The following is a 144,179-nucleotide window of genomic DNA, read 5'->3' on the forward strand; positions in this document are numbered from 1 at the left end:
CCTAAGACTGCTATAGGTTTTAGATGGTGTTGTAGTAGTTGATGGATGGAGGCATGATAGATTTTATGTTGAGGACAATGTTAGTAATGTGAGCATAATAAATAACTATTTAGAAGTGCCTTTCATTCCAAAGCTCATCACTATATTTTATAATAATGAAATTGAGCTGATTCTGGAAGAACCGATTCATCTCCCTAGAGCACTATTGATAGTTTGTGTTCCTAGTCCATTCCTTTATAAAAGTGATAGTCAGTCCTATGGGATTATAATTGCAAGGTGAAAATTCAAGCGCTTAGCGATGAAGCAACTTTAGAAAACACAGAGTTTAAACATACCATGAATATAATAGTAGTGGAAGGAATGACTAGGAGTGGTTGCTGTTACACACCTAAAATGCTAAAAAAGGTCAAGAAAAGTAAAACGAAAAAAGAAGAAGAAGTCATAATAGAAGGAGAATTTGATCTTGTTGTGACAAATTAAAAAGTACAATATAAAAAACCTATGTCTAAAAAAAAAGCCAGTGAATTTCTCAAGATTATTAAGCACAGTAAGTATAGTTTAGTAAACCAACTGAACAAGCTGTTGGCTAGTATTTCATTGTTATCACTACTATTAAACTCCAAACCATAAAGAATGCTTTTTTGAAAGTGTTCAATCAGGTTTACATCAAACATAATATTTTCATTGAAATATGGATCACATGATGAGGCCCATCATAGCCTTAAATTTTATTACTTTAAATGATGATGAGATACCTTTTGAAGGATAAGGTAGTGTCAAGGCCTTGCATGTTATTGTTAAATGTAAAACCCATACTATGGTCAAGGTGCTAATTGATAATAGGTCATCTATTAATGTAATGCCTATGACTACACTATCAAAACTTTCAATGGACCATTCCTATATGAGAAACAGCCATATAGTGATAAAGGTTTTTAATGGGGCATGAAAAAAAATTATTGATGATATAGATATTCTATTATAGAATGATCTGTGTACCTTTAATGTCCAATTTTAGGTAATAGATATAGTGCCATTATATAGTTGTTAGCTTGGAAGAACTTAGATTCGTACAACGTGGGCTATACTATCGTCTTTACACTAGAAAGTAAAATTCATCATTTAAAGGAAACAAGTTTGTCTGGATGAAGAAAATGACCAACTCATAACCAAAACCCTAATTGCTCCTTATGTTAAGGCTATAGAAAAAGCATTCGAGTGCCCATTTAGAGCTTTTAAGGTAGTAAGCACTACATATGTTGGAAAAAGGTTAAAGATACATGTCCTCTAATTGTCAAAAACCATGGTCCTAGTAATCAAGTAGACCATTGGCAAAGGTTGACTAGCTAGATAAGATTTGGGAGTAGCATCGCAAGGAATCAAAAAAATGCCAGTCACAACCAAAAATAAGGAAAGATGGGGTTTAAGTTGCAAACTTACTGTTGCTAATAAAGAGAGAATGATGATGGAGAAGAGAGAAAAGAGAATAGCATGCCTCAAAAAGCATGATTTAGCTAATGGAAAAATGGTATTCCCTATCTATACAAGACATTTCATTTTGGCAAATATGTCTATCCTAGATTGACAAGTGTGGAAAAGGGTAAACCAACTATTGGCATAGAGGAAGCCTTCTTTCGAGTACAGATTAAGGAAAATGAAAAAGAGATGCAACAAAAAGAGAAATTCTTTTCTCATTTTCTAGGTTAAGAGATTGAAAAATAGTGTACTTTTATTGTTATCCTTGAAACATCTAAACTTAAAATTCCAATTGCTTTTGCACAATAGCATGCAGAGGTCAAATATATGGGCTTACTTTTATTATCTTAATAAAATGATGAATGCAACGTAATCATATATATCACCTTCTCCATTTTTCTTCTTCATTATTTATATCTTTTTCTTAGCTTTGCCTAATTTATCTTATACTTCCTTGTGATTATACCCAATTTCAAGTCTTTAAATAATGAACCTTATGGATAAACAAGACAATAATATCAAATTTTATTTCAAAATTTCAATTTACATTAGTGAACTTGATAATGAAGTTGACTCAAAAGATTATGATTTGCCTCACGATTTGTAAAAATGGATGAAGCAAGAAAAGAAACTTATAGAGCCCCACTAGGAGACCAAAGATTTGTTAAATTTAAGAGATGATGAAATAGGAGAGAAATTCGGATCGATACTTATTGTCGATAACTAAAAAATAGAAGCTAGTGGATTTGTTACAAGAATATGCAGATATATTTGCATGCTCATATCAAGATATGCCTAGGCTTAGCATGGATATTGTTAAACTTAGACTAGCTCTAGAGCCAAATTATGAATCAATACAACAAAAAGTAAGGCACATAAAGTCAAAGATGTTGTTAAAAAAAATGAAAAATAGTCGATACAGGTTTTTTTAAAGTAGCCAAATACCTTAAATAGGTGGCCAATATAGTCCCGGTTCCTAAAAAAGATGGAAAGGTGAGGATATGTGTAGATTATTAGGACCTAAATAAGGCTAGCCCAAAAAATAACTTCCCATTACCTTATATCAATACTTTTGTGGATAATATTGCCATGCATTCTACCTTTTCATTCATGGATGGGTATTTTGGATATAATCAAATCAAGATGGCTTAGGAATATATGAAGATGATGATGTAAGGTACATTTTACTACAAAGTCATGCCCTTTAGGCTTAAAATTACTGGTGCCATTTATTAAAGAGCAATGGTTATTCTTTTTTATGACATGATATATAAAGAGATAGAGGTGTATGTTGATGATATTATAGCAAAGTCCTGAGAAGAAGATGAAGAACATGTTGCTAACCTTAGAAAAATCTTTGAAAGATTGCAAAAGTATCAACTCAAGTTGAATCCTGTCAAATGTACATTCGATGTCAAATTGAAAAAGTTACTAGGGTTCGTAGTTAGTGAAAAGGGTATCGAAGTAAACCCTGATAACATTCGAGCCATTCAAAATTTAGCAATTCTATACATGTAAAAGGAAGTAAGGCTTTTTGGGCCAATTAAATTTCTCACTTTATATCCTAACTTTTTTAAAAATATGACCTAGTCTTAAAGTTGCTATGTAAGAACAATCCTGGCAAGTAGGATGAAGAATGTCAAAATGCTTTCGAAAGGATTAAGGAGTATTTGATAAGCTCACTAGTGTTGGTACCACTCGTTACAAGAAGGCCATTAATTTGTATTTAATAGTGCAAAGGAATTCGCTAGGATGTGCATTGGGGTAAAAAGATGAAACTTGTAAAAAAGAATAGGCTATTTATTACTTAAGCAAGAAATTTACGAAGTATGAAACTAAATACTCCTAGTTGGAAAAAAGTTGTTACACATTGGTGTAAACTACTTGTAATCTTGGTAGTATATGCTCTATCATACAACCTAGCATATATCAAAGTTAGATCCCCTCAGTTACATTTTTTAGATGCCATCTCTATCAAGTAGAAAAATCCAAAAAAGAGGTGCGATAGTTGATTTTGTTGCCAATAGGGCTATAAAAGACTATAAGCCTATAAAATTTGACTTTTCAGATAAAAGACGAAGATGAAGAACCTGTGAGAAAATTATGGAAGATGTTTTTATATGGGGCATCCAATATAATAAGGCATAGCATTGGGGCAATATTAATATCTCTAGATAGAAATTATTACCCTAGCATTGTAAGAATAAGTTTTAATTGCACAAATAATGTAGCTGAATATAAAGCATGTGTTATGGGATTACAAATTGCCATCGAAAAAAGATTGACGTGTTAGAAGTGTACAAGGATTCAACCCTAGTAATCTGCCAACTGAGAGGTGAATGAGAGACTAGGGACTTGGAATTGGTTTTATACCAAAGGCATGTAGCTAATTTGATAAAATAGTTCAACCAAATCCAATTCCAACATGTCATTCGAGAACAAAATCAAATTATTAATGCCTTGGCTATTTTGGCCGTGATGTTTAAGTTAAATGCCAATGTGGGAACCCAACCCTTTAAAGTACAAATGTAGTAAACCATTAGCCCTGGTATCATGACATTGTACAATACATTAAGTGTCGAGAATATCCCAAATAAGTTTTAGAGAAAGACAAGAGGGTTATTCAAAGGTTAGTAGCAAGATTTATACTTGATAGGGAAATCTTGAATAAAAAAGGTTAAGATTAGATATTACTGAGATGTGTAGACACCAGTGAAGTAAGAAAGATACTAAAAGAAGTCCACGAGAAGCTTTGTGGATCACATGCCAACGAACATATAATGGCTAGAAAGATAATGAAGGTAGGTTATTACTGGTTTACATAAGAAAATGATTGCATCAATTATGTCAAAAGATGCCACAAGTGTTAAATTTATGCAAATAAAATTTATTCCCTTTCAGTCCCACTACATTTGTTGGCACCTCCATGGTTGTTTTCCATGTGGGTAATGGATATGATTGGTCCTATAACTTTAAAAGCTTCAAATGGGCATCATTTCATCTTTGTGATAATTGATTACTTCACCAAATGGGTAGAGATAGCCTTTTATGCTAATGTTACATGATCAATGGTATGTAAATTTATAAAAAGAGAGATAATATACTAGTATAGGCTCCCAGAAATAATTATTTCTGATAACTTGGTAATTTGAATAGTAAAATGATGAAATAAGTGTGTGTACAGCTCAAAATAAAGCACCGTATTATCCGAAGATGAATAGTGCAGTGAGGCTGCAACAAAAACATAAAAAGGATATTGGAAACGATGATTGACACATATAGGAATTGGCATGAGAAATTTCCCTTTACCTTACTTATCTATAAGAGATCAGTCCATACTTCAATAAGAGGCACCTTATTTTTACTAGTATATGGAATGAAGGCAGTGTTACCGATTATGGTAAAAATTCCTTCTCTATGAGTTTTGATGGAAGTGAAATTGGATATCATAGATTAGGTTCAAGATCATCTTGAACAAGTAAACTTTATAGAGGAAAACAAGCTCTCAACATTTTGTCATATGCAGATATACCAAAAAAGGATAATACGGGTGCATGATAAGAAATTACAGCCTCGACACTTTTATGAAAGTGAAATGATTCTAAAAAAGATGTTGTCAAATCAACATGACAGTAGGGAAGAGTGGACACCTAATTGGGAAGGCCCATATACAATGAAAAAGGCATTTTTTGGTAGAGCCCTAATCCTAGCAAAAATGGATGGCAATGAATTGCCAAATCTAATAAATTCATATGCTGTAAAGAAATATTTCACTTTAAAAAAAAGATAAAGATAAATAAAAAAAGAAAAAGATTCTAATTAAAAACCCAAAAGGGCTATTTAAACCAAAAGAAGGTCATTTAAGTGAAAACCTAAAAAAGCAACTTAAATGAATAAAAAGATAATAGGAAATCATTTAAGGAAAAAATTAGTATAAGGATAGATGGATCAGAGACAGGGTAAAAAAGGAATGAGTTTGGGGCAAGCTTCCATTAGTTATAAGCTCTGGGGCAAATGTTAGTTATACAAGTCCAAATATAGTAAGATCACAAATGTAATGAGTTATTTAAAAAAGATTTGGTCTTAATTGACTCAGTTTGTCAAATGTTCATTATTTAAAGAAATGATCTTTGAATTACTAAATGTCTTTTGAATTTTCTAATCCTTTATAATCGTTAATGAAATCTCATATTCAACTTTAAACATGGAATCATTGTATTTGTCACTAAAAATTGGGGGAATCACTTATAACGCTTATAATAGAACAACGTGTTGCTCAAAAAGAAGAATGGAAAGATAACAAAAAATAACAGTATAAGAAAACAAGAACCAATTGATTAGTAAAAAGGTTGAATAGGAAAAGAACTGAAAATAAGCTTACAGATAAATAAGGGTCATAGAAGGGATTTGTTAAAAAGAGAAAAAAGAAAAAGAAAAAAAGAAAAAAGAAAAAAAAAAGAGGTGAATGAAAATAAAAGAAGGATTCAGAAAAGGAAAGATATTGGGAGTGACCTCTAGAGTTTGACAGAGCTGAATCAATCCTAAACATTGAACTACATAATTAAGAAATGCATGGTATAAATCATTGATTTCATATCCACTATCCAGATTCATTATAGTAGTCACATGCATTGCATACATTCTTTTAATAAATCATGTTGAAGCTCTTTTAGGAGAAGATGTCAAATGAAACCAAAATGTTTTCTTTAAAACATGGCTTCATTGGCCTAAGGAAAAATGTTTGCCCAAAGGTGAAAGTTACCTTAAGTATAACCCTCGAAACTCTAAATATATAATTATAGAGCACTTAACTCATCCTTGATTCCTAATTTATGGTTCTTTCATAGTCTCCCTTCTTATTTTCTAACTTGCGATTTAATATTGATCCTTTATTTTCTAACTTACGATTTAATCCTGATCATTTTATCTCCCTATTCACGATTTAGTCCTAGTCATTCTTCTTAGTTTTCTACTTGTAGTTCAATCCTAATCATTTTATTTCCCAATTCACAATTTAGTCCTAGTCATCTTTCTTAGTTTCATACTTGCATTTCAATCCGGTTCATCTTGTCTCCCAATTCATGATTTAGTTTTGATCATTTTATTTTTGACTTGCGATTTAATCTTGTTCATTTTATCTCTAGATTTATGATTCAGTCCTAGTCATCTTTTTTATTTTCTAACTTACAGTTTAATTTTGATAATTTTATATTCAGATTCACGATTCAATCTTGGTCATTTTTCTTATTTTTCAAGTTGCGATTCAATCTCAATTGTCTTATCTCCTATTTCACAATTCAATCTTGGTTATCTTTTTTGTTTTTTGACTTATGGTTTAGTCCTAGTCATCCTTTTAATTCCTCAACTTATGGTTTCGTTTTGGTCATCATATCTTCTGATTTGCGATTAAATTCCAATCATTCATCCTTGTTTTTTAACTAGCAATTTGGCCTCGACCATTCTTATTTCCCAGCTTGTGGTTCAATCGCAATCATCCTTGTTTTTCAAGTATGCGATTCAATCCTAATTATTTTATTTCTCAATTTGTGAATTAGTCTAGATCACTTTTAGCATAGATATACAAAAAAATAAAAAAACAAAGCAAAACAAAACAGAACAAAAAATAATAATAATAAAAATCCTCTCCCTACAAAGCAACATTCAAACAAAATTATTGTCTATGTCTTTGCATTACTCCTAATCCTCATAAATATAAAAAGAGGGGTAGCTATAGATACCTAATTTTATCCAAGATAATTTATCCTTTTGATTTGACCTCGATTTTGCAAATGGGCCTAAACCATCATTTTTTGAGCCCATTACATGATCCATTTTTTAAATGCTCTAGTTGAACTCTAATATAAACCCTATAGTGAGGCCCATTGCATAGGTTTGAATAAATGACCCTATAAAAGACTCATCCCAAAAGCCCATTAATGGTCTATAATTGGCCATTAAACAAAAAGCCAAAACATTTAGTCCAAGCTTGGCCTAAATTAGAATCATAAAAGCCTATGAAGTTAAAAATACAATGGCCCAAGTAAACCATTAAACTTGGCCCGAAACATGGCCAAAGAAAACAAAAAAGGAAACAAAATAGGAAAAACAAACTAAAAAACTTTAAAACAAAATGAGGTTAGCAACTATTGTAGCAAAAGTAGTGGGGAGAAAAATAAGGAAAAAACCAAAAAAAAAAAAGAAACACCAAAAAGTGAAAAGAAAGAAAAAGAAATAAAGCTCTTGAAAAAAAAAAAACAAAAAAAAAGGTTTAGGGGAACCATAAACCAAAAATGAAAAAAATCGAGTAAAAAAAAAGAAGAAAAAAGTCTACAAAAGAAGCTCAATTTGGCAAAAAGAAAAAATAAAATGCCATCTTTAAAGGTTTTAGAGGAAAGGTAACCCCTCTTCTTTTTTTTTTCTTTTTAAATACATGTAATATATGTTTTACCTGATATATGTAGCTAGAAAAAATAAATTAGGCTTAGTTAACTCTAGCGCTCCTCTTTCTTAAGTTTTGAAAAGGAAATGAGACAACTTAGATATCAAACAATGGCCAGGGTTCATGATTTTTCCTAAGGCACCAAAGCACCATGTTAATATCATTTTTTGCTTAAGTTATTAGAAACATAGAGAAGCCTAAACTAGTTTTGAAAAAAAAAAAAAGAAACTCTTAGTTAGGTTTCAGTTCATAGCACACGAAAGGTTAAAGCTCTCTCCTTTAGTCATTACCCTCTAATTTATCATGAAAAAAAAAAGATCATTTCTTTGTTTGAAATAAAAACTGCTTAGAAATAATGAAAGAAGTCATTTTCTTAAGTAGAAAAATAAAGTCTCTAAAACAGAGCATGATAGTGGGCTGTAAAAAAAATTGGTTTAAAATATAGGTCTTTTTTTCTTGCTTGCTATTTTCATGTGAGGATTGTTTGTAGAAAAACCATTTAAACTTCAACATTTGTATGTTCTAATTTTCTAGGTACCCTTTTCCTATATGTAGTCGATTGGTCAAAACTTAAAGTTCCATTGGTTGCATGCTCTATTTGCATGAAGTGCATGCTTCACATTAAACTTGCAATGCCTTTATTTTTCCTTTTCCTTTTCTTTTCGTTCCATTCACTTAATATATCAAGGTCACATGGAGTCTAAGAATCTTAGTGAGGCTTATGTTTATTGTCGATTTCTGTAATAGCTTGAATCTATGTTAAAAATGTAAAGATTGAGTTTTGTATGGTGCCTAAGAACTGGTCGTAAAGTTTTTTTTCTTGCTTAAATGGTTTTTGGATCAAGACTTAGGTTAGTCTTGTTTCTACATGAAAGTTAAAGGCTCTCTCGATGAAATCCAATTGTTTTCAAGCCATAAAAGTGATGGATGGCTTCTGTGCCTAAAAAAATAAAATGTTATTCTAAAAAAAACAATGACGTTTTAAAAAATATTTAAAAATTTTAAAAAATTAAATTTTAAAAAATAGGGCCTTAAGTATTATGAATTTTTTAAATAGTTTATTGCATGCATTATTGTTATTGTCATTATTATCTGATCATCTTTGCTTATATTTGTTTTTGCTTGTTTATAACATTAGCTTCATAAATTCACATGTATATGTCACCATTAACCCTATTCATGCATATTCATGTCCATGCACATATTTTTATGTTGTTTCAATACAATTTAAATTTCATGCATGTTTAATTTCCATAATAGTTAAATTTTTATGCTTATTTTAGTTTTTATGTAATTCAATTTCCCATTTTAAATTACTTTTGATGCAATTCATTCTTTGTACACTTTAAATTTGTTAATTCCATCATACTTTTTTTAAAAAATAAATATTTTTTTTAACAAAAAAAATGATTTTCAAAGCCCTACCTAAATGTTGGAGGGAATTCAGATCATGTTTTGGAAATTTTAATTTTCTTGAATTTCGCCTATATTTTGAAGAATTTAAAAAAATTATTCATCACAAAATAAATAAATAATAAATGAAAATAATAATAAAAATTATTTCTTTCATCCTTGCTTATATTTACATTTTGCTTGTTTAATAACTTGTTGCATGCATTAATATTATAAATTATCATTTATATGTCGTCTTTAATTATGTTCATGCATTTACATTTGGTATTTGCATTTTTTTTAAAAAAAATGTCTCTAAAAAATTAATAAAAATCTAACTGTTTTTAAAAAAAAGATGAAAATCAAGCTTTTTTTGAAAAGTTTGCCTCGATGTTAGAGATTTTCAAAAAGATTCATAAAAATCATGAAAACCCTAACCAAAACCCTAAACCCTAAATCTATCCCTAAAACCCTAAATTTACCCGAACCTGAAATCCAATCCAATACAAAAAATCATTAAAAAATTCAAGGATTTGTATGAAAACCATATATAAAATAATTTATTTTAGAATGCCACCTAGAGAATGAGATATTTAGGAAATTTTATTTCATTAAGTTTTTCATATGATTTCTTAAAATATAATAATAATAATAATAATAATGTGATCTTAAATATAAATAGTCCTACCTAAACTTTGTCTAGAGGTTGGTCATTTTGGACGACCTATTTATATTGAAAGACTCGATCCCAAAATAGCATTTCATTGTCTTATATGCTATTCATTCACACATGTTTAATTTTAGATTATTATTTGCATTCATTTCGCATGCTTTTTATTTTTAAATTGTTATTATTGTTCCTTGTTTAATTGTAGCATTATTCTTTTTCTACATAAATATCTTTTTACGAAAAATATTATTAAAAAATGGATTTGAAAATAAAATTAAAATAACATTTTAAGGGAAATAATTTTTGATACTCTACAAAGATGTTAGAAAGTTAGCAACAATTATCATCTCCAAAGAATGTTATATTTATTTTAAAGGAATGTTATAATGAATCTTAGATAAGGAAAGTTATCTTTAAATTCTGCCTAAATGTTGGACAATTTTGAAATAATTCTTTAGCTTAAAAATTTTCACAGTATTCCTAAATAAAGATTTTCAATAAAATTGATTTTATTTTTCAAAAAGTGAATGAAATTATCATTAAATTTCAAATTAAAACCATTTTTATCCCGTACCAAAGATAATGCACAATTAATTGATATTATTTTTAAACGAACGCTATGTAGGTGCTAATCTTTACCCACACGTAATCATACTCTCGAACTCAACCCTATTTTCAAAGGCCAAAAATATCTTTTTGATAAATCTTAAATTCTTTTTTTTATTTTTTTTAAAAAGATAAACTTTTTAGGTGGCCCATCAAATCTAACAAAAATGATTGGTGGTGACTTCTTATGTTTTTCAATTTTTAAATTTTTACATCCTGCGATCACATCCATGGACTCACATGTTGCAACCCCTATCTCATTTTACATTGTTTGTGGCGTCTAAGTCTACAATCCACAAATGTGATTCAATCATCATAACAGTACTAGAAACAAACATAGTACTTTTAGCATTATGCAAAAATGCTTTAAGGGTTTGTACTTCTTTTAGCTCATTAGATTCACAAGCAAAATGACCCATTTTTCCATAGTTAAAGCACTTGACTCTTAATTTTTTCCTCTTAAAATAAGCTTTAGGACCTTGTCCTTGGTCGTTTTGGCCTTTTAGGAGCTTTCTTCTTATACCCACCATATGGCCTATACTTAAAGCTGGAAGCATTTTTTTAACTAAATAATGTCATATAAGCATCAACACTAGGCTTAGATGCTTTCATATGATTTTTCTCCCTTGAAGATGACAAGAAATATCATAGAGAGTCTTTATACTCTCATTGTGGTTACAGTGCACCTTAAGTGCTCCCAATTATGTAGCAAAGAATAGGTAATAGCTTGAACCTATTATTCATTTGTCAAAGTGTGGCCAACTTCTTTCAACTCACTTATCATGTTTGATATCTTTCTCACATATTGTCTTATCTTATGATTAGACTGCTTCTTGTAGGTGTCAAACTTGATAGTAAGCTACCTCAGTTTCACAACTAAAGTTGCACCAAACTTTGCTTGTAAGGCACTCCACATCTCTTTGGCTATTCCATGAGACTAAAACTTGCGCACAATATCATTCTCCATACTACTAAGCAACATAATACATGTAGTGGAGTTTTTTTTAGGCCCCATAAGCCTCTCGGTCTTCCTTATGTTGGAACGTGTTCTCTTCCTTGAGCTAATCAAAGACATATTTCAAAACATGGAGAACCTTTTGTTATTCAAGTATATACTAGATTTTTATACTCTAGACCTCATAATTATTCCTATTTAGCTTCTCACTCTTATTTTACTCAGTAACAATGTTCTTAGAAGTAAAAGCAATTTCAAAGCATAATTTTATATTCAAGACACATGAACTAATCAATGCCTAGCATCGCACACTTTTCATTTTGCCATAATGTTATGAATAAGACATTGACAATTGTTCACATAAAAATGAAACCAAAATGCCACTATATTCACAATCAAATTCCATTTTTTTAATTTGTTTGATTATCACTAATTTATTTCATTATGCAAAATCAATCATTCTATGATAGAACAAATTTATTATCTTAGAACTCCCACTAACCATAAGGTTACTAACATATAATTAATAACACATATTGATTTCACCAATAAGTCTTACAAAACATAATTCAAATCCATAAACATGTTCATAGTAAAAAATATATACATACTGAATATCAATTAAATATGTTCTGAATCATTTACCAATGACTTATTTAAGAATAGGCATTGATTTTAAAAACTCCTCTGATAGCTCTTCAATCACATTGCCCATTAATGGATGTTAGGAATTTTGTATTTCCCATTATGGTGACATAGGTGGACTAAGATGGTTGCACTATTTTTTGTCCCGATTCTCATGTATTCCTTGACTATATCCTTAATTAATATTTCATACTTAGGATCACTTTACCAAGATATCCAAATATCTTGAAAAAGATTCTTTTATCTACGAGTCAAATCTGTGCCATCAATATTTTATATTTTATCTAGTCATTCCTAATGTGCATGTAGACACGTAGATTAATTCTTGGATCATACCATTGACCTTGATGATATGCCTCTCAATATTATCATTTGAATCCATTCGGTAATTAGTATTTCATATTTTATCTTGTCATTCCTAATGTGCATGTCACCATATAGATCAATTATTAGATCATACTATTGACCTTGATGATATGCCTCTCAATATTATAATTTGAATCCATTCAGTAATTAGTATTTCACATTTTATCTGGTCATTCATAATGTGCATGTAGCCACATAGATCAATTCTTAGATTATACCATTGACCTTGATGATATGCCTCTAAATATTATCATTTGAATCTATTTGGTATTGCATCAATTACACCATCAACCTTATAACTTTAAAAAATTGTGCTTATGTCCTCATAGAAATGGGAGCCCTCATGAAAACAATCATGATTTTTTAAAATTAAATACAAGAACAATCATGAATTCATCAGTCAACACAAGTGAAAAAATGATTAAGACTCATCTCTATAATTTTTGTGTAATGTAACATCCAAAGTTAATCAAGGATAAAAATAATTTTTTTAAAAAAATTAAAAAAAAAAAGAATTCAAATGCTTTACATAGGGCACTTGAATGCTTGCTTTTTATTTTTTAAAAAATTAATTTTTAAAATTTTTCCTATGTCATCCAAATGCCTATCTAAAAACTAAAAAATACTTATCCAAAATGGCAAAATATCAATAGCATTTCCCTTTTTTTTATTCCAAGAATTATCACAACATTAATTATACTAAGAACATAAAAATTATGTCAACTCCTATGGATGTTCACAAGCATGCAAGAGAATATCATCTTACCAGTTATGAAAAACATACAAATAGACCAGAACACAAGCCAACCTAGCTTTGACACCAATGAAAGATAAACTCGTGCAAGATATATATACGAACATAATCATATATACTTGTTTTGGAAGCAGAAGCAAAAATCTAACTTGAATTATTGGTCATTGAACAAGATCATAGTTCGAAAGTTATTTGTTCCCATAACATAAATCCTTCACACTGAATGCAAGACTTTCTTCATTGAAAGTTGTTGACTACCAATCTCTTTTTCTTTCTTTCTCTTTTTCTTCTTATTGTGTAAAGAACTTATATTTTCATTAACTTTTTTTTAATGGCCAAATGCTATACCATATATGAGAGATTGGGGTTATAAACTACTCAAGGAAGTTTATATTCAAGAAAGTAAACTACCTATTAGTAGTTACTTCATGCATGGGGATTACACCACCCATTATGAGTGGACTTGTATCTCCAACTTCCTTCACTTATTCATAGAAGATAGAAGATTAGGAAATCTTTTATTAACTAACTAGATAAAATTGACATGAAAAAAATATAATAATATAACATAATATTAAGGATAGTCCCACAAAGAACATGGTAGAAAAGATCTATATAATAATTTTTCCTCATATATCTAGTCATTTTCTTTTATCTTTGAAGATATAGTCGATTTAAAAGGCACTACTAGAAAATGGGCTAATAGTGGCATTTATTTAGTGGCATTTCACTAATAAATGCCAATAAATTTTGTGTTTTTAAAAAGGTAGGGGCGTTTTTAATTCAAATACCACTAAATTTCAAATAGCGATATTTGTCCAAAAAGCACCACAATCAGAAATATATAGCGACACTTATAAACATAAAGGTCGCAAAAAAATTTTAATATCAATTAAAATAAAATTTTTTAATTTTTTAATAATCAATTAGTGGCTTTTTTTTTATTAGATGCTACTATTTCCAAATTTGTGGTGGCGTTTGAAGTAGCAAACACTGCTAAGTTCAAATGAGCCTTCATTTCTCTTTACCTAGAAACATTCAGTCAAAGGTATTTTTCCACAAATAGTTCCCCTTTCATAAAAGCCCTTTTTCTTTGTTTGGTCGTTGGTGAGTTTGTCATTCAATTTCCTTTTCTAGGGGTGGCTCTTTGGTTGGATTTTGTTTTCCCACTAATGGCTCTTAGTTCATTATCTATACCTACTTCAAAATGTATATACATCAACTTAACACTACTCTAATTGTATATAGTCTTTTTTTTTCTTATTAAAATTTTCTACCATCCTAAAAGAGATTCCTAGGTTAAGTAGTTTGGAAGAAATGTGTGAAGAAGAAACAATGACTAACAAAATTAAAGATGTTATTATTAAGATCATGTCTACCAGTGTGATAATTAGATTGATGACATTGGTTGGCTTAAAGTTTTTACTTGGTAGATCTAGTTCATCCGTTATTGGCAAAGAAATTAGCCAAACTATAGCATCTAATGTCATTATTGTAGGTTTGACTTTAATAATTCATGTGATAGATAAGTGAATAGTCAACCTAATGTAGCATTATTGCCATATAAGGTGAAGTATTTTGTAAATATCTTAGAACTTGGTTGTGTTAATGATTGATCCTTAAATTTAAGCTGTGATATGTGTATTGCTATTATTGCATCTATTATTTTTATTATAATGTCAAAATTGTAAGTAATAGAAAATTGTTTTTCCTTCTAAATAAGTAAGATTAGTAAAATCCTTCGAAGTTATCCTGCTCCTCCATAATTAGTGATGCTCATAACTACCTTAAATTTGTAGGGTCAATAGATGAAAATTCTTTGTAAGAATTGCCTAGAATGGATGCAATAATTGCAGAAGGAATTGTTTGCAAATGGTAGAACATTAAATCTCGGCATTTAGACTTGATCACTATCTTGATAAATTGCCAAAGGTAAGATACTTTAATTTTCATATTTTCTTTTTGGAATTTCTACAAGTATAAATCTTGAAAATTGCCATGCAAATTGGACATTATTCATCTTGGGATAACCGCTTATATATGGTTTTTACAGATCTTTTAATGTGATTCAACTAAACAGAGCAGGTGTCATGGTTCTAGAGAGAGCCATGAATCTCACATCGACTGTGTACTAGAGTTGATCTTGGGATATAAGAGTTCACACCCCTTCAACTTTTGAGGCACCTTTTGTAGGATAAAACTGTAAGGCTAGCGGGCTAGAGCAAACAATACCTCATAAGTTAGTATGGATCGTGACATTTGGGATCAGAGCTAGCTCTAAGAGTACTAGCGATGTGCCACCGAGGACAATGGGCCTCCGTTGGAATGAGGGAAGATGCCATGGTCCTAGAGAGCAATCATGAATCCCATATCAGCTGTGTACTAAAGTTGATCTTAGGATTTAAGAGTTCACACTCCCTCAACTTGTGAGGTGCCTTTTATGGGACAAAACAGTGAGGCTAGTGGGTTAGAGCGGACAATACCTTACAACTTAGTGTGGACCATAACAGTAGGTATATAACTTTTGAAGGCTGTTCATTACTGCATTAAGAGAGTGTTGTTAGCTTTATAAGTGAGATGGCGATCCAAAAAAGGGGTGAATTGGATTTCTCCAAAATTTTCTCAAACAATGATTTCAAAGTAATTGAATGGAAAATTAAAAAATAATATCAAAATATGATGCAAATAACAATAAATTGATAATCTTAAACCAAATGTAAGGTAAAGAGATAGGGATAAAGAAATCAAATACATGGATTTATAGAGGTTCAATCATTCTCTACAAAACACCTACATCCTCTCTTTATGGTTGTCAACACCAAGGCTTCAATCCATTAATCTTGAATTAAAATTACAACCCTATCTTTTTCTCTCTAAAGCTTAAGATAGAAACCTAACACACTTTACTTTTCAGGTTAAGTAGCAACCTCTTAATTCCACAAATTAAATAGGACACCTCACCTCTTAATTACAAAATCACTTAATAGAAATGTAAACTAAAAACACTTTTCAAAGGTTAAGTATTCCGTAATGAAGTACAAAGAAATTTGATGAATGAACAACAACAATGATTCGGATACAACAAATGTAAAGATATAGACATCAAAGCTCTAAAATTCTTGATTTCTTTGAAAGAATGAATATATGGCTTGTTGAATCTTGCTCTCTTAATTCATCAACCTTCTTGGTGTGTTACAGTGGCCAATATATAGAGAAATTGAATAACTAGCCATTAGGAAGCTTGGGAAGAAGAAATACCCATTAAAAGCATGAAAAAGTAGCTATTGGAGTGACTTTACCTAGACCTAATCAATCTCTTCCATAAGGGGATCAATTGATTCATGTTTTGGAATCAATTCCTATCTTGAAAAAGCCTACTTGATTGATCCCTTCCTTGAGGGGATCGATTGGTTCAAGTTTTGCTACCCATTTCATGCTTGGAAAATAAGACCCGATTGATCCCTTTATATAGGGGATTGATTGGTTTAAGGGGTTGATCGATCCTCTACATAGGATAATCGATCCCTTCTTCAATTAAGAACACCAACCTGCATTCTGTAAGAAAAATCAATCAATCAATCCCTTCCCTGAGGGGATCGATCCTATCCATCTATGTGAATGTCTCTTATTTTACACTTTAATTAGTAATTTGATCATATCATGAGTTATAAAAATCCAAATCATAAACTGTTTAAAGATTTAGAAACTAGAATTAAAGGGCTTTCTATTCATATAAAATTCATCACCTAATTCATTGTGCACGAATTATAGTGAATTTTCAAATCTACCCTTTGTGTAGTTTTTAAACAACTGTAAATTGTTTAGTAAAAATTAAAAAATCTTTTCTTAGAAAATTTTAATTTTGATTTTGTTTAATCTATTTGAAAGTAGACTCAAAGAGCTTTCCAACCATATAAAATTCAAATATTAAAGCTTTATGAATTAATACAAAAAAATAAAATAAGTTCAATGTTGAAAAACTTTGTTCTTGTAAAATAACTTTCTTAAGTTAATCTATTTCTCAAAACCAATATTATTAAAATTGTATTAAGTCCAAAATGAATAAGTTCACTTAAAAAGCAACAATGGGACTTTCATTTAAGCTCAAATAAATAATGTTTAAAGATAGATTTTGTTTGAGAAATATGAAAACAAAGAAAGGTTTGTTTACTCTATGAAAAATACATTATTTATTTAGTATCAAAATATAGAACTTAAGAACATATACTAAATAAATCTTTTTCAAAATCTTGATCATGCTTATTTAGCTTAATATTTTGTCATTTCAAAATAAGGATCAATTCAAGGTAACAATCTCTCCCTTTTAAATATGACAAGACTTAAAGATAAATTTGCTTAATGAAAAACTTTCTTTGAAACATTTAAGATTTTGAAAAACTCCCCCTTAAACAATGCAAGGCAAAACTCTCTCTCAATTAATGCATCCTAATTAATGCATCCTAATCTAACGCAACTAAAAAAACATATGTTATTCAAATATATGAAATAAGCACAATCAAATATATGTATGCCAAGCACAAACAAATTTGTCTATATGATATTTTTCCCCCTTTTTGTCATAACAAAAAGGCATGAGCATATTAATGAGCAAATAAACACAAAGAGGAATCATAAGCAAATATATTCATGAAACATTTCTCCTCCTTTTACTTTATGCTCTTTATACCAAATGTTTAAGCTCCTATATCAATTGCTATAAGCATATAAGAAGAAATATCTTTAAACTCTCTCCCCTTTTTTATCATTTAAAAAGAAAAAAAATCAATTCAAGTCATGGGACAAAATGCTTGATAAGATATTTCTTTTTAAATGACAAAAAATGGGAGATATGCTTGGTAGGATAAAGTAAGATATGCTTGGAACCTAAAACATTACTAGCAATTAAGATATGCTTAAAGCCTAAAACATTACTAGCAATTACTAGCAATTAAGATATGTTTGGAACCTAAAACATTACTAGCAATTAAGCATAAATTCAAGTACATGCAAACAAGTTCATACCAATTGTAATGGATACCAATTATTAAATATATGTTATCATAAAACATATCAATTGTTATCACACAACAAATCAAGCAAAATTATATTCTAAAATTTCTCCTCTTTTTCAAAACAAGGATTAATCAATTTAAGGCACACACAATTTTGTATGAAAGGTACAAGCTATATCAAGGATAGGTACATAAACAAGTGTCCATGAAAGTTAAAAAATTATTTAGCAATTTTGATACCAATTGTTAGCAATTTTATTCAACAACTTTCATAGACCACACATACTTCAAGTATATGAAAGATTCATTCAATACATGCATAAATGATAATCATAATCTTTCATAAGCTATCCTATCCAAACAAGAACCAAAAATTTATATGTATTTAATAAAGCATGAATACTAATGAGTAATAAGGTTCAATCATCATATCCTAACAAAGATTATATAAGCATGATTTTCCAAACATGATAAGCACATATGCTATAGCAAAAAAATAATAAAAGTATAACTATTCAAATATATTTCAAATTATGTCAATGCATAGCAATGTACGTAACTCAAACATATGCAAGTATTCAATCATATATTTCAATTAAAATCATACAAGCATATACAAAAATATTTCAAATCATAGATACCAATATACCCAAAAAAATACAAATCTTTAGATAGAATATAATACATGCTATCTCAATGGACTCAATCGATGAACATGTGTAAAGAAATCAATCAATTTAACTCATATGCATGTTCAAGGATTCATGTATTGACCAAATATTCATGCATTAAAACTATCAATCTCATCAAGGCAATTAAGAACTAGGCATGAATATTAATAAATGTGAGTTAATCAATCCAAGCTTTCAAAAAAAATATTAGAACAATATCTACTAAGTGGCTTGGTGATTAATTTGTGCAATGTGTTCATATATTCAATCACAAAATCATATATTTGCACACATTAAAGCAAGCATTTATCAAACCATGCATTTAACATTATAAATTATAGGCACATAGCATAGATTCAATACAATTACCCCATCCTTATCAAGTTATACTATTGTGGTCATTGTAGTTGAGTGAGGCTTTGAATCCTCGTTCCACATCATTTAAGCTAGTCTTTTATGTACTTAGGCTTGATTAATGAGGATGACATGCTCTGCTTGTAATTCTTGAAATTACAAAATGTAGGCTCATTTAAGCTCATTTAAGCTCATTTCAAGTTCTCCTAGTATAGACTTAGAAAAATTTCTTGACAAAGAATTGTCATTAGAAGAATTAAAAAAACTATACTAATTGTTAGAAAATGAATTCCATATCCTAAGTCATTATAGGCAAAAGAAAATTTTGCTCATTAAATGCAAGTTGCCAATTGCAAAGGAGATATATACTTAAGCTAATGGCCATATATCAATTTAAACATCAAATAGCACAAGAATGGCACTAAAGTAAAAGCTCTCATGTAACGTGTAAAAGTAAAACTTTTTAGATAATTCATGAACACAAAATAGACATATTCAATATTCATGTATTTATAAAAAATCACCAAAGAATATGTCAAAATAAATTTTAAGCCATATGAAAACTAAAAACTCAAGGAAGATATATTTATCATCAAAAACATATTTAAGAAAATTTTAGTACAAAAGCATAAATATATCTACACAAATTATAAGCCATAATTAATAATGGCATAAGCTAAAAATAAGCATAATAAGTCAATCACTCATTTAAGTCATCTTGCAAGAATGTCAAGTAAAGATAAAAAACATTTATCACATAAGCATATACTTGACAATAATAATAGATGAACTAATAACACATCATTTACAAGCAAGTAGTTCATCATATTCAAAATCACAAATCAAGAGATATATCAATTGAACATAAAGATCTAAACTATTTCACAAAATTAATAAAATATTTAAGCACAAAAATAAGCATATTTCACAAAAGTATTTCACAAATTAAAAAATAGACAATTTAAGCACTTTCAAATCACAAGTATTTTGGTCAAGTTGAACCAATCATCATATAAGCACATACCTTAGACTAAAAACATAAATGAACAAACAATCAATATATATATATAAATATATATCACTTAAGCAAAAGATGTTCATCAATTCACAAATCAAGAGTTATAACAATTTAGAATATAACAATCAAGTTTAAAAAAATATTTCACACTATCCAAGCATTGAGAACAAATTGAGTAATTTTAATCAACATGGTCATATAAGCATTTTCAACAATTACAAATCAATATGCATAAAAATCACAAAAATCATTCAAACAAGTATATTTATGGAAAATACCATAAGATAAATCATTCGAAGCTTAATATGTCTAGGATTTTGATTTTTGCACTTAAAAATCATTTTTGCTAGAAAAATACCTTAATAAATCTCAAAACTAGTCAAGCTCATTTTAAACCAACTTGAACCATTCCAACAAATTTCAAATGACAAAACAAAGTTGTTCAATTGATCATTTGGTATTAGAAACAAGAAAATCAAAAAGTCAACTCTTAATCCCTGTATTTCTTTAAAAAAGGCTATTAAGATGGATAAATATATTTAAACACACATTTAAGCCCTTCAAACCATTTAGAAAAGTTTTTATATCACACTTTGAAAATGTCCAAATGGTTTTTTATGCCCATGAATGTTCAAAAGCAAGATTTGATATTTTAAGCGCCAAAATCTTTTGAAACTTGTATGTAACACTATGAAAAATTAAAACCAATGTAGGCTATCAAGTTTTCTTTGTTTGAACAAGTTTAAATCACTAAATTCAAGATATTAAAATTCATTTTACAAGTAAAAGCTTGTTAAAAAAAATTTCATATTTTGAAGCCTGACTGTAGCAAAAATCATTTTCAAGGCAAAACATAAAATTTCAAAGTCATTAAGCTTTGTATGCTCTCTCTAAATTTGTGCATAAAAAAAAACTAATTTAGCACAAAAATAATCACTCCAAGCATCAACAAAAAAAAATTCATCAATAAAATTATACTCAAGCAATTTAACATCACAATCAATTTCAACAAGCATCTCAAACATATTTGAGAGCAAAATAAATGCATATTCAATTCAAGCTCACATTTTCTCAAGATTATGCAATATATGTCTTGTAATCAATGTCAATCAAATTTTGCATAATCAATCAAGCATTCAAATTTCATCAAGAATAGGTAACCAAATTAAAATTCTCTTCAAATAAAAGTTTAGAGGTTACTTATCTTTATTGTACGTTTAGAGTATTCAATCTTCAATCTCACATTATAGCTCTTTGCTCTAGCACACTTTCAAGAGACAATCTCATTTGATTTTTAGTACCCAGATTGCTTTGGATCTTTAAGAGTTAGTCACCAAGTCTCTTATTCCTTTAGGAACCCATACTTGTCTAATTCTAAATGGGACTTTTCTTCTAATAGGACAAGTATGTATAATATGACCATAAGAATTACAAAAACTGCATTGAATCATTTTAGCACTTAATGAGTTTTTTAAAACCTTTTGTTTTTCATTCATCAATTCATCAAATTTCTTTTTCAGAACAATAATTCATCAAATTTTGTAAGAAAAATCAATCAATCCCATACATAGGGTGATCGATCCTGTTCATTTAGGTAAATGTTTCCTATTTTGCACTTTACTCAATAATTTGATTATATCTTGAGTTATACAAATCCAAATCACAAATTGTTTGAAGATTTAGAAACTAGACTTGAAGGGCTTTCTATCCATATAAAACCATCACCTAATTCATTGTGTATGAATTATAGTGAATTTTCAAATCTACCCCTTGTGAAGTTTTTAGACAACTGCAAAGTGTTTAGTAAAAATTCAAAATCTTTTCTGAAAAAATTTGGATTTTGATTTTGTTTGATCCATTAGAAAGTAAACTCAAAGAGCTTTCTAACCATATAAAATTCAAATATTAAAGCTTTGTGAATTAATATAGAAAAATAAAATAAGTTCAATGTTGGAAAACTTTGTTATTGTAAAACAACTTTCTTAAGTTAATCTATTTCTCAAAACCAATATTATTAAAATTGTATTAAGTCCAAAATGAATAAGTTCACTTTAAAAACAACAATTGGACTTTCATTTAATCTTAAATAAATAATGTTTAAAGATAGATTTGGTTTGAGAAATATGAAAACAAAGAAAAGTTTGTTTACTTTATGAAAAACATATTATTTATTTGGTACCAAAATATAGAACTTAAGAACATGTACTAAATAAATCTTTTTCAAAATCTTGATCAAGCTTATTTAGCTTAATGTTTTATCATTTCAAAATAAGGATCAATTCAAGGCTAACAAGTGTCTTTAAGCTTTTTCTAAAGCTTAGAAAACTATCAGGTTTTGGATGGTCAGATGTTGAACACATGGATTAATCGTGCAGCTAAAATTGCTCAACTTGGTTGGATATGATGAAGACAACCTGAAGTGTTAATTCAACCTTATGCTATCTTTACTTTCTTATTAAAATTTTTATTAACAAATAAGTCATGAGTTTTTGGTTTGGTGAGCCATATATTTTAAATTTTTTGTTAATGTATTGAAATAATTTGAATGTTATTGTATAAAATTTTGTGTTACATACATACATACTTTAACAATTTATGTATTTAGATATTTAAATATTTATAATATTTAGTTTATGAATTTAAATTCATTTTATTTCTTTCAATATTTTTTATTTAATTATAGTAGTAAATATTGAAAAAAAAATTTTAAAAAAAAGTAAATTTCTTGATTTAATAGTATTTGTAGTGAAAAAAGGCCACTAAATTTAGTGGCATTTCTGTCTACAAACGCCACTAATTCTATAAATTAACGGTGTTTGTACACATAAATGCCGACTAAATTTAGTGGCGTTTATGTGTAAAAATGTCGCCGCTATTTTTTCTGACATAGGTATAGCCAACATTCTTAACAACATTTTTGGCAAATGCAATAAATCTTTTAGTGGCATTTATAAACGTTGCTAAATGTAAAAAAAAAAAAAAAAAAAAAAAAAAAAAAAAAAAAAAAAAAAAAACACTGTTAAAGACCTATTCTCCTATAGTGAAGGTATGGCTAATCACATGCATGGTGTGCCATTAAGGTAGATGGGGATTTCTACATGCACCCTTTTTTTTTTTTTACTTTTATTTTATTTTTTTAAATTAAGTGAAATTATTTAACTATATTTTTTATATTTTTTAAAACATTTCGGGCATGCATCTCTAGTAAGTCAAATAACTTACCGAATATGCATTTTCAATAGGTTATGCATATCCCTTAATTTTTACAACTTATCAAAAATGAATATCATGTAAATTATTTAAAGTTGGAACATCCCTAAAACTTAAACTTTGAATTCTAAATCCAAAAATCCTAAACTATAAACCCTAAATCCAAAAAATCAATTAAGGAAAAAAATCTAAGCTCTAAATCCTAATCTCATTAAACTAAAATTTCAAAAGAATTTTCACAAGTTCATAAAAAAAAACACCATTTGTTTCAAATAATTATAAGTTCATTTACAAATTAATAGACAAAAATTGTATAATACCTAATTATAGCATATGAGTCTTTAAATTTCTCTCGCTTTCAACGATGTGAGAAAAAGGGATAACCAATACTCATAATGAGATTCCTAAGCCTTAAAATCAGAAAGTTTTAAAAGTTTTCAAATTGGTGAATTTGAAAATTTTTAAAATTTTCCAAATATGTATATTTAGGAGTTTTAAGAGCTTTGGGATTTAAAAACTTTCAGATTTCCATATCTTAAAGCTTTAAAAATTTTCTAAGGAAGTAAAATTAAGTAATTTTGTTGAAAGACAATTTTAAAAAACTGGGTGTAAAGAGTAAAAAAAGTGGTGTAGTTAGAACCATTCAAGATAGAGTTCTTTAGTTTGCATATTGAGATCGGCTATTAGCCTTACTCCTATCTCTGTTTTTTTTTTTGGATGGAGGAATAAGATTATTTTTTAAAATAAAAGAAATGAATGGCATTAGTGGTATGTTTAAAAAAATAATTAATTTTATTTTTATTATTTTTATTTAGAATTTGAAATAAAATATTTTTTCACACAATAAAATAAAAAAATAATTAAATTTTTTAATGAAATATTATTTTGTTTAGATGGAACATTCTGTTTTCATCTATTGGTGACAAGAATTGCATAAAAAATGTAATAGAATGGTGAAATTGTATGAAAAAAAATTAGAGTGATAAATATGAAATCCTCTATCTAGTAGAGTGATATATTTGACCTTTATTCAAAATTTTTTGTTTTGAAGTTTTCAATTATAAAATTTAGAGAAAAATAAGTTATTAGGTGTATGTTTGGTGCATAAGATTATGATATGATAGAATAAGATCATATTATGAATAAGATTAGATTAAATAATGGCATCCTATCTTTATTTGATGTGAGCAATAATTAAGATAGGATAATTTTATTTATCGATCAAAATTATCCTTCCTCAAAGTTTATGCGAATTAAATTAGTGATTAATTTTTAAAGTTATAATATGATATATATAAATTTATTAATGGCATTTTTGGGTGTCTTATTTGGAAGAAACTGGTAGGAGGTTGAAGGTAAGGTGACCTGAACTTGTAGCCAAAATGCACAGTCAGGGGGCATAAAAGTTGTTCTCTAAGACGTGCTCTGTCACTCAAGTTATTGAAGTATTTAGGGTTTAAGAAAGAAGTATGTAAGGTGTGTGAAGGAAATTACAATGGAATGAATGCATAAATCATAAGTTCTTACGTACTTGGTCATCTTCCTTACCTTATATATAAGATACTGTATGGTGACTCAACTAAGACAATTGGCAGTTGTTGGTAAATTTATGTAGAGCTCTAGAAAGGTTCATGTGTGTGACTCCAAGCGGCATTTAATGATCCTAAGCAAGCGTGGATTGCATTTAATGGTCCCAAGCAAGTTGGAAATCAAGTATTTAGTTTTGAAGTGATGCCTTGATGGGATGTCAGTAAGGTAATTGGGCAAGCCCTTCTTTGACGAAGGTCGAATCTGTTCTTAAAAAAAAATGACATGACAATTGAGCGTATATTAGCTAGGTGCCCAAAGGAATTAACCATATTGACCAAGTAAATAGATATAACAATTGTCCTCTAAGAGGTTATAAAGTGATCACCCTCAAACTGTTATGGGAATACGTGCTATACTGATGAGGCAACTTTAACTTGACGAGTTGCTTTTGATGACGTGTCCCTACAAGGCAAAGAGGAAGTGTCTTTACAAGGCAAGAAGTGCACTCTTAGCGAGCTGCATTGATGATATGTCCTTGTTAGGCGAAGAGCGTGCTCTTGGCGAACTGTGTTGTTGATCAAGGCATAGCGGTAGTGGGGACTTAAGAAAATTATAAGGGAAAAACTGATGCTCTGTGTTGAGTGCGCATAGGTGGAGTGCATCTGTTGAGGCAGTGCAGGGCACGTGCCCGTGTTTTTGAACGGTGTGGCTGTTAAGAACATATGGTGTGTAGGAATTGGAGAGTGGTTAGGTGTAATTAATTATTTTAAATTTTTAAAATGAATCACTTTTGCAAAGGGGAATGGATGTGTTTATTTGAAAGAGGGTAACCAAAAGGTCTGAGTTTTTATGAGGAATTAATTTGGACCATTTAGGAATCGATTGAAACAGTTCGAATTTGTGCCATTTCAAGGTGTCATTTAATGTTTAAAACAATCTCAATTGCCACCGTTTCACTTGTGGTGTTTGGCTGAGTATAAATGGAACATTTAGAAATTTTTTAGACACCTCTTCTATTTGCTTTCTAAAGAAGTTTTGCTACTTATGTTTATTTGCTATTGTTTCTGTGCTTCTTAACTATTCTTCGAGTTTTCTACAAAAGGTTTTTTGTTTGGTAAGGAAATTTTTTTTTGTTTAGCATTTTTACTAGTCATTTGAGATAAAGAAATAGCACCTAAGAGAAAATTTGTGATTGAGAGCTCCAGCCACGACGAAATGGCTAGGGTACTGGCCATCAACACTAGTGACTAAAGTAGAGGGGAAGGGACTCAAGGTAAAGGCCACGGAGGCCAACTAAGTAAGGTAGTTGGAGGCCGCAGGCATGACATTGGGATTAAGGTGGTAGGGGCCCCTCTTACTGATGTGAAAGCCCTAGTAGCTGGGAAGGGGAAAGGGAAGAAAAGTCAAGGCAAAGAAGTGATGGTAGAGAAGCCTAAGGATTTGGCTCTAAGGACATGGCCACCAGATGTGTGCCCTTCCCATACTATGCCAATCATGGTAGAGCCAATGCTAGATTGTGTAGCCTTCGACCCTTAAGATCCCATGTACGAGATATCCTTGCCAACTCTAGGCTTCACCATTAGCCAACTGGGGTATTTTGAAGAGATGGCAGGGTTCTACCTGTATCATTTCAGGCACAGATTTGACTTGCTATTGCATCTTTCCTACATTTGGTTCTGGCCACATTCAGTGTCATGACGTAGCAGATAGCGCCAAATACATGGGCGATTCTGGTCACATACCTGATCCACTGCAAGCCACAAAATTGGGTGCCTTAAAGGGAACGTGATCCTGGCATTGTACATGCTACAGGAGATTAATGGATGCCTCTACTATCTCAAGGCATGTAGGAGGTCTTGCATAGTAGAGTTACTTTCAAACAGTCACTCCCACTATGACCGGTACATTGTGGCATTTACCAGGATGCTACGAGTGAGGTTTCTATTCAAGATTATGTGGTTTTACACCAGCGCGCTAACCAGGGGATCCTTGAGCTTGGAGATGATGAAGCCAAGCAAGTCAACGCCTCGAGGGATGCCAAAATTTCCTATCAAGAGATGACCATGTGTGAGAATGTCCGTGACTATTGCCTAATCTTAGGGGAAGACCAGGCCTTAGTCTAGGGAGTGTTGGACAAGCAAAAAGGTGGGAAAAGAGGAGTAGCCAAGGACAAGGAGGAGGTGGCTTCCCGAGGCAAAAAATGTAAGTCCACCATTTACTTATTGTGTAGTATGTTGTTGTTGCCTTGAATTGTGCTGTTTTTAGGTTGTTGTGTTGGTTGACTTGTGTTGTTATGTTGTACTGGCGCTACTTTGTAACCTGTGATTTTCTTCTTCTTGTTGTTGTGAAGAGGGTTTGGGAAGGCCAAGAAGCTTAAGGCCCATTAAAAGGGTCCACCTGTAGAAGGCGTGCAACAGGTGCTTGAAGATAGGCCGAATGAAGCTTAAGAATTTAAGACTTAAGCATTCCTAATTTCTAGCTTCCTCCACACACCTCACTTCCTTCCTCCTCATGCCTTAAATACCTTACTACTTGAGTACTGGAGCGCATCTTGGAGAATCAACTGTGTTGCCCTCTAATCATACTTTTTGGCAACAAGTTCAAGTCACCTTACCTTAAGCCCTTTACCAGCTCCTTCCAGCTAAGACACCTAAAAATACTATCAACAAAGTTTAATCTCATATATTACAAATAATTTTTTTTACTTTAGGAGGATTGAATTATCCTATACTAAATGAATGATTAATTTTTCTTGTAATTTTATCTTTTTTTTTAGATTCAAAGCAAAAATGTTATATGATGATTATGATCATATCCTATCCATTATCCATACAACAAACATAACTTTTAGGCCACCTTTGGTGCATAAGATGATAAATAAAAATAGGATTCCAATCATCTTATATTATATTTTATTTGTATCTAAAGAAAGGGATATGATTGAAAAGAGAATTAATCATCCTCTTGGCATTAGATTATTCAATCCTTCCAAAATAGGATAAATTTTTAATTCATGAGATTAAATTTACATGTCTTATTATATCCTTCAAAATTATATTAATAATTTAAATTTTATAAACTTTAAGAAAGAATAATTTTGACCACTAAATAAAATTATTATATCATAATCCTTGCACAAATTAAATACAAAATAAAATGATATTATTTAATCTAATCTTATTCATAATATCATTTTATTTTATCCTCTCATAACTTTATACATCAAACACATTTTAATCTCTTAAATCAAGATTGAGATATGTTGATTTCAACAGAATATGAAATTTAAACATTTAAAATTAGTATGAATAGGAAACCACCATGAATAAAATTCAAACTCAAAATTATTTATTAATGAGACATTCAAATTAACTTCCTAATTCAACCAATTCCTTGTTAGCAATATTCAAGACACCGTTGCATTAATGTTTAAATTCTTTCATATATTTTAAATTCTTTTGTGAGTGTTTTGGGGCATATTCGAATGTTGTTTTGCTTGATCCATGGAAACTTAGCGTCAACTAACACAAATTGCATGGACGCTTGCAAGGAAGAATATTCACAAGATTGCAAAAGAGGACGGCAGTTGTGCAAATGGACAAATAGGAAAAGGTTAAAAACAACTTTCCCCAATAGAAACAAGCAGTGTATGTTAACAGACAACTCATCAAATTTAATTGCAAAACATTAGTGTTTATCGTTTATCAACTATGCCGGCACTAAGCACAAAAATGAAATTAGATGAGCTCAATATCATCTATGTTAACGGACCAATGGAAAGTAATTATATAAATGAATAAAAATGATGTTAGGGAAAGATGGCCAATGCTTTGGGACGTGCAGACTTGGTGCAGATACATACTATTTTACTTTAACCTTTTGAAATTAGCTGCTGATATCCTGACAAAATAGCTTCACTAAGATAATTGGTTTTCATTAATCAGAACAAATGAGAATTTATAGCTTTAATTAAAATGAATTGACTTAATTCATTATATATTCTCTGCTGGTGAATTAGATGGTGAAATCGAGCTAATAATCCAAGTAAATAGGTACGCCCCAGCTCCTGGAGTACACGTAACTGAAAGCCCCTGGATATGAGTATAATACCATTCTACATATAGAGAGAGAGAGCAATTAGGGCCCTATAAATAATCTGTACAGCAACTTCAAGAGGAAGATCTTTGTAGAAATGGAGTCCAATGTTGAAAAGAAGAATGATGAACGTGATGATGGGGTTGGTGACAAAGTAGAGGCAAGAACAGCAGCGGGGTCATTGCGCATGGTTTTGAAACTGGCAGACTGGAAAGACATGGTGTTGATGGTCCTGGGGACAATAGGGTGTGTTGCAGATGGGTCGGCCATGGCTTTGATCTTGGTCGTTCTTAGCAAGCTAATGAACAGTTATGCAGCTGGTGCTTCTTTCAACTTTGGAGTCATAAATAAGGTTTGTCAATAACACATGCTGGAAAACTAGTACCATTATATATTGAAGTAACCTAATATATATAACCTCACTGTATCTATTTTTCTACGGACACCACAGTTTGCATTGGATTTAACCTACGTAGCTGTTGGAGTGGGTTCTGGCGCATTTCTTGGTACCTTTTATGTTTTTCAGTTTATGTTTTCACAAATTAATCACTTCACGAGCTTTAAGTGTAGATCAATCATTCATGCCTTAATTAAGTCGAGTCGATCCTAACCAAGTACCAAACCCAAAATGAGCAGTATTTAGGATATGGGATAAAAGGATAAAGGCATATAAATAATGTTATAAGGATAATGAGACTCATATTGACTGGATGTGTGCTTTATACAAGTTTTGGCCATGGATAAAGTACAATAATAATAATAATCTTTATTCTCAGAACCACAAAACCAGGCATATACTTTTTTGCATCAATGACATGAAAGGAAAAACCAAGTACAAGAATGGTTTTTGACTTTATATTGTCATCAAACAAGCTTGAGAATCAAACGCATGTTTAACTGCAAGTGCATCGTATGTTTCTGAAATCAATATATTGAAAAATATATATATTTTATCTGCTCCAAGTCTATGTCTAAAACAGACAGGCAACGCCTTGACTCATCATGGTTTTTTTTTTTTTAATTACCTTTTGGTCTTTAATAGAAGGATTCTGTTGGGCTCGAACTGCGGAAAGGCAAATCTCCAGACTAGGTAGGAAATATTTAGAAGCAGTTCTGAGGCAAGATGTTGGGTTTTTTGATATAAATCATGGGGCATCCATGACATCCCAAGTTGTTAGCAGTATTTCTGATGACACACTGACTGTACAAGGTGTTCTTACGGAGAAGGTCCAAATCCTTAACATATGCTTTCATCATAATCAAAAACTTTTTCTCGTTTATGCCAACTCTCAATCAATTAATATGCAACATACATGTACAGATAGCAAATTTCATCACAAATATATCGATGTTCATCACAGCTCAAATTGCCGCTGCGTATCTTAGTTGGAGACTGACTATCGTTGGTGTCCCTGCATTGTCAATGTTGATCATTCCTGGGATAGTATATGGCAAGCTTTCCGCAGAGATTGCAACGAGGATGCAGCAATCTTATGCAAGTGCTGGTGGAATAGTGGAGCAAACATTGTCCTCCATAAGAACCGTTTACTCCTATGTTGGAGAGGATCAAATGGTGAAGAGCTATAAGTCTGCACTAGAGCCTACATTGAAGCTTGGTATCAAACAAGGATTAATCAAGGGAATGGCAATGGGTAGTATTGGAGTTACGTTTGCAGTGTGGGCACTTCAGGGTTGGTATGGTAGCACCTTGGTCACCAACAAGGCAGCCAAAGGCGGGGATGTATTCGCTGCTGGAGTATGCATTATATATGGAGGGCTGTAAGTTCGATATCCTTCCTTCCAACTACAATTTTACATTTCCTGAAACGCGGTTACGAATAAAATATATTCCCATCTGCTCAAGTTCTCTCGAACAACTTTTATCAATGTAATAAATTGATCTTGCAGTTCTCTTGGGAGTGCTCTAATAAATGTTAAATACTTTGCTGAGGCAAACGTGGCAGCTTCACGGATATTTGAGATGATTCAGCGAGTTCCTTATATCGACTCTGCAAATCAACAAGGCAAGATGATATTAGATGTCAAAGGTCAATTGGAATTTAAAGACATAGACTTTGCATATCCTTCAAGACCAGGTAGCTTGGTATTACAAAGGTTCAGTCTAGCAGTAAAAGCCTGTCAGATTGTTGGTTTGGTTGGCAAAAGTGGATCAGGTAAATCAACGATCGTAAATTTGATTGAAAGATTCTACGACCCTCTTATGGGAGAAATCCTCCTTGATGGCATTAACATAAAGGAGTTTCAGCTGAAATGGCTGCGGAGTCAGATTGGTTTAGTTAGCCAAGAAACTATTCTTTTCAGAACCTCAATCAAAGAAAATATTCAATTCGGGAAAGAGGATGCGACAATGGAAGAGATCGTTAGAGTGGCAAAAGCAGCCGATGCCCACAACTTCATTAGTCAACTACCTGATGGTTATGATACTCTGGTGAGCATAAGGCTGCAAATGTTTGTTTCTTCCAGTGTCATGCATTATTTTATTCATCAATCAAATCTCTACTATCCGTTACCATCGAGTGATTACGAATTACTAAGACGTGAGTTTTATGATTGATCTTCAGGTAGGAACACTGGGAATTCAGATGTCTGAAGGGCAGAAACAAAGGATTTCCATAGCAAGGGCATTGTTAAGGGACCCAAGAATCCTGCTGCTTGATGAAGCTACGAGCGCACTGGATTTGCATTCAGAAAAGGCCGTTCAGGTTGCCTTAAATCATGCCTCAGAAGGACGAACCACTGTTATCATTGCGCATCGCATCTCAGCTCTCCGCAATGCCAACTTAATTGCATTTATACAAGCAGGACAAGTTGCTGAATCTGGTTCTCATGACCAACTTATGCAAAAGAGGAATGGCCTGTACTCAGCAATGGTGCAGCTGCAAAGAACTTTAATAAATAATGAAGTAAGACCAACATCAGCTGCTAGTGAATTTAATAGCTTTGTTTCACAGGAAGAAGGAACTGCTTGCAAACAAGAAATAGAGGACAAATTGGTTCATGACAATTCCATTAAAGAGAAGAGTATCGTCCAGTGGCAAGAAGATCAACAAGACGATCAAAAAGGTTCCCCATCTATATGGCAGTTACTTCGAATGACTGCACCAGAGTGGAAGTCAACCCTGATAGGTTTCATGGCCGCTCTTTGCTATGGACTAATTCAGCCATTGCACTCTTTCTGCCTTGGTGCTCTTCTATCTGTCTATTTTATAGACAAGCATGATGAGATTAGGTCACAAACAAAAATTTACTGCTTTGCCTTCTTGTCCTTTGCTATATTTGCTCTCATCACCAATGTCATTCAGCATTACAGCTTTGGGATCATGGGAGAGCGCTTGACAAAAAGGGTGAGAGAGGCTCTTTTTGGCAAGATTGTGACGTTTGAGATGGAATGGTTTGATAAAGAAAACAACAGTACTGGGGCCCTCTATTCAAGACTAGCCACAGACGCAACTATGGTAAGAACTCTTGTTGCTGATCGCTTGTCATTTTTGACTCAGTCTATCTCAGCAGCAACTCTATCAGTTATTTTGGGCATGGTGTTGTCGTGGAAACTTGCACTTGTATCCATTGCTCTGCAGCCACTCATCATTGGTTCCTTCTATACTAAAGCAATAATAATGAAGAGCATGTCTGAGAAAATACTCAAAGCACAGAACAAGAGCAGTGACCTAGCAAGTGAGGCGGTAGGAAACCATAGAATCATTACAGCATTCTATTCTCAAAAAAGGGTGTTAGAACTTTATGAAATTACACAAAAAAACCCAACTAAAGAAAGCCATAAGCAGTCTTGGATTGCAGGGTTTGGATTGTTCTTCTCACAGTTCCTCACAGCTGCCAATCCAGCATTAGTATTCTGGTATGGTGGGAAACTGTTGTACCATGGGGATGTCTTGTACAAGCACTTATTTCAGACTTTCTTCATCCTGACTACAACTGGAAGAGTCATAGCAGAAACAGGAAGCATGACCCTAGACTTAACGAAGGGCACAACAGCATTGAATTCAATTTTTATGATTTTGAAAAGAAAAAGTAAGATTGATCCGGATGATGTAGATGGCATTAAACCAGAAAAGATTAGCGGAGATATAGAGCTTAAACATGTGGATTTCTACTACCCATCCAGACCAAAACAGATCATATTAAAGAATTTATGCCTACGAATTGATGCTGGAAAAGTTGTTGCTTTAGTTGGACAAAGTGGGTCCGGAAAATCAACAATTATTAGATTGATCGAAAGGTTTTATGACCCATGGAGAGGATCAGTTGAAGTTGATGGACTCGACATCAAGTCCTATAATCTACATGCTCTGAGGTCACATGTTGCATTTGTAAGTCAGGAACCTAGTATTTTTGCAGGAACAATTCGTGACAACATTGCATATGGCAAAAAGAATGTAACTGATGCTGAAATAGTTGAAGCAGCAATCACAGCAAATGCACACGATTTTATAAGGTTTGTTTCAATTATATACAAATCAGCATGTTCAGTATTCTCTTTATTTATATAATTCTTTGTCCATCAACCGATTCTCTTTCTCGGTTCCTAACTATCTATGCAAATTTTTTGTCAAACAGTTCCATGAAGGATGGCTATGCCACATACTGTGGAGAAAGGGGCACACAGCTATCAGGGGGACAAAAGCAAAGGATAGCACTTGCTCGAGCCATCTTGAAGAATCCTGCAATATTGCTATTAGATGAGGCAACAAGTGCACTGGATGTCAATTCAGAGAAACTCATTCAAGATGCATTAGAAAAGACAATGATAGGTAGAACATGTGTTGTTGTGGCTCATCGACTATCTACCATTCAAAAGTCAGATAAAATATCCGTGATTGACAACGGGAAAGTTAGAGAAGAGGGAACCCACGGTGAGCTGCTTGCTAAAGGAGAAAATTCTGCTTATTTCACCCTGGTAAAACTCCAACAGCTTGCCGCCATGTGACATTAAGTCCTCCAGATAACTGGCTATACTAAGAAGGAAACAACTAGTTAATCCTGAGACTGCATAGAATTAGGCAAACATTTGGCAGCTTTCACAGGAAAATGTATAAAATCAGCAAGTCAGCTTCAGTCTGCACAACTTCATCTTCTTTTACTTCATTTTAGCGAGGAATGCAATGTTAAGCATGTATTAATTACCTCTTTGACTGTGTCCTATTAGCTGTATAGGTTTTTTAGTTCTCCTTTTCCACAAAAAGAGGTGCATCAATTTTCTCTTTTGATTTTTATCACTTAAAATGAAACTAGAATATAATATTCTTGGCCAACGCTGCCTAGTTTTGACCCCAAGTGGACATCCCAGATGGTTCGACGAATCTTACAAAGGAGAGGTAAGGTTTACAAGATCGGAGGGAGCTACCTCATCGTAGGGAACTAGGGATGGCAGTATAGCCCAAGGTCCCCAAGCCCAACGAGACCAGACCTTGTAGTCACGGTTTTTCTTACTTTAAATCGAAGTTGAGTAGGGGTGAGAAAATTTGGATCAAACTCATTTAACCAACTAAAATTGACCGAATTTGGTAAAATCAATTTTAATTTTATGTGATTTTTTTATTAAATTAATTAAATTGATAGGTTTTTAATTTTTAAAATTAATAATCGAAATAATTAATTTTTTAATAATTAAATAGTAAAGGGCAAACATGTAATTTCTCATTTAAAAAAACCTATGTCTTCTCCTAATCCCCTAAGACCCACACCCCCAAAACCAGAATTGCTTTGCCCCTCCCGTCTTCTTCTGAGTTTTGCCTCTCTCAGTCTCATTTCTTTCCTTCTTTTCTTCTACTGCTGATTTGTTACTCTGCTGCTAATCCCCTCAAGATGGCCCCAAAACAAAAACATGATCTCAAATCAAGATTCCATCATCGATCGATTTGCACGAGATAAAAAAGATCGAGGACAAGACTTTCCTGCTAATCCCTAGTTGAATCATGGCTAGCACCACTGAAAGTCACTACCGTGAGTACCAACCCAGCCACTTTGACCCATTCTCCAGCCACCATGAGTTCTCTCTTACTTGCTTGTAATCCATCCTTTTTTGTGTTGTTCTTCATTGCTGGTGATCTTAAATTTATTTGATTCTGTTTTGTTTATGTCTATAATTAACAGAAAAAACTAATTTTCAAGGTTTTGTATAGTTAAATTTGGTGATTGTGATTCTAAAAACATAGGGACATGATTAATTGCTCGAAAGATGCTTTTTGGGGGGTTTTGGAATGATGATGCTAGATTACTTAAATTTTAATTTACTTTGTCCTTTTTGTGTTCTTAAAGAATATTTGACCGAACCGATCAAATCGATCGAACTGAATTAACTTAAGTCGTTTCAATTATGATAAGTTATTTGAAAATTTTCAATCAATTTAGTTATGTGGAAAATGAGGATTAGTTAAGTCGATTATCGATTTTTTTAAATCGAATTGATCAACTGTTCACCCCAAAGTTGAGTTGGATGGGATGGATTTTTTAACATAAATAATAGAGTTGGGATAAAGGTGGATGGAGGTGAAATTAGCCTTGCCCTGACTAGGATATTTACAAATATGCTCGTAAAATTTTTTTTTACCTCTTATAAACTTAAGTATGCACACACTTAAAGTTAAGTTTTTGTTTTACTCTTTCCCACCTTTGATATGCTAAAGTATGAAAAATATTTTCTAAGGGAAGCAATTCCACATTGAAAAAGAAAAACCAAAAAAAAAATAAAAACCATTTTAGTTAGGAAGAGTGGAAGCCTTTTGTAATTGAACTAAAGTGGATAAAGTACAAAGTTAAACCATGGGTTTCAATTTCATATGTTGTTGACTTTGCATTAATTAAATATTTAATAAATATTTGATGGAATTGGTAGTTAATTAAATAATAAATTAATATTTTATTTTAAAATTTAATTTTTGAATTAAAACAAAATTTAATTAATTGATATATTTGGGTAATTATATTTGTTCAAAACAAATAATTTTGTTTGGATAGATAAAAACAAATAATTTTGTTTAGACAAATAGTTATGATTGTGCAAATAGACATTCAATTTACTTTATAAAACTTGACTAATTTTTTGAAAAAATAATATAAAAATAATTTATTGAAACACTTTCTCCTCCAAATAATTCTTGAATTTCTTATATAACGTTTCACTATAGAAATTCTTTACAGAAGTGCAATAATCTTGTTATATGTTGGTGAATACTCAATTGATTGATTTTATCAATACATAACACAGTCGATCACTAAATTTTATTGTATCTTTGAGCTTATCATTTGTACCCTTTTTATATACTTACTAAGTAAATAATATAGATAGAGACAAATATAATATTATGAAAAGTGACATTGTAACTTATTCTAACATATCTTCAAGCTTTTTCTTAAATTTTGAAGATTTTTCAAAAATTCTTTGAACAAAGCCACCATTGCCTTTACCTTTTCCTTTAGCCACTTTCATTACTTTGTTCACCTTACCAATGCCCTAGTTTGCTGCCTATTACTACTCCAATGCCATTCTTGTCATCTGCTCCTTTGCTTTTTTCTTGTTTATATACCATTTAAGTCAACTAATGTTCTAACATCAAGATAGTATTTGGTATGAAATGATCATTCAAAAAATCATGATGATCTATGCATGGTAATTAGATTACTGTATTTGATAATCATTTAGTGATTTTATGTGATAGTGATTTTGGATTATCGAAAGTAATTAGATCATTACCTTGGAAGGGGATATAATTCTCATCTAAAAAGATGAAAAACTTTTATCATTGAGGTAAAATAATATATAAAATTAACAATAATCAATATACTCATTTAATATGTAAATTAAAAACTTATTTTTTAAAAAATTAATTGTAATTATTTTATATTATAATTTTTATATTTTCAAATTCATATTAATTATAACAAGTTCAGAATTATTTTATGTGATTTTGTTAATTTCTTAAAATTTATTTAAAATATACTTTTGATTTTAATATATTAACTTTATTTTTTAATTTAAATATTTTTTACATAATTTATACTATAAAAACTAATTTACTATCAAGAAATATATTTTTAATTTAATAATTTAAATTATTAATATTTTATATAAATTATTATTTTTAAATAAAATTGAAATCATTAACTTATATAGTTTTTATAACATGCATGGCTATTTTGATATTTTTAAACCAAATAATATTTTATTTTTAGTAATACCAAGCATAATGATCTTTAATTACTAAAAATTAATGATTTTTATAGATATTTAATTTTGTCCAAGACGATTTGATCATATTCATTTTGATTTTAGTTCAAACATATCAATTTCGAATGATTCGAATGTTTTGATTTGATTGGATTCATTTTGATTTCATATTAGATATTTGAGATTCGTTTATATGGGTTAAAACCCGATCAATTCAATTTTAAGTCAATTGAACTTATGACCTAATAAAAATCCAAGTTAATTGTTCAAACTCAAAATCCATTTCTTAGCCCAAATTCAATTTTTGAAGCTCAATTCAATTTTTGGTTTAAACTCATGATATGGGCCTAGAAGCCCAAAATCCAAAACTTTCTTTTAGAGTAAAAATGAACAAAACAAAAAAAGGAAACAACAGAGACGAGGTTGGTTAGCAACCTCCTTACTTTCCCTTCCTCTAATTTGTTACACCATTTTTGGCTCTTTCATATTTTACCATTGTTTTTACCTTTTAATTTATAGCATAATTGGAGAAAGATTTTGTAATCAACAAAAAAGATCAAAAGTCGATCTTTTGCAGTATCAACTTTGTTCTTCCATTGAAAGTGGGGTTGAAAAAATCCTTGGAGGCAATAAAATGAAGGTTGGTTTTTGGAAACAAATGACAATCGAAAAAAAAAAAAAGCCCTTACTTGGCATTCACCACCCCAGCTCTCAACATCTAGCAAAAAAAACCCACTAATCTCTTCCCTTCTTTTAATCGAATAATGCCTAAGGAATCATCGAAAAAAAATTTTTTTGTCGGATTCTTCACTAAGTAAGGATCATGATATATTTTTAGTTTTTTTTTTTGTGATTTTTGGAAATAAAAATGAAATGGATTAGTGATATTTTTTTTTTTTTTTGTTGGTGTTGAGGCCATGGTTTTAAAAGGAATTGGTGATGGCCAAATGAGTTTGTAAATGTGGGGTGCAATTCATATGTGGGTTTAAGCTGGGATGATTTTTTACTATGACGGTGGGTTAAGATAGAGGTTGTTAATCGGTGGTTCACTAGGGAGGGTGGTGTTTTCAACTGGGTGTGGAGGCTGTGAATGGGGGTGGGATTCAGTTGGGTATGGGAGTAAAGATTGGTGTTAAAATGCTGATGGTTGTTTATGATGAAAAACAGGTGAAGGAGTTGGGATTTTTGCTGAGTGTTTGAAGCTGTTTGAAGGATCTTTTTCTTTTTCTTTTCAATTTTCATGCATTCCTCCCCTTCAGTTTTTTTTTTTTTCTCTTTTTATTGCCTCATAGGATTTTTAGCTCTATTTTCAATAGAAAAACAAAGTTGATACCACAGTTAAAGATTGATTGTTGGTTTTTTTTTTCATCTTTTTTTTTTCTTTCTCTTTTTTCTTTTCTTTGCCGAACACCCAAATAGTTCACCAATTTTTTTTTTGGTAGGTTCCTTACCAGATTGGTTAGGATGGTGGTTTGATCTTTTTTCATGTGTGATTTTTGAAAAAAAATGAAGGGGGATTTTGCTTCTTGGGTTAGATTTTTAGTTAGGGATTTTTAGGTGATATTTTTTATTTTTTGTTAAGTTATTTATTTGCTTATCTATGCATATTTAATTTTCAAAATTTTTTAAAAATGAATTTAAGTTAAAAAAAGTTGTCAATTTTTTTTAAAAAGAAAAGAAAATTAAAAAATAATAAAAATGAAAAATTTTTCGATGATAAAATTTTTTAAAAAATCATTAGTAATTTTTTAAAAATCTCTAAGTGAGAATATTTTCTTAAAATACGAACAAAATACTAAAATATTTAGAAATATATTTAATACAAAAAAGTTTTCATTTACTTAAAAATAAAAAATAAAAAAATAAATGTATAAAATAACAAAAAGATTTCTTTTATAAAAAATAAACTCTTAATTCATTGCTTACATGACAGCTTAATGAGATTAGCAGCAAAATAGTACGTGTAACTAGATCGAAACCAAATACACTCATGGAAAGATTTTTCTCAAGCTTTCATTATTTAGTATAAACACATGGTTAACATGGCTCGCGATAGGTTGTCACTCCAGAATATGGAAAAGAAGCCTAATGAAACTTTTAAAGAATATGCTTACTGATGGAAGGATGTAATGGCACAAGTGCAACCACCACTAACAAAGAAAAAGGCAACAATGCTATATGTTAGTACATTTAAGGCACATTATTATAAGAAATTGGTGGGAAATGCTATGAAGAACTTCGTCGAAATGGTAATCTCTAGGGAAATGATTGAGAATGCCATAAAAAATAACAAGATTGAAGGACATGATGCATTTACTACTAAAAAGGTGACTATCCCACAAAAAAAGAGAAAAGACTCATGTCGTGACTTATGAAAATCTACCATCAAGACCATTTATCCTACATCAGGCTTATCTAACTTATCGATACTATTAACCCTTTACAAACTAGGTGTCTTGTGGATCGTACCCCTACCAACCACTCTAGAAACCACCATATTAGCCAAATTTACGCCCTTAAATATCCAGTTACACTTCCATCCTAATAACCCAATCTTTCATTCCTCAAACTAGCCAAGCACGTAACTAAGAGAGTTCGTATAGTAATTTAGAAAAAACCCATTTTGATCCAATATTGATGTTTTACACAAACCTGTACTCACAACTTTTGAAATCTCATCTCATCACCTTTGTTTACCTTAAGCCTCTGAAACCACCATACCCCAAGTGGTATGATGCTAATACTCGGTACGATTACTATTATGCGAATATGGGACATTCCACTAAAAACTACACAACCTTAAAAAATAAAGTACAAAGTCTAATAATGGCTAGGTTGTTAAATTTTGATACTAAATCCAAGTTAAGTGTTAGTGGAACCCTCTTCCAAACCATAAAGCGCAATAATGTTATGAGCAACGAAAAAGGAGTAAGAATCAAAAGATGTGTGGATGAGATAAAGGCTCCTTTAAGTGAGTATATGACTATTTGGTTAAAACAAACATAATTCAATCAGTGTCTGGGTATACTAATCGTAATCATGAAAATCTTGACTAAATTTGCAAGTATTATAAAAAAGTGGTTGGATATTCAATTCAAAAATGTGAAGCTTTTCGTCAATTGTTGCAAAGTTCAATGGATGCAAATTTAATAGAATTTTATGATAAGCATGATGAAAGTGCTATAAATATGATAGCAGAAAACCCTTTGGTAAGTCTTTTATCCTCAAACCTATAACTATATTTTAAGATGAGAAACTAAATCCTATAATAGCGAAACCTGTTTCTCTCCTTACGGCAGCTATGACAATTTACGTCCTTAGCTCGTTCCCCTATCAAAATGACAAACTAGTCCCACAGAAGCACGACTAAGATGTTGTGATCCAAAAACCCAATACGAATGTTATTCCAAACAATTCAAATATGAAAAGTGCCAAAAGCATAACAAGCATGGAAAAAATGACTAAAAGTGGTTGGTGCTACACCTTAAAAATGTTAGAGAAACCAAGAAAGGCAAAAGAAAAGTGGGAGAAGAAAATGTAGAGGAAAGTGAAACTACTCAGCCAATACTAAGTCCAGTGCAAATTAAAAATGGGTATCGAAAAAAAAAGCCTATGAGTTTTTCAAGATCATTAAGCACAATGAGTATATCATTGTTGACCAATTGAACAAGATGCATGCTTACATCTTTTGACTACTGTTGTTGCTAAACTCTAAATCACATCAAAATATTTTGTTGAAAGTGTTAAATCAGGCTTATGTGGAACATTATATTTTGGTCAAAAATGTGAACCATATGGTCAAAAACATAATGGCCGCAAACTTTATAACCTTCGATGATGATAAAATGTCACCAGAAGGACAAGGCAGTGTGAAAGCTCTCCACATCACTATCAAGTGTAAAACCCATACATACAAAGGTTCTTATAAATAATAGGTTATTAATCAATGTCATGCCTATAACCACTTTGACAAGACTACCCATTAATTCATCTCATATGAAAAATAGCCATATGGTGATGAAAGCTTTTGATAGGTCCCGAAGAGAAATGTTATGGGACATCAAGATTTCATTGTAAATAGGCCAATGCACCTTTAATATAGAATTCCAAGTGATGGATATATTCCCATCTTATAGCTGTTTGCCAAACAGGCCTTGGATTCATACAGTGGGTGCTATACCATCATCCCTACATAAAAAAAATGAAGTTTATTGTTGAAAGAAAATAGGTATTTTTGGCAAGAGAAAAAGATTTTCTTATGACTAAGACTCTAACCACTCCTTATGTTGAGGCTACAAAGGAGGTGTCTAAATACTTATTTAAAGCTTTTTAAACTTTTAATGCTACCTTTGTGGACGAAGGTTTTAAAAATTAGTTCTATGTTTATAAAAAATTACAAGGTTGGTAGTTAAACAAACAATTCAAAAAGGATGGCAACCTAGAGTAGGCTTGGGTAGGAATTTGCAATGAATGAAAAGGGCACCCATTGTTATTGAACATAATGAAAGGTTTGGTTTGGGTTATAAGCTTATTATTACTAACAAAAAGAATATGTTGTTTGAAAAAAGAGAATGGAGAATGGCACACCTCAATAGACGTAAGCTGGATGAGAGCAAAATAGCGTTCCCTTATCTCTATGACATATTTCACTCCAACGAATATGTTCACTCTAGGTCGATGGAAATGAAAAATAAAGGCCCAATAGAAAATAAAAAAGGGCTTTCTCTAATCTACAAATAAATGAATGAAGGCAAAAATAAAAAAATGGATGAAGATGTTTTCGTTTATCCTTTTGGCTATGAATTTTAAAGACTAGTAGAAAGCACAATCTATTTTGTTTTTCTTACCCTTGAACCTAGATAATGTAATAAATGGGATCCCTAATTACCTCTGCCCAAGGGCATGTGGAAAGTTTGTATGGGCTTATTTTTTATTATCATTAATAAAATGGAAAATGCAATAAATTTTTTATTCTACATTCTATCCATTTCCATTTGTTTCTACATTTCTTAGCATAAATTTATTTTTGATTTTTTGCTTCCACCAATATATCCACCTATACCTTTGTGATATTACCTATTTTCAAGACTCTAAATAATGAACGTTAGTGATGGTTTCAATAATAATTCTAGATTCAATTTTGAAAATTTCATTCACATTGATGAGATTAATAATGATAAGGATCTAAAGAATTACGCCTTACCTGCTAATTTGTTAAGGTTGATGAAGCAAGAAAAAGGTTGATAGAACCATACCAAGAGGCCACAAATACAATTAATTTAGAAGATAAAGAAAATAAAAAAGAGGTCAAAGTTGGCACATTATTTACTTTGAAAATATACGGATGTGTTTGTCGTACCAAGACATGCCATACAACAATGTGGAACATAAACTACTTTTAAAACTAGGATGCAAGCCAATGTAACAAAAATTAAGGTGCATGAAACCAAAAATGTCAAAAATCAAGAAGGAAGTAAAGAAATAGTTTGATGCTGGTCTTTTGGAAGTAGCCAAATACCCTGAATAGATTGCCAACATAGCCCTAATCTCAAAAAAGGATAAAAAGGTGAGGATGTGCGTAGACTACCGGGACTCGAAAAAGCTAACTAGAAAAATAATTTTTCACTACCTCATAGTGACATCTTTGTAGATAACACTACCAAGCACAATATGTTCTTGTTGATAGAAGGCTTTTCTAGTTATAACTAGATCAAAATGGCTTATATGGAAAAAACTACATTTGTGACAATTTAGGGGACGTTTTGCTATAAGGTTATGCTATTTGGGTTAAAAATTGCTAGTGTTACATACCAAAGAGTGATGGTAACTTTTTTTCTATGATATGATGCATAAAAAGATACAAGTGTATATTCACAATATGAAAGCAAAGTCTTGTGAAAAAGAAAATCATGTTGCTAGCCTTAGAAAAGCTTTTTGAAAGGTTATGAAAGTATTAGCTCAAGCTAAATCCAACAAAATATTAATTTGGGGTCAAGTCAAGAAAATTGTTAGGATTTATAATCAGTAAAATAGGAATTAAGGTCAACCTAGACAAGATTCAAGCCATTAAGAACTTGTTTCTGTCACACACATAAAAAGAAGTGTGAGGATTGTTGGGAAGGTTGAATTATATCTCTCTCTTTATCTCCCAACTCACCTCAAAATGTGATCCAATTTTTAAGCGACTTCGAAAAAAAATGGAATAAAGTGTGTGTTAGAGTACTTTTGAAAAGATTAAAGAGTATTTGTACAATCCACCAGTGTTAGTATCACTTGTCATTGAAAAACTTTTGATTTTGCATTAACAATTCATGAGAATTTCGTGGGGTGTGTGCTAGGCAAAGGGATAAAACTGACAAAAAAGAATAAGTCATTTATTATCTGAGTAAGAAATTTATTAAGTATGAAACTAAGTACTCACAATTAGAAAAAATGTGATGTGTATTGGTGTGAGCTACACATAAACTTAGACAATAAATGCTCTACTATACAACTTAGCTTGTGTCAAGGTTAGATCCTTTCAAGTACATCTTTGAGACATCATCTTTGTCAAAGAGAATAGCAAGGTGGTAAGTGTGCTCTCCAAATATGATATTATATATGTAGCATAAAAGGCCATTAAAAGGAGTGCGATAGTCATTTTTTGTAGATTGTGTTGCTGACAATTATGAACCCATGAAGTTCGAGTTTTTTGACAAAAACTTAATGACAATCTTACAAGTTAAGGGAGAAAAATTTGAGAATGAAGCATGGAAAATGTTCTTTGATGGAGCATCTAACATTATAAAGCATTGTGCTAGAGCATTGCTGATATCCCGACTAGAGACTATTATCCTTACATTGCAAGTTTAGGTTTTAATTGCACTAATAATATGACAAAGCATGAAGCTTGTGTCATGAGTTCGCAAATTTCCATTGAAAAGAAAATTAAAACATTGGAGATATATAGGGATTCAGCTTTAGTAATTTATAAACTACTAGATGAATAGGAGATGAGAGATCAAAAATTGGTCTTATATTAGCAGTGTATAGCTAATTTGATCAAGCAATTTAAAAAGGTCCATTTCCAACATATCCCTACAGAGAAAAATCAAATCGTTAATGCCTTAGCTATATTGGTTGTAATGTTCAAATTGAACACCAGTGGAGAAGTTTAACCCATTAGAATGCAAGCACGAGAATTGTCGACACAATACTTGAGTGTTGAGGAAGAAGTTGATGAGTAGTCATGGTATTATGATGTCATGCAATACATTAAATATTAGAAATACCTAGAAAATGTACTTGAAAATGACAAAAGAAGAATTAAGAGATTGGCGATGGGGTTCATTCTTGATAGGAAACTTTTATATAAAAGAAGTCGAGATCAAATTCTCTTAAGATGTATAGACGTTCCTAAAGCTAGGAAAATTCTTGTAGAAGTGCATGAAAAAGTTTGTGGAACACATGTAAATGGACTTAGAATGGATAGACAAGTCATGAATGTAGGTTGTAATTGGTTGATATTAGAAAATGACTATATCAGTTATGCTAGAAAATGTTATAAATGTTAAATTTATGCAAATAAAATTCACTCTCTTTTAGCCCTTTTACACCTATTGGCACCTATTTGGCCATTTTCAATGTGGGGAATAGACGTGATCAGACCCATTACCCTAAAGGCTTTGAAGGGCATTGTTTCATCTTTGTAATAATTGACTTCTTTATGAAATGGGCTGAAGCAGCTTCCTATGCCAACGTCACAAGGGTGGTGGTGTGTAAATTCATTAAGAGGGAAATAATTTGCCTAAATGGACTTCTGAAAAGATTATCTCCAATAATGCCAACAATTTAAATAAAAAAATGATGAAGGAAATCTATTCACAATTCAAGATAGAACACCACTGTCATAAAGTATAGATACGTGGACCTATCGCTAGACATGGATTAAAAGAGTTTTCACCAATCCTTTCTATTTAAGTGTGATTCGTTAGACATGGATTAAAGGAATTACCACAAATATTTTTCATTTAGATGTGATTGGCCACCTAACAGAATATGTCCCATTTAAAGATGAGTCTCAAGATTGACTTAGGTATCTTTAAATAGTAGATTCTAGTCCATAAAATCATATTTTAGGTTCAGGGGTACAATTATGTATGAGAAAGGTTATATATGAAAGATCACTATCATCATTTATGCTTGTATTGAATGAATCTTTCATATGCTTGATGTATGTGTGCTCTATGAAAGTTGTTGAATAAAATTGCTAACAATTACTAACAATTGTTATCAAAACTCTAAAGAATTTCTTTTTAACTTTCATAGATGCTTATTTATGTGCCTATCCTTGATATAGCTTATGCCTTTCATGCAAAATTATATGTGCCTTAAATTGATTAATCCTTATTTTGAAAAGCAGGAGAAATCTTAGAATACAATTTTGCTTGATTTGTTTTGTGATAACAATTGGTATGCTTTATGATAACATAGCTTTAATAATTGGTATCCATAACAATTGGAATGAGCTTGTATGCATGTGCTTGAATTTATGCTTAATTACTATTGATCTTTTAGGTTTTAAGCATATCTTATGATAACATGATTTATGAGTAGATTGCATATCATTTATTATCCTTTACTCATAAATTTCATGTAGTAAATTTGATGATTTGTGCTAAAATGCTAAATTTGGATACACTTATATTTTTGCACTTGAATAAATGTATATGAACTTCATTGTGCATATTACACTTGAATACATGCATTCAAAATACTCTTGATATTATTGGTATCAAGCACTTTGTCTCATGCCTTAAATTGATCTCTCTTTCTTTTGAAATGACAAAAAGGAGAGATAGTTTAGAGATATTTCTTCTTGTATGCTCATAGCAATTGATATAGGAGCTTAAACATTTGGTAAGAAGGAAAAATATTTTATGAATATATTTGTTAATGATGCATTTTTGTGTTTATTCGCTCATTAATTTGCTCATGCCTTTTTGCTATGACAAAAAATAGGAGAAATATCATATGGACAAATTTGCTTGTGCTTAACATGCATATGTTTAATTGTGCTTATTTCAAATATTTGACTAAGAAATGTTTGTTGAGTTGTGTTGGATTAGGATGCATTAATTAAGGGGGAGTTTTGTCATGCATTGTTTAAGGAAGAGTTTTTCAAAATGTCTTTCAAAATCTTAAATGTTCCAAAAAAAGTTTTCATCAAGCAAATTTATCTTTAAGTTTTGTCATATCAAAAAGGGGGAGATTATTAGCCTTGAATTGATCCTTATTTTGAAACGACAAAACATTAAGCTAAATAAGCTTGATCAAGATTTTGAAAAAGATTTTATTTAGTACATGTTCTTAAGTTTTATATTTCGGTACTAAATAAATAATATGATTTTCAAAGCTTAAATAAACCTTACTTTGTTTTCATATTTCTCAAACCAAATATACCTTTAAAGATTATTTATTTGAGCTTAAATGAAAGTCCAATTGTTGTTTTTAAAGTGAACTTATTCATTTTGGACTTAATACAATTTTGACAATATTGGTTTTGAGAAATAGATTAACTTAAGAAAACTGTTTTACAAGAACAAAGTTTTCCAACATTGAACTTATTTTATTTTTATATATTAATTCACAAAGTTTTAATATTTGAATTTTATATGGTTGGAAAGATCTTTGAGTCTACTTTCTAATGGATTAAAAAATCAAAATCCAAATTTTTTAAGAAAAGATTTTGAATTTTTACTAGACACTCTACAGTTGTCAAAAAAATTGCACAATAGGTAATTTTAAAAATTCACTATAATTTATACTTAATGAATTAAGTGATGAATATTTATGCATAGAAAGCCCTTTAAGTCTAGTTTCTAAATCTTCAAACAGTTTGTGATTTGGATTTGTATAACTCAAGTTATGATCAAATTAGTGAGTAGAGTACAAAACATGAGACAACCACCCAGCCATTGATAGGATCGATCCCCTCATGGAAGGGATCGATTGGGTCGTGTTCTTTTAAGCATAAAATGGCATAAAACTTGAACCAATTGATCCCCTCAAGGAAGGGATCAATCAAGTCTGGGCAGAATTACACCAACGATTATTTTTTCATGCTTTTAACAGTTATTTTCTTCTCACAAGCATCCCCAACGGCTGCCCCTTCAATTTCTCTATAAATTGGGCACTCCAACATACTAAGAAAGTTGATGCATCAAGAGACCAAGAGCCAACAAGCAATGTTTTCATTCTCTTAAATAATCAAGAATTTTTAGAGCTTCAAAGTCTATATCTTTGTATTTATTGTATCCAAATTATATTTGTTGTTCATTCATCATTTTCTTGTACTTAAACTTAGCAAACACTTAGCCTTAGAGAGGTTGTTCTATTGTTTGCAAAATTACCTTTGATATACAAAGGTGGAAGAGAACAAAAGGTAAGATATCCTCTTGAGAGCTTTGTAGTAAGATTGGGTAAAATACTATAAAGGATAGAGGTTTCTATCTTAAGCCTTAGAAAGAAAAAGATAGGTTGTATTTTTAATTCAAAAATAGTGGATTGAAGCTTTAGTGTAGACAATCAAGAAGATAGGATGTAGGTGCCTTGTGGAAAATGACCAAACCTCTATAAATCATTATGTTTGATTTCTCTATCGCTATCTCCTTTCAATTTACTATTGTTTATATTTGATTTTAGGTTCATTAATTGTTATTGGTTGTATTATATTTTCATCAAAAGTGCTTATTGTTTTAATTTCAATTCAACTATATTGAAATCATTGTTTGTGAAGAATTTATAGAAATCCAATTCACCCATGTCTTGGATCATCATCTCACTTAAAAAGCTAACACCATATCACCTTAAGATGAATGCTGTAGTGGAAATAACCAATAAAAATACCAAGAAGATACTAGAAAAGATGATTGACAATTATAAAGGTTGGCATGAGAAATTACCTTTTGCTCTACATACTTATAGAACATTAGTTCACACTTCTATCGAAGCCACCTTGTTTTCGTTGGCATATGGGATGGATGCTATGTTGCCTATTAAAGTGAAGCTTCTTTAACTAAAAGTTTTAATATAAGTAAAACTAGAATAAGTGGGAATGGGTTCATAGTTGCCTTGAATAGTTGAACCTTATTGAGAAAAATAGGCTTACAGCACTTTCCTATGGCCAAATATATCAAAGAATAATGATGTGTGTGCATGACAAAAAAATGTGACCCAAGAGTTTTCATGAGGGTAAGTTGGTGCTAAAAGGGATCTTGCCAAACCAACATGATAACAGGGACAAATGGACACCCAATTTGAATGGGTGTTATAACCTTCCTTATATGTAACCGTACTCTTAAATCTAAAATCTAGTTTTATAGACTAAAATCTACTATTTAAAGATACCTAAGTCAAGTTTGAGACTTTTTTTTAAAAATGGGACAAATTCAATTAGGTGGCCAATCGCACCTAAAAAAAAAAATTGATGGCAACTTCTAAAGTCTGTGTTTAGTAGTAGGTTTATGGATCTATACATTATGACAACCATAATTTGGTGCCGTATCATCCTAAGATGAATAGTGTAATGGAAATAGCTAATAAAAATATTTAAAAGATACTATAAAAAATGATTGACAATTATAAAGATTGGCATGAGAAATTACCTTTTGCTCTACATACTTATAGAACATTAGTTCACACTTCTATCAGAGCCACCTCATTTTCACTGGTATATGAGATAGATGCCTTGTTGCCTATTAAAGTGGAGCTTCTTTCACTTAAAGTTTTAATGGAAGTAAAACTAGAATAGTGGAATGGGTTCACAGTTGCCTTGAATAATTGAACCTCATTAAAAAAAAAAACCTTACAGCACTCTTCCATGGCCAAATATATCAAAGAAGAATCATGTATGCACATGAAAAAAAGATGCAATCCAAGAGTTTTCTTAAGGGTAAGTTGGTGCTAAAAAGGATCTTGCCAAACCAACATGATAATAAGGGCAAATTGACACCTAATTGAAAAAGTTCATACGTGGTGCAAAAGTTTTTTTCAAGTGAAGCACTCATTAATCTTGGTAGAATTGGATGGAGATGAGTTGCCAAATTTGACAAACTTAGAAGCTGTAAAAAATTTTATGCCTAAAAGTAAAAAAAAAAAAAAAAAAAAAAAGAAAGAAAAAAAAACTCAGATTGAAAACCTAAAAAAGGTAATCTAAGTCAAAAGTAGGACATCTAAGTTGAAAACCTAAAATAGTAGCTCAGATGTAAGAAAAATCAAGAAGATGTAAAAAGGATCAGTGTCAAAAAGTAATTTGAATCAAAAGGCATGGCTACATCAATCTCATATTATAGGGGGCAGAGGTTGTCTAATAAACTAAAAAAGATTAGTGTCACTGATAAAATGAGTTTTTGATAGAAAATCTAGACAAATTTGATCTAAGTTGTCCAAATGTTCATTATCTAGGGAATTGATAATTTATTACTTAAATTTTTATCTTTTTAATTATTTTTCCTTTTAGTATTTCAAAGGCTTATGCCTTTTTTTAATATTTTAACATAATCTCTTTCTGTCAGTAATGGATATCCCTTTTCTTGTGATCAAACTCTTCTTACCTATCTTTTGTAATAAATTTATTACATTTGTCATGGAATTAAAATAATGATCGATATGTTCATAACAAACATTGATATTACTTTGGAAGGATTCAAGGATAACAAAATGAAAAGGGAGATAAATGAAAAAAATGAAAAAAGAAGAAATAAATGAAAAAGGGCAAAGAAATAAGTAAAAAAGAAAATCAAGGAAACACCAATATTTAAGGATTATAAATAGACAGTGAACATCTCTTAAGCAAATGAATTCATGTGGGAATCATGATTTGCAAATTAATTCTAAAATTACTTGAAATAAAAAAAATAAGAGCAAAGGCCAATAAAAAAGAATCCCAACAAAAGTTCTAACAAAATTCCCATTGCCTCCACCAAAAGCCACCGTTAGCCAACCAACCTCGATCACATGAACCACCTACAAAAATACCCCAACCGAAAACCTTTTCCCCAACTTACATCGCACACCCAACAACCCAAACACAAAATACCCCACCCTAATCACCTTGTATCCAAACCCAAAGACCCATCATTGAACACGATAAAAACAAAACCAAAAATCAAACACATCCATTGGGAATAGGAACACCAGCACCAAGAAAAGTCATAAAAAATAAAACAAAAAAATAAAATCACCGAAACAAAAAAGAAAGTGAGTTTCAATTTTGAGGTGTTTGGAAGGGTTTTAAGGCCTAATTTTTGGAGGAGGTAAAGAGCTTACTTAGGAGGAAAAACATAGTGGAAGTTCAAGGTGGTTGGCGGAGTTGAGAAGGGTCATTTTGGCTTCAAAACCCATGGTTTTTAGGGTAAATCTAGAACTTTGGGGTTAGCTTTAGCGAAAACTAAGGTCAATTATGGAAAGAGGAGGAAAATAGGAGTTAATGATTGAATTTTGGGTTCAAATTGGTAACTGATAGTGGAAAACAGCAGCCATTGGTTTATTTCTAAAATTGAATTGACCAGACCTTTTAGAGTTTTAGAGAGTTTAAAACTTTTTTTTGGTGAAAAGTTTGAAATGATTTAGAAAAAAAAAAGAAAAAAAACTTACCTAGGTTTCGTGCGTGGACCTAACCTGACCTAGGGTTCATACGTCCAACCTAGCTCTTTCTTTTTCAGACCAACCTTGAACTGGTCTTACTGAACCAATGCTAGACCACCCAAGCCGTTGAACCATTAACCTTCTTTCAACTTGAACCGATTTGAACCAAGGCGAACTGCCTAAACTATTAAACCAAACTAGTGAACCGCTCTTAAACCATTAACTACCTTTGACCAGTCTTTCTAGGTAATTTTTTATTTTTATTTTTTGTTAAGTTATTTATTTACTTATCTATACATATTTCATTTTTAAAATTTTAAAAAATGAATTTAAGCTTAAAAAAAAGGTGTTGATTTTTTTTAAAGAAAAAAATATTTTAAAAATGAAAAAAAAATAAAATTTTTCTGATTATGAAATTCTAAAAATATGTGTAGTAATTATTTAAAAATCTTTATGTGAGAATTGTTTTTAAAATGCTACCAAAATATTAGAGTATTTAGAAATATATTCAATACAAAAATACTTTTATTTATTTAAAAAATTAAAATAACATAATATATATAAAATAACAAAAAATATTTTTTTATAAAAATAAAGTTACATAATGCATAATTAGAAATACAACCCTCCGAAGATGAGATTCTAAGGAAATCCAAATAGTGATTCCTAAAAAATCTGTAGATAAATTTTTTTTTTTTAATATTACTAACATACTAAAACATTTTAAGAGTTTTTCAGTAATGTGGTTCTAATTTATTTTTTTCAAATAAAAATAAAATATTATTTTTTATAAAAAAAAAAAAAGAAAAAAAATTTTGTGAAGAAAATCAAAATAAATAAATAACCAAAATTTTGACAAAAAATAAATGAAATCAAGGAAATTATTTTTAAATGTTAAAATTAAGACCATTTTTTACAAGATTAAAAGATAATATATAATTAATTGGTACCGTTTAAAGATAGGCGTTGTGGGGGTGTTAATCTTTTTTCACATGCAATTGTACTTTCTAACCCAAACTATTTTCGCAAATCTAAAATTTATCTTTTTAATAAAATTTTAATTAATTTTAAAATTTTATTAAAAAAATAAGTTTTAATAGGTGTCCAATCACACCTAACCAAAAAATATTAGTGACGACTCATTATTTTTAAAAATTCATCTAGAAGTCCTAAAACCATTATGACAATTCTTAATCAAACAAAGTGATTCCAGATCACGAGTGAAAAAAATTACTTTAATAATAAAATCACTTAGATGATTAAATTACTATAGTGATCTTGAAAATGATACCAAGCGCTACCGAGTGAAATCTTGTCTCTCCTTCCTATCTTTTCCTTCTTCCTCAATTTGTTGGGTAGATTTATGAATTTTTTTCTTTATTTTTTTTTATTTTGCTTTTCATTTTCTTGACTTCTTGTATTATTTATGATCTTAATTTGATGTTGCAAAATTTTTTATGGCTGTTGTTAAAATGTTTAATTCATGCTTTTGTTAGAGAATTTTATTTTAGTGGATGTTAGAAAGAAAAAGTATACTCGGAGCAACGCAAGTGGAGTTGGACAAAGATGGATCCAAGATTTATATTAAGTAGGGACAAAATTATTAAGTAATATTTGTTTACATAATTTTATTTAAAAATTATTATAAGTTAAAATAAATTTCATTAAAATGTATAATGTCAAATACTTCTACAAATATAAAAATAATAAAATGATTATATAAAAATAAAAAAGTATAAAATTTCATTTTTATATAAAAACAATACATGAAAATTTGTGTTTATTTGTCTTAATTATGTATTAACACATATATAAGTAAATATGAATATGATATGATTAAATAAACAAATTAAAAATTTAAACATGCACACAAATATATATTTATTAAACAGATTACATAACACCACACGGTTAATAAATTTATCATGAAATCATATTAAACATGACATGGCACAATATATTTTGTAACCCATTTAAAAACTCATTTTAACTCCATTAAGATTAGATAAATTTTATATTTACATTTGAGCCATTAACTTACTTAATTACTCTTTTTATTTTGTTAATGCATCCATATATATTTCAATATTATAAACAATTCATTCTTAAATGTTTCTTTAACATTTAATGGGTAAAAGTTTTGGACTTATTTCTAATCATTTTAATTTTTTTTTAGGATTAGTGGGGCAAGACACAATAAATATTCAAATTTGGGTTCAAAAAAAAAAATTCAATTTCCAAGATTTTAGTGAGGGCAACCTCCACCTTAAATCCGTCCCTGGAGTCAGAAGTAGCTTCTTCCTTTAGGAAGCAGGGATGGTTTAAAATTTCAAAAACCCAAGTGGGCGGTTTCAATTAAGAGGATTTAATATTAGTATAAATACTTGGTTTGCTACTTTAATCCATGTGCCATGTAAAAAACTCTTCAAATGCTTCACTTTCTCTTAGCTCTGAATTGCAGACCATGGACGAAACTACATTTTCTTCTCTCAACTGCCTATCCACTTGATACCTACAGAGACAGATACATGCTTTGAAATAGGGTGACAATGGACACCTCTTAAAAATTAGAAAATAAAAAAATTTAAAGAAAATTTTTTTCTCAAATACCCTTAAAATTTCTCTTGAATATCTTTCGTTTTTTTTTTTTTTTGACAAAATTGATAAATTCATCGATAGTTTTTTATATCTCTCTTGTGAACTCAAAAAATACTAAAAATGATTAACATAAATACTTTTATGAATTTTTAAATTATCAAATTTATCCTTAAATATATAACTTTTATTAATTTATTTAAGTTTAATTTAAATCAACAAAAATTTAAAATGGAGTCTATGTGCAACTAAATCACATAAAATTTAAAATTTTAATTCTAAAGTGTTAAAAATTATTGACTAAAATACTCTAAAATTTTAATTCCAAAAATGTTAAAGTTATGGATTAAAATATCCTTAGTAAAATTTTTTTATAAATTTTGATTTAAATGAATTTTTGTTTTTACTATTAGACTTTTTTTATAATTAGACTAAAAAAGTGTTTGATTAAAATATCTTTAATAAAATTTTAATTCAAAAAAATTAAAAGTGATTGATCAAATAAATTTTAATTTAAATAAATTTTCTTTTCTATTATTAGAATTTTTTATAATTAAACTTATTAAGATACAAAATATGATTTTTTACATAAAAAATATAAATAAAACTAAAGCAAAACTTATAAGTTTGCATAGCAATAAAACAATTACAAAGAGTTTGTTTCTTTAGTTGTTGTAAAAATCATTACTACATAGTTTTGTTGATAAATAAATTCATTAAAGATAATCATAAATAAGTCATTAAATCTTTTTTTCTCTATCTTTTGCCTTTTAATTTTTTGTTTTAATTGATTTCCTAACTATATATGTATATTAATGATTTTATTGTTTTTATGTTTTATGAGTTGGTCATTTGAGCATTGATAATATAATTAAATCCTTAGTCCCTTTAAATAATTCTTTAATATATATCATTCTTACAATTTAGTTTGACCTTTATTTATTAGATTTTATATATTTTGCCTTCAAAATTTTACAATTGTTATTCTCATGAACAATTAAATCAAATGCAAATCAATGCACACCCTCCACCAACAATTGTACTATGTGATTCATTGAATACTTTGAATACTTTAATTGGACTTCTCACCTGAAGAATTAAAAGATTTAAGAAGCGATGGAGCTACTAATAGTTGAGGATTTGGTCTCACCAAATGGCCATAGGAATTGTTTGCCTTAATTGAAACAATAAGTGAACTAATTTTCTCTTAACTTTTATCTTAATGTACTTATATATGATTAATTTCTATCTCAAAATGATGTAATCATTCTCAATTGCATTAAATTGCTTGCTTTTTTTTTTTTTTTTTTTGTTATTGAGGTGTTTGAACCATCTAATGTGAATATTCAGTAGAGAATTATCAAGTAAAGTAAGATTATTATATTTATATATTGTGAATTCTTTCAAGGTGTGACAATTTATTTGAATCATCTTTTGAATGTGTTTATGCCAAAATTACATTTATTCATTTATGTTGTTAACGATAAAAATGAAATTATTATAAATTGTATATATGCTACATAACAAATTTGTTATTCTAAGAATTGAAATTTCCTTAATAAAAAAAATTACAAGTACTAAGATTAGAAATTTATTTTATTTCATTTTAATTTTTACAATTATGTATTTTAAATTTTTATATACTAAATTAAATTTTTATATACTAAAAATTTATATAAAATAAAAGTTTTCCAATAAAAGAAATTTAAAACTTTAAATTAGTAAAACATACAATTACATTATCCATATGAAGAATATACACCAATGAAAGATTATACTAAGCAAAAAAAGGAGACTAAAAAGTAATTGATTATGCATAGCTTTATATTCTCCATATGACCAATAAAGTTAGTGCTATATGATGTTTCAACAAAGAATATACAAACGTATTGATTTCAAATTTCTTTGTAATTAATATGAAACTCTTTTATTAGGTGAAACATTATATACTCCTTCATTTTCCCAATTATATCAATTGAAGAAGGTTTACTGTTGTATCAAAATATTTAAGGTTACCATATTATATAATATTTGTTCAAAGGGATTGAAATTCATCAAGTTACTTATCACTATTACATTTAATATAAAAATATTATTATAAAATATAATTTAACTAAACTTAAAATTGATTTAAAGGCTACATTAGAAAAAATTCATTTTATAAATTTTTATTTGATTGTGTGTTTAGTATTTCAATCATTTTGAATTTTAACTTTTCATAATTTTGTGTTAGATTTTAGACATAGGATCAGTGATCAATTAAGTTGAGCAAATTTTATTATCTACTACTATTCATAATGTACTCAATTATTCACTTATGTATCTAAACAATTTTTTTTTTGTTCAGGAAAGGACATAACCTTTACAAGGGGAAAAAAAAAGGAGATCTTAGCTTGAAACCAAGACCTTTATGTCCTTATAAAGCCTCCTTAGCCACTAGACTAAGAGGTGGTGGACATATCTGAACACATTTGGCTTAATGATTGGTGTTTTTCTTTGTTTAAGTATCTAGATTCAAATTATCTTAAATTCAAATAAAAAATACTCAATTACTTATAATTGTAATTTCACTTTAGAAATATTCTTAAAAGTTAATTAACTAATTCAACCACAAAAACAATAAAAATAAGACATTGATTATGAAGGGAAAAAAGCTTAAATAAGTAATATTTAAATTGTTACAGAAGATGAATAAGAAATATTGGATTTGGATTGTATTAGTATTTTAATCTGAATTTTGATTATGTTTAATCATTTTTGGCTTTAAATAACTTCTAAGTTGCTAATTTCTTTAAAATCAATCAAAATCAAGTCAAGTTAATTCATTTTTATAATTATATGTATTATTATCTCTTAATTAAATTAAAATTTAAAATGAGTAAAAATTTTATATATACTCAAATTAATTTTGAATTGTTTTAAGTTTGAATTGATTATTCCATATTACTTTTAACTATACTTTTATGACACCGTAATTAGCTTCAAAATAGAATGAGAATACAATACAATAAAAATTTAAGTGCAAAAGTTATAGAAATATTGATAATAATTCAAGAATAAAATCCGTATACTCATGTCTTACGGAGATTAAATGATATATCTTCTTTTAAGACTTCTGAAATTTGTATTGCATAAATATTAATCTAAACCAATGAGTTTATAATCTTTCATTTGGGAATTAAGTTGTTGTATGAATTAAGTGAAATAGCTCAAACATTTCATTTGAAAGAGATATCATAGTTCATACTTATGCAAAAAGACAATATAAAGTTAAATATAATTTAGGTTGTTATGATCCCATACAATATTCTTTATTCTTTCCAAATAAAGAAGTTGGTTCGCATCAAAATATCAATAAAGTTATTTTGAATGATGTTAATAAGAATGAAGCAACAATAACAAAAAAAATTTTGAAGGAATATGGAAGGTAATCATTACAAACTTAATAATTTTATAAAATTGTTATTTTTTTAATTTTTATAAACTTTATTTACTAAATTTTTTATTACTTTTATCATATATATAACAAAATTTTTACCCATAATTATATACTTAAAGATAAAAACATAAGACAAAATTTATTACTTTTATTATTGGCAGAACACTTTAAAATTTTTAATCTTTTATATGTAATTGTACTTAACTAACAAGTATGAAAATATATACATTAATCATTGAATCAAATTATCAATAAAGTTTATCTTAATATGTATTAATTTACCATAAACTAAAAATTTGAAGAATATCTTAAAAATACTAACTTAATATACTTGCATTAACATAAAAATTACGATTTTAACTTAATATGATGTGTTAAACTACATAAAATAAATTAAGAGCATTTACGCATTGCTTTCCAAGTCGTTTGTACTTAAACCTTATCTTAATCTCTTTTTATACCTTATAAATTATCATCTAACACTCAGTGTGGTTACTTTCTTTTTGGATATACACAAATCAATAGAACATATTAGTAAATAATCGATAACTTAGTAATTAATCACCATAACTTAAAAGTAATCACTATAACGTAATAGTAATTATCAATAACTTAATAGTTAATAAGTGATAACTTAATAGTAAATTATGATTTGTTTAGTAATAAATTAATGATAACTTAATATTAGCTTAATGTCAATTTAAAGCTAATAATTATAACTTATTAGTAAATTAGTAATAATATAATAGTAAATGTATAATAACTGAGTGGTAAAAAAATTTATAATATAGTTGCAAATGCATAACAACATGTAGTAAAATTAAGGATAACTTAATAAAAAATAAGTTCTAACTTATTAGTTAATCATCAGTAATTTAGTAATAAATCAATTATAACTTATTAGTAAATTAGTGATAATTTAATAGTAAATAAGTTTTAGGTTAATAGTAATTAATTGATAGTAGTGAATCATAAATAACTTAGTAGAAAATCAATGATAATTTAATAATAAATAATTGATAATTTATTAGTTAATCATTAGAAATTTAGTAGTAAATTGATAACTTAACAGTAAATCACTAATAACTTAGTTATAAAGAGGTGATACTTTAATAGTAAATTAGTTAATCACCGATAATTTTGTAATAAATTATTGGTAAATTAATTTTAAATCAATTATAACTTTATAATAAATCACCAACAATAAAATAGTAAATTAACTTAGTAGTTAATCATTGATATTAGTAATAAATCAATGATACTTTAATAATAATTAGTAATAACTTAATAATAAATTAGCTTCAATTTAATAGTAATTAATTGATAAATTTAATAGTAAATCATAAATAGCTTAATAGTAAATTAATGATAATTTAGTAGTTAATTATTGAAAACTTAAAAGTCAATCAATATAACTTAATAGTCAATTATCGATAACTTAATAATTAATTGGTAATAACTTAATGGTAAATCATGAATAATTTAATATAAATTAGTAATAACTTAATAATTTAGCAATAAATATGTGTTAATTTATAGTAAATAATCAAAAACTAAGTAGTAAACCAATTAATGATAACATAGAGGTAAAAAGTAATAGTAAATCATTGATAATTTAATAAGAAATTATTGATAATTTAGTAGGAAATCACTAATAACATGGTAGTAAATTACTAATATTTTAATTATAAATCAGTAATAATTTAGTAGTAAATTAGTTAATTATTGATAACTTTGTAATAAATCATTGATAAATTAGTAGTAAATCAACTATAACTTTATAATAAATCATCAGTAACTTAATAGTAAATCAACAACAATTTAGTAGTAAATCATTTATAACATAATGATAAATCATTAATAAATTAATAGTAAATTATTGATAATTTAGTAATAAATTTTTATTAGCTGCTCAATAGTAAATTACTAATATCTTAATTATCAATTATGAAAATTTTTTTATAGATGAAATTGTCAGAGATTGAACCTTACTTACTATTAAAAACAAATTAAAACATTCATATTGTGAGATTGAGATAAACCTATCATGAAACTATTTAATAAAAAGTTTCAATAAAAAATTCTAAATTTGGATGAAGAATAAGGTTATTATATAAAGAGTAATTTATCCTATACTATAATAGAACCAATGCTTTGCTACAGGAATCCATTTTTAAATATATGATATTACAAATTTTATTATTGATTACAAAAATTATATCATAAGTTATCAAAATTATATAAAAAGTTATCAAAATTACATCAAGATGTATCAAAGTTTATTAAAGATGACCTAAATTGTATCAATGGTTACCAAAATTATCTTATAAGTTACCAAACTAATATTGAAGGTTACTAAAATTGTATCAATGGCTACCAAAATTATATTATAACTTACCAAATTAGTATAGAAAGTTATCAAAATTGCATTAAAAGTTATCAAAATTTTATCAAAGATTATCAAACTTCTAACAAAGGTTACCAAAACATATCAAAAGTTATCAAAATCAAAATTATACCAAAAAGTTATCAAATTTTACTTATATTATACAAAATATAAATTAAATTAATAGTATATATCATTATTATTATAGTATTTCAAAATTTTATTTATTGAATTAAATTTTTAGAGATAAAATTACACGTTCATCACATATATACTAAAAACTTGTATATTATAAGAGAATACCTCCGAAAAAAATGAGTCCACCACTAAATCTAACTAACTAAATTAAAAATCCCTAGGCTGAAAAAAAAAATTAATTAAATTGAAGCTCAAGTTCTCTCCAAAATAGTGTTTTTATTGGTGAGATAAAACTTTCAATTATTTTTTTTATTTTTAATTTTTAAAAAATTATTTTTAGTTTTATTTATATTGATAATAAAATTAACAACTTAAGAGAAAATAGATAAATGCTCAATTAATTATTATTTTTATAAAAAAAATTTCAAATTGTTGAATGAAATAGATACATACATTTACTATTAAATTTTTTTTAATAATTTATATTATTTTAAAATAAAACATTATACCCCGGCGTAATGGGAAATTTTCTAGTAAAAATAATAATAAGGGTTCGTTGTGTAAAGATTGTTTGATTGTGAATAATAATAAGTATAATTCTCCTCCGCGGGTTGATAGTTTTGTCATTTTTTTTTTATTTTTAATATAGTTGTTATTTTAATATAAAAATAAAAAATTTATTATACCTGAAATATTACAAAAATATTTAATATGTTGCTATTATTTTTTTTATGATATGACGGGAATATTGTGTTTTTTTTTTCAAGTATTTGATTAATTATATGATATTTTTTAATTTATCGTATATTATAAAAGTTTTTATGAAAATAAAAAAAAAGTACAAAAATTATAATTTTTAATAAAATAATTTTGATTTTTTATGTATTTATATTTCTATTTATTATTATGTTTTTTAAGACCTTTATGTTTTGATCTTTTCTTTCCTAGCAATCAATTGAACACTTGGACAAAACTAATTTAGGTTCTTCCTTGAACACCAAGAAAATTAATTTTGTTTTTCGTTTTACCCCTTTTAATTATAAGTACTAATCCTTACAAAGTACTTAAAAACTGTAGAGAGTTCATGAATTATTACTAATATAGAAAAAGGAAATTTGATTGAATTGAAGCAGTTGGGCAATTGATGAGTTCTTTGGGTACTATGATTCAAGTTGTCCTGATGGGGCAGCCTCTAAGAAACATCTTTTCCGAGAGAAACGGAAGGAAGAAACTTAACGAACTCCTCTTTGCACTCAGCAAGGTGAATATCTATATATAACAATAATCTCTCTCTCTTTCTTTTTTCCTTTAAGAAAAGGAAATGGGATCCTTTAAAAAATCCAACAACAATTGAAATTCACAAAATAAAATAAAATAAATCATTTTATCTAATTAATCAAACTTAAATGATCTAACCAAAAATGTAAAATTCATATCTAGAGAATTTATGAAATTAGAAAGTAATCCATCACTTATACTTAATATAAACAATAAAATCACATTAAAAGTTCATTATTTATAATCGAGTTTGAGTAATTAATAGTACTTAAATCCATTTATCCATTTCTTATTCCAGTTAACTGGAAATTATGGTTAAGTAGATTATATATAATCAAGTTTGAGTAACGTTAATGCCAATATTCGTTTTACAAGGTATATATATCTTCTTTTACCTAGGTGTTTTAATTAATAAAAAAAAAATTCATCATTGAGCAAGCACACCTCATTATGAGCCTTAGTAAATCAGCTGGTAGTGGTACTCCGAAATAGGTCAGAAAGAGGTAAGCAACATTAAGTATAACTGGGATTTGGACATAAAACTCAAAGCCCAACTCTCGATTTCATCATCTTCTCGTTCTCTTAATATAGAGGAGGATCTATTTACAGGGAGTAAATTTTTTTTAATTTTTTATTTTAATAGATTTAAAAAATAAAGAGATAAAAAAATTAAAAAATAATTTAATCTTATCCTTTAGATTAAAATAATGTGTAAAACTAAAAAAGTTTCATAATATATAAGTGGATCGTTCTTCATATATATTTCTATTTATTTTTATCTTTTATCTTTTAGATCTATTAAAATTAAGGGTTAAAAAAATGTATAAAACTTTTTTAATTTTACACTGCGTAAGTTGATCCCTTCTCATATATATATATATATATATTATCTTTTAGACGAATATTGAAATTCAAACTCAAGAATTCTCAGTCCTAAAGTATGATTTCAATACTGCAAACTAACAACTTATTGCTATCATTCTTTGGATTGTTAGAAATAAATAAATAAGAGAATAAAAATACTAGAAAAGAATTTTGATTTTGAAACGTGAAAAATAATTTTTTAAAAGTAATTATATCTCTAAGAAACAACAAAACCTTAAAACTCTCCAAGCAGAAGTAGTAAAAATTATTATACTAAAAAATCTATTTATAATAAATGAACAGACATAAATTTTTATTCAAATAGTTATGACCTTTTGTATAATCATAATTTTTATGAAAAAAATCTAGTTATATTCAAATAATTATGACCTTTTATCATATAATAATTATTTTTGTTCAAACATAATTATTTAAAATATAAATAAAATTAATACAAAAATTAATTTTATTCATCAACAATTAAATCTTGCTATCAAATGTTGGGATGCACCACATTATAAACTACTAACAATTCTCCACTAGTTTGAAGTATTGGTGCTTAATCTTTAATCTTTCACACAAATAAATATTATAAAAATAAGAATGTATCTTTCGATTTAAACCTTTAATTAGCATTTTTTTCTTAGAATTTTAATGAAGTTTATGCTGTCCGTGGATTAAACCTCAACTCTTAATATTACACATCTAATACTTATTTATTCTTATGTTAGAGATTTATAATCGCTTTAGCACTATTATGGTCATGTGCTTATCCTATTCATAAACATTTACAAAAAATATCCTAATTCTTCTTATTGAAATGGCATCACTTTTATATTTATATAGGTAGAATTTTTATTATGTCTTCATTGTTTTAGATATTTAAATAATAAACTCCATTAAAAGTATAAAAACTCATTGTCCCCATGCAATGGATCACACTAGTTTTTAAAATTTGAATGGATTTTACTAATGCTTAATAGACACATAATAATAACTTATTTTTATCTATTAAACTTTGTAATTAGAGGTTATTAATTCAAAGTTGGGTTCCCATTATTCATATTTAATAGCAAGGGTTTAAATCCATTTTACTTATAGTACTACTAATCAAATATCTTAGAAGTCAATTTTCTTTTATGATAATTACACCTACATGAGATTAAATCTCTAATATAACCACTTTATGTTGATATGTCCAAACTTTTCATTTTGCATATCATTTATATACTCTAGACATTGTTGCCTTGTTCTTATCATTTTAAGAATTAGATGGTATTGGTTGTGGCTATAACTTTATCCTCATTAATATAAAATTTCAACCATTCTATTTCTACACTTTTATCTATTTTAATATAATTATTTTTCTAGTATAATTGGATAAACTGAATGAATAGACCAAACCATTTTAGTCTTTTTAAGATATGTAAGGATTTTTTTTTATGGTTTTTACTTTAATCAGTGTACTAAACTTATTAGTTGTATAATTTGCTCATAAAATTATACTAAAATCATACAACATTACGATGGTAATTTTTATTATTATTATTTTATTCTTATCATTTCCACTATGTGCAAATATGTATTCTTTTATTAAAGAATGTCTCATTCAATTATCAAGATATCATATATACTTAATCAAGTTGTTATTTCATTTATCTTTTCACTATTTGATGAATTTTTTTTTTTTTAAGTAGGAGGCCTCCAAATCCATCCTTAGTGAAAGATAACTAGCAAATATTCTATAACTTAATATTTTCTTCTCATAAAAGTTTCAAAGCTTTTATTTAACCTCAATATGAGAGTATATGTAAAAAAGAATGATGTCAAATATAATCGCTCTCAATTTTTTTGTTTTTTTTAGTATACTCATGTTTTTTATAATCTCTTTTTGACACTTTCATGTCAACTCATGGAAACCTATAGATCTATTTCATCATGGACACCAATCACTAATTTATTGCTATGAGCAAAACCATGTCCATCATCCAAATAGGTCAAATAACATTCATTTTGCTATTTTAATTTTTTTATATTCATAAAATTTTTGAATCACGCATGGCTTTCAGAGTAAATATAATTTTATACTTTCACTATATCTCAAAACTAAAATCATGAGATTTAGATCATTTATACAAACTATAATTATTATCAAATAAAATTAAACAAATATCACTTTTATGCAAAGACCATTGAGAAAAACTATTTATGTATTACTTATAAATAAATAATTTTCAAACTTATCAAAAGCACTATTCATTTAAGAGTCATACCACATTCTCCATGGATAATTCATTTAATGATCAATTCTAAGAATTAAGGCTATTGTAAGTGAACATCATTATCAATACACACATTAAGCATGCATGACCAATATACATCATTACCATGAAATTATAAAAACTCATGAAGGTGGGTGCATTTTCCTTTTTTAATTAATCTATGCACAATAATGCCATATATCTTTACAATTATTTATATTCTCTATTTGCATTAAAACAAACTTTATTTATATTGTTTTAATTGCAAACCATGTTATCTTCTTCTTGGCATTCCAAAATAAAACTTTTCAAATCCATAAACATGGCTAATAAGACATTCATGGATTGCCTTCAAATTATTGGTAATTAGCAATAACCTTTAATGTTATTAATGATGTGCCTTTTCCATTTAAACTTGAATATCACATTTAACCCAATTTGTTGGCCAAATTTTCAGTTTGAAATAATAACATAAAATTTCACAAATAAATCATGCTAGTATATTCACCCTATTAATTTTATACTACTACTAGCCACAATTTTGAAAAATCCATTCCATTGAAACTTTTGGAATGCACAATTAAAAAATTCTAAATGCCCAAGTAATATGAAAAAAAATCATGAAATTGGATTCATGCAACAGAATCAAACAATGAATTAATGACATCCTAATTTTGAATAAAAATTAAAGAAAAACTTATCTGACATCATGGTATAGAATTATTTCTCTTTATCCATAATTATTTCAACAATTTGGATTTCACCAATGCATTTCTAAATTTATTTCTCTTGCATCTCCATAAATATGACATATAAAAATTTATTTATAATTGCCTTTAAATTATTAGAAAAAATAAATAAAAGAACAAAAATAATGAAAAAGAATTTTAGCTTTAAGGCGTGAGAACATTTTTTTTAAAAGCAATCATGTCTCTAGGATACATCAAAGTCTCAAAACTTTCCAAATAGAACTAGTGAAAATGGTTATACTAAAAGATATATTTATAATGAATGAATAGATATAAATTTTTATTCAAATGGTTATGACCTTTTGTATAATCATGACCTTTATGAATAATAATTTATTTATATTCAAATAGTTATAACCTTTTGTCATATAATAATTATTTCTATTCAAACATAATTATTTAAAATATGAATAAAATTAATACAAAATTTAATTTTATTTATTAATAATTAAATCTAGCTATTCAATGGTGGGATGCACTACATTCTAAACTACTAACATGGACTTCATTAACTTTACATCCTTTGAATAGTTTTGTGGGTCTCCAATTGAGAAAAAGATGAAGATCAACATCAATTGCTACAAATTGCATTTTCTTGTGATTAATTTAGATATGTTTTCTTTTGTTTAGAAAAGTACTTAAAGTAGGGTTTAAACCCAATGTTGATGGCTGTTACTAATTCAAATTGGTATGATAAATACAGGCTAATGAAAAGAAGAAAAATGAGTTAAAGGTGCAAATTGAAATAGCCATTACTGCTCTTAATGATCAACAAAGTCCTATAAGCATGTAATGAAACCATATCACAAGTGATCTAATCAATATGATCTATCAATTTCCTATATGGATACATGGTATTGATATTTCAATTCAACATGGCCTTTCTTATTTTCCTGCATTAGATAGTAGTATTTTGTTTTTGGTTTCTTTTGGGAAATCTTCATGGTTGAAATGTGAGCTTAGTCTATGGCCTTGTAAAATAATTGTATGCTCCAAAGTTTTGTGTTTGAAATTGCATTAGAATAAAAATTTTCGCTTTCGAAACCCCTTAAAAAAGGGTATCCGTCCAAATAAAAGCATTTATGGTAACATTATGTGTCTGTCCATTTTACTAACATTCTAATGGCTATTCAACCAAAGTACAGTTTGTCTTATTTTTTAGAATTCATTTGAATAAGCAATAGGATTGGTTTCAGTAAAATTAAAAATAACAGTAAATGTGAGATTAATTGCTCTGACAGTGAAATTAAAATTAATGATGAGATATATATTAATATGCAAAAGTAGCAGTGATGGTGTGATGAATAATAATAATAAGAGAAAATAATTATTAAGGACATTATAATAAAAAATAAAATTTAACATTTATAAAATTATTAAATTATTGTAAATAATAATTTTATTAGTAAATAATTAAAAATTAATAATAATAAATTAAAATAAATTTGTTTATTTGTTTATTAGTTTATTATATACTAATAAAATTTATTTATTAATTTATTATATAATAATAATAATAAATCAAAACAAAAAATAAGGGTCAAAGCTTTTCTAGGTTAACATACAAATTTTAAGGGTAAAACTAAAAAAAAAAAAAAGTTATAGTGTCTTGATTATTGCATAAAAAAGGTCCGACGACCAATCACCACCAATCTCATCACACCATAGACCTATTTGGGTCTCCATTGACACAACTTTTGATTGCAACTATACCTCAATTAGAGGTGTAATGCAATCCAAATAACGCCTTAGTACATTAAAAATGTTGATTTCTTACGTTATGCTTGAATTGAAAGAATGTGTGGGAAAGAAAAAGAAAGTAAGGAAAAAAAGAAATTTTTTCATGTTTAACTTTCATTTTAAATTAAAATAAAAAAGGTTGAGCACCTTATCTCTTCATTAAAAATTTAATTTTTTAATTATTCCAAATAAAAAAAATTAAGGAAAGCAAAGGAAAATATTTCTTTAAATATAAAATAACATTTACACTATATTATTTTTTTCAATTTTCAAAAAGAGATTATAAGCTTGACAAGTGGTATTAACTAGAATGGTACTTGCACTTTACTATGCGATATATATATATTTACAAATTTATACTATTCTCTTTACAAAATACATCTTAAATTAAAACATATAAAGTTTTCTTTAAATTGAAAGAAATTTTATTAATATAATTCAATTTCAAATTTCCTTAAAAAAAAGAACCTTGTAAGCTGAAAATGATAAATTAAGACATGCATGTCATATTTCATGTATAAACATCTTGTTTCTTAAGGATTTTGGCTTGGCTAAGACACACTTAATGAAGTGTTATTCACAAAACGATTCATCTCTAATTGTAGTTGTGACCTACCTTCCTTAGGGATTTCCTTCACATTACAAAAATATCTTGCATTAAGCTAAGAAATTTTTCTGATGAATTTATTACATGTTCATGCTAAAATTACCTTAAAAGGTGCTAGGTGGGTCATGGATCCATAATGTATCTTAGCAACTGATTCAAAACCATATAAAACTATCGGGCTAGATATATTAGCTACAAAAGGTGCAACAATTAGCTGATTTGAGATGGTGCATGGGTTGGAAAGATAAAAATGAGCATCCATCAAGCTTTCTTCATTTGAAGAAAATGTGTTCACTACTGTGTTAAGACTAAAGAATCCATCTCCTTCATCATAACCCATGTCTGTAAGAGGTAGTTAATTGGCTGTAGGACTCCCAATAAACATATTGGGATAAACTCAATCCATTTCTCGTTGATAACATCTGTAAAAGTAGTGACAACAAATCAAATTGGCTTTTATGATGAAAATGTATTTACTCTTGTGTTAAGACTAAAGAATCCATCTCCTTCATCATAACCTATGTCTGAAGGAGGTAGTTAATTGGCTGTAGGACTCCCAATAAATATATTGAGGTAAACTCAATCTATTTCTTATTGATAACATCTATAAAAGTAGTGACAACAAATCAAACTGGCTTTTCATAATTCTAACTCAATTTGTAGTGCATTGTACCTTCATATAAATCAAATTAATGATTTCAAAACAAACGTAGTTTTTACCATCTCATCTTCATTTAGTGTTTATTGATTCCATACCAATATGTGCAATAAATCAAATAGATTACCTTATCATCATAGTACAAAATAAATGTATAAAAATATAACAAATCCCTTTTTCTTCCCATCACATCCAGTAGCATCACAAAAGCAAAAATGATCCAAGATTGAATAAAGTTCAAAACATCACTTTGGTGCTTAAACTCTCATTTCCTCTCCTTCTCACACTTGATACCATAAACACTAAGCTTCTCATTTGTATATACAAAATCATAGAAAAATACAAACTGATTAATATTATCTAAATGAAAAAATTACTTAGTCTTAAAGTCATTCAACGGAGCACTATGCCCTAATCCTTTTTGTAAATTCTAGTGATACATGTTTTCAAACTTAAATGGTGACATGACATCAATAAATACTAATAACACGGGTCTTTAGTATAATTCACAAACATTTTTTTAATCTTTCAACAAAATTAAGTGCTATTTTCTAAGAATGGGATGAAATAAGTAGTAGAAAAGGAAAGGTATGAGCCATGGTGATGGGGAGAGAGAGGAAGGATACGAACACCCTTTTACTTCCTATTCGGAGGAAGAATGGCCTTTGAAATGAAAGGGAAGACATGAAGATTGTCATAACATATTAATTTAGGGACTCGATCGTTAGACGTAAAAGTAAAGAGTCGTCACAAATATTTTTTTATTTAGGTGCGATTAGCCACCAATCTTATCTTTTGATAAATTCTAAAATTAATTAAGATTTACCAAAAAAAACTTTCGGTCTCTAAATCAAAGTTGGGTTAGGAGTATGGTTACATATGGAGAAGGTTAACCCCCATAACATTCGTCCAAAAATGATACCAATTGATTTTATATTATTCATTAACCCTAGCAAAATTTCTTAAAAATATTTTTAAAATAATTTAATATTAAAATTTATCATTAAATTACTTTAATATTTTAGTAGAAATTCAAGAATATTTTCTTATCTCAAGAGTATTATCTATTGATACTCTTAAAAAGGCTCTTTCGTTGGATTTAAAATATTTTTTTTATTAGTTGTTTTCTTATTAAAATCTTTGATATGGGATAATTTTTTAAATACTTTAATATTTTAGAAATACTTGAAAAATAATATCTTTCCTAGATATTTACATAGAAATTGCTATTGCAACATTCTAATAATTTAATCATTGGAAGATTAAAAAATTTTCACTTTTAGTTCAAAAAAATTGATATTTCAAGTTTTCCTTAATATTCTCAAATTTTTATTTTAAGGAAAAATTGATATTTCAATTTTTTTCCAAATATTTTTAAAATTTTATTCTAAGGAAAAAATTTTAAAAGTTTATTTTATTTTATTTATCTTATTTTATTTTTATTCTTAAGGAATTTAGGAAAAATTGATATTTCAATTTTTTTCTTATCATTTTTAAAAACAAAATTTTTCATTTTTTGTTTTATTTCTTTAAAAGCATTTAGGAAAAGTGATATTTCAACCTTTTCCATTTTTTTTATAAATATTTAAAATAAGTTATAACTAAAAAAAAGAAATTTCCTAAATATTTTCCACCATCTATTTTATTTTTCCTAACAAAGTTCGCACAAAAATAAAATAAATATCTATAAAAATAGAAAAAAAATTATTAAAAAATTGAGCAAAAAAATAAAAAATTAAAAAATTATGAAAAAACTACTAAAAATGCCCTCAGTCAATATGATCAATGGTCTAACAGACAGTTCAGTGCTTTTAAGCCAGTTTGGATCAATTCAGTCGAATTAGTATGGTTTAGCATGGTTTAGAGTGATTTAAGGTGGTCTGGAGTGGTTCAGCCCGATTCAAGCCAATCTAGCCCCATTCAACTCAAATGTATTGGTTTTCGGGTCAATCACGAGGATCCCTAAGTTGAGGGACGAATTATTCCCCTAAAATGATATCATTTTTTTCAACTATAAAAGTAAAAAAAAAATTATTTCATTTTTCTTCACTCACTTTCTACTCTTTTTTTCTCATAAAAACTCTTGCTTCTTTCTCCCTTTAGTCGCAATTGTCGTCGCAACTTCCATCGCCAGCCACAATTGTTAGTGGTCGAAAAAATATCAAAACTTCACCCCTTGCTCTCTTTAACTCCCTGAACATTGATCCAACTTCTATTTCATGAAAAATGGCCTTAAACGACTTAGAACGACCTTCAAAGTTTTAGTCAATTTTTTTTTGGCACTGCTTTTCCTTTCCTGAGGGATGTGTTTGTGTTTTTTTTTTTTTTTTTTTCTTGTGGTGGGAAGTTGAAAATACAAGGGATTTCGAAAGGAAGTTTTGTTAGTGGGCTTCAGTTTTCAATCTTTTTTGGGTAGGGTTTCAATTTGAAAATTTTTTTTTGGTTGTTAGGGTTCTTCTTTGTTTGTTTGGACTTTGTCAACCAAAAAAATTTCTCCATATCTGTTACGTTATGAATTGGATCTCAATTTATATAGTCAATTTGTAAAATCATATCCCAAATTTTTTAGGATTGTTGTGGAATTTGGGACTATCTCTGATGACTTTGTTGGTCTCAAAATTCCAGCTGCAAAATCAAGTAGGAAGGTTGGTGGGTATTTAGTGCTAACAAAATTAGGCAATGCAGTGGGATTTTTAGTGCATTGAATGCACATAGACTTTGGGTGAAAGATGAAGAAAAACAGAAAAGAAAGAGAAGAAAAGATATAATAATAATAATAATAATAATAATATAAAAATGAGAGTAAAAATTAATAAATAAAAATTTAAAAGTTTAAAATGTAAAATGACTTAGATGAAATAACTCGGTAAATCTTAATTAAGGTATTTGATTGGACCTTAATGGAATTAAAACTAATTTGGATTTATTTCAATTTGATATTTAGTTTTTCGCACAAAATAAGTACCTACAAGGATAACTCTTTAAAGATCTAAGGATCTACTAAGCACACTTTTAAGGATTTAACCTTAAAAGAATATGATAGCATTACCTAATTCAAGACATAAATAGATAGAACTTAAACAGAATCAATGCAGTAGATGGCTCCTACCATTTTTTAAATCTGGGCAAGCATAGTTAATTAAAAATTCCATCTCTAAATAATGCGGTTAGCAGCTCAGCTCTATTGGGATTTGGTAATACTAAAGAAAATATATATAATATATGACAATTAACAAATAACTTTGTAAATTGAAAATGATAATGTAATGCACCAAAAAAAAAATGCAGAATAAGAATGGCAAAAGCAAAGGACAACGCTCTCATGTACCTGAAACTAAAGCTTACTTCAAACACTCGACCGTCTCGCCAAGCATCAAATCCTTATCCATCTGTCACTCCAAAAAAAAATATCATTTACAAGAAAAAGAATAAGAAGGTTTTGTTTGGTTATCGCAGTTTTAAGTACCTTACTAAAATTTGAGATTAGGTTCTGTAAAACTTTCATTTTCTCGTTAACAAATTCCTTATTGATTTCAATATTTTAAAAAAAAAAGTAAAAAATGTCAAATCTTTTCTAACAAATTATGGATTTTGGCTGCTTTGTTTCGTTTCAATGAACTTCGTGGCCGCTCTTGATTCGACAAAATGTTTAATGCCTTCGGAACCTTCTAAATTTAAAAACATCATCTTAATCTAAGCTTTTAATATCGGAGAAAAATTTTTGGCCTTTTTATTTATGCAAAAAATGAAGGAAAAGGTTTTTGAAAATTAAAAGAAAATCATGTAAAGTTTTTTTACCTTGCTATCGTAATTGAAATCGTCGGCAGAAGAAAACTCAGTGTTGGCACTATTTTTATCATTATCTCCAAAATACATTTCAGGATCGAAGAAATTGAATCGAGGCTCTTACTTGTTTTGAAAAATTGATCCTTCGAGCCGCTTCCAAACCTCATCCCGGCGCCAAAACTACGCCTTACAGTCTGGATCCTTCTATTTTGTCTCTATTCATCCATTTCTTTTTCCTTTTTCTTTCTCATATTTCTATTTTCCCTTCACTCCATTAGTTCTCTTTTTTCATATTCCTCTCTCTTGATGATCTATTATCATTTTGGATTCCTCCATTGGCAAAATTTTTTAAAGTGCGTTTGGTTTAGAAAAATTCATAAATTTTTTTTTGAAAATTTGATGATAAGTATTTGATATCTAAATTTAGTTGAGAATAATCTAATTATGGAGAAAATTATTAGATTTTTAACAATATTTAAAATTTTAAAATTAAAAATTTATATCGTTTTGTAATATCTTAAAATTAGAAAAAAAACTTTATTTTTAAAATTAACTTAAATAATATAATAAAATAATTGTTATCTTTTAAAAAACATATTTAAAAATGATTTGAAACTTAATTATAATTTTCTTTTATATTTAATTAAGGTTATAGTTGATGATCTAAATCTCCTTACACAAACACAAACACAAACAAAAATTTTCTTCTTTATCCAAAGAAGACCGATGTCAAGTCAACAATCTTTAGGATCCTTTTAATTATACTTATAGATTTTTTTAATTGTAAATTATAGATTATAAATATTTATATTTTTATCAAACCCAAACCGATAACTTTATTTATTTTGTTTTCTTGTATCATTCACCAACTTTTTATGTTATAGTTTTTAAATTTATTTTTATGAATTTTTTGTATTTATATTTATATATTTATATTTTTTCTTTTAGTATATTTTTTTATTTTATATAAAAATAAACTTTTAAATTATTATTACTTTAAATCAATTATCATTGTTTATAAAAATAATCATATCCTTTTTTTAATTTATACTGGATCTTAAATCCTTTATTATTATTATTATTTCATAAATTATAAAAATATATATGAAAAAATACATACAATTGAAAAATTATACTTATATTAATTGAGCTTGTTAAACTTGTAAAAAAATACTAATACAAATTTATAATTAATTTTATTTATTAAGATATATTTAGATTTTTTAATTTTATTATTGGAATTAATTCTTAAGAATATAATTATATAAAAATAATTCCAAATCTATAGTAATTTATGGATTAATAAAAATTAATCTCTTTGATTAAATTTTTTTACTTAAATAATTAATTTTTAAATTATTCGCATGATAAATAAAATATTTATTTTTATTAAAAATAAAACATATAATTTAGAGGGATATACTTAAAAAAATATTATAATAGATCGCTCATTCTTTTCCCTATTCATGCTTAGATTTCCTTTCATTTCAATTCTTTTAATGTTACCTTTCCTTTCCTTTTTTCTTTTCCTCCTTTAAAAAGTTAGCCTATAGTTTCCAAAAAAAAAAGGACTGTGTTAAGGTTAATTAAATTGCTTCAAAAGAGATTTTTTAAGATTAATTAGACAGCCTCTGCAATGGATTGTTTGCTAGCCAACTATGCTTCCTCAGACGACGAAGAAGAAGAGCAACAGCACCCATAACTTTCTTCTTCTACTTCTCCTTCTTCCTCTCTTTTTTCCTCCCTCTCTAAACCCAAACTTCTTCCCCAACATCCCCGTCGTCGACAATAAAGTTGTAGTAATTCCTAAACCCTCTATTCCTCATCCCAAAAACTCATCTTCTCTTCCCCGGCCTAATCCTTCCAATGTCAAAAAATTGTTCAATTCAAGCCTCCCATAAACCCCAACAGCCACCATGACGAAGACGATGAAAAAGAAAGACGAAGGCGCAGAGAATCCGAATGCCCGGCCCAAGTTCCTTCAGTAAAATCCCTTTTGTCTAGCATTCCGGCGCCCAGGAACTCGACTACATTGGGTGTTACTCCCTCTGCGGGTTCAGGAAGAAGATCCATTATCGAAACCCAAGTGCCCACTTCGACTTTAGCCCCTTTTGAAGACAAAAATGAGGCAAGTATTAGTCAAAGTGCGCCCAATTATTCAAATTATAAATTTGGTACAGATGCAAATGTTGGAAACTCTATGAATTACACTAGTTATGTGAATTATCAGTGGAGTACTGATCAAAATTCTGGCAACTATGGAAGCTATGATTTGGTTTGTGATCAAATTCTATCCAACTATCCAAACTATGCTAATTATAGTAGCTATCAAGCGAGTGATCCAAATGCTGATGTTGCTACTAATTATGGGAGTTATGGGAATTACCATGGACAATATGAGAATAATTGGGGTGATGGTTCAGTGGCTCCTACGTTGCCAGAGACCAGTGGGATGGCTGAAATTGGGGTGAAAGTTAAAGGAAAGAGAGGGAGGCATGAGTTACCAGCAGAAATTGTTGAGGTGAAGCAGGATGAGCTTTTGAAGAATCGGCCTAGAGAGAACAAGTTCAAGATGACTGGAATCGCTTTTGGGCCTTCTTGCCAGGTATTGAACTTCAAAGCTAATCTAATTCTTCAGCTTGTTGTTTTACTTTTTTATCTAATGGGTCTTATTCATTTGCCTTGCGATTTCTGTACTTTTTCTCAAATTGCTACAATGTACTATACATTTTCGGTTTTTTTTTTTGCTCTAATATAGTTCACATGCACTGTGTTGCAGTGCCTTTTGTGTTACTTTTTTGCACATTATGTTGCTAAATAGATGTGGTCCATGAACTCATTGGTTCCTGATTTAGCATGAACTAGTTGTTATTCTCTTTGGCTTTAGCTCTAGTGTTAAGAGATTTTTAGATTGGGGGTAGCTTATTTCCAGTAAGTAGCTTAACAATCAACAATATTCTTCCTTGGGAGTGTAAAAAGTTGTCTGGGTATAGATTGTTATGATAGTAAGTCTAGTTGTTTAAAATTAGTGTTCTTGGTATTTAAAAGTTATGAATGACCCCGATCCAAGCGGGCATAGAAATTGCTAAGTTACTAGTATAGCTACTAGAGATTTAAACTTCAAAGATATTTCTGCGTTATGTTACCTTAAACTGGAGATGAAAAACTAACTTTAATGGAATTGTTTTCTCTTGTGGATTTCATGGGTTGTTGAGGAATATGGAAAACAGGTCTGATTTGGTTTACAAAATTATATAAGAAAGAGCAGTTTGAGGGATAAGGTATGCCTAGCAGAACAATCAAAGGCTAGTAAAGAGAGTACACTTGAAATCTGGAATTTTGATCTAACTAATTTTGCTACTCCAATTGAAGATGGAGAACTTTTAACAAATGTTTGAATTGAGCTTTGCTTTGGGATCTAACTGGCTTGTAGGAAGCTATTTCTCAAATATTTCCCACTGAATAATAGAGGTTTTTTTTCTAAGCATAGATAGAAGCTCATAAAAGAAAGGATCCAATCATGTGAGGAAATGATAAGTAAGAATAGAGGAGTGGTCGGCCATAGGTCAAGGCAAGAGTGGAGAGAGAGGGAAAGAGAAAAGTTCTAAGAAACAAAAGACAAATAGGAAAAATAAAAGACCAAAATGACATAATTGAAGGAAAAGAAAGATATAAAATATAAATACAGACTGGGGGATTTAAATTTGCTAACCTTAGCCCAGAAGGATATAAATAAAAGAGGAACAGTGACCTTTTGAAGTCATTTTGTCTTCCTTCTCCAATGTACAATTGTATCGATACTAATGAGTTTTATGGCAATATGAAAGAAGATTTAAATTGTTCACAATATAGTTGTGCTTGTGAAGTGGACCAATACAACATCAGATTAATAGCTTGTTGCAAGTAGAAAGATTAACAATACAAGTGGCTGACCATTTTTCAAATCTCAAAACCATGTTTAAACTCTCTCAAGTGAACACATGCTCCCTCTTGTTCTCACACTTTCCTTTTGGCCTTATTTTATGCTTTAACCATTTTGGCTTTCCAGATTCTTCCACCAGCACTTTTCTTTTGCTTGAATCTCTCTTTTTTCTAGTCTCTCTTTTCCATTTCTTGATTTTGCCTCTACCTTCTTGTTTCCGTCTTCTCTTTATTTCTTTCTCTTTCACCCATCAATTAGGATACCAAGTTTGGGCATTTACCTACTTGATTCATGGTGCATAAAAGCATAATCTAGGATCTGCAGATTGGATCTAGTTTCAGGGAATACACTAATTGGATAACTATGTTATTAAGACTAATTTTATATTTCTCTAGGACAGAAGTCATTGGTTTTATCTTGTTTTCTGTTGTCTTCAAGTGTCGGAGGTAGTTTAGTAATTGCAGATTTTAGTTCATAGTTTTTGACTGTTGAGTCAATTTGGTGGATCTCAAGTCGTTACAGGTACAGGATCACTAGAACACAATAGACGAGCCTGTGTCTTTTTTAGAATTATGAGAATCATAGTAGCTATTATGCTATCTTTGCAACTGTCTGAAACAATTCTGACCCCATGGTGAAGACTGGATCTCATTCTTCTACTTCTTTAATCTCCAGCACCTTCTACTTCTTTTGTCCTAAATCAGGCCATCAATTACATTATAGCCAGACACTTCCAAAGAAACTGTCAATTTGAACCTCAACTGTTTCATTGACACTGTTCACAACCTGCACAAATAGCTATGTTTGTTTTTCTTTTGGATTTCTACTTTAATGTTTGTCTAAAGCTGTTGGCTTAGATGATAAATATATATATATATATGTGTGTGTGTGTGTGTGTGTGTGTCTGTGTGTGTGCGTGCTCTTTTTGTTGCCTGGTTTTGAATCTGTTGAGAGACTATGGGAAGATAATTTCCCATGAGTTCGCTAAACCCGGTGTAGATAAGCTTGCTTGGACTGGCTTAAGGAGGGGATGTATTGGGCAAAGCCCAAGAACTCCTCCTTGCTAAATTAAATAAATAAATAAATAAAAAAAGTTGTTATAAATTATATGCTCCATTTTTTGTGGTATATATTTTGTTTTCCTCGTATGTTGTATGTAGCACGCTTCGACAAAGGGTAAATTTTCAAAACTTCACTAGAGGAAGCATCAAATTGGTTCCCTATTCTATGTATGAAGCAAAAGGAGGCGGAGCTGCAAGAGAGGCAATCTAGAGGCTTGCTCACTAAAGCTGAAACAGAAGCCAAGTATGGATGGTGATTTTGTCATATTGACCCATATGAAGTACATTGTTACTTGTGTACATCTTGTTCGTTTGTCTCTGGTAAATTGTGTCAATTTTTTGCTCTAATATTTGTAAAAGCTGCATTACTTTTAAAGCTGTAAGTGGGTTGAGCCACATCCGCACATAGTATGCTTGCTCAAGCCTGGGCTAACTTGACAATTTGGACTTCAAATTTTGTACAGGCTCGTCCAAATTACTAAATGATACAGCCCAAAATAAGAATACGGGATCTTTTATTTAATTTTATGGGATTTTTTATTTAATTTTTAGTATTTTTTTTGAAGTTTTAAAATATGAATAATTCTCATTTGTTTAATGTTTACACTATTATATTATATATTTATCCTTTATTAAAGGTGGTAAATGGGTTAGTAGATTGGATTGGATTTGATTAATTAGAATCGAATTATTTTGGATTAAAAAAATTTAGATCATTTCTCATTGAATTATTTTGATTTCGATTTAAGTCAAGTTCAGATCAAGGAACGATCGAATCACTTTGGTTTAGAGTAAAAAAGAATTGGGTCATTTCAGATTAGATGTATTTTGGGTCAAATGAATTCATGTTTAGATTACTTTGGGTTCAAATTCTTAGAGTTCAAGTCAATTTGAATTTGAAATATTTCAATATCCAATTCTTTGATTTTGGATTAATCCTAGGATTAGTGGGGTTTAACATTCAAGTTATTTTTATTCAATTTATTAACTTCTAAGATCATATAAATATAATTAAATTATATAAAAATTAAAATGTCAAAACTAAATGATTTAGAAGTAATTTTTTAATAATATGAAATTATGTTACAATTTAATATAAAATTAATTTTGTTCATGAATTTTATTAATAAAATTTTATTGAATGATATTTAATATATTTTTTTAATTTTAAAATTTTAAGTTATAACATTTGATCTTGAGTGTTAATTTTATGTATAACAAAAATAGTATATTTTTATATTTTTTAAGTTATAAGAAACGATATATTTGTCATAATTGACGGCATCTGAAATGATATAGTGATTACATATCTTTAATTCTTCTTGGTTTTTTATAGAATATTTGGACGCACTAAATGTAGTTGATGCAGCTTTTCCGGTTGTTGATATGTTGGCTATTGTAATAATTATAAAGTTATGAATTTTGTTTATGGTTGGCGAAGATAAATGCTGCCATAAAAAAGCTTAACTAAGCCTAAAAAATGTAATTTTCGTATTATAAGAAAATAATTTTATTTTTATCATAATATACCGATTTGGTAATTAATTATGACATTTAAATATTTATTGATTTTCTAAAAAGTTACTATTAATCTTAAATTTAAAGTCGGATCATTTCGAATTTGAATTATAATTAAGTTGAGTTTGGATTAATTTAAATTCGAATCAAATCAGGTTAGCATAAATTTAAAATTAAATCAATTTAAATTCGAATCAATCTGAATTTAAATAAAATCATATTTAAATTATTAATTTTTTTAATTAAAAAAATCGATGGAATTAAATTTGAATTAAATTATCAAGACATATCGAATTCGGGTATTAAACCTTCAAAATTGAACCTATTTTTTTGAAGGAACCATATTTTTCTTTCCAAGCTTGTTTTATAGATTTAATATTTTTATCCAAACCTTCCAAATCAAGGTTGACCAGGTAGCTCGGTCCTCAGGTCTAATTACTTTTGGTGTTGAGAAAATTTACTTCGTGGTATCTTTATTTCAGGCAGAGAACTTAAGAAAATATGAAATTGATCATGAAAATGGTTGGGGCTGCACGAAAGAAGTCGAGAAAACAGGAAAAAAAAAAAAACTAGGCTTCCTTTGTTGGAAAATACTTTTTGTAAAATATCTATATTTTTTAAAGAAATACAGATTTTTGTTGTTTGAATGATTCAATTTTTTTGTTATTTGGTTATTTTATGGAAAATATATTTTTTATAAATAATATTAATATAATTATTAAAATATTAAAAATTATTTATTAATTATTTTATGGAAAATATTTTTTTTAAAATATGGTTTAGAATAATAAAAAATAATTTTTATTAATTAAGAATAAAAATAAATGAGTTCAAAATAAAAAATTAAACTAAATAAAAAAATGAAAATAATGAATGTGAAACGTATAAAATTTTCAATAACGTTATAAATTATTGAACGTTAAAGTGAGAATATAACAACGTCACTAGATATTTGTTTTTATATATTTATATTTTTTTAAGAAGTTTTGATGTTATAGTTTTATCTAAAAATTCAAATTTCTTATTGCATAAAAAACTTTAAATTTTGAGAATGATTTTGATTTTTTAGTAGATCTTTCTCATCATGGAGAATGCACCCGTAAAATCATTCCTAAAAAAAAAAATTAAGTTTAATTAAAATATATGAATAGCCCAACCGCATTGTAAAAAAGAAAAAAAAAAACAGAAAAAGTCCTAATTAACATGTGTTTGGTACAGTTTAGGGGAAATCTTTTCTACTACACAAGTAGAAGAAAATTGTTAGTTTAGTTGATTAGTTCTCAAATTTTAAAACTTTTATTCTTTTAGGTAGTTATGATTGTTAGGGTTTAAATCCTAATAATTAGAATTAAAGATTTAACATTTTATCAATAAATCAAATGATTGTTGGCTCTCTAAAATCTGTGAGTGCTGAAAGATTAACCTTGTTCTTACAAAAATCTATCTCCTAAATGAGGTAGATGAATATTTTAACCTAAACCCCAAATTTGAAGTTTAGATGAAATTACAAATTAAAAATTTTCACATAATGTTATTGTTTTTATGAAAAAAGTGTTATTGTTTAGTAACATATATGTTGTGATTTTTTTTCATTTTCACCTTATTTTTAAGAATTTATAAAATTATAAAGAATATTAAATTATCCCACATTCATTTTTTTTACTTGGTCTAATTTTTATTGAATTTATTTGTTTTTTATTGTTAATTAAAAATATCTCTTTATTTTATTTATATTTTACCTAAAAAACTTATGATTTATTTGAATAAAAATTGAATATTTTATTTATTTATTTATAAAAATATAAAATATTATCACATATTTTTCAATGATTTAGGACATTTTTATTTTATTTTTAGGAAAATTATATGAAACAACATTGAAATGTTGATATTGTATAGGAAGAGGTAAAGTAGATCGTATTCTAGAAGTTGGACTAAACTTAAAATCCTTTGATCCAGCATCCAGGCTAGGCTAATAGTGGTTATCCACAGGCTACGAGAAGTCGAAGCCATGGGCTGAAAGGTATTGGAATCAGGATTTTCTCTGCCATATTTTTAGTTTCTAGCAAGTTAGAATCGAAACCTTTCCAAGCTCCCAACGCAACACCTATTGGCTGTAAATCCTCCCATGGAAATAGCAGAAGCCACGGAGAATGGTTCGGCAAAAAATCAACCATCTAGCACCACGGCCATGGCAGTCGACCCATTTGCCTTAAACCTTTTAGAAGCAACTACCATTCCAGCAATAGAGAAGTGGCCCAGATGGCCTGGACACTGCGTGTTTCAGCTGATTGTGCCAGTTTTGAAAGTGGGTAGCATAATTGGCCACAAAGGGGACTTATCAAGAAGATATGCGAGGAAACTTGCGCCGGCATCCGTATCCTTGATGCTGCTGTTGGAACTCCTAATCGCATTGTAACTCTTTTTCTTTTTCTTTTTTTTCTTTGGAAAAAAACTGCAAAAGATTTCTGTCCTTTCCTAACTTTCAATAGATAAAGTTGTGTAAAAAAACAATTGGAGTTTTTACGTACAGAATAATTCTTCTAATTTTAGATTTCACCATCCACATCTTATCTCTAATAAGATATTGGAGTTTAATATCCTGTTTTCTTGTTACCCTTGTAGCAGTTCCTTGAATTAATTGGCCTTTCTTCTAGGTTCTAATGTCAGGAAAGAAAGAACCAGAGGCACCTTTTTCCCCTATAATGGATGCTACTATAAGAGTTTTCAAACGTGTCTCTGGTTTGCTTGACAACAATGGGGATGCTAAAGTAGCTGGAGCTGCATTTTGTTCAATCCAGTTGTTAGGAGCATCTGCACAAGCAATCAATTTAATTAGAAAGTAGGGCTCCATAATTAAGTCATTACAAGAGAACACAGGTGCATCTGTGAGGGTGTCGTTAGGAGGTATGTTTTGGACATTTGAAAATATTATTCTATTCATAATAGCTTTTTGGGTTCCCTTTCTTACTTATTTATGCATTTTAGATTGCATTTGATGCATAAGTGATAGGACTTTGAGATCAATGAATTGTCTTTATTTTGCAACTTTAATGCTCTCATCTTATTTTACGACACTATTCATGTGGGATTATGTAATCCTTTTAGCTTTATATATGGTTGTTTATTCTTATTCATATAAGATAATTAATCTAACTAATTGCTCTATCTTTTTATTAAAAAGCTAAAGCCACTAATAAACATGGGATTAAATAAGAAGTTATACTATCCATTCCTATCGTAGGCATGAAATGAACCTTAAATCAATAATGTCCTGGCTAAATTCTGAATGGTTTAGTGCATTACATGGGTAAAAGATTGAAATTCCATGTTTCTTTATTCATAATTTCATGTGTGCACCCCTATGTGCATGTATGTACATTCCTCAGTTATCTATGTCTGAGGGAATTCATGTGCTTTGGCTGTGTGTTTGTGTTGGCTGAAGGGCTTTGCTGGAAGAGGTTGTTGTCTAAATCAACCAAATGTTTCCCTTTGTGAATTTTAATAAAGATTTAAAGAACTTAATGAGGCTCTTTTCTAATTGCATCCCTTCTTGTACCTGTCTTACCTTGGTTGACTTATGGTTATCCCTTTCAATATTACAAAAGAAGGCTAGCTAGTTATTAATTTTCGAAGTCCATTTCTTTTCCTACAAGTCTCTTGCCTTGATCAATAAAATTTTTCCTTTTTTTTTTTTTTTTCTTTTTCGACTTTTTAATTAATAAAGTTATTATTTTAATACCTTAATTTAAAAGATTAGCATTTTAAACTCATCTAGGATGTCCACAAAGTATCCCAATGAGTTCTCTTTTCCCTTTTTTTTTTTAATTTTTTCTTTCTACTTTTTTGTTTTTATGTCTTTTTTATTAAATTAATTTTATGAAAAAATGAGGATAATGGAGTTGTCCATGTGTCACCTACATTTAGCTTTTTCTTCCCCTATTTTGCCTTTTTAAAAATTGTTTAATTAGATAAATTTTACAATACAAAGTTGCCGGTTGATAGAGATGCCAAAATAATCCATATCCAAAGGGTTACAATCCATCCTTATTTGATAGGGGGTGATTTTTTTTTTAAATTGGGATCAAGTTATAATAGGTCGATTTTTTTAATAAAAAACAAGATCGAGGTGGAAATGTGTTTTAGGGTGTGTAAGCACCAAATTTTGCACCCAGGTCAACCAAGAATCGGTTGACTTTTCAAATGGACATATCCAGGCAAGCAAATGAGTGCTTGCTGATAGGTAGACACGCTGGCCAATTGGCAAGCCCAAATTTACCCCTTCAGTGGTTTAATTTGGGTCAGATTGTGATTTAGGCTTGCTTTTAAGCTTGAACCAACCCAAAAGAAGGTTGCTGACTGACACTAGGTGTTGCTGATAGGTTGAGAGAGTCCAATTTAGTCTGAGAATAAAGTTGGACATAATTTCAAATATTTTGAATAGGGAAAGTGGACCCAGTTGATCGCTTGCAAGTGTTGGATTATCAAATTAAATTTTGAAATGATAATTCTGATGATATATCTTTGAAGATAAATCTTAGGATAATTATTTTAAATGAATTTGATAATTTTGGGATTCATCTCTTTATTCCCAAAATGCCCCTATCCTTCATCTATAAATAGCTCTCTCCATTTCTCATTTCAACACACCTCAAGCAAATGACTTACTCATCTCTCTAAATTCTCTAGTCTTAAGCCTTTAGGAATTAGGAAAATTCTCTTAAAGCTTTGAGGAAATCCCCTTAAAACTTCCTTTTCTAGTCCTTAAGAAACCTTACTCAATCAGCCTAAGGTTTATGGATATACATAGCTGAAAATCCATCTTTCTAAGACTTAGTAAGATATTGGTACCGTCTTGTATGATGCTGGCTATGCTCTAAATGGCTGATTTTATGCTGAACTCTATTAGATTGAGGAATCGACATGTCTCTGTCTTAGGTTGCAATGTCCAAAACCCACTAAGGGTTGGTGTGGTTGCCTACTTTAATTATTTAATCTTTTGGTGCAGTTCATAGGCATTTGACTACTATTTAACTCAAATCAAAATGTGATGTATGGTTCTGGAGGAGCACACATTGAAGAATTTTATCTCTTGGAAAATAGAAAACAAAAGGAAGAAATGTCACCATACTAATTTATAAGTTCATGACTCTTACAATTCCCACATGTACACGTGGCAGGCTTATTTTGGTAACAAGAAACCCAATAATGACAAAGACATTTAGGCTTTTGTTTGCTCACAATTCTTTAGCTACTTTTGTATGGCCCTATCATAGAAGGTGTTAGATGCATGAGTTTCACTTTATTCCTCTTAAAGGTAAAAAAATTCCTTTAATTGCTAAGAGGATTAAGGAATAGAAAAACATTTGGATGATATCTCATATTGTCTTTTCTAGAGATTGGAGTAAGGAAAGTATTTTTGAAGTTGAAAAACTATGTAGATTTGGTTCTATTAGCATCTATCTTAGTTTTGTTTAACTCTAGAGATATTAATTTTACCCATACCCATTAAGGAACTACCTTCTTACCTGAATGGAGGTGGGTATTATATTTTGGGAATAGAGATAGGGATAAATATAATTTTAAATTTTTTAGTAGGTACGAGGATAGGAATAGGTAATATAGCACATGCCTACATATATATATATATTTAGTAAATAGATTTTTATTAAATATAAGTTATTATTTTAGATTAATTAGAACTAATATATTTCTATTTAAAATATATATTAATATATTTATAAAAAAATTACATAAATATTCACGATAAAAAATTAAAAAAATTATATTTTGATTTTTATTTTTTTTTAAAAAAAGCTATGGATATGAGGATTATCCACATCCATTAAATAATTATAAGGATGGGGATAGATTTGAAATACACGTTTGGTATGAATAGGGAATGGGTATAATATAAAATTTTTGAAAGGGAATGAAAAATATTCTAGCCGCTCTATACCCTACCCATTGATATATTTATTTAGCTTGTTAGGCCTTTTAGGCTAGGGAAAAGAACTTGAAAGGAAAATATGGTTTAAACAGAAAGGTTTGACCTGCAGTTATTTATAGTAAGGTATTTGCTTTGAGGCAAAGAAAAAAAAGGTAAAGTATTTGCCTGTTGACATGAATCATTCCCTTAACCACACGCCCCCTCTAAAAAATAAAAAATGTTGGTTAAAGGGCGTGAGCATAAGGGGATTAAGTCAGAATTCACTTTAAGCAATTGTTTAAGAAGTTGCAAACTGCTAGAGTGAGTCCAAGGTTGAATAAGCTTCCTTATGAGCTAATTGCATACAGGTATAGATAGATAAAGCAAGAGGTGAAAGTGAGGAACATTTCCTGGTGCTATGAAATTTGAAAATAACTCTTCATCTAAGGGGAACAAATAACATTTATCCAATGATGTGGCACTTATTTGAAATGCAAAATTATCATGCTTTGAACTTTCCATTTTTCCTAGCATACTGCGTCTACTTGATGTTATCCATATTGCATTTTGAGGTAGGTGTTTGACACTTGAACGAACATGGAGTCACAGCCATATCTGCAATTAAGGGGGTTGGTGGTTAGACTGACAATGAATGTCATGGATTGTCAATGGTAGAGTCATGATTATGTTAAAGGTCATCAAAAGAAGGATAAAAAGAAAAGGATCTGAGTTAAAACAGCCATGTGTTAGGTATAAAAGGTTATTTATCATATTCGGTTATAAATTATAATTGAATGAAATTGGATTTAGGCTTTGATTATTTTCTTTAATAAATAATTGGGATTTTTTTTGGTAGGCTAAACACAAAGTCCTTTGTCTTGGTCTAAAACATGAGCTTTTTTAGTGTAACAATTTTGACTATTAACAATAAATTTGGTGTTTTGAGCTAAATGTGAGTAATTTGACCTTAGGCCAATTGTTATATTTTAAATTGGAAAGCAAACCCTTAAATTTGAAATTTTACTTTTCATTTTTGTTATGATACTTTGCAGTAATATAATAAAAGTATATAGACTTGTATTGCTTCCTTTGATTATTTTAGACAACCATTACTGTAAATTGCAAAATGAGTCCTAGCATTTGTATCTTATTTTCAGTTCAAGAGGTGGTCTGTAAATCATAGATTTTCAGATTCTGTAAAATTTACGATGCTTGTGGTATTATTGTGATAGCAGATGAAGTGCCATCTTATGAGGCAGCAGATGAGAGGATTGTGGAGTCATAAGGGGAAACCTTGAAGGTTCTTAAAGCTTTAGAAGCAGTGGTGGGGCCTCTGAGGAAATTTTTGGTTGATCATAGTGTTTTTCCTTTTTTGAAAAGACTGTAAGTTTGATTTCTATGAAATTGTTGTTGTTGTTAGGCCAAAAGTCCTTAATCCAATCACATCAGTGGAAGCAAAATCAAACGATCAATTAATCATACAAGAGACAACAATTTAACGTGGTTTGGTCCGAGTGACTTACGTCCACAGATGAGAAACAAGATTCACTAGTTATAGAGAATTACAAATATACATCAAAACATATCAACCACTCAACAATCAATACTCATAGACCCTCTTAATCTCCTCTACTCTTATGGAGTATTCTCAACCCAAACAAAATATATACCCATGTGCATCCTTTCAATACAATCAAATATATACCCCCATACATCATATTTATGTAGACCCTCTCAGTCTCCTCTAGTCTACTCACAAACAAACATACACACCCATAAGACAAATTTTTAGCAGTCTTATGAGGTGTCTACTCATAAAACCTTACAACTCTCTTATATCTTTTTCTTATACTTAACCTTGTAGAGACTTCACCTATTTATAACTATACAAATTTGTCTATTAAGAATCTCTTTCTTCTTAAAATTCTTCTTTGCAAGTCAAACTTGCCTATTAAGAAAATTCTTCTTTTGCATGTTTTCTTGTCTATCAAGCAATATCTAACAAATTTCAAACAAATCCCTTATGGGATTTGAGTCACTATTCCTAACAATTTTTACCTTGACTTAAATTCTATCAAATCATTTGTCTTCATGCTAGACATGCTTAGCTCCAGCTGTAATGGAAGTCTCACAATCATCTTTTCTTATGTGTCTTTACGCTTTACGCAAACCGATCCTCAATCCTCTAAACATAAACTCGAACTCTTCTCTTGAATTGAGCTCTTTTGAACTTGTATCTTCCCATGTCTCGAACCTCTAGCTATTATCATGTTTTGAACCTTCAGCTTTTTTCACTTGTTAGGGATCATAACAGCTCCGATACCACTTATTAGGGCAAAAGGCCTCAATCGAATTACACCAGCGGAAGTGAAATCAAATGATCAATCAATCACACAAGAGATAACAATTTAACGTGGTTCGGTCCAACTTACCTACGTCCACGGATGAGAAACAAAATCTACTAGTTGTAGAGAATTACAAACATACATCAAAACATATCAACCACTCAACAATCAATACCTATAGGCCTTTTCAATCTCCTTTAGTCTTGTGGAGTATTCTCAACCCAAACAAACACATACCCATGTGCACCATTTCAATACAACCAAACACATACTCATGTGCACTCATACATCATACCTATGTGGACTCTCTTAGTCTCTTTTAGTTCACTCACAAACAAACATACATATCCATAAGACATAAATTTTTAATAGTCTTATGGGATGTCTATCTATAAAACCTTACAACTCTCTTACATCTTTTTCTTATACCTAACCTTGCAGAGACTTCACCTATTTATAACCATATAAACTTACTTATTAAGAATCTCTTGCCTCGTAGAATTCTTCTTTTACAAGTTTTCTTGTCCATCAAGCAATATCTAACAAATCTTAAAGAAATCTCTTATGAGATTTGAGTCACTATTCCTAATTGTTATTGCATTGCAACTTTTTCATGCTAAGTGGTGCTATCTTCGTTTGCAGTATAATGCAATAGTCACTTAAGATCTTCAAGCACAGACACGTGAAAAGTCATCTCTGCATACTGCTTCTTAAAGTGGAATTGGAATTGATCTTCGTGTTACAGCAAGGATGGATTCATTGTTACTTGAACGTGAAACACAGTTGGAGTCACGAATCCCATCTTTTGGAATCTCATTCTATGAGGCAAGAGCCTACACTTTTGACAATACATTCTACTTGAGGACTTGTTCGATCTATTGTTCCTATTGTCAAACAAGTTTGTTTTTGTGTGTACCTGAATTTTTTTTTAATTCCTTTTTGCGAAGGGCCTAGGGTGAAATCTGAGATTTTGATGTCAAATAAGGAAGAGAAAGGGGGGAAGGGAGATAAGATGGAAAATTAGAGGGCAGAACAGAAATAGGGTAATTAAGAGAGGAGAGAAACATGGAGAACCAAGGAGAGGTAAATCTCAAATTTAATACTCCAAATTCTCAATAATTTATAACCCATAGCTGGTTGAAAGATAATCAATTGAAGCATTTATAGGCACAGGCCATAAAACTTTAACATAAACTAAAAATATCAAATAAATCTATAATTAATAATAAATCCTAATAACCCCAAGTTGATTCTCCATCAACTACTATGCTAATTTAAAAATATGAGAACTAAATCACTTTGAGCCATTTTTTTAGTTTCATTCTTGCCCTTCTTGGTCTAAGGCGATGCTACTTGAGTCTAAGGTTTTGAATGTAGCAAATTTTCTCTGTTATTACGTCTTCATCATTACACACTTTTAATTCAGTTTGGATATTTTGCATGGATATTTTGTAGTGTAAATTAGGCTTTATGAGTGAAACTTTGTCATGGTTGTCTACATGTAGACTGGACCTGCAACAGTTTCTTCATTTGATATATATATATATATATATTTATATATTTTTATGTATCATCATTTCTCTTGTTGATTTCTGGAATCAGATTGCTCAAACAATGCAAATACCATTTTCTAAGGCTGAGGACATCATTGGGATCGGAGGACCTAATATTGCATGCAGTCGTCGCTCTAGTGGAGCCATCATAACTGTGCAAGATAGTATGGGCCTATCTGATGAAATAACGGTGGAAATTAAAGGCATCTCATCACAGCTTCAGTGGGCTCAACAACTGATTGAAGTAGGAGGCTTTCCTGTATGACTTGTTTGTTAATTTAGACACAACAAAATTGTATTCTTTGCCCTGTTATCATAGGGCTCTGCTCTACCTTTTGATAATTTTTTTTTAGGTTGAGAAGTTGATAATTTGTTTAGTTACTGGCTGGTGGTTCAAGAAGTTTCGCTCCGATTAGTATTACTTTTCTCTTAGGTTATATAAATAATGGAACTAAGACTGCTTTGTATTTTCCATGGATATAGTTCTATATAATAATGTCGTAAGTGTATGCATTGGATTTACATGTTAGTGCTGATTAATGTTTTTGGTTGATACAGGAATTTATAGGCAATTACAAAGATCCAGTTACAAGCAGCGGCTATAAAGAGACGAGTTATAGGTCGTCGTTTTCTCAGTTGGGCAGCACATCTTCTTCACTTTCAACGCAACCCTATGGTGGAGGATATGGGGGATCTTCTTCTAGTGTAGTAGGTGGCTACTCTACTTTTAGGCTTTAAGAGGAATTATGTGGATGAATTTGTGTGGGAGGTTGGGGGTTGGGAATGAGAAGGGGACTGGGGTATGCGATGAGTGCGGGATCAGGTTAAGTGTTAGATTTCCCTTTCTTCATTTGATGTAAATTCGATACAAGGTAAAGATGTAGCAAAAGCTTGACAGTCAAATTTAGAAGCTTAAGCATTCAACCTTTTTGCCTAAGTTTGCAGCCATCTGAATTATCCGATGCTAATGCCATAATCTGAGCACATTTTATGTTTATTTTATAATCAAGGGATGTACATGGATAGATTTTGCAATTCATGTATTTTTGTTATGTAAAATAATAATAGTTCGGATATTCATATTGTGTGTTACACAAAAATTATATATTATAATAAATATATTTGTTTTTGTTAAATTTATATATGATTTTTGTAAAAATTTTAAAATGTTATTTTTATATATATTTTTTATATCGATTTTATATTGTATTATTATAAATTTTAAATTGATAGATCTGTTCACGGGTGAAACTTAAGTTTCATGCACATTTATATATTAAAGCGTTTTTAAATTAATAATTTTAAATAATTTAAAATTAAAATTACAAAAAAAAGAGATTATTATTTGCTTATCCATTGTTTCATTTCTATCTCCCATACGTATTATTTTTTATTTCTTGCCATAAAATTAAATGGTACTCGAAAATAAAGCAAGTTTTGAAAAAAAGAAAATGGATGCATGTAGGCTTCTCTCTAGTGGCTTTTGGTAGATGATAATATTTATTTCTTATCTTGACATTTTTTATTCAAAAATTTTATAATCTTGAAATTTATTTTTAATCGTACTAATTACTAATTTCAGGTGAAAAAGAGGAGAAAATAGGTTAAATTAATGGAAAATAAAACAAATTTCTTTTTTTTTTTTTGGCCATGATAAAGACCTAATTTAAAATTGTTGTTGTAATTAAAAAAATCTGAGTTGAAAAATGTGTTCAGAAGTGTAATAAGAAAAATGTCATTCAAGAATTTAAAAAATATTTAATATTATTGTGAAAAAGTAATGTGATTAATTAAAATAATAAAAAGATATGATAAAATAATAAAATTTTAGAGATGTAGGATAGTAAAATCATTTTATGCGCAAAAATTACAGTTGAACGCAAAAACATTTCTTTTTAGCTTTGGATTTGAGTTTGTAAACCATTTTTTAAAAGTAAAAATTAAATTTTATTTTTATTATTTATCATCTAATCTGGACCAAAACAAATTTTGAATGTAAAATTCACTTTCAACCTCAATAGTAAATTAGCCAAGGTTAAAGATAAACAAAACATGAATTTAAATCCTAAAAATATGTTTAAAAATATAATGACCATGGGCAGTCTTTAGGAGAAACTTTTATATAAGAAATTAAAGAAATCAATGGATTAGTAAAAATGATGAAATCATGTAAATCATTTATTTCATTCTTTATTCACAGAGAAAGAATGTGCTGATTAGCAACTTAGCAAATCAAACCCACAAATTTTCTTAAAATTAACTTCATTAAAATATGTCTCTTAAACACTAAAAGGCAATTAAAATTTGTTAAACATAATTAAAGAATCAAGATTATTATTTGATAAATTAATTAAGATTCTTTTTTTTTTTTCATTCCCTAATTCCATCTTGTAAAAAGTACTGGCAGTTCACTACTAACTATAATGTCATATCACATCAAACAAACAAAAAATATATTTTGTTCATTGAATATAGAATAAGAGATAAAAATAATGTGATTCGAATTTTCATTTTACAAGTCTTTTTAAGTTTTTTTAACTACTAATCATATTCTCATATAATCTTCTCTCTTTTTACTGCTGTAATTTAATCTTATTGAAACCTAAAGTAAACTACTTCTTTTTGCTATTTACTATTTTATTTTATTTTTTTATATTGTAGTTTTCTAATGCAACTTGAGATTACTTTTATTGTCCATTGTGACTCAGTTTTTAGGGTGGTTAAATGCAGGGAAAACCCCTTAAATCCTATTGTCTATGGTGGTTTAAATTTTTTTTCCATTTTTTTTATTCTAGTTGCTTTATATATATATGAATGTATATATTATATATATATATTTATTTATATATCAAAATATACAAATTGATATATATATATATATATACATATATTTATATTCAAAATATAAAAATTGATACCTAAACTTAAATAAGTTACAATTACTCAAACTTTAAAACCGTGTGTGATGTTAGTCCATAAACTTCATACCGTTGAACCAATTAGCTTAGGTAGCAATGTCCAGTTGTAACATGCCATGTATATGCGACATGTAAACAGAAAATGATTTGAAATGCCCTGTAGCGAGCAAGTGGCAATCAAACATTGGATCACCTAAACTTTCGACATTCAGTTAAAAAACCAGTCAGAACCGAAAATCTCAGCCAATGATGACATCTCTACTTCGCCGACAATTTTCTTTCACTTTCTTTTTGGCTCCTCATCTTCCCTCTTGCTTCTACTTCCATCGTATTGTAACAAACATAAAATTACGGAAGACAAAGCAATAGAGAGAAGAGTCAGAAGTAGACAGTAAATCACGAGAGAAAAAAGAATAAAGGATAAATAAAAGCCAATATCATTTGTCAGGGATGGTGACAACAAAAACATCGTGAGATGTGGTGGAGTGAGAGTGAAGGGAGGAGAGAGGCATGTTAGGATAAAGTTTACATTTGAGTAAAAAATTTTATGTTATTAAAAAATTTAAATGAAATGTTATATATATATATATATATATATATGGAGGACTCAAAAATTTAATAGATTAAATTTTTAGACTTAAGTAGTGTCTAATATATATGTATAAGTTATCTGGTGTGCTCTCATGGGCTCTAACAAATCTCCCAATAATTAATATCAAAGCCAAGGTTATTGGTTTAAGTTTGAGTGATGTGGTTGGGAGGAGATTATTGACAGATCGGAGGTTGGCCGCATCCATCAATTCCATGTGCTCGAAAGTCAGTATTAAAATGTTCGATTTTGATGTAATAAGTATATGATAATATGCAAAAGCAGAACACTCAAGTGAGCGATGTATTGAGTCAATCTGGAGTGGAAGCTTGAAGGAGCACTGAGACAACCTAGGTGGCAAGGTTGAATGCTGTGGCCTAACTTAAAAGCGCATTAGAGATGTGAGGTTGCTTGACCCAAATGAGATATTGATAAGACTTACTCGCATGGGAGAGTCGAGGTGGAACTTGATCAGAACTCATAAGTGAATGGGAAAGATTACTGAAATAAGTTTCATATGTGAGTAAAGAATCCCGCATCATTAAAAATTTTTAATACAATGTCCTATATATACATAAAAAACCTAATAACCTAATAGTTTAAGTTTTTGAGCTCAACTGGTGTCCAACACGTATGTATAGGCTTTCTAGTGTGCTTCCATGGGCTCTAAGTGTGACAAATCTCCCAACAAGGCAAAAAGAGAAAATTGGTTCTAGAAAAAAAATTGAAAGGAAAAGGCTACAATAAAATTAAAAAAAAAGTAAAAAGTATTTTTTCACCCATTCATCTATAGAGGGCGACATGGTATTTCACAATCACAATCAGTATTTAATATTTGCATAAGGCATATACATGGCACATTACAATTGGGTATTGCCATCTAAGCTCACTGGTTTAACGACATAAAATTTGTTGATGGTAGGGATGAACAAATAATTGATTTGGTTAATTCGATTATAAAAATTTTAAAGTTGATTTACTCGAATTAATTTATGTAAAAATCAAATTGACTAATTAGAGGATTGAAAATGACATAAACTAAACTAACTTAAGTAAATGGATTTAGTTAGTTTGTTCGATTTTTTCAGTTTATAAATCAAATTGTAAAAAAAAAAAAAAAGACTTAAAATTTATTGGGTAATTAAGTAAAGATGAAAATTATTAAATGAGTACCTGGAACAAACTAAGCAAGAACATTTAAACAAGAGCATACTTTAAATAAACAAGTTGTATGAAATTGTGATGCTTTATATGAAAAAACTAAACACATCTAAGAGATTTGCGATCTAATATCCAAGGCATTTAAATACTGATAGAAGGGTGATTAGATTTAAACAAAACATAGTTTCCTAAGATTTCCAAAAGAAATCTAAGCCAAAAAAAAAAAAAAAAAGATAATAATAATCATCACATAGTTTCAGTGAAAACAAATAGAAAAAGAAATGGAAAATTATATCCAAGAAAATGTCAAAAGAAATCCAAGCAGATTTAAGTCGACATACTTTTAGGGAATAATAAGCAGATTTTGGTAATAACAAGAAAATTTTGAGTGAGGGAAAGAGGTTAAGCACACACTGACTTCAGCTTTGGTGTGGTGGCTTTAGGCATCACTAATAGTGGCTTCTGGCATGCTTGTGAAAAGTGAAAGGAGATGTGAGTGCCTTTAGTATAGTGGAATTCAAGCGATAATGAAATAGGCAAGAAGAAAACAAAGAGGAAGAATAGCATAATAGGGATTTCAGATTTTGGGGTTTCATAAACAAGCAATGGGTAAGGGTAAATAGGTATTTTTATTAAATATTTAATTATTAAAATTCACTTTTTTCAATTAGTTTGGCTTATAAAATTCAAAATCATAAATCGAATAATTAAATTGATTAGAAACCAATTAAATAAAAAAAACTTATCCAATTTAATTGAATTATCATCTTTAAATCAATTTAGTTAGTTTAAATCGATCATTTGCTCTCCCTTAGTTGATGGTGTTTTTAGGTGTTAATTGAAGGAAAGTGATATAGTGACTATGTGAGGGGAAGCTTGAATCTACAATAAGAAAGTACAATTAAAGGATGCTGGAGGTGGTGCTCCTAGATACAGTCCGATGCTCAAATTAATAAAGTGTTTAAAGGTTTAGTAAGGAAAAAGATGTACAGTAAATACTAAGAAAGCTTCAAGAGAAAGAATGCTTAGTTCATAACGTACTTGAACCTCATTTTTACCTTATATATAAGAGAAAAGGTAGTGGCATGACTAGCACAGTTAAAAGTTGATGATAAGTTTACATAGAGCCTAAGAAGGGGCCTCATAGGTGATTGTGTACTATATTTAATGATCTCAGGTAAGTGTGGACTACATTTAATGATTTTAAGCAAGCTAGTTGTGTTGGTTTGAAGTGATGTTTTATGAGACATTAGTAGAGGAAGTTGGACGAGTCTCTCCTTGGTGAAGACGAGTCCGCTCTGTGATGAAGGGTTTAGATGTCAAACCCACTTATAATGGCATGGTAATCAATCGTGTGTTGATTAGGTGTCATAGGAGTTGACCTCATTAACTAAGTAAACAAGAACAACAAAATTTAAAAAGACAAAGTTTTGCAATTTAAGCAGTGAGTTATAGCTTGTTTTAGTTTAGGTACCAATTTGTACATTTGAAATAGTTTCATGTACCAAATCTATAATTAACTCATATAAGAGATTAAAACTAAAAAAAAAAAAAAAACCAAAATTTCATTTTTAGAGGTAGCTTGTATATGTGGTGAGCATTTCATCTAAAACTATTTTTATTATAATTTTATAATTATTTAATCATAATAAAGAATTATGTTGCTTATCCAAAAAAATCATGTAAGGGTCCATTAATTATAAACTTGGATTTCACATAAAATTATGATGGACTTCACATATTTTTAAATCATGATTTAATTAATTATAATATAATAATTATAAGTAATATGTTTTCTCCCACATGTGTGTGTGTGTGTGTGTTTTTTTTCTTTTGCTAAATTAGAAAGTTTTTATTTTTTAAAGAGACAAAGACATTAAAAACTTTTATTTTTTAAAGAGATAAAGAGATTGGATAAAACACCATATAGCTAACACACCACTCCTAATTACAAGACCCCTAGTAGCCAACACAGGCTTTAACGCCTCAAAAAGCAACCCTTATTATCACTGGGATGTAAAAAAATTCAGCCTAATCTACTTCATTTTTAGCCAACACATTCACCATCCTCTTTATTTCCCTTAATACATTGGCCATTATGACAGCTTTCGACTCCCTAACCAAAGTGTCAATCCATAGAAAATATCCCATAATGCCTACGATCTAGAATTTGCATCTACGTACCTAGCAATGACTTTAGCATCTGATTCAATGATTAATCCATTGTTAAAAAGTTGTGCTTAAATACATATTCATTTTTAGCAAAACAGATCAACCAAAATGCAGCAACAACAATAACTAGCCACCATTATCTCAAAGCACCAATAAACAACAAAACACATTAACAAGAACATTTTGAAAGATTATAGATGACACCACACCATGCTCCACTAGTGAAAAAACCTCTCCCAAGACTTACTCACCCAGGGACAATTAATTAGCACATGATCCATACAATCCTCATTCAATTCATTCCGCTAGCATAAAGTTTGATTATAAGAAATTGCCACCCCTTCCTTTTCGAGAAAGCTTTATGTTCCTATATAATTTTGTCACCTTTTGAGTCCACTAAAAAAAAAACTTCCAACTTAAGACACAACTCCGTAAGCATGAAATCCTCTCATACGAAAAAAGGGCTTTTAATACATATATACATATACATATGTATCTACACGTGTGTATGATGATGCGATGATGGGAGACTGTAAATTACTACCATAGGATGTATGGGTAGGATAATGGAGCAATTGTGATTTGGTTTAGAGTTTTTACCTAAAAAATCAAAGAGGATACCAACATGTCGACCGATGACATTTTTCATACTAGTAATGTAGGAGATGTTATCCATGCTGGAGGTAATAATAATGTAGGTTCTAATAATAATTCTTGAATCCTAATCTTATTAAGCCGTTCTAGTTTAAAGCTTGTTAACCTCATAATTCTTTTGTCTGTTTGTCACACAATTTGTTTCGTCCAAGCAAGTAAGGTCGTAAACTTAATGATGAACATTAGCACAAGGTTTGGTGGATATTAAGCATCCGATTGAATGATAGGAGAATTGTGTGTAGTGGACTATTGATTTGAAAAAGCTGGTGTGGGTCAACTTTTACTTAAGGAACTTATGTGAAGTTATTGAAACAAAAATATAATGAAGAGGATGTTACAATAAAGGTACTAGAAAATGGTGGATTTAAATTTTTTTAGCATCATCCTTGTTGCTTGTCGGAGGCTTTGTTACTTTACCCTTTAAAAAAAAAATCTTTGTGTTGTCTTTATTGCTTTGAAGGTGAACTCTTTAGCTTTTGGTTTTGCATATCAAGGAGATAGGCATTGTAGCTTTCTTTTTGTATGTCGATGAGACATTTTTTTACTTTCTTTTTGCACATCTAGAAGGTAAGTGTCGTAGCTTCGCCTTTTTTTATGTTAACACATTTCATTGTTTTATCTTTGCATCTTACAAGAGACGAGTGTCATGTTTTTTCCTATTTGTATGTTGGCACAATAAGCACAGTTCCTTTTGCCTTTACACATTTGTGAAGTAAATATTGTTGTTTCGTGGCATAATCATTTTTAGTTATACCTTTGCATATATGAAAGGTAAGCGTTGATGCTTCTTCCTTTTGTATGCTTGGCAATATGAAAAATATTGTCTCACCCTTGTTTGGTTTTTCACATTTGGGATGTGAACACCATGGCTTCACTTTTTTATGTGCTAGTAATTAAGATGAGCATTATTGTTGTACCTTTTTAATTTCATTAGCCAAACTTAGTGCTTTCTTTTAAAACTTGAGATGCCTTATCTTTGAGCATTGCGTGCTTTTTATGTTGTTTCTTAAATGTTACAAGTCTTTTAGTAACTTCTTCTACTCGTTTAAGGTTCTTCATATCAACTTTAAAGTATTCAAGGTGCTTTGAAATGTTTGATAACATTCTTCAATTATTTGAGGGTATTCGACATCCTCTAGCTAAGGTTTTAGGTGTTTGACGTCTTTCACTTGTTTGAGATCTTTAACACTCATCCTCTAAGTGTTTAAGGTGTTTGTCAACATTTTCCAAAATTTTGATGTATTCCACATTCATCCTTCAAGTGTTTGAGGTATTTAATAACATCGCAAACTTGATTAAGGCTTTTTTGATGTCTTTAAGAAGGTTTTTATGCCTTTTATTGGCTTTGGGGGTGCCACATCCTTCTTTTGCAAGCTAGTATATCATCTTTTTTTAGGCCATATCAAAGCCCTCAAATTCTCTACTAGGATGATACCTTTTTAGGTTAGCAAACTTAAAGTGGCGAATGGCGACCAATTCTCTAAGTCAAGTTCATCAGTTTGGGGAACATCTCACTACAACCCTCCAAAAGAACCACAATTCCTTCGACTTGGTGAGTGGTTAGGTATCTGGCTTGGCAAAAATGGTGCCGGCTTGATAACAAGGTCAATGTTTATGAAAAGATGAGATATTTAGGGATGGAGTCTTCAAAACCAATTTCTATGACAAGGATGGTTATGGGTGGGTAAAAGATTCTTTGCAACATTGGGTTTAGCTTTGTTATCAGTTAGAATCAATCAGGTTTTGGATGGTGTAGCATTGTGCTTAAAAGTAAGGCAACTTTGTATGGAATGATCCATGTTTCCATTAAGATAATCAAATGTAGCATTGGCATCATACCATTTAGGACAAGAAAGTTTCAATGGTTTTAAATGAACAAGTGATACTAAATGACTCTTAATAAGTTTTAGGAATAACTCAGCATACGACATAGGAATTAGGTTAATGTGACTTTTTTCTTGATGATCTCGTGCTTTCTTTGAACCATTTATCTGGTTATTCGATCTTGAAATTGGTCTAATGGTTAGTGGAGTAAAAAAGGTTTGAAACATAAAATGAAAAGCTAAGGCCGATATTGGTTGATAGGGGTATGGTATTTGGGACATTGATTGGCTAAAGGATAAAAATAGGGATATGCTGGATATGGGTGGTGAGGGACAAACAGTTAGGGTGAAGGCCTTTTATAGACAATTACATGGGCTTCTTGCTCTTTCTTCTTGAGGGTTGCTGTTTTCTTAGTATTGGAGGCTTTTTGTCCTTCAATTTTATCATTTTTTATGGCATTTTTAATCATTTATCCAGAGATCACCATGTTAGCAAAATTTTTAGTAGTGTTACCTTCTAGCTTGTCATAGTATAAGACTTTAAGGTATTAACAAAGAGCACGGTTGTTTTCTTTTTTATTAGCAGTGATTGGACTTGGGCTGTAAGATCTCCCCATCTATAAGCATACTCTACAAATTTTGTAAACTTCTTTTCCATTTCTGAAGGGATAGACGATCTGTAGCTATGTCTATTAAATGTTTATGTTGAGCAATGAAGGCCCTGGCCGGATTTTTTTAGGAATAGATTTTGCTTTGGTCTAGCTATATGTACCACATCGTTGTAAATCTAATTAAACTATCTTGAAAGCAATGGATTAGAAGTTTATCATTGCAAGTCTCCTTGTCATTTTTTGACAAAACATTGTGATATAAACTAAAGAGCATTTAGTTCCTTTATACTTTTCAAAATTTAAAACCTTAAATTTAGCTGGTATGATTAGGTCTGGTATTAAACTTAGTTCATTGGCATCAATGCTTTATTAGATATCGCTTCCTTCAACTACCCTAAGTCTTTCTTCAAGCAAATCATATTTATTTAGCATCTCTATTCGGTTAACTCTAATATATCCTGCAACTTTTCCATTTTTTTGGGATTATCAAGATTCAACACCAAGATAGGGTCAGTAGGACTAGATCTCGAATTAATATTTATATGAATCAGTGATTGCCTAGTAGCAAGACCAGTGTAGATGTAAGGTTGTCCGCTTATGGGTGGTATAGTTATACCTTGAGAAGTTTAGGTATAAGGTGGAGTAAAACCAGGTGGGTATAGTGGTTATTTGATATGAATTTCTTCCCTTAGTCCTAATGCTTCAACAATTCCCTTCCCCTTTGATTGTCCTAACAATAATTGCTTCAACTCTAGCATATACATATCAATATTCTATTGTATTTCAACTATTCTTTCCTTGATTTCCTCTTGGACTTTTTCAACTTTTTCAATCTTGGTTGAATTTTTGTTCTCCATGATTTTGAACAAAACTAATATCTCTATGTTTTTTCAAAGAAAGATTTAATGAGAAATCAACACTATTGAATCTTTATTTATTAAAAAAATAAAAATAAAATCTACCTTACATGATAGAACTGCACATGAAATGATCATGAATGCACGAGTGATGCAAATATGCTATTGCAATGCATAGATGCTTAAAAAATGAATATTAATGTATGATGCCAAATTGACAATAATCATGCTTTTTATGGGTGATGAAATATGTTCATATGAAATACAAATTTTATTGAAAACATATCATTTGGGTATCTATTTGCTTGAAACATGATTGCAATACTACATCAGTAACGAGATGTATGTACACAAATGATGAAACATGCTTACGAAATACTTTATCATGCATGATGAGATATGTTTACACAAAATGTAATGCAAGTACTATGCAAATTTAATGAAGTTGATACTATCATTAACATGTGCATAAAATAAAGTGTATGCACAATTTTATTATTTTCAAGTATGAAACATGATGAAAGTGAGTGCAAAAGTAATCAAATGAAATGCATGGGATAAAAGAAACATTCAAAAATCCAAATCCAAATCAAAATTTTCTTTTCTTTTCTTTTTGTCCTAGAAAGATATAAAAAAAAAAAACATTTCTTATGAAAAACAAGCACATAAAATGACTAAAATTCGAAGATTTTTTTCATACTTTATACCTTTGCTTTTTATAAAACAAAGAAATTAAGAAAAACTTCCCCATTTGGAAATTTTTATTTTTTTGTTTATTTTTTTTTGTTGATTGGAAAATTTAAAAACATCTCTCTTTTTTTTAAAAAAATAATTTTTACCTGACAAAGCAATTCTTAGACAAACATTAGATAAATCGAATAGCATGTCTAAAAAAATTTTATTGGAAGAATTTTTTATAATTTTTTTCAAAATTTTAGTTTTTTTCTTTTACATCATTACTACCCCTAAATACAAGTTATATCATAGTATTCATCACGTGTCCTAATTCGGGTAATTTATACAAAAAGAGGTGGTATAGCTCTACCTAAGATTGGTCTCTTAAGGTTACAATATACTTGGTTCAAATTTAGACATCTAAAGATTCCCTAAATTGTTTCCCACATCATCGTTTGTTACAAACTAGTAGGGCATCTCGATCCTTACACATGATAAGCTATAAATGAAAATGGTTTAATCTGAGTGAGAGTGTTTTGCTAGCAAATACGAATGTTATCATCTTACAAGAATATAGCTACTTTACTTCCTTTTAATAAAGACAAAGCTTAGGTATAGAGTTTATGCATGTAAGTGAATATGCAAAGTGTGTGCAAAGAAATATATCAATCAAAAAACAATATAAGAGATGAATAAATGACAAAATCAAAGTAGGATACCAACATGTAATATTTTTTAAAGAATTAAAATGAAGGGAATTAAAATTAAATATAAATTAAAACCATTAAATCTAAGACTTGAGATAAGTAACTTTTAGCTTGACTCCAAAAAATTTTCCTAGTGATATCGTCAAACTGTCACAATATGCAAGTTCATGAACTTGACCGTAGAACATAAATTTTTTTTTTTGTGAATAAAAAATGGAGTTGCCACCAATCTTTTTGTTAGATGTGATTGTTCACCTAAAAAATTTATATTTTTAATAAACCAAAATTGAATTTAAGGTTTATTAAAAAATATTTTGATATTTGAAAACAGAGTTGGGTTCAGAAGTATGGTTAAACATGTGGAAGGATTAGCACCCCACAACCCTTGTTTAAAAATGGTACCAATTAATCATACGTTATCTTTTGGTATTCGATAAAAATGGTTCAACTAAAAATTATCTTAAAATTCTCAATATCTAGGTAGAATTTAAACATAACTCTTTCTACTAAAGATCCACCACAATGTTCTTTTAAGATGAAAATAATATTCTTTGTAGATGATAATTGTTAATGACTCTTTAACTTTTAGACAAAGTATAAAGAATTATTTCTCTCAAAATGTTATTTTAATTTTATTTTAAAATCCATATTTTTTTAATAATGTTTTTCATGAAAACCTTTTTTATGCAAAAAATTGATGATGCTATAATTAGCAAATAAATAGTAATAATTAAAAGACATAAACATGTGAAGTGAATGCAAATAATAATCTAAAAATAAATATATGCAAATAGATTTTATGTATGATGATGAGATACGAATTTGAAATGGGGTCATTAAATATATAAAAACCACCTAAACTCTCTTACCTCTAGGTAGAGTTTAGGTGCAACTGTTTATATTCAAGATCTCGTTTTTATTTCTTTTCTTTTGTTTAGAATTATTATTATTTTTATTCAAAAATTATATGAAAAACTTAATGAAATAAAATTTCCTAAATAACCCATCCTCTAAGCAATATTTAGGAACCAATTGTTTCATATGAGATTTTCATACAAATCCTTTGAGTTTTGGGATGGCCTTAGGCGTTGAAATGAGTTCTAGGTTTTGGAATTTGACTAGTTTCAGGGTCTGACACATTAAGGTTTAGGGTTTGATTTAGCGTTTGGGTCAGATTTAGGGTTAGAGATTAGTTTCACAGTTTAGAGTTTGATTTTGGGTTTACAGTTTGACTTCATGTTTTAAGGTTTGAAATAGGGTTAGGTTTTAAGGTTTTGGCTTTAGGATTTAGGGTTTAATTCTGGAGTTTAGGGTTTACCATGATTTTTGTGAACCTCTCAAAAAATCCACAACACTTTAGGTGAACTTTAAAAGAAAGTAAAAAAGCCATGGTTTTGAAATTTATTTAGGGTTTTAGTGCTTATGCAAATGATATATGATTAACGCACATGACATTTCACAAACACTTGAGAAAGTCATGAAAATTTGCATTTTTATTTCAACAAACATGTAAATAACACCAAAAAAACTAACTTTCTAGCTTTGAAAATTTCATTCAAACGCCTAATAAACATAACTAATCATTAAAATCTAGTTTGAAGTTAAAGCATTAGACCAAATGTGAGGATGGAAAGCTCTTGGTGAAGCATTGAGCCACTTAAGCCAAAAGCTTTCAAAAGGCTATCTTGATGAATCTTGTATACCTTTCCCACCAAAGAAACCAACCATTCTTCAAAACATTAGGCACTTAGAAAACCAAGTTAGCAATCCACCTTTTATCACCAAAAACAATTGTCAAGCATTTAGTAAGCTTTTTTTTTTTTTAACTAGAAAAATTAAAGGAAACTATTTTTGTTGTGCCAAACATGTAATAAACAACTCATAAAACAAGAAAACACATAAAATTTCACCATAAAAAAACTCAACCAAAACACACAAAGGGGACAATCATAATCACAAAAGAGTGAATACAAATTCTTGCCTTCTGTATAATGCCTATAGGCCATGAGTTTCATGGCATTCCTAGTTTTGTTCATTTTCAGTTTACATCATTTCCATTAAATTGGTGTGAGGAGATGGTGAAACAAAGGAGTTTGTGAGACAAGATCAACCATGGGAAGGGTTGTTTCACCTTTAAGAGAATAAAAATAAAAAGGACTACATGTTATGAGAATTGAGAAAACATTTAAGCATAAATGAGATAAAGAAAACTACCTTTTTAAGCTTTTCCATTTTTTTAAAATTTTTTCCTTTTCTTTTATGGTTTCCACACCACTACTAGCTGCCCCTTTTTCAAATTCCAGCCCTAAATGGAGTATTTAAAGAACAAAACTCCTTTTCCTAGCCGTTAAATCAATTTCATCTAAGGGTTGTAGTGATTTTGTCATTTTCCCCCAAGTTTGGTGCCTAAGAATGCAATCTTAACCTTAGAATTTAAACCTTTTAAGATTAATGGCTCTAAAAAATAAAGCATTCATCTTGGCCTCTAGTGTAGTTGTCCTAATGAGAAAAGATCATTTTACCTTTATTAGTGTTTTTAAGTTTTTTTATGATTTTTTTTAAATCTTATAGTCTAACTTTTATTTTCATGATTTTAATGGATCAAAATTTATAAAATAATATTTAATTATGATCTAAAACTTTTCGTGAAAAATCAACCTTGAAAAAACTAAATTACGAAAAGGTAAATTATATAAATAGTCACTTAACTATTGGGGTCATTTTAAAATGATTACTAAAATATTAAAATTTTTAATTTAGTTACTAACATTTGAATAAGTATTTTTTTAGATCACTATACTGTTAAACCATAACGTGTATCTAATGTGGCAGTTTGTTTACATGGCAAATAAAAAACCAAGTAGCATGGCCAACTCAGAAAATAATACACATTAGCTATAGGTTTGGGGTTAAACAAATTTAGATTTTGCTTTGGGTTTTAGAAAATGGGTATTCTTTTAACGGCAATAGAAATTAGGGTTGGGAGTTTAGGGATTTTGTGATTTAGAAAGACAATTAAGGATTTTAGGGATTTTAGGATTTAGGAGATCCAGATTAAATTATCTTAGGAGAAGGTAAGTAATCTGCAGGTGCGGATACACCTTTCTTAGTTGATGTCGCAGGTGAAACTGCAGGAGCTAGATAAACAATATGGTGGTGGAGGTGTTGATGGTGGTGATGCTGATGCTGACTGTGGCTGGGATGAGGCAAAGGGGCAGGAAAAGGGGACCACGAGTTTGAACTGCCATGACCTCCATTAATTGAATGTTGCAAAATGGATGAAAGCGGAACTTGCTCAACTCTACCAATTACACTGTTGTTCAGCCAAGGTTTCTTGAATGAGAACCTGTGATGGTTTGAGCTAGTTGCTTCAATCTTGGCATTGATGGAGCATTCTCCACGGCCAGTAGAACAGACGTCTGGATTATTGTGGGAGGAGCAACTGTGGAGCCTTTCGAGTTAGACAGCCTAATCTACAAATTCTAAAATTCACAAAACAAAACCATCAGATTCTGCGTAAGAGATGCTATAGCTAACAAAATCTCTTACAGTACATAACAAGCTTTAATCTTTTCTCCATAAAATCTAAGCACTAAAATGCTAAAAAAGAAAAAAAAGATAAATAACAAATCAAAATCAAGAGAAAAGGAAAATATTGCCAAACCTTATACGTGTCGAGACCCAATCCAGCCTTCAGCTGGCTCGTCATTTCATCAAAATTTTCTTGTATTTGATAAATAGAAAAGCTTTAAGGTAAAGTTGAAAGGGATTTGCACTTTCTGCAGAAGAAACGCACTTTGAGGGGGAATTACAGTAATTCCTCCAGGAAATTTTAGCACCTCGAAGAATAATAGATCCCCAAACAAGGATTTAGTCAAGCACATAGGTGGTTGGCGTATAACCAAAGATTCAAATGATGCCCTTACCAAACGTAGAGCAGTTGAAGATATCTTAAAATATCCTACATCAGGATCAACCCCGAAGACAACCTTTGTTATGTTTGATCCAGTTAAAGGTTCGAGAGATAAGATAACCACCTGGTTCAAAGAACTAATCAGATGTAGGCAAATATAGTGTGAAGTACATATATTAACAAAAGAATCAAAGTATATACTTTGCTTGTGGGAAAGCCTATCTCATAAAAGATGTCACTTTCAAGCTGCAAGAGATTGTTTTCCAGCAAAGAAACCGACTTCTCAACACTTAAACTTGCTACAATATCACGACATGGACAAATAAAGATCTGTCACTATAAAAATTTGAACCAAATAAAGTTGCATGGATAATCTGAAATCATGCTCACAATTATAATACGTTTATTATGATTCTAAATTCAAGTGCTCCAACCGAACCCCACAGAAAAGATGAAATTGCCGATCCTACTGGCCATCTTCAGTAAAATCACAATATATACAAGTACCATACAATTACCATAATGAATGCAAAGGTCTAGGACCAAGTTGATACATCAATGATAAGCCTCACAACTTAAAAAGGAATTAGGAGATTCCTGTCAGTAGAATTCCATCTAAAACCAATACCAATCACCTAATAATGAATAACATAATGATATTACTCCCAGCAAACCACTAATTCTTTACTCCTAGACAACAACTGCACAAAGCTCAACAAAACTACGAGTCCAAATGCCTCTCCATGTTAATTGATTGATGTGGGTATAAAAACAATGATTAGATGATCTTGAATGATACAAAATTGTCATTTTGCTTCCTAGAACTTTTTTGGTTTTGATGTACTCTGATTATATGCCAGCACCTTGTTAAAACAATTAGAAGAATCGGATATTATTTGTATTGCACATCTAGACGTAAAGCATGAAGAACATAAGCCCAATCAACCTATGAACAAATTTTATTTCTGTGAGCCAAACTAAATTTTGGTTACAAGAGAAATATGGACGATGAGATCACAAAAGGAACCTGAACAGGACAGCTATTTGATCTGCCATAAAACACACTAAGCCTGTTCACATGTGTGCCATATCATAGAATTTACCCCCTTGTTCTTGTAATTATTTATTCCTAGAATAGGCAACAATCTTGATTATAGAGGCTTTCTGCATATTGGTTCATCACTGACTTATGTAGGCATTTTACCATTTTTTCATTCAAAATGAACAAGATAAACAATACCAACTAAAATAAACCATTTGTTTACAAGAATCACAAAAACCTAAGAAAAAAAATTAAGGATTTTAGGGTCGTAATCACCAATTGCAGCCCTCAACTCACACCATAAAATCCTTAATTTTCTTTCTAAATTGCAAAATCCCTAAAATGTCAACCCTAATTTCTATTGTCGTTAAGAGAATATCATTTCCTAAAACCCAAAGCAAAACCTAAATTTGTTTAACCCTAAACCTAAAGCTAACATGTATTATTTTTTGAGTTGGGTATGCCACGTGGTCCATTTGCCATATAAGCAAACTGTTTTTGATGAGCGAAGCCATATCAGATAAGCATTATGGTTTAAACTGTACAGTAACCCAAAAAAATACTTATCCAAATATTAGTGATTAAATTAAAAATTTTAATACTTTAGTGACCATTGTAAAATGACCCCAATAGTTAGGTGACCACTTGTGTAATTTACCTATTACGAAAATACCCTAAAGCTCATTTTAGTAATTCCACTCATTTTGAGGTACAATCAAGATTTTCAATGCATCAAAATTTATGATATAATATTTAAACATGGTCTAAAGCTTTTCATGACAAACTGACCTAAAAAAGGCCAAATTACTAAAATACTCTTAAAAGGTATATTAGTAATTTCACTCATTTTGATGTGCCATCAAGATTTTCAATGTATCAAAATTTATTAAATAATATTTAAACATGATCTGGAGTTTTTCAAAAAAAGTTGATCCCAAAAAGGCTAAATTACAAAAATACTCCTAAAGAGCATTTTAGTAATTTTACTCCTTTTGAAGTGTAATCAAGATTTTTAATACATCAAAATTCATGAAATAATATTTAAATATGATTTGAAGTTTTTCACAAAAAATAGATCTAAAAAATGTCAGATGTTGAAAATAACCCTAAAGGGCATTTTTGTAGTTTCACTCCCTTATGAGACCCAATAAGATTTTCAAGTGTCTAAATCATAATTCTATTAGTCCTAAACCTTAATAGTCCTATTCAATTATGAATTTTGAGGGTTGACTCGAGTTTGATCAAGTTTGACTAAAATTGATCAACTATGGTCAAGTTTGACCATAAAGCATTTTGGTCATTTTAGCTCAAAATTCAATTCTTCTGAGGATTTCCCTTTTAAACATAAAGATTTGAAAAAAAAAAATGGCCAATTCCAAGTAATCTTGAGCAACTTTGATTTGAGGCCTTATTAGGGGTATTTTGGTCATTTTGCCCTATTTTTGCTTAAAACTGAAATTTTGTTTATATTCAGGAATCTACTGGCTTGGTTTGATTCTTACAAAATACCTCGAATTTGACCATGTTTCAACCAAAATTGATCAATTTCAAATAAGTTTGACTATATTAACTTTAGGTTGACTTTTGACTTTTTCCTTTAATTTTTACTATTTTTCTTGTATCTCCCTAAAAATAAACTTATTAAAAAATCTTTAAATATTCATAGATCCTAAAAAAGAATCTTAGACAAGAACTGGGTCTGAATTTTTAAAGTATCACAATTGACTAATATATATCTAACAAAATTAAGTGTCTACAGTTATAACTAAATTGCAACTTATTGCTGTAAATCTATTTGATATAGGTTTTTTTTTTTTTTTTTTTTGTATTTTGGGATTTCTTAGTTTTCGTTTCACCCTTTTATCTTGGAAAGGATTTCACTCCAAAAAACTGCATTACAAATAGATTTCTTACAATTTGGAGATTTTTCAATTCTTTGTTATTATTGTTCAATAAAACCCCATTAAGGTTATCAACTATATGTTCAATTTAATAAAATCCCAAAAGTGTACATATGTTAGAATGGATTTGCTTAACTTACTTACATTGGTCATTTGGAAAAAAAATCCTTTTTAAAATTGTATCTTATAAAAATTTGATGGTTTTGTTAATTTAAATTTCCCCCAACATATAAATGTTTTCCATAAAATGTATATTAAACTTCTCTATGATATCTACTAATGTGAACTTTTCTTTGAATTTTTTTATAGGTATCATTTCATTCAATCTTGAAGCCATCATACTTTAGAATGGGTAAATCACATATTTTGAATGAATGGTTGGTTGTTTGTAGCAATCATCTTTGTGGATAGCCAAATGGCCTTTTACTGTAATCATTTACTCACAGCTTAAATCAGTAGGTTTCCTATATGTTTGGGATCATGAAATACCCACCATAGAACTAGAGTACTATAAATGCACCTAATGGATCTTTCTTCAATTGTTAAAGAGAGGATTGACCTATCAAATTTGGCTTATGACTAATTTTGAGCTTATTATTCCTATTATGACTTCTGTACATTCTCACCAAAAACTCGATTTAATGTTGAGTTTAGGCTAAAGTATCGGTTAATTGGTGTTTAACTCTTGATTTTGTCCTTGTAAATGGTGAGGTTATGGATGGTGTAAATGAGCATGGAGGTCAACCTATTATTAGAAAGGTATGTTAGTTTAATCATTTATGTGATGGGTAATCCATTTTTCCGCATTTAAATACTTACCTTATTCCTAGTTTTTGTTATTAATGTTCTATAATTTTATAATATCATTGTTTATTACCAATTTGCTAATGCGCCAATGGATGCTAAAGATTATTGCTTATATTAATAGTCTTCTTGAAGATTTGGATGAAATTGATTGCTTGAAAGTATCAAAGATATGCAAAGGAACTAGATAAGGAAGTTAGAGGGCATTGATGTGAAATTTTATGTTCTTGACAATGATGGAAGTAAAACGAAAATGAAAATTAGTTTATACCACCAAGTTTAATTCCATTTTTGGTGAAATGTTATTCTATTGGACTCTATTCTTATGTTCTTTAATGCAATAATAGTTGTTGGAGAATAATTTATTTTTATAAATCATTGTATGTAGATATTTACTCATGGAACTAGAGTATACCCTATTGTCATCAATAGCATCCACAAAATAGAGTGAAAGAATACGCAATTGTTTCCTTACTACTCTATCCTTTTTTTTCAATGAATCTTACTGTTAGGGGCATTTAGTAGTTAAAAGGGTATGTTGGTTTTTTCCCTCATTAGAAGCCTCTGGCAGATAGTCAGGGATATTTTGAACATTTGTGCCAACCTACCATGTTTGGTCGGCCTAACACTCTCAATGCCATATCAACTCAGCCATATCATTATTATCCCTCGTTGGTCCCTTGCCTCTCATCTATAGATACAAATATCCATGCATTATTATGGCAAGTTTTTCCCTTATCCTAATTTTTTGTCTTTCTCTTCTTTTGACCTCTTCTGTGACTTACGCGTTGGAGTGCAAATACAGGGAACTCTCCTACTTTTACCTCAATTACTCTCATTTTCTATCTTTTCAGGAACACCTTCACGTCGAAGCTTGGCATCAATATTTGGTGCACCAAATAAGGTGTTTTTCTATTCATTAGCCGAGCATGAAACAATGCCACATAGAAAAAAAACTTTGGAAAAAAAAAAGACAGCCACTCTGGCCAGAACAAAAACACATAATAACCAGCATTCAGACCAACCTACCCCACAACAGGCCAGTCAGATTATGGAGTAGCTCCACGTTTTGACCAAGCAAATACAAGCCTTTAAACAAATGTTTTACACCATAGCCCCACCATAAGCTTTGAAAGTGCCCAATTTGGTTACTCTCAATCGATAAGCAGTGGAAAGACAGTTAAGTTACGAAAAGATAAAAGCTTCCTTAGCTTCAAAAGAAGAAAAATATAACACCTTAGCTTGCCATTACCTTAGCCATAACACGACACATGCCACAACCTAAAAATCTAAATAAAAAAATCCCAAGCCCCAATCAAACAAAGACTTGAAAACTCTGATGCAATCTATAGAGAAAGAATTAAAGGTAAAGGCAGTGGATTTCGAGGACAAGCTTAAATTTTTGGAGACCTTGCCCTTCATCGAAGAAATTGACAAAGCTATACTTTCAAAAAGGTTCAAAATGCTAACCTTAGAAACTTATGATGGTACTTTCAACCCTTTCAATCACTTAGAACTTTATAGAATTAATATGATGATGTAGGGCATGAATGAAGCTCTGATGTGTAACGGCCTTACTACCAACCTCATGAGCACAACCCAATCTTGGAATAACAGTTGGAGCTGAGGTCAATCACAACATTTAAAAAGCTTAGCCACTCTTTTTTATCTCGATTCATGAGCAATCAAAGAATGATAAAAGCAACCTTGAGCTTAATATTGATCCACCAAGGTCATAACGAATCCTTGAAAAGCTATGTCATATGTTTTAATAAGAAAGCTCTACAGGTAAAAGATTTGAAACAAATGGCTATTTTAGCCACTGTGACAACTGGACTCAACGATAAAGAATACTACCTGAAGCTGACCATATCATTAGAGCCACCTAAGACTCTGTTCGACATCCAAGTTTTAGCCAAAAAATATATAAATACTGAAGTTACAATGAGAAATAACAGAGGTGAGAAAGGCTCACCCCTTGCTTTGGTGATTGAGGTCAGAAAGGCTCATTCCCTATTCTTGGTTATAAGAAAGACAAAAATTTTTAAAATATTCCCCCAAGAGGGAGACAACAAAGGGCCTAGGGCTCTAGTAGAGAAAGAAATTACACCACACTAAATACCTTTCGAGAAAAAGATTCTAATACAGATTGAGAGAAATTTAGAGCTCACATGGCCGAAGCCACTGTGATAGAATATGAAAAGGGATCCAACCAAAAGAGGTGCCTTCCATAGGGACACAAGCCATAACACCAAGGATTGTATCGACCTTAAAAATGAGATTGAAACCCTAATTAAAAGAGATCAGCTAAAGAGATTTGTAGACTAAAAAAAATAAAGATAGATCAGGTTATATGATAAAAGAGGCCAAAGAGAGCTCACAAAAAACCAAGAGAAAAGGCCAAAAGAAAACACAAAGGGAAAGCTCGATGAGATAATCCAACATGGGAAAAAGGTCAAGCTGAAAATAATAAGTCGATCACTAGAGTAATTAATGCAATTATTGAAAGGAGCTCAACCTTGGCCAAAAAAAAGTTTAACCTCGATATGATCATGGCCGTTGGTTCTTTAGTGAAGAAGGAAAAAGATAAAAAGTTAAACTAATCTCATTTAGCTCATAAGATATGGAAAGAATCCAACATCCCCGTGATAATGCCATAGTAATTACATCTGTAGTGTATAAATACATGGTCAAAAAGATCCTATTCAATAATGAAAAATTAATCGACATCATTTTTATAGCACCATGAAAAAGATAGGAATCAGTGAAGATCAGTTGCAATTAATTGTTATAACCTTAATGGGATTTGAGAATGAATAGGTATTAGTGAAAGGGACTATTAAATTATTGATCTCTCTGGGAATGGAATCGAGGATAGTGACCTCAGTCATAGAGTTCATAGTCATAGACATCTCAGTTGCTTACAATATGATATTAAGTCGACCTAGCCAATCTATTATGCAGCTCATAAGCTCAGCTCCTCAACTGAAAGTGAAATTTTTAACATCTCAGGGGATCGAAGAGGTAAGAAGAGACCAATCTACAACACGACAGTGTTATGTCATTTCATAATAATGAAAGGGAGTACTAGGAAGCAGATTGGCAAATCGGCCAAAATCAAGAACATTGAAGAAAGATAAGTGACAAGAACTAAGGAAAAGCAAAAAGGTAGGGGCAAAAATATACAATGTAAGATTGACCTGACAAAAACACATTTTTAAACCGCTTTAAGCTTTTAAGCTCAAATAGAAGACATATTTCATTTCATTTTTAAAATTTTTGAAGTAATTTTAAAGATGATTGAGCTCTTAAGCTAGATTAAACATTTACATGTCATTTGGATTGAGCTAATATACTGACCAAAACAAAGTTTGAAATAAAAAATACATATTGATTCAACAATATATTCTAATCAATATCAATAACATATTAATCATCACGTTGAAATCTATCTTTACAGAAAATAGCCCCCACTTAAATGAATAAAAATGTAATTGACCAAAGATTTGACTTGGACGAGAAATAACCTAAATTGATGAAAGATCTTATAGTTGTATCATTTTAAGATAACATCCTTGAAAAACATATACAAATTGGAACTAAACTTAAGCACAAAAAACATTTAATTCAACTTTTGAGAAATAATGTTGACCTCTTTACTTGGACACTATTTGATATGCTTGAAATCATCATCGAAGTAATGGTCCATAGATTGCACATTAACCTCAATTTGAAACCAATTCGACAAAAAAAGAAAACTTTTACCCCAAAAAGATAAGGGCTAACTTTTACCCCAAAAAGATAAGGGCTATCGAGGAAGAGGTTAATAGATTACTATAAGTAAGCTTCATTACGGAGGTTTATTACCCTAAATGGATAGCAAATGTGGTCATGGTTGGCCTTATCAACTTTATGGACATCTACTCTAGCTACAACCAAATTAAAATGTTGAAAAACGATAAGAAAAAATAATTTTCATTACTAAGAAAAGCCTTTACTATTACAAAGTGATGCCTTTCAGGTTTAAAAATGTAGAGGTGACCTATCGAAGGTTGGTCAATAAGGGTTTTAAAAATAAGATTGACCACAACATGAAAATGTATATGGATGACATGATAGTCAAAAGTAAGAGCTTCACTGAGCACTTGAAAGACTTCGAGGAAACCTTTGACACCTTGAAAAAATGTAAGATGAAGTTTAACTCGAGCAAGTGCACGTTTGGAGTCACATTTAACAAATTCCTTAAGCATATGCTTAACAAAAGAGAGATAGAAGCAAACCCATAAAGGTTTGGGTGATCTTAGATTTGAAAGCCCTGACCTTGGTAAAAAAAATATAGAGACTAATTGGAAGAATAGTTACATTGAGCAAGTTTATGTCTAAATCGACAAAATGATGTTTACCATTTTTTTAAAATTTTCAAAATTATCTTTGATTTTAGGTGGACTCCCTATTGTCAAAAAGCATTAGATGAACTCAAAAGTTTCCTATCTTCTCTACCCATCCTTTCCAAACCAAGGTCTGGTGAAACTTTGTATTTATATCCGGCCAACACATACCAAACCATTAGCTCGATCTTGGTTCGAGATCAAGAAAAGAGACAAAGATCAATCTACTTTGTGAGTAAGGTATTGACAGGCTTAGAAATAAACAATAGCAATATAAAAAAATTAGCTTATGCAATCATTAGCTTGGCCAAAAAACTTATACCATATTTTTAAGCTCACATGATCTATGTATTAGTTGATCAACCATTGAGACAGGTCTTACAAAAACTAGAGTTGTTAAGAAGATTAATTAAGTGGACGGTAAAGCTTAGTGAATTTGACTTACATATACTACCCAAATTAACTCTAAAATCTCAAGTGTTAGCAAACTTCATTGTAGAGTTTACCTTAGCCCATTTTAATAGATAGCCTGAGAAAGATGAGGAAACCCCTAACAAAGAAAGGTGGAAACTTTTTGTCAATGAATTGGCTATGAGCCATAGTGGAAGAGCTAGCCTCATTCTGATCAGCCTGAAAGGACTGCAACATCAATATACCTTAAGGTTTAGATTCAAGGCATCTAATAATGAGGTGAAATATAAGGCATTGATAGTTGGCTTAAGATTGGTAGACAAGCTAAATGTTTAACAAATATCTGTATGTAGCAACTTTCAATTAGTGATCGATTAAATAAATATGGAGTTCAAGCTCGAAAAAAAAGAATTCAAAGATATCTGAATAAAACACTAGCTTTGGTCATCGATTTTGAAAAAAATTGAGGTAAAAAAGATACTAAGGTTCAAAAACTAGCTGGTATACTCCTTGTCTAAGATGGCATTAGGAATAACTACAGAGAGTTTGAATCAACTCATGGTGGAAGAATTGGTACAAAAAAGCAGTGAAAAAAAGCTTATAGGACAAATCATGGAAAAGAAAACTCAGATGACCCCGATTAGAAGATACCTGACCATGACAGCGCTACTTAAAAATAGGGTCTGAGTTAAAGCATTGATGAGGAAGGCTTTTTGATACATGATGATAAATTGGAAATTGTACCAAAATTTTTTTAGCTTACCTTATTTGAGATGTGTAGATAATAAATAAGCAAACTACGTTCTGTTGAGAAATTCATGAAAAAATATGTGGAAATCACCTCGAACCTTAACCATTAGCCTAGAAAGTGCTTAGGTAAGGCGACTATTGGCCCATTATCAGAAAGGATGCGACTAGCCTGCACAAAAGATGCAATAAATATCAAAGATTTACCCACATACAATATTTCCTATCAACCAAGCTCATCCTTATTATTATCCTTTGGCCTTTCATACAGTGAGGAATAGATGTCCACTGACCATTTACTCCAACCACAAGTCAAAGGAAATTTATCTTAGTAGTGATAGAATACTTCATAAAATGGCTCGAAGGTGAAGCCTTGGCCATTACAATAGAGGCTTAAGTTGAGAAATTCATTTGGAAGAACATAATTTATAGGTTCTACCAACCTCGATCCATAATAACGGATAATGTCAAACAATTCAAAAACCCAAGGTTCAAAAAATGGTGTTCAAACCCTACATCGACCTGAGATTCACATCGATCACCAATCCTCAGTCCAATAGACAAGCTGAAGCCGTAAACAAGATAATATTAGAGGCTTGGAAAAAGAGATTGGATGAGGCAAAAAGAAAGTGAGCTGATGAACTTTCTAGGGTACTATGGGCCCTAAAAATGGCCACTAAGGAACATATAAGAGAAACTACATTCCATATGGCATTTGGAATGAAATAAATAGGTTTTCCAAGCTTAAGAGTCAAGTTAGGTTCAAAAAAGAGAAATAAATAAGTCTTAAGAACTGACCTAGACCTCATTAAAAAACATAGAGATATGGCTCTAACACGGATAGTAGCTTACTAACAGAGGGTATCTAATTATTATAATAAAAAAAGTCTTATTTAAAAATATCAGGTTAGGCGACTTGGTATTTAGAAAGGTTGAAGCTTCAGAAATTTATAATTGAGGTGGCAAGTTAGCTTTGACTTGGGAAGGACTATACATAGTTAATGAGGTCATCTACAATGCAATTTACAAGCTACAAGACATGAACAGTAATATTATTTTAAGAATATGGAATGTGAATAACTTAAAAGAGTATTATCAATAGCTCGGACTGCACTGAGCTCATACTAGTAATCGAAGAATCATAAAGTCATAAAGACTATGTTTGCTTGACAATGCCTATACTTATTACTAGCCATAAAATAGCACTCCGACTTGATACGTTCAATAAAAAATAGTTAAAACATACCAATGTTCTACTTTGGGCTTAAATCCAATTGACCTAATAAACTTTGATTTGAGACTTAAATGGATTCTTAAGTTAACTTAAGATATTCCTGGACACTTAGGTGAATTTTCAGCTCGCTTTAACCATGATCAAACTTTGGATTAATTTCAATCAAGTCAAATGCTAGTTGATCTATCTCGAATAGTTCGAGGTAAATCTACAAAACTTATGTCACGACATTAGTTAACCAAGCTTAAACTTGTTTAAGTAAAGGAAAATAAAATCAAACTTAGACTAGAATGAAATATATTTGATTTTTCATCAGGTCAGTACAATGAATTTTTCATTAGAGGTCACAACAAAAACCAACCTCACACATAAGTAGTTTTGAATAAAAATTCATAAAAGTTTATAAAAAGTCAAAAAAGAAATAAAAAAAAAAAGAGTCAATCATCATTAGCATTGGCAACAATAATAGTGGCACTTGTATCATCAGTAGTAGCAACAGCAACATCGGCCTGAGCCTCCCTAACCTCACACACCTCAGCCTTGGCTCTCAAAGTGGCCATGAACTTGGCATTTAATGCCCCATCTTCATTTTTTTCCTCTTTTTCCTTCTTGGAGTGATTTGGAGGAGGCCTCAATCTAATATTATTGATATCAATATCATAGAGATTAAAGCTAAGGTCAGCAAATTTAAATTACATATTATCTTTGGCCAACTTAAAGGCACTTATCATGTTATCCTTGAAAAACTCCACCTGAAGCCTAAGGAATTTGTTAGAGGCCTTGAAGTCCTCAATGTCATTCTTTTTTAGCTTTTTTTTTCCTCCTCCCCAACTTTCAACTCAGAACTTAGCCTAGCTATTTCAGCTTAAGCATCACTAAGTTTTAACTTGGCTTACTCCCTTATCAACTCTGTTGAGGCCTTTTTAATATGAACGGTCTCTACTTTAACCTTTAGCTTGTTGATTCTTTTTTTTTTTGCTCGACTTCTTTCTTGTGGGACGTACTGAGACTCGACCAAATATTGCTAAAAGCATCTGAGCTCCTATTATGCTCTCACTTAGGGCAGCTTTGTCCTTTTCAACCTTAAATAAATGCATCATAACAAGGTAGGTGTAGTGAAGGGCTTGGTTGGTATTGTCGATACATTGAGGTGGGAGCTTTTGATGGACTATATAAGACAAGCTCTAACTTAAACAAAAATAAAAACTAAGAACAATGAAAAAAATGAGCTAGAATTAAGTAATACTCACCGATGGGAGAAACTGTAACCTTATAGAATCTCCTCGCCACATCGAGGTTCTTCATTGGATCATTAGTCAAGCTTTACTCCAGTCCTATGCAAGATGAGGCTCTAAACTAAATCTTCTTGCTTTGGCCCCTTTTGAGCTTGGGCTCGTGTTGGAACAAGGAGAAGTTAAAGTCTCTGTTGGTAGACATCTTCTCATAACCAAGCTAAGTGCTAGATAAAAAAACCAAATGAAACAAAGATCCTGTGAGGTTACCTCACACCTACCCTAGTATTTTATCTCATTTATTGCTTTAGGGGAGGTCAGTTCATGGGCATCTATGATGAGCTCCCCCCTCATGGTGTACTCCATTATTTTGTTTCAATCTAGCAAATACATAATGGAGAAAGCAATTCGCACATCTACAAAATTACTAGGCTCATTTATTACCTCCCAAGGCTCAATCTTAACCTCGACTTAGGACTCGTCATCCTTATTTGATTTTTTTTTTAAAGTAAAAGAAGAAGAGTTTTTAATTTTTAATAGAGCTCAGGCAATCAACGAATAGCTTTTTATTGGGCTAAGCTATTACGTAATATCACATTCTATCACTGAGGTATTTTTTTAATAGAAAAAAATTCCCTAAATAGAGAGAGATTAGGAAGAATATCTAAGTGTTGGCAAAGAATGATAAAACCTAATATGTACCATATAGGGTTAGGGGTAAACTGAGTGATAGTTAAATTATAAGAATTAAAAATTGAAACAAATAAAAAATAATTGGAAACCTCAGACCAACCACGAATGTATCCCAATATACATAGAGTTGATGTGACTTCAGTTTATTGGTGACTCGATCTGGAGAATTCAACATTAGTATACTATACCTCTCTTTGAAAAAAATAAAAGTTCATCACCAGAACATGGACGTAATGAGCTAAATACATGTTAGGATAGTCTTTGGGATTAGCCCTACCCTTTAGTTCCTTCATCACATCTTTGAGAATTATACCATGGTTACAGGGAATATATACAAGAACCTCAACTAACTCATCTTGCCCCGAGGAACTCCTTTCCTTGTCACCATCTTTTTTATTAAGGGCACCTCATTTTTTATTCCTAATCAAAACCTTCTTCATCGTTGGAGTTTTTACTAATAGAAGACTCAAACTCTTCAATAGAAGTAGGATTCTGAGAAGGTGTAAAAACCAAGAGCATCATAACCTCAAGGGAAGAAGAGAAAAAAGATGATGTCAACAAGAGTTTATCGAAAGGGAATACAAGAAATGACTGAGGCATTTATGGGTTGAAGAGCAAAAGAAGAAGAAAATTGATGAAATCAAACCCTAGAAGGGAAAACGATAGAAGATAAAGAATGGTCAGCTCTATAAGATGGACTGACTTGAGAGATAAGGAAAGAAAATGGATTCTTTAACTCAAAATCAGTATGAGCACATAACTTTTTTGTACTCAAGACCTGTTATCTTCTTGCCTGAGCATTCTTATCATTTCATTTTTGCCTTTTCTTGGACATAGGGTTGAGCCAATAACTCATCCTTTGATAGTCTCGACCTCTAATGACTTAAGGGACTAGGTCGTTGTTGTCTTCCCTAAGCTAACCACCCATAGACTCTACCCTAAAACTACCTGCTTCTTCGAAACTGAAACTAGAAGATATGATGAAAAGAGAACATGCTGAAAAAAGTAGAGAGAGTAGATGAAAACAAAATACTATAAGGTAAAAAAAAGAAAGCTTATGAGGTCAAAAATTTTAGATCGAATGGAGAGTAAGAAAATAGAAAAGTGGAAATGAAAGCCCTCAACAACCCTTTATATAACAGTGATTTAGATAAGATGAACAACTTAGATCGTGCCACATGTCAAAGTATCGTTGGAAAACATCTTTTCACCTTCCTTGTTCTAAATTTTATCGTCCAAATAACCTATCTCCTCATTTAATGCAACCTCAATCGCTAAACTTAGTCAGCCCGATCAAATTGAACGGGCCCCCGAATCAAGCCTACTTTATGAACCTACAGTCAATTCATCATCAAAAATCAAAACAAAGACTTGAATCCAAAATTCTAAAAAAAGTTTAAATCCTACATTGACCAGACGAACTCCCATCCTAATCCTAGATCATCTCAGATAAAAGGCGCCTAGATTACCTTCAAACCAATTATGCATTAAACATAAACCACACCTGTAAGATCAAACCCTTACCAAACCGAACCATAGTTTACGATCAATTACCCCGAATGTTGATCTCTACACTGACTAGAGATCGGATCTCATGTCGTTTCCCTTCAATTGGTCTACTTATACAAAATAGATTAAATGCATTATGATATTTAGACCACTTAGTGGGAGGACAAAATGTTATGAGCATTTAGTGGTCAAAAGAGTATGTTGGTCTTTTCCCTCATTACGAGCCCTTGGTAGATAGTTAAAGGTATTTCGGATATTTATGCCAATTTGACTTAACATATTCAGTGCTAAGTCAATTTGGTCACGTCATTATTATCTCCTACTGGTCCCTTAGCTCTCATTTATAAATACAGACATCTAGGCATTATTATGGCAAGTTGTAACCACCAATTTTTTCTGATTGTATTTTAACTTAAATATAATTTTGTTATTGTTGTTATTGTTGTTGTTGTTGTTGTTATTATTATTATTAATAAAAAAAGTCAAAACAAAAAAAATCTAGTTTCAACTCTGGTAGTTGAAGTCAAACTGCCAGAGTAATTTCTCTCTCCTGACACTACCTAATGTTACAGTATTAAATCTAGTGACCTTTGGTCACTGGACAAGTTTTCGACAAACCTCAAAAAGCCCATAAAAATCATAGATTTTCTTAGATTTAAATATCTTGCTTAGCTCTATAAATAGAGCGAAGTTGTTGCAAAATGAAGGGATAAAAAACAACATAGTCTAAAGCCTAAGAAAAAAAAAAACATAGTGAACGAAAGGAAGGGAGAATAGGAAGAGGGGTTTTGCTAAAAAAAAGGGGAAACAAGAGACACATAAGCAAAAAAAATAAAACAACACCGTCCTCTTAGAAGAAGAACCAATAGTAAAGTCAAAAACAAAAATAAAAATTTTTTTAGAGCAAAATTTTTTAATCTGGGCTTTTTAATATTTTTTGCTAAAAATTGTTTCAGAAAATATGTTTAAAATATCAAAAAGATCATTTTAGGAATTTTTTAAATTTTTTTAAAAAATTTTAGGGTCATCAGAAATTGAAAAGATTTGAATTTTCTAGTAACTTTTGATTTTTTCGAGGACCGAATGCTAGGAATATTGTTGGATTCCGGAAAACTTTAAATTTTTTTACACTGTTAAAGATTCTAGCTGTCAGTACCTAGCAATGACCAGCCAAAATCTGGATTACCACAATGATCGATGGAGCAGCTGGGTTGTTTAGAGAGAGACGTTCTAGGGGTAGAGAGAGGGAGGGGAAAGAAAAAATAAGAAATGTAGAAATAGAACTTTTATAGGCCAACCAAAATTACATTGTTTTGGGCGTTTGACCCGCACTTGATCTGCTCGTCGACCTGACTCGTTTGGTAGGTTTTTCCCCTTTTTTTTATTTTCTATTTTGATTTTGATTTTATTTATTTTATGTTGATTTTTATGTTATTTTTTGTGTTATTTTTATATTTTATGATATTATTGTTATTATTATTGTTGTTGTTATTTTATACTATTACTAGTAATAATTCTTTTAGAAAAAAATAAATAAAAATAAAATAAAATATGGACCTAAAAAATATAGTATGCAAAAAAGATATTAATAATAATAATAACTATTTAAGGAAAATAAAATTTTATTATAAGCGAAAAGGTTATTTAAATTTCACAAAAATGTTGGGATAATTTAAAAAATAAATTTTGTTACAAAATAAAAAAAAAGATACGTAAAATAAAATGGAAATGATAAATTTTTTAAATGAATCTTTTAAATGTAATTTTTAGATAAAATTGAAAGTGTTCATTTTTCTTTAATTTCTTGCAAGTAAAAATAAGTTTTTGGATTTTAACATACATTGAAATAATCCAAAATTATTTTTACTAGAATAAAAGTTTCTGTAAACAATATAAAAAATAAAATAATTATAATTATAATTAATATTTTGAATAAATATTTTTAAAAAATAAAAAATTAAAGGAGTTCGATTTTCTTTAATACAAGTAAAAGATTAATATTTAGATTTCACAGGTACTTCAAGATAATCTAAATTTTTTTATATAATAAAAATAATTTAAAAAAGAATTAAACAATAAATAATAAAAAATTTAATATAATCACAATAAGAATTAATTAATTAATTAAATCCCTTAATTATAATTAATAAAAAATAATTTTATTTAGGATCTCATCAGAAATTGAAATGATTTTAAAGTTTGTTAAGATTTCGCCAAAGAATCAGGATAATCCTAAAATCTGTTCAATAAATTTTGGGAATTACCATAGAGTCAGAATGTTCCTAAAATCTTTTTTAAAATAAATAAATAAAATATCTTATGATGAGATTTTGAGAATTTTGTAAATGGACAATTTTTTCAAAATATTTTTTAAATAAAGATTTTCTATAAATTCCACCAAGGTATTGGAGAATTTACAGAATACGGTATAATGATAATACTAACTTCACAACAACAAAAAATGTCTCTCATGAATAAATTTTAGGAAATTAAATTTAAACATAAAAAAGACCACATCATCAAAATTAAAGGATTACCGTTCCTTAAACGAGCGATGTGAAGGTGCTAATACATTTCTCACTCATAACTGTACTTTCAAACCCAACATTGATTTTGTAGACCTAAATTTTTTTTAGTAAATCTTAATTAATTTTAAGATTTTTATTAAAAGATGATATTTTAGGTGGCCAATCACATCTTATATATATATATATCTATATATATATATATATAAAAGATTGGTGGTGACTTTGAAAATTTTCTCTAAGTATAGCAATCGAGTCCCCCAAAGACAAAAAATTGTTATGATAGCTTGGCAACTCTATTGGGGAAACTAAAGAGTCTAGCCAAAAATTAAATATTTGTCATCCAAACTTTGATTTTACGATCTTTTTTATATTTAATTTTAATTTCTTATCTCGTATTAGAATAAAAATAAAGAAACAAAGGTAAAAATTTGATGGATTCATCTAGTTTTATTATGTTATTTTATTTGTCTTATGTTGTTGCTAATTATATTGTTGATTTTATTTTGATTAATAATTGTCACATCCCCTTACACACAGTACATTGGCATTCGTGCACAAGCTCTATACCCGGGCTCCCAAATCTATCCCTTTTTCGAAAAGAGTAGAGTACCTACGCTTTCATGAAGTAATAATGCTTTTGCTTAGGCTAACGAAATACTTCCACTCAAGTTGAACCCTTTCCATCGATAGCCCATTATGGCTAAAGATTAGGGGTCTTACTAGTTCAGAGTGGATAACATTCAGGATCAATTTGGGAACCTTTTTAGCTCGTGTTAATTACCAAACCCTGTATATAGTGAACCTTAAAAAACCTACCTTAGATAGAGCCATACCACTTTTATAGATTATACCCTAAATTAGGATACATGAGGGAATATTTATTTTAATACAATTACTAACCCTCATATGTTTTGCTTTCCTTTTATTTCATAATCATGCATGATCATAAACACTTGCATATGGATGTGCTTGTCAATGTGTCAAATTAGTCAAAAGATTTTCGATCTTACTACAAAAACACCATCATGATGTTTTTAGTTTCGAAGCCCATTGTGTATGAAGAGACTAATCTGGTGATAACTCTATCATTAAAAGCCTAAAGCAAAAAGAAAATTGGCTGAAAGAATCTAAAAAAAAAAATTTTACTTGAAGAAATCACACTAGGACTTCAACAAAATGACATCTCTAGTTGATCGAGATTTGGTGTCATATAACAACTCATGGGAAGATGGCTTTTGAGGAAAAATATGGTTATATTGCTTCACTCCTTGAGATGTCTATGAAAAATTAGTTAATAAGAGCTCTAGTTTAATTTTGAGACCCTGCATACATATGTTTCATGTTCAACGAGATAGATATGACCCTGATGATTGAAGAGTATACTACATTTTTATGGTTGCATCTTTCTAATCTAGATAAAATTTATTGGCAAGGTCAAAAACTTGGATCTCGAAAGAAACTTGCATATATAATGAAGGTCCCCACTTAAAATATGAACTTATATATCCAAAAAAAAGGTAAAAGTGATTGCATCTCATGGGAAATCTTATGTGATTATATCATCAAATATTTAGTGGATGAACGAGGCATAAGAATGATAGCTTTGGCAATTTATGATTTGATCATTTTGCTAAAGGTCCTGAGGCACATTGAGTTATCAGTAATTGACTTATTTGAGTAGGTGAACAACAAAATCAATCTTGTTCCTTCTATATTGGCAAAAACTTTTAGATCATTGGATCATTGTCGAATAAGAGGAAAACGCTTCATAGGGTGCACACAGTTACTCTACATTTTGGTAAAAAGTCATCTTCAGTATTCTATGGGTAAATTTCATCCTACTTATAGTAATAAAAGTAGATTGAAGAATGCTGCAATGTTAAGTAGCCAGAATCAAAAACCAAGGAAGAGTGGGTATTAACTTTCTAAAATCTTACTAGTACTCAAGTTATATGGAAAACTCCGTGGATGCCTCAAGAAGCCATGTTATACAAATGTGGTGACAAGCCATGGGTTCTACTTTTAGGATCGTAGAGAGGTATAAGCTATGCTCTAGTAATGGTTCATGGATAATTGGGTTTAGAGTAATTTGTTTATATGACTCATCGACTTCGAAAATTAGAATTTTTTTCGAAGAGCTAGGATTTCTTGGAAAGGTGAAGAGATTATCAAAGAATGAAAACAGAGCTAGAGAGTGCATCGTGAGGGGTATACGGACAAAGCCACACCTAAATATCTGATATGGAAAAGTTAACATATCACAAGCAAAGTTAGTCCTAAAAAAAAAGACCATGCCATCAAGAAAATGCCTATTGTGGAAAGATCTCTGAAGATATAAAGATTATGAAGCTTAAATTTGAAGAAGAAAGGGAACTATAAGAGCTTGAAAAAAATAAGCTTCAACATGAGATTAATGAGTGGAAAGATAAGACTGATAAGAGTGAAGAAAAATCCTAAAGGCTTGAAAAAGAACAAAAATAGATTTTTGAAAGTTGGCATAGATCCATCACTTCAATGACCACAGAGCTTGAAGAATTTAGAAAGAATGCAAAATAGCTTCGATCTAATTTATTGTCTAAGAAAGAAGACCTTATTCAAGTTGTGAAAAAAAATAAGATACTCAAGGTCTCGTAGATGACTTGAAATGGCAAATGCATTATCGACATAAAGCCATTCAAGTTTTAAGAAAGGAATGACATCAATTTGAACATAGAGCATAGTATTAGAAAGAAGAATGTCAGTTGAAAGAATCTGAAGCCATTCACCTAGTAGAATAGATAAAAGAAGTCAACTTCAAAGTAAGAGACATGGCCCAATAAGCTAAAAAAGTAAAGAAAGAGTTTACCCATGACCACACAGTCAACACTTGACCAATTTTGTAGATAGTGCTTATGAGCAATATAAACATGTAAGGTACTTTTTTTGAAAATTTTAATATTATAATAAAAGAAGTATTTACTAAGAATAATGTGGTGTTATAATATGGTAATTCAAGTTTAGATTTAAAATCTTTTGCAAATATTTGATATATAACAAGCACATCCTTTGCATTTATGCATTCATGCATCAAATGTGTGTTTCATTTAAAAAATACATCATGACTAAAAGAAAAATGCCTCAAAATAACAAATCTCAAAGGGTTTCCCTTAACTCAATCAGTTGTGAGGATAGTTAGGCCATAAGAAAACATAGATCAGACTATTCTTATCATTACAACACTCGTTCACAAGTCAGAATCATGGAAAACAAGCAAACATCTAGAATAGAATGATGGAGAAAGCTCAATTTGATATGCAGGAGCAAATAATTAGGTCCCAATAAGAGTTGATAGAATAAATGACTAGGTCTCAAGAAGAGACTTAAAAAGAAATGGCTGCAATGATGGATATGATAAGGAAAATGACTAAAGGAAAAAGGGTAACTGAAGAAGTGACCACTGAAAAAGAGCCTTAAGCCTAAAAAAATACCAGTGATAGGGAAGATCCATTGTATCCACTAGGGTTTACCCCACCCTATGTTCAAACTTCTCATCAAGTGTATCCACAAATGACTAGCCTGAAAGGTAGCCACATGTTCAGTTTAATTTACCTTAATTTACCTTCTTTTATAATTCAACCATGTAATCAAGGACACACTGGTCTAAACATTAGGGCAAGTCATGTAGAGCCCATTATGGTCCCATATTTAATTAGCCTAAGAGAACAAAAAAGACTAAAGAAAAGCACATTTGAATAATCTGAGAATATAAAGGCACAACAAAAATTAGATCTTTTAGAAGAAAAACTATGAGCTGTTAAAGGTGTGAATATTTTTGGCATAATTGATGCAAGTGAACTTAATGTGGTTCTAGATTTAGTAATCCCACCAAAGTTTAAAGTACCAAAATTTAAAAAATATGATGGAACAAAATGCCCTCAAGCACATATCACTATATTCTGTCAAAAATGATCGGGCATACAAACAATGATAAGTTGTTTATCCATTGTTTTTAAGATAATCTTATTAGATTAGTTGCTAGATGGTATATTCAATTAGATAGGAGTCATATTCATTCATGGAAAGATCTAGCTAAAAAATTTATTACTTAATACAAGCATATCACAAACATGTCTCTAGATAAACTGTCCTTACAAAACATGGAAAAGAGAGTAACAAAAATTTTAAAAAATATACCGAGAGATGGTGAGATATTGCTGCCTAAGTTTAGCATTCTCTTATCAAGAAAGAAATAACTACTCTATTCATTAATACCCTTCGAGCCCTGTACTATGACAGGCTCATTAGTCATGCCAAAAAAAATTTTATTGATATGGTGATTATGGGTGAGATAATAAAAAATGTCATTAAAAATGAAAAGATCAAAAAAAGTGATGTTTTTGGATCAAAGAAAAGAGGACCACTCAAGAAGAAAGAAGTTGAAGTGCAAGCTATCACCACTGAAAAACCAAAATCGAGACTTTTTACCTAGTGCTACTTATATCCTGTATACTAACCTTCTTACCCAACCATTTCTAACATTTTCCAAAATACATACCATTAATAACCATTGCAAACCTAGACGTATACTTTCCAAACCAATGTTTTTCCCCGAACACCTCTACCACGACCTTTCCTTCAGTTAAATACCATAGACTTTAATCGAAGGGAACCTTGAAATAATCGAGAGCAATAATGATTTGATCCAACTCTTATGACTCACACAGAATTGTTCTTTCAGTTATTCTAGATACACTTGGTGGCCCAATAACCAATAGAGCATTTAAAACCTCCATATCCAAAGTGGTATGGTCCTGAAGCTTCTTATGACTATCACTATGGAATTCAAGTCCACTCTTTGAAAATTTGTACTTTTTTCAAATGTAAGGTGCAAAGCTTGATTGATAACAAAATTTTGAATTTTACAACCAAAGCTGGACCAAGTGTGGAGGCCATTTCGTTACCTAATCATGGTAAGGGATCAATAAATGCTTTAAGTAGTGAGAAAACTCAGAATATTAAAAGAGAAGTAAGTGAGATCAGAACCCCTATGGATCAAATATTTGCTACCCTAGCGAAAGCCAATATAATTCACCCAATACTAAAAAACTCAAAAAATAAAAATTTCACATATAATCTAATCAAATTTATGAATTCGACATGAGGATGGTTGGTCATTCGCTTTAAAATTATGAAGCGTTTAGACAGAAATTGTAAAGGTTGATGGATTCTTTCCTAGTTAAATTTTATGAGAAATACAAAAAAAGTTCAATGAATGTTGTGATGGGAGATTCATCTAAAAGTAGGCCTAGCTGAATGAATTTTAAGCCTATTAGCATCTTTTATGAATAGAAACCAAGTGTTAAGATTGATAACCTAGTTTGTATGAATTTTAAGCTTATCACCATCTTTTATAATGAAAAATTAATTGCTAAAATTGATGAACCAGTTTATAAAACTATGCCAAAGGTGAAAATTAAGGTCTTTAACCTATTCTCCTACAAATCTGATAAGACAATCCCTTAAAAATATGATTGTAATCTCATACCACAAGGTTTGGATAATGGTTCCCTTCAATATGGCTCATGTAATGCAAGCACAACAAACATAACTGGTGTAAAGGGCATAACTTGAAGTGTACGATGCTATACTTTAATAGTACTTAAGAGAGCATGAAAAGAAAAAACAAAAAAAAAAGAGACGAGCTTAAAAAAAAAATATGGATCGTCCAACGATCAAAAGACTCACCTAGTGCTAGTCTTAAACTGAGAATGTAAGAATCCAATTATAGAAAAAAAAGGCTTGTAAGTTCTTGATACTTATTAAGCATAGTGAGTACAGTGTGGTGTAATAATTAAATCACTTACCAACTTGGATTTTTATGTTTTTGTTGTTGCTAAATTCTAAGCCTCATATAAATGCCTTGCTTAAAGTACTTAATGAGGTTTATGTAGCTCACAATATATCTATAGAAAAACTTGATGGCATAGTGGAAAATATCACAATAAAGAATTTGAATATCGTTTAGCGATGATGAGATTCCACCTGATGGTAGAGATGATGCTAAGGCCTTAGATATCTCTACATGATACAAGGATTACACATAAAGCCAAAATGCTTATTGATAATGGATATTCTTTGAATGTCATGCCTATGACTACACTATCTAGATTGCCAGTTGACATGTCTTACATGAAGACGAGTCACATGATAGTAATGAGATTCGTCGTGAAGTGATAGGTGCTATCGAGTTGCCAATCCAAATTGGTCAATATACTTTTGATATAGTCTTTTAGGTCATAGATATCACTCCTTCCTATAGCTCTCTTTTAAGAAACCATGAATTCACATAGCAGGAGTTGTTCTTTCCATTCTGCATCAAAAGGTGAAATTCATAATTAATGAAAAAGTGGTCATTATTGCTAGTGAAAAGGATCTATTGGTGACTAAACCCTTTACTACATTATATGTTGAAATAACTAAAAATGCCCTAGAATGTTCTTTCAGATCTTTTAAATTCGTTAATACAACTTATGTAGGTGAAGGATCAAAAGTGCCTATTCCATGTCTATACAAAAGCTTTCAAGATGGCCTTTAAAGAAGTGGTAGGAAAAGGATAACAAATATGGGTTAACTTTCAAGGGATGCAATGACCATGGATAATGCCTAAGAAAGATGATTAGTTTGGTATGAGGTACAAGCCAACTCAAAAAGAAAGAATAAAGTTCATAAAGAAAAAAAGAGAAAAAAAATTGGCCTGTTTTCTAAGACAAAAGGCAAAAACTAAAGACTTATCTTTTTTGCCCTCATGAGACTTTCATCTCAATTGGTTATATCTATCTAGATGTATCATAAAACATAGAAAAATGGGCTTACACTATCATTGGAAGATATTTTCATTGAATTTTTAATACAAATGATGGGTGAAGAAAAGGAGAATAAAGATCCAGGTTATCCGTGGGTTTATCTTACTCTTTTAGTGCATAACTAAAAAATTGGCATATTAAGGAGTTACCTGTTGTTTTTAAATTTTCTTCAAAGTAATGTGTTGAACTTAATCTAAATGCTTTTGTTAAAAGCATTAAATGTCTTATATGTGTTTGTTTCCTTATTTTCAATTGAATAAATGACAAGCTTAGCACATTTGTCTCTTTTTTTTTACCTCTTTCATTTCAATTCCTCACATTATTATACATCCATTTACATTTCATCCATTTCCCTTACTTTCAAGTATCCAAATAATAAATGTGATGATTATCATAACAATATTTCAAGATTTGAATTTGAAAATTCTATTTATATTGGTGAACTCGATGATGAAGAGAATATGGAAGACCATGCAATATCCCTAGAATTATTAAGACTAATGGAACAAGAAGAGAAACAAATCATACCTCATCAAGAAGCCACTAAAATTATTAATTTAAGGGATGAAAAAACTAAAAAGAAGGTTAAGATTAGTAATTCGATGTCATCACCAATAAAGTAAGAGCTGATAAAGTTACTACATGAATATGAAAATGTATTTACTCAGTCATATTAAGATATATCAGGGCTAGATACTGAAATTGTAATGTATAAGCTACCTCTGAAGCTTGAGTGCAAACCAATCAAATAAAAGTTGAGAAGGATGAAATCTGAAATATTGTTAAAAATAAATGAAAATGTGAAAAAGCAATTTGATGCAAGATTCTTAAGAGTGGCCAAATATCTTGAATGAGTGGCGAATATAGTCTCAGTACCAAAGAAAGATGGCAAAGTGAGAATGTGTGTTGATTATAGAGATCTGAATAAAGCAAGTTCAAAAGATAATTTTTCATTACCTCACATTGACACTTTAGTGGACAATACTACTAGGTACTCTCTATTTTTATTCATGGATGGGTTTTCAGGCTACAATTAAATTAAGATGGCACAAGAAAATATGAAAAAGACTACTTTTGTGATATTATAGGGAATATTTTGTTATTAAGTCATGCCTTTTAGTTTGAAAAATGCCAAAGTAACTTATCAAAGAGCTATGATAACTTTATTCCATGATATGATACACAAAGAAATAAAGGTGTATATGGATGAATTGATTGCCAAATCCTGTGAAAAAGAAAATCATGTGGCTAATCTCATAAAGTTATTTAAAAAATTAAAAAAGTTTTAGCGTAAGCTTAATCCAGTTAAATGCACTTTTGGTGCAACCTCAAGACAATTATTAGGATTTATCATTAGTAAGAAAGGAATCGAGGTAGATCCGATAAGATGTGTGCTATCTAAAAGTTACCACCTCTGCACATGCAAAAAGAAATGAGGGGATTTTTAGGGAGATTGAATTATAATGCTCATTTCATTTCCCAACTTATAGCCAAATGTGACCCCATATTCAAGATTCTTTGAAAACATGGGTAAGAAGAATAGGAAGAAGATTCCCAAATGATGTTTGAAAAAGTTAAAGAATACTTATCAAACCCACCAGTATTAATACTGTCTATCCTTGAAAAACCTTTTATCTTGTTTTTAATGGTGCAAGAAAAATCAATGGAATGTGTTTTGGGATAACATGATGAAACAGGAAGGAAAGAACAAGCTATTTACTACCTGAGTAAAAAATTCCCTAATTACAAGTTTAAGTATTCACCATTGGAAAAGATATGTTATGCACTAGCTTGGACAGCTTATTGGCTTAGACAGTACATGTTATATCATACTAATTAGCTCATTGCAAAATTGGATCCAATCAAGTACATCTTTAAAAAACCTTCATTGTCAGGAAGAATAGCAAGATGGCAGGTGTTACTTTATGAATATAACATTGTAAATGTGTCCTAAAAGGTAATCAAAGAAAGTGCAATTGTTAAATTTCTTATAGAACATGCTCATAAAGATTATGTGCCTGTGACATTTGATTTTTCATATGAAGACTTAATGTCTATATTGCACATAGATAAAGAAAAGCCTAATGAAGATGTATGGAAGTGTATTTTAATGTTGCATCGAATGCTTTAAGACATGGTATAAAAGTAATTTTGATATCTTCAGAGGAAGATTACTACCCAATCATTACAAAATTAAGCTTTGATTACACCAACAATGTGACAGAATATGAAACATGTGTTATGGGTCTTCAAGCTGCTTTTGAAAGAAAAGCCCATACATTGAAAGTTTATGGATACCCTGCCTTGGTCATATACCGATTGCAAAGAGAATGAGAAACTAGAGATTCAAAGTTAGTTCTATACTAAAAGTACATATCAAAATTGATTAAAAAATTTAAGAATATTTATTTTCATCATTTACCCTAAAAAGAGAATCAAATGGCTAATGCTTTGGCTACACTGACAGCAATGTTCAAGTTAAATGAAAATGCTGAAATCTAACCTATCAAGTTGAGCTTGTGAGAGAAACCAACTCACTGTTCAAATGTTGAAGAAGAAGTCAATGAAAAACCATGATATTTTGACATATTACAATATCTTAAGTATCAGTAATACCCAGAGCAGATATCAAAGAATGATAAGAGAACTTTGAGAAGACTTGTAATGGGTTTCTTTTTTGATAGAAAAATTTTATATAAGAGAAGTTTAGACCAAACGCTATTGAGATGTATGAATACTGCTAAAGCCAAAAAGTTGCTAGAAGAAATCCACGAAGGTGTTTGTAGAACTCATACAAATAGTTACATGATGACTAAGCAAATCATGAGAGCAAGATACTATTGGTTGAGAATGAAAAAAAAAATGCATCAACTATGCTAAAAAATACAACAAATGTCAAATATATGCAGATAAGATGAAAATTCCTTTAACATTTGTGTATGTTATGTCAACACCTTGGGCCTTTCTCTATGTGGGGAATAGACATGATTGGGCTCATTACACCAAAAGCTTCAAATAGAGATTGATTTATCTTAGTGGTAATTGACTGCTTCACAAAGTGGGTAGAGGTGACTTTATACACTAATATGACAAGAATGATGGTTTGCAAGTTCATCAAAAAAGAGATCATATGTTAATACGACCTCTAAAAAGGATCATTTTAGATAATGCTCTTAATTTGAATAATAAATTGATGACTGAGGTCTGTGCTTAGTTCAAAATCAAACACCACAAATCAGTGCCTTATTATCCAAAAATGAATAAGGCAATTGAAGCGACCAATAAGAACATAAAGAGAATTGTTGAAAAGATGACAGATATGTATAAAGATTGGTATGAAAAGCTACCATTTGCATTACATGCTTATCGAACTTCGATTCATACATTTACAAGAGCTACACCATTTTCATTGGTATATAGGATGGAGGCAGTGTTGCCCATTGAAGTTGAAATTCTTTTCTTGTGCATTCTCATAGAAGTTGAGTTGAAAGAAGCTGAATGGGTTCACGCTCGATATGAACAATTGAATCTCATTAAAGAAAAAAGATTAGCTGTATTTTACCATGATCAATTATATTAAAGAAGAATGATGCGAGATCATAACAAGAAATTTTGCCTATGACAATTTTGAGAGGGAGAATTAGTATTGAAGAAGATTCTTCCTAACCAACAGGTTTTTTTAAAAAATGGACTCCTAATTGGAAATGCCCATATATGGTGAAGAAAGCCTTTTTTGGTGGGACACTGATCTTGGTAAGAATGGATGGGGATTATGTACCAAATTTAATCAATGCTGATGCAGTAAAAAAGTACTATAATTAAAAAAATAAAAAAATGAATTGAAAAGATATCTAAGTTAAAAACCCAAAAGGTTGACTTAAATTAAAAAAAAAAAAAGGTATTGAATGGAGTGGGCCAATTCTTAATATATGCTAAAAGATATAATTGGTTTTGGGCTAACTTTGTTTGCTATAATTTCATAAAGTCAAAGGCACTGTCAAGAGTTTTCAAAAAAGAATTCAAGATGAATTAGCTCATGATGGTCTGAATGTTTATTGTGTGATTACTTGTTTTCTTTGTTATATCCTTTTAGATAATGCATGAAACTCTTTTCCCTATTATTGAAATAAAATACCTCTTTTTTTACCCCTCTCATTAAAAGGAAAATGTGCAATGTATTGTCATGAAATTCAAAAGATGATAATAGTGTGACAACGATCATGAAATGTACACATATTATTTTAAAAGGGATTTAAAATAATAAGCAAAATAGTAAGGAACAAATGTCAATATGAAAGGAGGCCATTAAGTCATAAAAGTGGTAGATATTGAATATAGAAAATATGGAGAGAAATCTTTTTATCTAAACTTAATCAATTATTGGAATGCATAAGATTCAGAAAAAGAAGAAAGGAAACAAGCATTGAGAAATTTTGAAAATTAAAAGAAAATGACAATAAAAAAATAAAAAAAGAAAATGATCTTTTCATTCACATCATAAGTGCATTTGCATTATGATGATCATTCATTACATGATATTGTAAAAACATGAACATGTCATTTATGCACACATGTGACATAACAAACATATGGGTTTAGGACAATCTAAGACCAACAAAAGGAAAGTCAAAAGTAGAAAAGATGTAAACTCTCTATTTAGAGAAAATTTTCAAATACCATTGCCTTTCAGATTTTGAATTTAAAGTTTCATTGTCTCTAGTTAGAGGAGTATTCTGAATTTAAAGTTTCATTACCTATGGTTAGAGGAGCCTTTTAAAATTAAAGTTTCATTGCCTTTGGTTAGAAAAGCCTTTTGAATTTAAAGTTCCATTGCCTTTGGTCAAAGAAGCCATTTAAAGTTTCATTGCTTTTGGTTAGATGAGCATTCTGAATTTAAAGTTTCATTACCTCTGGTTAGAGGAGCCTTTTAAAATTAAAATTTCATTGCCTTTGGTTAGAAAAGCCTTTTGAATTTAAAGTTTTGTTTTCTCTAGTCAAAAGAGCCTTTTGAATTTAAAGTTTCATTGCCTTTGGTCAAAAAAGCCATTTAAAGTTTCATTGCCTTTGGTTAGAGAGGAGCCTTTTAAATTTAAAGTTTCATTGCCTTTAGTCAAATGAGCCATTTAAAGTTTTATAGCCTTTGGTCAAATGAGCTTTTTAATTTTTATAGCCTATGGTCAGAGGACTCTATCAAAATTAGGCATGATTTGTAAGACCAAAGGGCATAATTTATAAGTCTTTTCAGATTTTGAATTTAAAGTTTCGTTGCTTCTGGTTAGAGAAGTCTTTTGAATTAAAATTTTGTTGCTTCTAGTTAGAAGAGCTTTTAAATTTAAAATTTTGTTGCCTCTGGTCAGAAAAGCTTTTTAAATTTAAAGTTTCGTTGCCTCTGATTAGAGAAGCCTTTTGAATTTAAAGTTTCGTTACCTCTGGTTAGATAAGCCTTTTGAATTTAAAATTTCATTGCCTTTGGTCATATGATCCTTTTTAAATTTTAAAAGATGCCAAGCCTCTATTTAAAGGAACCTTTCAAATTTTCTTTCAAAAAAAAAAACTTTATGTTCAATGTTTCATTTTTTGTATGTGTTTGTCCGAACAAAATTGGTGTCTTTTTGTCATTGTTTTATTCCTGATTCTTAGAAATAAGCAAAAAGGAATAGCTATAAGCACCAATTTTATCTAATTCTATTTTAATTTAAATATAATTTTGTTTATATTATTATTATTATTATTTGGTAAAAAAAAAAGAAAAAAAGAAAAAAAAGTTAAAACAAAAAAAATTTTGGTTTCAACTCTGGTAGCTGAAATTAAGCTACCAAAGTAATTTTTTCTCCCCTGACACTACATAATGTTGTAGCATGAAATCCAGTGACCTTTGGTCACCGAACAAGTTTTTTCACAAACTTGAGAAAATTCACAAAAATCTCAGATTTTCTAAGATTTTGATATCTTGCTTAGCTCTATAAATAAAGCGAAGTTTTCACAAAATGAAGGAATGAAAGAACAACACAGTGTAAAGCCTAAGAAAAAAAAATAAGAGGAAGCCTAAAGGTTCTATAAAAAAAAAAAAATGGGGAAACAAGAGACACACAAGCAAAAAAAAAAAATAGTCTTCCCAAAAGAGGAACCAGTAGCAAAGTTAAAAAAATTTCAAAAACAAAAAAAATATGTTTTTAGAACAAAATTTTTTATTTGGGCTTTTTCAAAATTTTTGGTAAAAATTGTTTTAGAAAAGATGTTTAAAATATCAAAAAGATCGTTTTAGATTTTTTTTAAAAAAATTTTTTAGGGTCACCAGAAACTAGAAAAGTTTGAAATTTCGACAACCTTTGATTTTTTCGGCAACCGAATTTTGAAAATATCATCAGACTTTGGAAAACTTTAAATTTTCTAGCATCGTTAAAGATTCTGACCACTGATGCACAGTGACGATCGGTTGGAATCTAGGTTACCAGGTGGCCAATAGAAGAGTTGGGGATTTTTTAGAGAAAGAGGCTCTAAGGGTAGAGAGATAAGGGAAAGAAAAAAAAAAAGAAATATGCCTTTTATAGGTCCACCAAAATGACGCTATTTTGGACATCTAACGCACACTCAACCCGTATAGGACCCACATGCCGACCTGACCCGTTTGGTAGGTTTTTCCTTTTCCTTTTCTTTTTGCTTTTTTATTTTGATTTTGATTTTATTTATTGTTGATTTTTATGTTATTTTTTATGATTTTTTAATTTTTTATGATATTATTGTTGTTATTTATATTATTACTAGTAATAATTCTTTTAGAAATAAATAAATAAAATTAAAATAAAAATAAAATATGGACTTAAAAAATATAATATACAAAAGAATTAATAATAATAAAACTATTTAAGGAAAACAAAATGTTATTGTAAGTAAAAAGGTTATTTAAATTTCATCAAAGTGTTGGGATAACTTAAAAAATAATTTTTGCTAAAAATAAAAATAAAGAAAAAGATATATAAAATAAAAAAGAAATGATAAATTGTTTAAATGAATCTTTTAAATGTAATTTTTAGATAAAATTGAAAGAGTTCAATTTTCTTTAATTATTGCAAGTAAAAATAATTTTCAGATTTTACTATAGAGTTGGAATAATCCAAAATTATTTTTATTAGAATAAACGTTTATGTAAACAATATAAATAATAAAATAATAATAATAATAATTGATATTTTGAATAAATATTTTTAAAAATATGCAAAAAATTGAAAGAGTTCGATTTTTTTTAATACAAGCAAAAGATTAATATTTAGATTTCGTTAGTAAGTTGGGATAACTTAAATTTTTTTATATAATAAAAAACATTAAAAAATAGTAAATAATAAAAATTTTAATATAATCACAATAAGAATTAATTAATTAACTAAATCTCTTAATTATCATTAATAAAAAATAATTTCATTTAAGATCTTGTCAAAAAGTTGAGATGATCTTAAAGTTTGTTAGGATTTTACCAAAGAGTCAAAACAATCCTAAAATCTATTTAATAAATTTTGAGAACTCACCAAAAAGTCGAAATATTCCTAAAATCTTTTTGAAAATAAATAAATAAAATATCTTATGACGATATTTCAAAAATTTTGTAAATGATCAATTATCCGAAGTACTTTTTAAATAAAGATTTTCTACAAATTTCGTCAAAGTGTTGGTGAATTTATAGAATATGGAATAATAATAATACTAACTTCACAACAAAAAAAATATCTTTCATGAATAAATTTTAGGAAATTAAATTTAAATATAAAAAAAATCACATCATCAAAATTAAAGGATTATGCATGTTTAATTGATACCGTTTTTTGAACGGGTGATGTGAGGGTGCTAATATTTTTCTCACTCGTAATTGTACTCTTGGATCCAACTCTTATTTCGTAGACCTAAATTTCTTTTAGTAAATCTTAATTAATTTTAAGATTTTTATTAAAAAAAGATATTTTAGATAACCAATTATACCCTATATATATAAAAAAAAAAAAGATTGGTGATGACTCAAAAATTTTTTTCAGTCTAGCAATTGAGTCTCCCATGGATAAAAAATCGTTAGAACACAAGTTTTTTCCTTATACTAATTTCTTGTCTTTCTCTTTTCTTGATTTCTTCTCTGACTTACGTGTCGAAATATAAATGTAAAGAACACTTTATTTTTGCCTCTAATTACTCTCTTTTTCTATTTTTTCATAAACACCTTCAAATCGGAACTCCACATCAACACTTACAATACTGGTAGAGGAATACAAAGAAATTGCCCCAAGAAAGAGTGATCTTGAGAGGACTGAACTTCGAAAGGAAAAAATTGGAGTCTTTAGTGATTGCTATGCCGAAAATTCGACAAATGGGAAACCAATATCAACGTGGGTCGCAGGCTACGTTGATATGATGTGAATTGCATATTATATAAAAAATACGTATATAATTTATGAAACACAATAAAAAAATATAACACCTACAATAATATATACATATATATATATATATATATATTTGTACACGGCATGAAGATGAACCTTAAGGTGTATGTTGAGGAGTCCGATGCTGACGAGTCATGAATTCAAAAGACGCAAATGGTCCCCAAAACTTGAGAGCGTGCTCGGTACTTTAAAGATAGTCCAAAGGGTATATATACCCTCGCAGTTAGGACAGCCATATATATAGCACAGCAGCTGTTCATTTCTTTTGGAATTTCCCATGAGCAACACACCTTTCAGTGAATGCATGGATGTCTCAATTAATCTTTGGTAAAACTCACATTAAATGCTTAATTTATTCAGCCAAGTATATTATAAGGAGAATGTGTTGTTTTATTAATAATATTTGTAAAATTTAAAAGTTCAGTTATTAATTAATTTATTCAGTCAAGTATATTTTAAAGAGTATGTGTTATTTTATTAATAATACTTGTAAAATCCAAAAACTCAAATGATAGTAGATTAAATAATTTCTCTTAATGTTAACTGTTTTTATAGATATATTAATTAAAAATATTTAAAATATTATTTTTTAAATTATTTTACATTTAATATATTATTTTTATCAAATTTTAAAAAGTACTAATTATAAATTTATTTGCACCTAGCACTTGTTGTGATACTTTTACAGGGGCCAAATTTCTTACTTACCCATATTTTCAGAATCGCTTCAACTATATTTACTTGTTAAATACGAACTATAAAATTCTTGGATTTTATCTATCATGAAACTTGTCTTGTATAAAGCTGTATACAGCTCAGATAGTATTATATATATATATATATGTATATGTATATGTATAGGAGGAGAAATTCATGTATATTAATGTAATTTTTATATTTTAAAAAAATTTTGAATTAAAATTAAATTTATAATTCATTTGAATTAAATTAATATTTTTAAATTTAATAATTTTGATTAAAAAAACTTAAAAATATATAAAAATTTTACCAATGTAAGTAGATCTTATATTAGTATAAGTGGATCCCTATTCCTTATATATATAACAAAAAAGTTTGAAATTTACAAATATTGTTTGAAAAAAAAAAAAAAGGATTAAAGAACTAGATAACTTTCTATTTTTGGCCACAACTAGTTAACTTGTTTATGATTTTCTTTCTTCTTTTTACATAAAGATATTGAGTTGTATAATTTGAGATTTTTTTTTCTTGTTCATTTTAAAATTTCAATCTCTAAAATTTTAAATAGAATCTTAAGTTCTAATCATCAGAAGTGCCTTAATTAAAAACCTGATTAAGATATGATAAAATTGATATTCTTTAGTTTAAGATGGTTAAAAGTTACTATTATCGTAAAACAATTTTTTGGTGAGACGAGAAAGAGTTGCAAATAAATAAAAGAAAAGAAAAAGTATTGAGTGCAATAATAAATAAGATGAAACAATATTAAGTATAAAAAGATTTGGATTGGATTATCTACAGTTATTAAACAGTTTAAGAATGAAGCATGTGTCACATTAGGATTGGATTCACAAGATTACGATCATGTTTGGTGACAACGATAATGAAAACTGAAAAAGCCTTTGAACATTTAAGATCTAAGATGGATTTTTGTTTGCTCCATCAACCACCATTCAAGTGTTAAACGTAAAAATCAGGGAGGCTTATTGGTTTGGAGAAGAATGAGCCACATGTGCCTTTGAATTTCTGGTCTCCTAAAAATTAAAACCTAAACCTGCAGTGTGCAGTGGTTATCCAAATCTAAAGGCCAATACATTTCCAACTCATCCTTTGCAAAAGATAAGGTATTGTCAATTTTTGTACTTGTGAATGAATACAATTTCAGGACATGCTTTGTGGCCATGAAGCAAAACCTCCCAAAGGATATGCCTCTGATCTCTAATGCCTTCCTTTTTTTCAACTCTTATCCTCTAGTTTTGTCAATTTACGTTGTCCTCCCTAATTTTGATTTTAACATATAATGTGTTCTATCTCAGGTAGAAAGCCTAACACAAATTGTCATTTATTTGAATTTTAAAGATAATCCATGTTGACGCTATCTATTAACGAAGAAATGCATAATTATTCATGATTAATGAACTTTTTTATTTAAATTGTAGTTAATTTATAGGAGATAAGAACATTGATATTTAAACAATATAAATGTAATCAATTTATTCATAATAAATTATTTTTAAATAAATATTATATCAAATCAAATTAATTAATTTAATAACACATGACAAATAATTAAAAAGCTAAGCTATCCATGTAGAACAAATTCCTCTTTGCTAAAGGCTTTAAATTTTTTTATGTATATAAGATATATTATCATCAACTTTTAAAAGGATTTATTTCATAAATTACTATTATTTTTGATAATTTTTAATTATTTATTAATAAATTTAATAATTTCAAATCAGTTATTTACCTAAAAAATGTCAAATAATTTAAAATTCTATTATATAAAACTTTACCCTAATATTCTTAATAGTTATTTTTTTCATTGTATTTCATTTCATTGTCACATTTACGTTTGTATCCAAATAAATATTTCATTACTAATTTTAATTTTATCATTACAGTAATTAATTTTAACATGACTGTTATTTTTAATCTCACTAAAATCAATTTTATCGCTCATTCAAATAAAATTTTAGTTAAATAGTTAAAATGATTTTTTTAAAAAAATATATGTGTGTGAGTGTATGTATTTTTATAATTATTAATTTTTTTTAAAATTATACTCATAATTAAGTATTTTATTTATAAGATTAACATAATAATAAATTATTATATTATAATTGAGTTATATTATTACATAATCAATTAATAAATTATAATTTAAGTAAATAACTAAACTCATTCCTAATAAAACATGAAAATAAAATCGTAAGGTTCTAAAACTTTTTTTTAATCATTGAATCAATGTCTTGTTAACTTATAATTATTAATTAAACATTTCAAAATGGTAACAATCTTTAAATATCTTTTAAAAATAGTAAAAATAAAAAAAGTTTCAGGTTTCTGGCCGTAAATCTAAGGACAACCGAGATATTTGTTGAAGCTAGAAGTAAAATATCTAAATATGGCAAATGTCCGAAAATATAAATGGATATTTAGTAAAATATCTTAGAAGAGCAAGAGGCCTTTGACCCTCGAAAAAAAAAATTGCCAAAAAGAAAAAAGGCTGTACGATGACTATGGAAAATTTTTTTAAAAATTTACACGATGACACCTCATGTTTTATTTTTTTGTATTATTTGTCTGGAATTATACTAGAGACCCAAACATTCTTTGAAATTACCTTTTGGACCAAAAGGTTTACAACTTGTCTTTTCGCTTTTAATATATTATACAAACAATTACGTTGTACGTAGTATAGCTATTTTTATTTATTATTGGCAAAAAATGTATTTATTATTGGCAAAAAATGTACTTATTATTTGCTTTCTATTAGAAACATTTTATCGTTAGTATTTAACAGTTTGTTGCTTTTATTATTATTTTTTTTGGCAGAGTCTGGATTTGAACTAAATAAATCAGTATTATGCGTTTGTTTTTATTTCATTTATCTTGGTCTTTTATTCTAGCAACTGAATTTCAGCCTTTTCATTTGAAATTTTGAAAATTGGTTTTGTATTGTTCTATATTAGCTGCCGATGATATGTTAATATAATTTAATAACTTAAAAAGTAAATAGTATTTGAATTCTATATTCAAATATGTAGTTAAATTTTATATTTATAAAAGTTATAAAATTTTATGCTTGGTTTTAATTTAGAAGACTAATAAAGTGAATAATCTATGGTTTAAGGATTATTTATAAAGTTTTTTTTTGGTATGATTTTAACCTTTAAATTTTTTATATCAAACTTTTTCCTAATAAAAAACAATTTTGGAAAAAAGAATCAAAATCCTACCATTTGAGTAAGAAAATAGATGCATTTAAAATGGGATCAAATGTTCAAATGTAATATCAAAATTACTGTTTATATTGCTTCAGTAACTACTTTAATTTTTTTTCAATTTTATCCTGGCTACCAAACAAAGAAGGATGGAAGAAACTGGAATTAGATTGGTGTGGGAAAAGTTTATTACCTTAAAATCTTAGGGGCAGATATGCAAAACTCGTGCAAATAGTTTGGTTTTAATAATCTCAAGCCAATGAACCTCATAAGCACAACGTTTGATTAGCATCTTCCACACAAAAAAAGGGCAAAAGACACCAAAAAGGTCCAATCAATCATTGCTCTCATGAGATGCCCAAAACCCTACCCGTTTCCCTTGAGACACGTCAAAATCATCCAACCAATAAACAAACATGACACCTCAGCCTCAAAAAATCTAGAGCAGCCAATGAGAGGATGCCATCTGAGCAGATAAGAAAGCGTTCCCATAAATCTTCAAAGAATTTTCCAGGGGGTATCGGTGGCATACCTGGATTCATCCAAGCCCAGTCCTTACAACGTTGCCCATCATCAGGAATACATGCCCAGTCCTTACAACGTTGTCTCAAATGCCCTTCATTTCGCCTTTGGAATCGGAATTACATAACTGTCAACATATCTTTTATGCATTTCTTTGACTCTTTAAAGGAATTTTGTAGATGGCTGAAAAATGAAAAAAATATACATATTTCATCATCTTATACGAAATAAATCCAGTCATAAAGCATCCAATTAGATTCTACAAATTTGCATTTAGCAAAATATTATCCTCTTTTTAAAAAATCAATTTGACATTAACTTTTCACTTTCAGGTCAGTTTCGATGTTTTAATTGGTACGTGCCCTTGAAAATGTTGCTCTAAGACACATTAATCGGTTAAATGACTTAATGTTACCACTTACCTGAAATTCTTGCATTTTTTTTTTCTTTTTGTTGAAACAAAGTTTAATGAGAAAAAGAGAGGAGGAAGGTCATTATAGTAAAAGGCAGGTAAAAGGCTATAGAAAGTAAAAAACAGAAAAGAGCCGTCCTTGAGACAAAACCAGCATTGTCCTTTCTTCTGTAGTCTAGCTCGTCAGTATAAGTCCCACTCCAAACTCTAAAAAGAGAGAAAGGCAGAACTGGAGCAGGGCTCTGCATATATCGACACAACCCCCAACGGATCTTTCTTTCTCTTTTTCTCTTTCCTCCTCGTGACCTGCTCTACTTCTCCTCTCTTCCTGTCCTTGTGCTAACAAAAAAACCCGTTCTTTTTTTTTTTTTTTTGGTATTTTTTTCATCTGTTTATCTTTTATCTCCTCAGCTCAAATTCTACTTACTCTTATTGGCTGCCCTTTGCTTTCTCTTAGGTAGGAGTATTTCTTTTCTTTCCATTTTCGTCCCTTTTTCCCAAAAGCTAGGCAGCCTACATATTTCTGGGTTTTTTTAGTGTTTTGTAATTCCATTTGTTTACTAGGTGTTAAAGGAGTTAAGTTTGTTGCATAGAATTCTGCTGTTTATTTGTTTAGTTTTTGCTGTGTGGGGTTTTTATGGGTTTTTGAATTTTTCCTTGGAATTGGAGTCTTGTTTTGTTAAAAAAAAAAAAATGGTATGGCATATTCCCTTTCAGTTTTTCCTGTAGATATTTCTTTAATTGGGGGGTTCAGTATTTTAGGTTGTTCTTGTTTACTACTTCATTCTTAAAGGTTTTGGCTTTTTCCTCCTTTTATAACTTTTGACTCTTGTACTTCCAGGGGTTTAGGGTTTTGCACTTTTTTGGAGGAAATAATTGCTTTTCCAATTCAGGAACCAGAAAACTTTGAGCTTTTCTTGCAATTGGGTCTGAGAATTTACTTCCCAGTTCTTCAATTTCTGCAAAACCCTTTGTTTCCTCAAATGAGTTTTCTTTGAATTCCAAAAATTTCATGCCTTTTTTTTTTTTATTTTAGATCTGTTGCTTTGTATTAACCTTGTAATGAAGGGCATAAACCTGAAATTTGAACCTCAGCTGCTGTTATCTAATTGCTAATATAATTCTCAATTTTTCTTTTCTGTATCGGTGGTTTTTCCTTTCCCAGGTCTTGAGTTTAGTTTTTTGCACATGAATTCGATTCAGTGACAAGAGTAGTAGAACTTGAATTCCTATAGAATTTTCAAGTTTTTTTTTCCTTGATATTATCTACAGATGTCTTCGTGTTTAATCGGAGGCGGCAGGGCCTATGCTTTAGACCTTGAAATAATAAAATCTCCATCCACTTCAACCAGAACTTCTCACACATCATCATCACCTTCTTCAACCCTTTCTGAATCCAGCAATTCCCCACTTGCAATCTCCACTCGGAAACCCCGAACCCCTCGAAAACGTCCCAACCAAACCTACCATGAAGCTGCATCCCTCCTTTCCACTGCCTATCCCAATATATTTTCCACCAAAAACCTTACAAAACCGCGTAAATTCACCAAGGCTCAGGAGTCTTTCTTCCATGAATCTTCTGAATTGCTGTTGCCTTTCCGCGTAATTGACGACTCTGGTTTCTTGCTCCTGAATCAACCAATCCGAGAAAAATCCAGTTGCTTAATTGAGCCCAAAGTCGTGAATTTTTGTGACAAGTCCTGGCAAAGTAGTAGTGGAGAAGTCAATTCCCATGGAGGAGGTGGAGGAGGTTCCATGGAAATGGAATTCAGCACTGAATTCCAAGAAGATTTCGATGCAGAATCGATTCTGGATGAGGAAATTGAGGAAGGTATTGACAGCATTTTGGGAAACCTTAGTGTCAACCAGGACACGTGGGATGAATCCAACGGTAGATGTCAGGGTGCTCAAATCAGCCAATTTAGCCAAAATGGTTCATGGTATGGGAATCCCATGGGATTAGGATTGGGAGGGAAATATGAAATGGGGTTGGGGTTTGGATTAAGGAGGGGAGTACGAGCATTGAGACATGTTGATGAAGGGAACTGGTGGAATTTCCCAACTGTAGATGTGCTACAAATCTCACCAAAAACCAACACCAAGGCCACCGCAAGAGCTGAGAAAAAGAAAAAGAGGGTGGAGAAACCAATTGTTGTGGCGGAAGCAAAGAGTTTGGAAATGCCTAAAGAAAACCCAAATCGGAAGCCCAATCCTGGGTTGCAATTGAAACTGAATTACGATGAGGTGGTGAATGCCTGGTCAGACCGTGGCTGCCCTTTTTCAGAGGAACCTCCAGGGTCTGAAGTTCCTGGAAATGATGTCTATGTATGTTTCTCATCTCCAGCTGGAAAATCAAAATTTCCATGATTGCAGTTTTGATAAACAATTTCTGCTACAATTGTAGTAAGTTAACGCTTCATGGCAATGGTTCAAAAACAAAAAAAGCATCATCACTTTTTGCAGACAAAAGCTTTTTATTACTATTTTAATCATCCTTTTAATTTACTCCGTTTGTTTTCAAATGTTTTCATTCTGTTAGTAACTAGATAGAAAATGGGAAGTGGGTCAGCGGGGGTAGGCATCGACGGCTCTTGTGAGCTGACCTTTTCATATTTGTTATTTGGTGCGACCCTACAGCTTTTTAATTAAAACCCAAAATCAATCGGACGGTTTACAAAATTTTTAAAAAATGAAAAGACAGAAATTTGTTTTTTCTTAATAAGTGATTATGCTTTAACTTCGTTTCAAAGACAATTAATTTGTATCTTAATGCTTGGATTTATTTTGAGGCGTAGGCGTCATTTCCGGGTTTATTTCAGCGTAATATTTTGGGTAAAATAGAATGAGAATGAAAATGACAGTTATTTATTAATAGTAGATCTGATGAACTAAAAAAAAATAGGGCGCGAGGCACTGAATCATTTCCTTCGATAAACTTTTGGGGCAGGCCAGGCTGGCGCAGATTGATTTATTCACGGACGGTGGAGGGGTGAGGGAGGCTAGCGTGCTTCGCTACAAAGAAAAGCGGCGTACGCGCCTCTTCTCCAAGAAGATCAGGTATCAAGTCAGAAAGGTCAATGCTGATAGACGCCCCAGAATGAAGGTTTGTTCTACTTTCTACTGCTAATATACTTCTTCGTCTCTTCTGATCTACTAATTTGTAGGGTCCCATTCTCTTTTCCTCTTTTGTACTCGTCCTTGTTATGTTCATTTTGTAGAAAAGACAGAATAAAAAAAAATTAGTTTAGATTTGGAAGGAGTATATACTTGGGAAAAATATATGCTTGATTTGGATGAGTGGAACGGTTTAGTTATAAAATGAAGGTTCCGATGCGATGAGAAGGCTTGTAGAATTACATAGAAGACAAGAAGTAAAGAAATAAAATGTTAAAAAAAAAGTAAATATATATTATTTAAATTTAACGATATATATTTTTTTAGCTCGGAAAAAGTTGGTTCATGTGTATTTACAAATTTAAGAGATTTATCCGTAAAATTGCAATAAAGTTGACTTGCTTCACTTAATTTCTTTTCTTTTTTGCCTAAGTATGTAGTCTAAAACTCCACTAAAAGATAAATATTTAAAAAATTAATTAAATTAGGTGATAAAATGTAAAAATTTTCAATT

At 29.8% G+C, this 144,179-nt stretch overlaps 2 protein-coding genes, 1 long non-coding RNA gene and 3 pseudogenes across 10 annotated transcripts in view; 4 read left to right on the forward strand and 2 right to left on the reverse strand.

Moving 5' to 3' along the window:
* Positions 1–29,290: 29,290 nt before the first annotated feature.
* On the forward strand, positions 29,291–34,674 carry LOC111284358 (putative multidrug resistance protein). The gene is given in 7 exon segments (XM_089761577.1): positions 29,291–29,545; positions 29,645–29,699; positions 30,236–30,420; positions 30,515–30,972; positions 31,102–31,774; positions 31,776–33,667; positions 33,790–34,674. Coding segments are annotated over 7 exon segments (3,888 nt in total). The 3' UTR covers positions 34,160–34,674.
* An 18,502-nt stretch (positions 34,675–53,176) lies between these two features.
* On the reverse strand, positions 53,177–71,869 carry LOC149518491 (uncharacterized). Its single transcript, XR_016342891.1, has 3 exons — positions 71,539–71,869; positions 71,069–71,129; positions 53,177–53,537 (listed from the first exon to the last, which is right to left on the reverse strand). It is a non-coding gene; the product is annotated as an uncharacterized LOC149518491 (long non-coding RNA).
* Positions 71,870–73,006: 1,137 nt separating this feature from the next.
* Positions 73,007–77,037, forward strand: LOC111285240 (uncharacterized; annotated as a pseudogene). The gene is made up of 2 exons (XR_016342892.1): positions 73,007–74,131; positions 76,609–77,037. The product of XR_016342892.1 is annotated as an uncharacterized LOC111285240 (transcript).
* Positions 77,038–79,993: 2,956 nt separating this feature from the next.
* Positions 79,994–88,990, forward strand: LOC111286391 (RNA-binding KH domain-containing protein PEPPER-like; annotated as a pseudogene). Its single transcript, XR_016342893.1, has 7 exons — positions 79,994–80,442; positions 80,685–80,934; positions 85,192–85,339; positions 86,923–86,924; positions 86,966–87,199; positions 87,904–88,098; positions 88,413–88,990. The product of XR_016342893.1 is annotated as an RNA-binding KH domain-containing protein PEPPER-like (transcript).
* A 13,704-nt stretch (positions 88,991–102,694) lies between these two features.
* On the reverse strand, positions 102,695–104,411 carry LOC111284360 (uncharacterized; annotated as a pseudogene). Its single transcript, XR_016342579.1, has 3 exons — positions 104,374–104,411; positions 103,686–104,152; positions 102,695–103,503 (listed from the first exon to the last, which is right to left on the reverse strand). The product of XR_016342579.1 is annotated as an uncharacterized LOC111284360 (transcript).
* Positions 104,412–140,692: 36,281 nt separating this feature from the next.
* LOC111286524 (protein CHLOROPLAST IMPORT APPARATUS 2-like) overlaps positions 140,693–144,179 on the forward strand; it is a 3,797-nt gene continuing 310 nt past the window's right edge. Inside the window, exons 1-2 of one of the 5 annotated variants that reach the window (XM_022876539.2) lie at positions 140,693–142,876; positions 143,499–143,654. In XM_022876539.2, coding sequence (XP_022732274.2) covers positions 141,824–142,876; positions 143,499–143,654 — 1,209 coding nt within the window. In that variant the 5' untranslated portion in view covers positions 140,693–141,823. Of the gene's footprint in view, positions 142,877–143,453; positions 143,655–144,179 lie in introns of all 5 variants that reach the window. The other 4 variants (XM_022876540.2, XR_016342895.1, XR_016342894.1 and 1 more) reach the window with 4 other exon arrangements.

Source organism: Durio zibethinus, chromosome 6, assembly GCF_047325235.1.
Source record: "Durio zibethinus cultivar Kanyao isolate XHJ-2024 chromosome 6, ASM4732523v1, whole genome shotgun sequence".
NCBI classification, from domain to species: Eukaryota; Viridiplantae; Streptophyta; class Magnoliopsida; order Malvales; family Malvaceae; genus Durio; species Durio zibethinus.